General features: G+C 36.4%; 10 protein-coding genes and 1 long non-coding RNA gene across 17 annotated transcripts; 3 read left to right on the forward strand and 8 right to left on the reverse strand.

The window, feature by feature from the left end:
- Positions 1 to 4359: 4359 nt before the first annotated feature.
- Positions 4360 to 12459, reverse strand: SWEET17 (Nodulin MtN3 family protein). Its single transcript, XM_068477980.2, has 6 exons — positions 12199 to 12459; positions 12066 to 12102; positions 11663 to 11873; positions 11234 to 11395; positions 5033 to 5152; positions 4360 to 4885 (listed from the first exon to the last, which is right to left on the reverse strand). Exons 1-6 carry the CDS (start codon positions 12230 to 12232, stop codon positions 4730 to 4732), a joined length of 720 nt encoding a protein of 239 aa, XP_068334081.2. The 5' UTR covers positions 12233 to 12459; the 3' UTR covers positions 4360 to 4729.
- Positions 9313 to 9659, reverse strand: LOC148691929 (uncharacterized). Its single transcript, XR_015954587.1, has 2 exons — positions 9560 to 9659; positions 9313 to 9411 (listed from the first exon to the last, which is right to left on the reverse strand). It is a non-coding gene; the product is annotated as an uncharacterized LOC148691929 (long non-coding RNA).
- An 11054-nt stretch (positions 12460 to 23513) lies between the features above and the next one.
- On the reverse strand, positions 23514 to 26020 carry LOC148691930 (uncharacterized). Its single transcript, XM_088683451.1, has 4 exons — positions 25670 to 26020; positions 24890 to 25051; positions 23916 to 24611; positions 23514 to 23855 (listed from the first exon to the last, which is right to left on the reverse strand). The coding sequence occupies exons 1-4, from the start codon at positions 26018 to 26020 to the stop codon at positions 23514 to 23516; spliced, it is 1551 nt and encodes a 516-aa protein (XP_088539577.1).
- A 3453-nt stretch (positions 26021 to 29473) lies between these two features.
- Positions 29474 to 35138, reverse strand: LOC137737444 (glyoxysomal fatty acid beta-oxidation multifunctional protein MFP-a). The gene is made up of 18 exons (XM_068476918.2): positions 34764 to 35138; positions 34454 to 34525; positions 34311 to 34379; positions 34130 to 34183; positions 33957 to 34024; positions 33776 to 33857; positions 33403 to 33458; positions 32986 to 33288; positions 32822 to 32908; positions 32190 to 32364; positions 31810 to 31931; positions 31552 to 31715; positions 31210 to 31464; positions 30975 to 31096; positions 30716 to 30837; positions 30444 to 30592; positions 30229 to 30367; positions 29474 to 29760 (listed from the first exon to the last, which is right to left on the reverse strand). The coding sequence occupies exons 1-18, from the start codon at positions 34864 to 34866 to the stop codon at positions 29725 to 29727; spliced, it is 2178 nt and encodes a 725-aa protein (XP_068333019.2). The 5' UTR covers positions 34867 to 35138; the 3' UTR covers positions 29474 to 29724.
- Positions 35139 to 39295: 4157 nt separating this feature from the next.
- Positions 39296 to 46071, forward strand: LOC137738330 (fanconi anemia group I-like protein). The gene is made up of 13 exons (XM_068477969.2): positions 39296 to 40466; positions 40656 to 40737; positions 40854 to 41045; positions 41412 to 41476; positions 41553 to 41712; positions 42045 to 42290; positions 42368 to 42484; positions 42693 to 42881; positions 43026 to 43107; positions 43426 to 44348; positions 44443 to 44944; positions 45029 to 45219; positions 45362 to 46071. Exons 1-13 carry the CDS (start codon positions 39436 to 39438, stop codon positions 45809 to 45811), a joined length of 4230 nt encoding a protein of 1409 aa, XP_068334070.2. The 5' UTR covers positions 39296 to 39435; the 3' UTR covers positions 45812 to 46071.
- Positions 46072 to 46987: 916 nt separating this feature from the next.
- On the forward strand, positions 46988 to 49686 carry LOC137737557 (uncharacterized). The gene is made up of 3 exons (XM_068477078.2): positions 46988 to 47368; positions 47503 to 47608; positions 49397 to 49686. Exons 1-3 carry the CDS (start codon positions 47198 to 47200, stop codon positions 49477 to 49479), a joined length of 360 nt encoding a protein of 119 aa, XP_068333179.1. The 5' UTR covers positions 46988 to 47197; the 3' UTR covers positions 49480 to 49686.
- A 6283-nt stretch (positions 49687 to 55969) lies between these two features.
- LOC137736450 (FCS-Like Zinc finger 15) lies at positions 55970 to 57078 on the reverse strand. Its single transcript, XM_068475716.2, has 2 exons — positions 56662 to 57078; positions 55970 to 56411 (listed from the first exon to the last, which is right to left on the reverse strand). The coding sequence occupies exons 1-2, from the start codon at positions 56952 to 56954 to the stop codon at positions 56246 to 56248; spliced, it is 459 nt and encodes a 152-aa protein (XP_068331817.1). The 5' UTR covers positions 56955 to 57078; the 3' UTR covers positions 55970 to 56245.
- Positions 57079 to 77079: 20001 nt separating this feature from the next.
- Positions 77080 to 79136, reverse strand: LOC137736428 (protein DETOXIFICATION 55-like). Its single transcript, XM_068475696.2, has 2 exons — positions 78990 to 79136; positions 77080 to 78897 (listed from the first exon to the last, which is right to left on the reverse strand). Exons 1-2 carry the CDS (start codon positions 79035 to 79037, stop codon positions 77389 to 77391), a joined length of 1557 nt encoding a protein of 518 aa, XP_068331797.2. The 5' UTR covers positions 79038 to 79136; the 3' UTR covers positions 77080 to 77388.
- A 12479-nt stretch (positions 79137 to 91615) lies between these two features.
- On the forward strand, positions 91616 to 94722 carry LOC137738440 (lipoamide acyltransferase component of branched-chain alpha-keto acid dehydrogenase complex, mitochondrial-like). 5 transcript variants are annotated; one of them, XM_088683223.1, is made up of 5 exons: positions 91616 to 92211; positions 92336 to 92489; positions 92763 to 92888; positions 93081 to 93473; positions 93695 to 94722. In XM_088683223.1, exons 2-4 carry the CDS (start codon positions 92379 to 92381, stop codon positions 93129 to 93131), a joined length of 288 nt encoding a protein of 95 aa, XP_088539349.1. In that variant the 5' UTR covers positions 91616 to 92211; positions 92336 to 92378; the 3' UTR covers positions 93132 to 93473; positions 93695 to 94722. The 5 variants fall into 5 exon arrangements, 4 of the variants coding, with proteins under 4 accessions (XP_088539349.1, XP_088539347.1, XP_088539348.1 ...); XM_088683221.1 differs by having other exon boundaries at positions 91616 to 92194; positions 92331 to 92489; XM_088683222.1 differs by having other exon boundaries at positions 91616 to 92194.
- A 93-nt stretch (positions 94723 to 94815) lies between these two features.
- LOC137738441 (uncharacterized) lies at positions 94816 to 100694 on the reverse strand. 2 transcript variants are annotated; one of them, XM_068478076.2, is made up of 9 exons: positions 100476 to 100693; positions 100159 to 100232; positions 99867 to 99932; positions 99701 to 99790; positions 99369 to 99501; positions 98562 to 98680; positions 97426 to 97493; positions 96602 to 96650; positions 94816 to 95969 (listed from the first exon to the last, which is right to left on the reverse strand). In XM_068478076.2, the coding sequence occupies exons 2-9, from the start codon at positions 100207 to 100209 to the stop codon at positions 94926 to 94928; spliced, it is 1620 nt and encodes a 539-aa protein (XP_068334177.2). In that variant the 5' UTR covers positions 100210 to 100232; positions 100476 to 100693; the 3' UTR covers positions 94816 to 94925. The 2 variants fall into 2 exon arrangements, with proteins under 2 accessions (XP_068334177.2, XP_088539345.1); XM_088683219.1 differs by lacking the exon at positions 99867 to 99932 and having other exon boundaries at positions 100476 to 100694.
- A 23288-nt stretch (positions 100695 to 123982) lies between these two features.
- LOC148691931 (protein NRT1/ PTR FAMILY 5.14-like) lies at positions 123983 to 131433 on the reverse strand. Of its 2 annotated transcripts, none has more exons than XM_088682452.1 (4): positions 131139 to 131433; positions 127155 to 127341; positions 126460 to 126677; positions 123983 to 125703 (listed from the first exon to the last, which is right to left on the reverse strand). In XM_088682452.1, exons 2-4 carry the CDS (start codon positions 127327 to 127329, stop codon positions 124204 to 124206), a joined length of 1893 nt encoding a protein of 630 aa, XP_088538578.1. In that variant the 5' UTR covers positions 127330 to 127341; positions 131139 to 131433; the 3' UTR covers positions 123983 to 124203. The 2 variants fall into 2 exon arrangements, with proteins under 2 accessions (XP_088538578.1, XP_088538579.1); XM_088682453.1 differs by lacking the exon at positions 131139 to 131433 and adding an exon at positions 130937 to 131053.
- Positions 131434 to 144179: the final 12746 nt, after the last annotated feature.

Below are 144179 nucleotides of genomic sequence, written 5' to 3' on the forward strand. Positions count from 1 at the left end.
AAAAAAAACAAAACAAAAAACCCATCTTCATCTTCCCCGACCCCCTTCCTTGCAACCCACCCCTTTCTTCCCCCTCCCGTCTTCCCCAAACCCACCGCACCTATCCTCCACGTCCTCCTCCGCACCCACCCTCGCACCTCACCCTCTATGAATTTTTGGGATGGGTTTTTATATTTTGTTCCCCTCCTTTTCTGGGTTGCAGATGGGAAACATGAATTTGTTTGGGGGGGGGGGGGGGGGGATCTGTAAGTTTTTATATTTTTTTCGTTGAAGATTCAAATGGGATTTCGGTCAGGGGGTGATGGGATCTGGGTTTCCTAGGTTTTTTATTTTTTTTTGTTTGTTTTTTTTTTTTTTTTTTTATTTTTTTTTGTGTTGAAGATTCAGGTTTTATTTTTTAAATTAAAAAAAAAAATTTGCCACTTGGCACACATTTGGCAGTGACGTGGCACAAATGTGGCAGCTACTTCAGCACTTAACGGATTAATGGATGGAAAATGTAACAGATGTATTATTTTAAAATAAAATAGTACTTAAGGTATGAAAGTGAAATGTTTTGAAGATGTTGTAAGGAATTGAAATAGATCACAAATCTGAGGTATGAAAGTGTAATTTACCCATTAATGTTTGTTTAATTTGAAGTGGTACAGCTGAGCAAATGCAGCAGCAAGCAATGCCTTTGTTTGGGGAAGGGCATGCATGCATATCCCTCGCCTCACACTCGACAGTCGTGGGCTTTTAGTTTCAAGTTTTGAGACTGTTTAACAAACCACGATTGTAAATGCAGCAGCTAGTGTAATGAAACTGAAAGTCTCAAAGATATACTCCTAATGTTGTTGGGCTTGAAAGGCTGATAACATAACTTTCTTTTGGCTTGTTTGGAAAATATTTTAAAACAATTAAATGCGTTTTTAGAGAAAATATTTATGAGTTTCAAAAGCACTTCAAGTACATTTTGCAAGAGGCACGTAATTATTAAGGATTGATTTTAAGAATATTTTTTTTAAAAGCGCTTCCAGTCATCGAGTGTAATTATTATGCATTGTTGGTAGTACAAATTTTTTTTTTTTTTTTTTTTTTTTTTAACAAATGATAGCAGTAGTGGATTAAATTATTAGTTGTTTGGGAAGAGGGAGATCGGTGAAGATCAAACCCACGCCAGAATGCATAGATATGATTATTTTATGATCATATGAACAATTTAATTACACTTTGGTCAAATATGCGTTAATAATACAATCAAATGAACAACTTTTAATCACACTTTGATGCAAAAGTAACACTTCTTTCTACCAGTGTGGTAGAGAGCCACTTACACATTATTCCCTTGTTGAATTTCTTTAAAGATCTCGAAGTACTCTTATTAGCGTGATTGACTCCTTTTCTTTCTTTTTATTGGTCGGACCCCATGTGTCGACCTCATGGGTATTGATTGTATTACCTTAGGGCCCAATGTTTCCTGAGGTTGGGTTGCGAGTAAGAAGTCCAACCTCATGTATGACGGTCTCTCAAGGCCCAATTACGATGGGGTTGGTTTCACAAACAATTTAGCATGTCTCATCTTATTCAGTGAGAATTGTTATTAGCATTTCAAAAACTTCATTTGTTACTTCAAACTTTCTATAATTAGAAAGAAAAATACACTTGTGAGGAGTGTAGAATGAGATTTTTGGAGTGTTAATAACAATTCCTTATTCAGTTACGTTTTCATTATTTGAGTTAACCCCTAATGGATAGCAGAAAACATTTTTTGTTGAGAGTAGAAGAAACAAAAACGTAGCAGTAGATTATTTTGAACTTTTCAATAAAATTTTGAGGAAGATTTTCTATAGAAAACACTATTTGTTAAGAGTGGAAGACTGCCTTCTTCAGATTTTCTCACTCCCTATCTCTCTCTCCTGCTTCCTCTTCTTTTTCTTCTTTTTCATATTGTCCCCTAAATTTTTGAGGTTTTTTTTTTCTAAGAATGATTGAGATTTTAGATTTTCTATTTATTTTGGTATTTTTTTTTTAAAACATTTGTTTTTGAGATTTTGATTGATTTGGATGCATGAATTTTGAAACTGATCTTGTAGAAGTGTAGGAATTTGAAACTGATCTTGCAGAAATGATGAAGTTTTGAAATTGATCTCGCAGAAATGCTAGAATTTTGAAACTGATCTTGTAGAAGTGAAGAAATTTTTGAAACTGATCTTACAGAAGTGATTGAATTGCGAAACTGATCTTGCAAAGTGCATAAATATTTACGAATCTAAAATCAGTTTGAAGTTTTTACAATGATGTCAGTTTGTAACTTTGGGTTGGTTAAGTAACAAATCTATTAGAGCAAGTGCACCGGGAGTGGATTGCCCGGCACCTAGCACCCAAAACAGGCTAACCCCTAGCCAAATCACTCCACCCCAACCTAATAGGCTGGCACCCAGCTTAAGCTAGGCAAGAGACCGGCCTAGAATCGACAGACCAAATAACCGGGCCATCTGACGTGAGCAATCCCATGCTTGGCGGCCACGACAGTGTTGGCCGTAGGGGCATTCACCACCAAAATAAGAAACCCCAATAACACCATTCATCCATCACCTAGCCGCAATCAAATCTCACCCCAAAATAAGAAACCAGACTTGTACCTCCAGGAACGACACCCAAACAACCCAGATCATCCACACACCCATCCATGCCACCCCAAGACTTTCACTTTTGGAATTTCACTGTGGAATCCGACCGTCTACGCTCTTACCCAATGTAGTGGACCAAGATCGAGACTGCTTTCGTCGACAAGTCCGCTTGCCGCTGGACCAGGACTTGCTGAGCTATGTGACGGTGACTATGAGGATAAAGGGGCTGGGAAAACAAGGCTTGAGATGAAAGGGTGGGGATGGTGAACAGGCCCGAGCATAATATTTTTATTATTATTTTATAATAAAAATAATAATATCTTAATAAAATTGACTAGGCTATTCTTTGTTAGGGGTGGAGATGCATTTGGCCTATTACTGTTCATTGGCGTCTATCACTGTTCACTGAGTGAATTAAATAGGTTGGATACTGGCGCATTTTTTTAGGGGTGGACTTGCTCTTAGGGGGCATGGCTGAAATTTTACTAGTTTTGTGGTAGGTTGATGGGGTTTGGGCCTTTGTCTCTTTTTGAAATGATTTAAAACTAGCAGAGTTCTATAAACTGTATTTTGTGTTTTTGTAAAGCTCCTTAATTTTAACTCTTCAAAAGTATATTTGTATAGTTAATTCTAGGGGTGGTTCGGTATGGGATACCATACTGAAACTAGTATCCCGAATCCCAAACCGAAACTTTTCGGGACTGGAATGTGAAGACCAATCCCAAACCAAATTTTCGGGAATCCCGAAATATTTTCGGGATTTTGGGACAAATCGGGAATCCCAAATTGAAATATGAAATTATGAATTGTTCTTCAAATATATAATTCAAGAACACATTCATGAACTAGGAATTTCATTTCATTCACACTACCATTTAATTGAACACTGGCATGCTTGACTCTTTTTATCATAGTCAAAATTCAAATTAATTAAACTCTTTTTGCAATCTGTTGAGAGACAAAAGAATCAAGCCTTCTGAAATCATCAGTCATGGCAGCAGCAATAATAAAATCCACATGAATATCAAACAGAACATGAAAAATATGCAAGGTGTAAGGCATTCTAGGTTGCTAAGCATGAATTAGAAACTACTAGCATCAATTATAAAAGAATAATATATATATATGTATAAATATATATATATATATATAATTAATATTATATATTTTTCGGTTTGGTATGGGATTCCCGAAATATCGAGAAGCCAATCCCGAATCCCATACCGAAATTTTGGGATTGGTTCGGGATAGCATCCCGAAAATTTCGGGAATTTCGGTTTGGGAAATTTTTGGTTTGGGATCGGGATTTTTTCGGTTCGGTTCGGGATTTTCGGGAATTTTTTCCACCCCTAGTTAATTCACGTGGCATCATATGATTGGATATGGAGGACCAATTCGTGTACCACACCAACACTTAACATAAATTTCAATGGTAAGACAACGGAAGGACCAAATTGGTTTGCATGACACATTTTCAGGGACTAAATTGATGAATTTACTATTTCAGGGACTATTATGATTGAAATGTCAAATTTCAAAGACTAACGGTGATAAAAACCCTTATCCATTATTTTTAAGGTTTTTGTTTTTCATATTCTTGTGATTCTATGTGTTGAATGGACTGCCTTCTTCAGTAACTTACCGACCATATCTTCCTCCTCAGGTTCATAAGATTTCTTTTCTATTTACTATTGTTTAAGGCGTGTCGTATTGTTGTGATCCTATGTGTTGAATATCCAAAAACAAATTACATGAAGAAACAATTATGTTACAAAACCCTTACATAATTATGCAGCAATCTCGCAATCATATAACTCTCTCCCCTTTTCAATCACAAAGATTTAATACATCAACAGGTACCTAACCTATATACTTAAATATTTAGCTCACAGAACACACTTGTATGAAACTTGACTTTGTCGTAAATTAGGAAGGAAATTTGAAAAGAGATATCAAGAACGAAAGGGCCCCATTTTCTCCCAAGTTCCACATTCCTCTCCCCATTTCTGCTCAGTTTCCCCCTCCCCTTCCTAGTGCAGGCATTCCTCCTCGTCATGTCTGGCTCCGCCACTCCAAACCGATGACTTCGGAACGTTAGAGCTTAATTAGGTAATTAACTAAGTAGCATCAGAGGATGAGAGAAGGGGTTCATGTTGCCTTCCTTCTTCCAACTGTTCGCCATCTGAAATTTGATTGGATGGTTTTGCATTTCTGTATATCGCATATAACACTAGCTGCGTCGTTCCCAGAAGAAATCCTATCCCGTTAGGTACCTACGTACAACCATGCATGCACAAACCCACATATATATATATCGATCATCACATACTTTCAAAGATTACTTCACTTAACTGGGGAGGGGATACAAGTTATGGATTAATTTTTTTTTTATTTATAAAAGAAAAAGGATATATATTTACCCCAAGGAAAACATCTTGCAAGAGCCAAGCATAAAATGTCCACACCCCTCCGTTGAGGAAAAAGAAAAATGAGAGGAAGAATGGCATGTACTCCACACTCTTGGTTGTTACCACTGTTTTCTGAACATAATACAAACAATATGATATGTTAGGAGTTTTAGTATGTCTGACGTACATATACATTAAAGATTTAACCGTCAGATACTCCGTAAAAAATCTAACGACAAAAAGTCTAATAGTTGAAAATTTTCATGTATAAATTACATTGGAGCAAAGAGAATTTTCGCAGCATGTTCATCTATCTGAATTTCATGAATCATGTCACGCCATATAAAGAGGAGCATGAAGCATCAAATAATGCATGACTTATTTTCCAAACCTGCATGAAGCAATATAGGCCCAAATATGGCAGGTGATACGTTATAGATTAGGGCCACATACAGTCACTTTCCTAGCAAAGGTAGAATCTGGTCCGGACGTTCTATTTTTGATACAAGCAAATATAGGAGGGGAGCTTGGATGTAATGACAAATGTTCTAACTTATTTTGCTCTTTGGCTTTATTAGTTAAATATTTAAATGTATTTATATTGCATTTATTCATCAACTTATTTTGAAGATGTAACGAAAATCTATAAATATGGTAAATATATAATTATACATCACTTATTCGTCAACAAATAGTTGCTGTTTGGCTAAGCATCTGCTTAGTGCATGTGTTTTTTTTTTTTTTTTTTTTTTTTGAAAAATAAACATTAGTGGGTTAAATTGTTAGTTATTAGGGAGAAAATGAATCGATAGAGATTGAACACGCACCACAATACATAACCATAATTGTATTCCGTAAGTGGGGTAAACTGCCATCTATATTACATGATATTCTCTCATCAAATTTTAATTGTGAAACAAATACTTGCATTGCTAAACTGTGACTCTAAAGTCTAAACCACATATTTTTGCACTGATTCGGTAAATTATTCAAATTTCAAATTTGGCAACATAAGTATATTTTGTTACACAACACTTTTTGAGTTGGAGGCTGAAATATAAGTATATCTTGTTACACGACAATATAAGTATATTATATAATGGAGGCTGAAATACCTATTAAATTATTTTCGGCATCCAAAATATATACTGTTATGACAAAACTGCCAATTGGTTCATTTTTTTTTAAAGTATATTTTGTTGTGACAATGAAATGTCCTATATATGCAACCGTATATATGAATGGCAGATGTGCGCCCTATATATGAACGGCCGTTCTGCGAACAGCTAGCTACCACCAAGAAGTCAACAACTACACTTTATTAAAAAAATTATAAATTTTTCAACATTGCACAATGGGACTTAGGTATCAAGATTTTCAACAAAAAGTAGAGTGCACGAAAAGAAAGGGCTTATGATATAAAGGTTTTTTGAAATAGAAAACTAATGAAAAATGTTTGAATTGTTTGAGTTTTAACCAAAATGATAAAAATGTGTTGTAAGTTAATAGTATTAGGAGTAACTTTTTAGAATAAAAATGTCCTTAATGTTAAAAGTGAATAGTACCAGAAATGTTTCGTTATACTTCATTTTTTTAAATTAACCTATCACATCGTCACTTAGTACTACGGTCTAGTGGTATTCATCTTCACTTGTAAGTGAGAGGTCTTAGGTTCGATTATCGTTAAAGGTAAATTTGAACCACATTTAAAAAAACAAATTATCCTATCACGTTAAGATGATTTTGAAATTGAAGTTCGAGTTATGTAATTTTTAAAAATAGGTGTCACAAATTAATGTGATAATTTTATCATAACTTCGTCAAAAGTTCTGTTATGTGCTGATGAATTTTATCAAATAGGTTTGATTATCATAACTTTGTCAAATGTTCTGTTAATGGGACTTAAACATTTTTTTATTCTCAAAAGTGAATTTGCCATTCACCGGATGAACTTTTTGGTAACCTGAGCCAATCAAAGAGAAGCGGAAGGCTGATGAAGATCGCTTGCTTCTGGGACCTATTTCCCTCGGAGGTAGATACCTTCAGGGGACCAAATACAACCTATTTAGGCCATCTCCAACCAAAGGCTGGCCAGAGGGCTCGTTTTAGCCCTCTGGCCATATTTTAATGAACAGTACAGACCCATATTTGCCTTCATCTCCAACCGAGGGCCAAAGGGTCATAGGGCTCATTTTAGCCCTGTCACAAAAAACCGTCTCTAACCAAAGGTCAAAGGGTCATAGGGTCAAACATAATTTATTATTTAAAAACTACAACTTAAACTCAAATTTAAATCCAACGGCTAAGTACTATAAAAAAAACTACAACATAATTTATTATTTAAAAACAACAACTTAAATTAAATTCAAATTTTGTAAAATAGAATAGGAAAAAAAATATAATTTAGAAAAAATATAAAACAAATTTTGTAAAATAGAAGTTATAGGAAAAAAAATTGTGTAAAAAAGAATAAAAAAAAATAAAACTGTAAATAAATAACGGCTAGCTGACGTCAGCTAGCCGTTGCATTTGAAATTTGGCCTAGAATTCCTATCGGTTATATCCAACAGGAATGCTTGGCCCAGCTCGAGGATAGCTGGTTGCCTAGATTGGGCCAGCCCTCTGGCCATTTGGCGCTTTCAGATTCCATAGGGCCCATGAGACCTCTGGCCTAGCCCTCGGTTGGAGACAGTTTTCGAGCAATTTTCGGCCCTCTGGACCCTTTGGTTGGAGATGACCTTAGTGCAAGAATTTTTTTTTTCTTGTTCAGCAACAAAATCAGCAAGATAATTGGGTGGGGTGGGAAGGTACCCATCCTGCCCTCGAAAACCCCCTTCAATGACGTCCCATTTTGCCCACTTAGATTGCCTAAAACCGTTTTATAAGGAAGGGCAAAAACAGAGCAGCAGCGGCGGGCCAGGTCAAGGGGAGGAAGACGAAGCAATTTTAAAACAAATCTTAGATCAAAACGATGTCGTCGAAGAATGTGCCAGCACATTTCAAAAAGATGGAATTTGAGATTGTGCAGGCGTGATAAGGGATTTGGGTGTGGTTGTGGTTAATTGGGAGGGAAGAAGATGAACATATTATCTTCATTATTTATACTAAGGAGAGTGGGTGAGTTTAACCTCACAATGAGTTAGTAATAATATAGTTCACTTTCGAACCTAAGACATCTCACTTACAAATGAAGAGAATCATTTTTTAAGTTTTTAATTATATAAAAATAAAAACTGTATTTTTATTAGGGAATTGTTATTAGCACTCCCAAAATCTCATTCTACACTCCAAACTTTCTATATTAGGAAAGAAAAATACTCTTGTGAGGAGTGTGGAATGAGATTTTTAGAATGTCAATAACACTTCCATTTCATTATTTAAATAGTTTTAGGGCCATTTAGATTTTTTTTTTAACAAACAATATTATCTACACTAAGGAGGAGGGGAGTAAGTTAAACCTCACAATGTGGTTCAAATTTGTCTTTAGCGATAATCGAACCTAAGACCTCTCACTTACAAACAAAAGAGGAATACCACTAGACCGTAATACTAAGTGGTAGGGGCATCTAGATTTGAATCCTAAAAATCAACATAACTATTAGGTTAAATCCAGTACTATGTTTTCTCCACTTTTATTTTTTTATATTCATTTTATATATTTTTAAAAAATATTAGACATAAATTAAAATGTTTAATTTTATGCATCTTCTAATGCTAACAAATCTACTTATTATCTTCTAACAAAAACTTAATATACTAACATAAATCCATCTAGTGAACATACTAACTGAAGCAACAGATACATAACTATATATTATACATATAAGCGAGAAGTGAAACCTAACTAAAAAGTACAAAAGTATAATATACCCACAAGACATATTAATCTGTGATATAGATTGATTATAAAAATAATCTGTCATATAGGTAGATAAATAAAATTAACTTGTGATATAGATTATTACAAAAATTAAAAATAGACGGGGGTTTAGAACAAGGGAAAGAAGAACAAGAAATAACAAAAAGAAAAAGAAATAAAAAGAAATGATTAAAGAGGTGATTAGGAAGAAATTTAATTTTTATAGTAACTCTTATCATTAAAGAGATAATTATTGATAACAAATAATTCTAAACTGAAGGGATTGGACTTATTTTAATAAATGGACTATTTTTAATATATTGGCTTAAAATTTTGGACTTATTTCAAGTTTTTCCAAATTTTTAATGCACATGAAATTATTTAAAACTTTCATACATGAAGTATTTTTTTTTTTTTATCCTAGTCTCATACCTAAAGTTACGTTTTTCTCTTAGATTCATACTTCCGTTAGTAGCTCCGTTAAGGTGTAATGTGGCTCCCACGTGGACGATGGATGTGCATCTACTTGTCACTTTGGCCCCACATGGACATTAAAAAAAAAAAAAAAAAAAGGTTAATCCCCTTTAGATATATTTTAAACCCAAAAGGAGAAGAAAACATCAAAACTCATTTAATTCAACTCCAAATTCATCCCAAACAGATCATCGTCATGGCTTTACCATTTGGACTCAACGGGAAGGCCTCACTGGTGAAATATGGCGGCAAAGAGGCGTATGTATTGAAACCAAAGCTTTTTAGGGTCTAATTTCGGGTCTTTTTCTCCTGCAGATGGTGGTGTTGGTGTGGCGTCACCAAAGAGTACCAGTAAGAATAAGTTGCTGGATTGATTGATTCATCAAACACCAAATTTAAATTTTTTTCATTCAATTTTATTTTCTTTTGAGTCAAAATACATATAGATGAACAAAAATGGCAAACTGTTAAGTGTGCAAGAACGATAGAGAAGTGTGCAGCAAAGGGTTCGGGAGAGGAAGGGGACGACGTGGTGGATGAAGAAGGGGGAGGGATAGGGGGAGAGCTTGAGGGAATGGTGTCACATCCCAGTCTCATCTCCGTCATAGCACGATATTGTCCGCTTTGGGCCCCAACCACGCCCTCACAGTTTTGTTTCTGGGAACTTACACGAGAATTGCCCAGTAGGTCACCCATCCTAAGATTGTTCTCGCGCGAACTCGCTTAACTTCGGAGTTCCGATGAACTCCGAAGTTAGTGAACTCCCAAAATGTCTCGTGCTATATGGAGGTGGAGATGTACATAAAAGGCGCATCACCCCCCTCTCTGTTGGTCGATGTGGGATGTTACAATCCACCCCCCTTAGGGACCTAACGTCCTCGTCGGCACACTCGAACCACACGGCAAAGTGGTTTTGATACCATTCTGTCACATCCCAGTCTCATCTCCGCCGTAGCACAATATTGTCTGCTTTGGGCCCCGACCATGCCCTCACAGTTTTGTTTCTGGGAACTTGCACGAGAACTTCCCAGTGGGTCACCCATCCTGAAATTGCTCTCGTGCGAACTTGCTCAACTTCGGAGTTCCGATGAACTCTGAAGCTAGTGAGCTCCCAAAAGGTTTCGTGCTATAAGAAGGTCGGCATGTACATAAAAGGCACATCACCTCCTATCTGTTGGTCGATGTGGGATGTTACAATTGGTGACAGGGGAAGTTTGGACTCAATCGGTCGAAGGTGGAGGACATGGGTAGGAGGTAGACCTTACATGGTGGTTCCCAATCGAGATTTTGTAGTTGGAGTTGTTGGCGGAAAAGCTCCAGGTTTAGGTCCAGTTGAGGTGGTGGTGGGCGCAAAACATCGCTGTTGTGGGCGGGAAAGTTGGAGTTGTGGAGGCGCTGGAGATGCTTGGTCACTAAGGTGGGATTGGTGGTGGCAGAGAGGAGGGTTTCTTTGCTTGGGGAAAGAGGGTTTCAAAGAGTATTTTAGTTTAGTTCTTTTAATTTTTTAATGTTTATGTTGAGCCAAATCGACATCTGGTGCCTAGTCATTATCCACGTGGGCGCCACATCCTGCCTTAACAAAAGTTTTGACGGAAAGCCTACCAAAAGTATTAAAGGGTCCCACAACCCTCACTTTAGGTATGAGACTGGAATGAAAGAAACTTGATTTATAAAAATTTGAAAACCACGATACTTTAGAGTAGTAAAGTGAAAGTTACCCTTGTATTAGAATTATATTTTAAAATGAAGTTGCGACCAAAATGATATTTAATTAATTTAATTATCATATGATAAGAAGATTATTTGAAACAAATAGGGGCGTATTAAGAATAATTTAGGTGTCGAATGACAAAAAGAAGGTAGAATTTAGGTCTCCTTACCATGGCAACTAGAGGCGATCCGTACATGATGATATTCAAGCCTGCACATATGAATCCTATTGCATCAATACGTGTATCTCCCAGCAATGCCAACCATGTAGCTAAAATGGCTACTGCTAGAAAACCCACATCCAAGGTTCCAATCAAAATGGCAGTTTTTACCTGAAAAATCGAGACACAGACATCATTCTAGATGGTCAGTTAAAATAGTAACATAATTCGAACTTAATATACCGTATTTTAGGCAAAAATCACTATTTGACCACTCAAATTTATAGTTTGGCAAGCCAGCATTTTTCTAATTACTATGAAAATGTTGGGCTTTCATCATAAAATCAGTTTGCAATATCTAAAATAACCCAACTTCCTATAAGCATTTGCAAAGTTTATTCTTTCAATGATATAGATAACAAAATTAACATGCCATACCCTCATTTTTTCCGGGGCATATATAAGAAACAAACAAAGGTAGATAATCTCAACAGTAGCTCCAAAACCATTGACAGTAGCCACGAGCAATTCCCCGGGCTTAATGATTCCATAGTAAGTCCACAGGGAGGAGTTGAGCAGTGTGCAAACATAAGGAAGGCTCTGAAAGTCCTCCGTCGATCGGTGTTTTACGATTCTCCAAAACGTCGGACTGCATACAAAAATATATACATTAATAATTAATAACAAACCGTGTGTCTATCGCTCGAAACCCTAACAAAACGCCAGAGTATTAAGTACCACTTGAAAGTTGCTAACTAAGCTTATTGGATCTGTAGCTCTAATTAGCTCTTTTAAGGATTTGAAGCTTGAAATTAAGATGAGATGATTAAGATATTCTTACACAGGAGCAAGGAACATTAGCACTGAGATGATGTTGCCTGCAATATATGAAAAAGTAAACCATGAGGATTACCTTAATTAATTAAAATACAGCATTGCATCCCTAATAATGCAAATTAAAAAGTTTTTATTACCTATGACTCCAACAAAGAAACTCAGGCCTTCCATGTTTATGGAGTTCGACGGACCCCTTAATTAGTTCCTCTTCTCTTTGTATCAGGCGCTAGGAGGAGCTGAGTTTAGAGAGAGAGAGTTTCTTGATTCCAACATAACATATACTATGGCCGCATCAATTTTTAACAATATTGTTGAATAGTAATAATAAAATAATTTTATGGTAGCATTATACTTCCACATACTCCTTGTGCTATTGAATAATTTTTATCTCCTTTTCTTCGGCCAAAAGTTGTGGGTCTATCTACTCAATGGAAACCATTTTCTTGTCGTGGAAAAGTTTTTCTCCACTGTCCAATAATGTGTGTTAAACAGGAAGACGTGAGAACCACGTGCTGAATATATAACTTAAAGCTTTCTGGGAAGAATAACGCAGACAGATCATTTGGGTTAATTTCGATATATAAATAGCATATGTAATATCATGATTTTCGTCCTTTTTTATGATCGATCACGATCTTTCTCCTTTATCCATATATTCGGGTAGCAGTGATACTCCTTTTTTTTTCATCTCCTGACACTCTTCCAATTACTTGTTTATTGATTATTTTTTAATTTATTTAATTTAATAATTATAAAATTTGACAAAAAAAATGAATAATATATATATGAGTGCAAAATGTGAGAAATGAAGTCCGGAAATTACACTTATATAACTTGTTTGAAAATAATAAAAAATATTATCAATGAAACCAACTGGTTTAGTCATCAACCACTTTAAAATGTAATGGTTTTTATTCAGTTGGTTGAAGGATATTAAACAAACAGCTCAATAATTAGTTTATTAGCTAGGTTTCAGCATGCATGACCTAACCCATCCAGCAAATAAAGAAAAGTGCTTGCAAGTAGTTTGTAGTTCAGTTGGTTAAGAGAATTTGTTTATTTCAGCATGCATGACCTAACCCATCCAGCAAATAAAGATAAGTGCTTACAAGTAGTTTGTAGTTTAGTTGGTTAAGATAATTTGTTTATGCATCTGATGTCATGTTTTCGAATTCCCCTTAATGTAGTTTTGAAAAAGAAAAAAAAAAGTGCTTTACAAATGGATTTGTTCCTACAAATACAAATACATGGTCTTCGTCATTTATTACTTTCGTGGAAATATATATATATATATATATATATATATATATATATATAAAGAAATTAGGTTGTTATCCTTCTTTTTTTTTCAATTCCATTGATTGAAACCTTCTTCCTTTTCAATTTTTAATCAAGGTCCCTTGGTTTTAATAAACGTCATTAATTATTTCAATAATAAAATATTTTACATATCAAGATAATTAAATTTTATTTCTAAATTATTCATTTAGTGTTAGAAACGTTAGATTTGATATATTTGATATATTTATATTTATGGCTAAATTTTATATCATATATTTTTATTTTTAGTTTGTACCCATTTTAATTTGCAACCTTTTTTTTTTTTTTTTTTTTTTTTTAAATTGTGCCAAGTTTCTATTCAGTTTTAGTTTATACATATATATTAATTTCTTTTTGTGTCCATATTTTTCAAAATTTTATTTTTATTCATATTTTTTTGACCTTTTATTTGGACCCATAATTTATTAATAATGTACCCATTTGTCTTTAAAAATGTACCCTTTTTTTTTTTTTTAAGTACCATCTCCTTTGTGTAAAATGTGCCCATTGTTTTTTTTTTTTTTTTAATTATATGAAATGTACCCATTATATAAAACGTATCACTTTTTTTTGTATAAAATGTACCAACTTTTTGTATGTAAAATGTATCGTATAAAAATTACCAATTTTTTGTATGTAAAATGTCATTAATATGAGTAATGACAAATCATGGGTTTTATTTAAGTATAATTTTTTTTTTAATATTTTCAACAAATTATGGATTTTATTTAAAATCTCATTAATATAAATTACTACAAATATGAAATTTTAATTTAAAAATTATAATAACCTACATAGAAATGTATTATTATATTAATTTCACGAATTTCAATAAAAAATTAAAAACCAACAAGGTTTCAATTAAAAAAACGTTGATAAATAAGGACCACATACAAAGTCACCTTGAAAGATATGGATCCATGTTCTTTTGGGAATCAAGTCAGATTTTTTCCTAACTTTGTTGGCTTGTAATTATGGTTTAAGAATAAGGTGGTCCGAATGAAAGCTTGATTTACAAAAAGTAACATATACATATACATACATACATACATATATATATATATATATATATAAATAATAGGACGATCTTTCTTTTTCCCTTTATTTATTTGTTGTTTCGGTGTCGGTTGGCCAAATTATTGGCATTGGCGGGCCTTATACTGCTGGAGCACTGGGATCACATATAACATATGGACATCGATCGGCCGAGCCATGATATGGATCATCTGGAGATTTTCAACCAGAAAAAAGAAGAACAAGTTGGGATTTTTATCCCTCTGATATTTTATTAGGGAAAATTAGAATACCTTACATCTTTTTTATAATTGTTAGATTAAACATTCATCTTTTTTAAAGATTTGATTAAGATGCTTTTCAATTGCCACCTCAATAATTTTCTTTTTATTTAATTTTCATGTCATTAATTTAAATGCATTTATATAGAGGCATAAGGTAACTTAGCAACTAATTGCCTATAATATAGGAATTTAATTTCGAATCCCCTTCTACGCATTAAATGATATTTTTTTAATAAAATAAAATAAAAAATTAATTAACTAATTCCTCATTTCCTTATTATTAGTATTTAAAAAAAAATTCTCTTTCTATTAATAATGTCTCAATAAAAAGTCTTCAATACATATTTTTTTTACGTATAGATATATAAAAAATACACTTAAAACTTATGGTACATTTAAGAACAAAAGTATCGACTTTTGGTACGTTTATATTTCAAATGTACCGAGAAACCAAATGTACCAAAAATTCAAATGTACCATAAAACCAAATGTACCTATTGTTATGTAACCCTTTTGGTACGTTTAGATTTCAAATGTACAGAGAAACCAAATGTACCAAAATTTCAAATGTACCATAAAACCAAATGTGCCCATTGTCAGGTAACCCTTTTGGTACGTTTAGATTCCAAATGTACCAAATGAACAAAAAATCCCAAATGTACCACAAAACCAAATGTCTTTATTAGATAACCCTTTTTGGCACATTTACATTCCAAATGTACCGAGAAATACAAAAAATCAAATCCACTATAAAACAAAATGTGTCCATATTATAGGTAACTAGACGTAGCTGTATAATCAAACAAATCTTTATTATGTGTTGGGTCTTCTAAATAATAAAATCTGACAATTTTTTTTTATAAATATTCTACTATATTCACGAAAAAAGTAAAAAAATATAACAAACAATAAAAAAATGCATAGAGATGGATAATAAATATAGGGATAATAGGAAAAGAAAAAAAATAAAAATAAAAAGAAAACGAAATGTCTAGGAGAAGTTGTGAAAAACTAAAATTCTAAACAAAATTGAACTTACGTGAAAAACTGAAATTAATAACCAAAATTTTAGGAAAATGTTTGATCAAATTTTCAAAAGGAGTGTATGTTTAATCTAAAAACTAAAAAAACAAAGGGCCTATATCAAAACGCCCCTAAAAAAAATTGTCATATTTTATTATTTAGAAGACCCAACACATAATAAAGATTTGTTTGATTATATAGCTACGTCTAGTTACCTATAATATGGACACATTTAGTTTTATAGTGGATTTGATTTTTTGTATTTCTTGGTACATTTGGAATGTAAATGTATCAAAAAGGGTTATCTAATAGACATTTGGTTTTGTGGTACATTTGAGATTTTTTTGTTCATTTGGTCTTTTGGTACATTTGGAATCTAAACGTACCAAAAGGGTTACTTGACAATGGGCACATTTGGTTTTATGGTACATTTGAAATTTTGGTACGTTTGGTTTCTCTGTACATTTGAAATCTAAACATACCAAAAGGTTTACATAACAATAGGTACATTTGGTTTTATGGTATATTTGAATTTTTGATACATTTGGTTTCTTGGTACATTTGAAATATAAACGTACCAAAAGTCGATACTTTTGTTCTTAAATGTACCATAAGTTTTTAGTATATTTTTTATGTATCTATAATGAAAAAAATATGTATTGAAGACTTTTTATTGAGACATTTTTAATAGAAAGATAATTTTTTTTAAATAATGATAATAAGGAAATGAGGAATTAGTTAATTAATTTTTTATTTTATTTTATTTTAAAAATATCATTTAATGCGTAGAAGGGGATTCAAAATTAAATTCCTATATTATAGGTAATTAGTTGCTAAGCTACCTTATGCCTCTATATAAATGCATTTAAATTAATGACAAGGAAATTAAATAAATAAAAAAATTATTAAGGTGGCAATTGATCAAAGCACCTTAATCAAATCTTTAAAAGGGATGAATGTTTAATCTAACAACTATAGAAAAGATGTAGGGCATTCTAATTTTCCCTTTTTTTTTTTAATTTATAAATATTCTACTATATTCACAAAAAAAGTAAAAAATATGACAAACAATAAAAAAAATGCATAGAGATGGATAATAAATGCATAAATATAGGGATAATAGGAAAAGAAAAGAAAAGAAAAACGAAATGTCCAGGAGAAGTCGTGAAAAACTAAAATTCTAAACAAAATTGAACTTATGTGAAAAACTGAAATTAATAACCAAAATTTTTAAAAATTGTTTGATCAAATTTTCAAAAAAAATGTACGTTTAATATAAAAAACTAAAAAACCTATATCAAAACGCCCCATTTTATTATTAATATATGTTACGTAAGATCAAAGTTATGCGCACGTTTGATTTGAAGAAAATGACCCTCTGCATATATCACATGTAATTAATTAGACGTGCGCTAACGTGCTCGAACGAAATGCCGTGCGTTTTCCGATAGAAAACAGATCATGGCAGGAAGGGGTCCTTATCCTTGCATTATATATATATACACACACAAACACATATAGCATGCATTGTGAAAATTTTGGCACGTGAAGTACACGTGCATATTTTTGTTGTTCATATTGTTTTGGTGGAATGTTCCAGAATACAATGAGAAAAGAGGAAGGGTGCTTCGAACTTGTAATTTTTTTTTGGTGTAAAATGTTAGTCGATAATTCATTAATTGGAGAGATGGGTTAGAAAGAGATGATAAACATTTAAGCAAAATTTTCACTCAAGTTTTTTACAGGTACTTACGAAGAAACTTTTATAATATGATAACATTTGCAATCGTGTGAAATAAAGCAAAGTTCTAAAAAACGTTAGGCGCTAGTCGGGCGGCGGCTTGGCGCCTAGTGCTTAGACGGCTAGGCGAGCGCCTAGGCGGCCTACGCGGATTTAGGTAATTTTCTTATATATCTTGTAAATAAATGCATATTGACATTTACAAAAAAATTATATTTTTATTTTATTTTATTTTATTTTATTATAATTATAAGTTAGCAGTGGGTAGTGGGTAATTAATTGGAGACTAAAGGTAAAGGTGGGTAATTAATAGTGAAATGAACACCGATCAAACCGTCAAAGAGAGGGGATGGGTTATTGAGCCCTTGGAAAACGCAAAGGCCTTTATCTCTTCCGCTTCCTCTTCCTCGCCTTCAATTGCTCCGCCCATCTTCTTCTTTGTAAAATTTCCCTGCTCTGCCCATCTTCTTTTTCGTTTGTAAAATTTCCCAAAACCTCAAGCGCATCGAAGAAAATTGCATGCTCGGTCGAAGGAATCCCAACTATCCAAGTCAATTTCTTGTTTATCCCTGCAATTGCAGATCTGTTTTTCTAATTCAGCATCGCTCTCTCTTCCCTGATGCTCTCTCTCTCTCTTCAATATTATGTGAACTCTTTTAGGTGATGTTGTGAAACAACGATATGTGTGTGTGTGTGTGTGTGTGTGTGTGTGTGTGTGTGTGTGTGTATTTTTAACAGAACCGCCTAGGCGCCGCCTAATACCCTTGTTGATTTCTTCAACATTTTTGGAATAATCGCGGCTGCAGCTGGACGCCCAGGTCCTAGGCGCCGCCTAGCCCTCTTTTTAGAACACTGAAATAAACACAAAGTCTCGTTCAACAAAATCAAGTTAAGAGAATTATATCTTTAAACTAAAAACTAGTTGATTATGATATTATGTTAACTTTATGTTTGCATGGGGGACTTTAAAGCTCGGTGGAAGTTTAACCAAATTTGCTAGGAATGCACTACAAATTAAAAGCATCGTGTTTAGGCTAAATGATTTCCCCTCGCACAGCTCCACAAGGGTGGTGGCACTTGGTTGGTTGTTGGTCAAGTTTTTGTTGTTTGTTAAACTGCAAGAAGAGTTCAAAGTTAGTTTGAAATGTGCCTTTGTAAGGCCTTTGGTGTAGGCCTTGAGGCTCGCAATCAAAACTAACAAAGTGCTAGGCATGCCACTGTTATCTCAGTATAACGGATGTTGAACAAATATGATTTAAGTCAATTACTTGTGGCCCAAGTTACTTTAAACTTCTTGTTGTCAAAGGATTGTCACAAATTTGTTAAGTCTACATTAAGTTCTTTTTCTTTCCTTGTAAACAAGAACTTTTAGTCTATAATCTTCTATGTTCAACATGAAGGGAGTTTAGGACCCTTTTAACCATTTCCTTGAACACAGTTTGTTTTTAATGGAAGCAGATTCAAACGTGAATGAGACTTCTTAAGTAGAAAACAGTTGATAATGACTTGAATACATAATGAAAAGCATGTAAAATGACAGATCTACTAAATACAAGTACATACAAAGAGGCTTGGGCAAGATTTCACCTTCTCGGACAAGTTTGAAGGTCTTGCTGTGACTTCTCTTTATGTTTATAGAGGTTTGTATGCTAAAAGAGGTGGTAGACAACTAGGTTCTACACGAGGGAATCGATACTACAATACTAAGGAAAGGTAGTAAAGCTTTTACAGTAGACAAAATGGTAGCTTTTCCAAGGAACTAGGGCTAAAATGACTGAATTTGGACAAGTTTCAGCTTTTCGAGGTATGAACTAGCTTGAGAGCAGAGTTTGTATGTATTGGTTGAGTGTCCTTGTCTCTGATGCTTGCTTCCCCTTTTATAGGCAACTTAGCCTTACTGTATGGGCTTTGTTCTTGTCTGAAAGCTCTTGGAGGGTAGTGAGTGATGCGAGAATTATACGCACACAAATTAAACCCTCTTTTCGTCAAATTGTAGTATATGTATAAGTAGGGATCGTTCTAGACCGGGGATTAGGAGGGATTGTTAACCACTTGGATTTGACTCAAAAACGTAAAATAACAATATGAAACACTATACTAGACTCAAGGAATGCAAAACTAAACTTTAAAACACTAAAACAAACCAAAAAAACTCAAAATAGCACCAAAACACTCAAAACTGCCTAAAAATCACTTTCTGGGCAGTTTTGAGCACCTTGAGTACTTTGGACGAATTTGGGAAACAAAATGAATCGAAAAACTTATAAACACAAACTAAATGTATTTCTAACTAATCTAACACTTTAAAAGAAATGGGGGATTGGTTTTGAATGAAACTTGAAATAAAAACAGAAACTTGGAAACAAACAGATTGTAAATTAAAGCATAAGGAAATGAAGTAAACACAAGATGAATGAATCAACAACTAATAAAATAAGATAGTACCAATGAAGATGAAGCTAGAGATTCGATTTCACCATTGCTAAGCCAAGTCCATGCTTGTTAAGTCAGATTATACTCATCCCTCTACTTATTTCTTGGGTTTGTTTCACTTAGATATGATCAGCCATATGATGTGTGGATTTGATCAAATGTCTCTAATTATGAGCCTAATTGTGATGTGCAACTTTGGTTCCTAATCAAGACTATGTATTGCATAAGAAACTTTCACAAAACCAAAGGGAACACTCGGCAGGATGTTTGCAAAACATTCCCTTCATTCATTCACATATCCACCAAGATTATGCATGATGTGTGCTTTAATCTTGGCTAAACAACCTGTGGTTAATTCAAATGATGATCAAGCACTAAAATTAACACACTAAGTCACAATTAAATCGGAGAATGAAGCAAGAAATAGATAGATTAAATGAGAATCCCGAATTAACTACATGGCAAACTTTGCAAGGCTACATCGAATCCCTAGAGGAGGATTAGTTACAATTCATGTTTGCAATGGATTTAACATAAAAATATAAAACATGAATGAACATAGAATAAATAAGAAGAAAGAACCCTTGAAGCAAAACTGATGTAGAATCAAAGAAACACCTAAACATTCCAACAACTCAAACTTGAATTGTATGAACGTTTAGGCCCTCTTATTTTCCTTTTCGTCGTAGCACAAGGTCTAAGGGATGTTGTTGGTGTGTTGAATGGATTGGGGAATTATGGAAATGGAAGGATGATGTTTGGATTGTAAGGGAGAGTCACGGCACAAAAGGGGGGTTTATGGTCTACATTTCTGCAATGGATGAAGTGTATGAATGGAATGGATGGACTTTGTGAAGGGCATGGCCCCAAGGGACCAATTTCTGTTGTGAAATGAATTGTGAATGAATGAGAATGAATGAATGAGTATTTATAGGTGAAATGGGGGGGAACATGACAGCTAGGTTGCATGTTAGCAATGCTTGTGTGTGCATGTGAAATCTGCCAAGATGCATGTGAAAGTGTATGAATGTGCACGGCATGGGATGTTTGTGGAGTGGATTGTGCATGTGATTAAAGGGTGGAATGAATGGAATGCAATCTGAAATGCATGTGAATTAAAACTAGAGTGATGATGTGAGTGGAAATGTGGCTGCAATGATGAAGTGAATGCATGTGAATTATTTATGAAGGGAATGCATGTGAATTATTTATGAAGGGAATGGGATGCTGGAAAGTGGAGGGAGAGCCACGGCAATGATGATTTCTGGTGGTGTATGTTTGAATGGTGCATGTGGAGTGGTTTTGTGGCTGAAATGATGAAGTGAGATGCATGTGAATGCAAAGGGAGGCCACGGCAATGAGTGATGTTTGTTTGAATGTTTGCAATGATGAAATGGATGGGAGTGGTTTGATGAATGAGTGGATGGAATGATGAAAGAATAAAGGGTGCATGTGGGTGAATGTGTTTGCATGTGCACGGTTTTAGGGAGAAAGGTGGATGAATGTGCATGTGAGTTGGATTGTGAAAACATGTGAATGCATGTGTTTGATGAATGATAAGTGATTATGATAAGTGATGGAAGCATGTGAGGGAATGAATAATGAATGCATGTGTATGGTTTTGGGAGAAAGGTGGAGATGCACGGCATAAGGGAAATGGAAAGGTTTAAATGTCCTAAAACTAAAGGGAACAAGGTTCCAACACTTTGGTCTTCAATTTCGTCCAACATTTTGGCGCCAAGCATAAATTATCCATCCTTAGCCCAAAAGTGCTCCAAAAGTATCCAAAATGCATCTTTTTGCTCCTTTAGCCCTTTGGACCTACAAACACACGAAAATAGCTTAAAGGACTAAAATAACTAAAGAAACATAACGTAAATGCACGAGAACAAGCCATTTAAGTCGCATGAATATGCTCCTATCAGTGAGTCATCAGCTATTTACTTGTATTGCCACTAGAAAGTGCTTTTTGGCTGATAGTGGGTTGGTCTTTGTCATCTGTCATTTCAATCATAGGCATATAGCCTATGTTTTAATTGAGGAGGCGCTAATTTGTTCCCCACTGGTCGACTGGGCCTCGGGCAAGTCTTCATTTAATCTGGCATCCTTGGACCTTGTCACTTGTAAACCTAACTGCTAAATATTAACCCAAACACATCGCTAATGACTAATGATGCTTTTCTTGGGGCTATGTAGAGAATTCTTATCTTAGGAGATAGATAAGAAATGTGTGGAGATAATTTTTTCAAATCGTTTCTAAAATTTAGCTAGGGAACTCATTAAGAGAGTCTATTAAAGATGCTCGTACGTACATTTGAGAATATTTTCAAAGAAAACCTTTATTTAATTCTTTGAAGTGTTTTGAACTGTTTTAGCAATAATTTTCTAGTGTTTGAGTACTTTACTTGGAATGAGGATCTTCTCTGGATCCTCTTTGTGAGGATCCAGGGGATCCTCTAATCGTGTCCGTTTATCGTAAATCGTACGGTTAGTTTTCATCAGGTACTATTTGTGTTTAATTTTAAATAAAAAATTTAAAATGATTTCTTACCGCACAATGTATAATAAATGAACACGATTAAAGAATTCTCGAGATCTTCATTCCTTTACTCGAACCCCATCAAGCAGTGCTCTAAAGTAAAATTCTAAAAGTTACTCTAAAAAAAAAAAAAAAAAAAAGAAAAGATAAATGGGCTAAGCGTGCATGTCCACAATTTGGCTTACATTGATAGGGTTCAAACTTCAATTTGGTATCATATTTCGGGGTGCTTGCTTGAAAAGCTTATGTAATTCGGATTGATGTGACCCATGTGTTATGATCCAATCTTGGATCTTTACTCAACCTGCAAGTAATGGGCAACAATGGAGGAATAGGGGCAACAATGGAGGAATAGGAAGGAAGAGAGAAAGAAGAGTTAAGCTCCTGATTGTTTTTGTAAAATGATATTTTAATTCAAAATGACCGTTGCTGCTCTCACACCAAAGGCGTGTACATATATATTCCCCTTACATCGCTTGCCAGATGGCAGTAAACCCACTTAACTAATTATTCTCTTAATAAAAGTCTCACTTGAACTAACTAATTCCTGATTGTGATTAAGCTAATCATAAATCATAACATTACCCCTTCCTCAAACAAAAACCTTATCCACTAGGTTTTTCAAATTTAAAATCAGGAAATCTAGTTACAAAAGTGTCATAATCCTCCCAAGTAGCATCTTTTGGGGTGTAACCTTCCCAATGAACTAACACTTGAACTCCAGCAATATTTCATTCTTGTTGAGCCTTCAAGTCAGCACAGTTATAGTGTTTTCCATTAGCACACCATCATCACTCACATCTGGAAGAACTGAGGCAGGTATCACTTGTGGCTCGAGGTGTTTCTTTAAGCAACTCACATGAATATAGGATGTATTTTTGTGGTGGCCAACAATTTGAGCTTGTATGCTACTTTTCCCACTCTTTACAGCACCTCAAAAGGTCCATAGAACCTTGGAAGCAGTTTGTGATGAGAATGTGTATTAAGTGATTGCAGCTAATAAGGGACTAATTTGAGATACACCAAATCACCCACTGCAAACACTCTCTCAGTTTTATGTTTGTCTACTTAAACCTTCATCTTGTTTTGAGCTAGGACTCAATTGGATTTGAGAATGGACAACATTTTATCCCTTTCCAGCAGGTTTTGCTCCACATCATCCAATTTAGCTGATCTCAATCCATAAGAAGCAACATAAGGGAGAGGGTATCCATAAACTAATTCAAAAGGTGTGAACTTAACTAATTCAAAAGGTGTGAACTTAGTGAAGGTATGATAGGAGGTGTTGTAATTCCACTCTGCCCAAGCCAACCATATAACCCATCCCTTAGGTTGTGTTCCAACAAAACATCTCAAATAAGTCTCTAGGCATCTGTTTAGCACCTCAGTTTGCCCATCTGACTGTGGGTGATAGCCAGAGCTAATACTCAAAGTGGAACCCTACAATTTGAAAAATTCTCTCCATAAGTTGCTAAGAAATATAGGATCTCTGTCACTCACAATGTTGATGGGCATGCCATGCAATTTTAATATATGGTCCATAAATGTTTGAGCCACAGAGGCAGCATTGTAAGGATGAGACAATGCAATGAAGTGTGCATACTTGATGAACCTATCCACTACCACAAAGATCACAGATTTTCCTCTACAATTGGGCGATCCATCACTAAAATCCATACTGATTTCAGACCATACCTTTTGAGGAATGGGAAGAAGCTGTAACAACTCTGGAGGTGCCATGGTTTCATATTTATGCAATTGACGAACTTGGCATTCATTCACAAACTGTTTCACATCACCTTTCATTCCAGACCAATAAAACCCTATTGAGAATTCCTTGTGACCTGCTGCATGAGTAGAATGGTGTTCTTCTATAATTTTAAATCTCCAATGGGATGTAGGGTTGATGACAATTCGAGCTTTATACTTCAAGAATCCATTGTCAATACTGAACTTAGATGCATTGGAACCAGGAACTGGTGTACTTGAAAAAGCTGTCTCCTGCACCTCTTTAATCTTCTGTGTAATCCATTTATCTTGTTCCACTTCCTTTCTTTGTTCATCCAGCCAACCAAAGTAAGGGTATATAACTGCTAAGCTCTCAATCATCTCCACTTGATTAAATGTCCCTTCTATTTGATTATGAGGTTCAAATTCCCTGGAAAGAGCATCAGCAACAATATTATCCCTCCCATGCTTATATTGTATCTCATAGTCATACCCATTAATTTGAAGACCATTTTTATTGAAAAAAGGTATTGGCTCTGTGGTTTAGGAAGTACTTTAAATTATGGTGATTAGTTTTGATGACAAAGTATCTTCCCTACAAATAAGTTTGCCATTTCTTCACAGCAAAAACAATAGCAATTAACTCCTTTTCATAAGTGGATAAAGCTTGGTTTCTATGTCCCAAGTGTTGACTAGCAAATGCTATGGGTTTCCCTTTTCTACTTCAAAATTGCACCAATACCTACCCCAAATGCAGCACATTTCAGCTTAAATGGTGTTGAAAAATCTGGTAGTGCTAATATTTGTGGTGATGCCATTATCTTCTTCAGAGTTTGAAAGTCCTTGGTAGCTGCTAGACTCCACCCAAAGATGTCATTCTTGGTCAATTGGTAAAGGGCTGACAAATGCTACCACAGTTAGGAACAAACTTTCTGTAATATCCAGTAAGTCCTAAGACCCTCTTAACTGTTTTACATTTGCAGGGATGAGCCAATCTAGGATTGCTTATATTTTGGATGGATTAGCTGCAACACCCTTATTGGAGACAATCTGTTCCAAGTATTCCACAAAACTTTGCCCCAAGGCACATTTAGATTTCTTCACAAATAGTTGGTTCTGCTGCAATATTTCAAAAGCCTTTCTCAAATGGCATACATGGTCTTCCCAGGTCTTACTATAGATAAGAATGTCATTGGAAAACACCAAAACAAATTTCCTGAAATAGGCCTTGAAGATGTCATTCATTAGGCTTTGAAATGTGGTCGGAGCATTGGTGAGGCCAAATGGCATCACCAAAAACTCATAATGGCCCTCGTGGGTTTGAAATGAAGTCTTAGCAATATCATTTAGGTGCATTCAAATTTAGAGATAACCGGACCTAAGATCTAATTTGGAAAAGAAACAAGCACCAAAGAGCTCATCCAATAGGTCATTAATGAGTGGTATAAATACCTCTCTTTGATAGTTAGAGGATTTAGTTCTCTATAATCCATGCACATTCTCTACGTTCCTTTTTTCTTCCTAACCAATAACACTGGAAAGGAAAATGAAATGTGGCTTGGTCTGATAAAACCAGCCTCCAATAGTTCATAGATAGCCTTCTCGATTTCTGTCTTTTGCAAAGGTCCATAATAGTATGGCCTTATATTGGGTGGTTGTGCTCTTGGCGCCAGTGGAATCTGGTAGTCATGGCTTCTCGAATGGGGTAGCTTGGAAAGAATCACAAAGACCTCTTCAAAGTCTTTCAAGACCTCTTGTAACTTTGTTAACTGTTGTGGAGTAAGGTTGGAGGCCTCTAATTTCTCCTTGTTCATCGAGTAAAGTAACATGCCGACATTAGAGTTGCAAAACTTTTTGTCTAGTTGCTGAAAAGACATCTCATGTACTAATGGTTGCTTGACAACGTTATGAACCAACTTGTGTGTTATCCCTCCTTTTGAGAACTTCATAGTCATCAATTAGAAGTCCCACAGAACCGGACTAACAGTAGAGAGCCATTGTACTCCCAAGACCAAGTCACATCCTCCCAATGAAAAGGGAACAAATCAATGGTGCACTCATAACCCCCAATCTTTAGTGGTATTGCCTTGCAATCCTTTAAGATGGCCCCTATTAGCTATAATCACTTCAAAAACCTCAATGTTGTTGACTGACCAACCCCAGTTCTTGAGTAGCCTAGAATCTATGAAGTTATAAGTACTTCCAGAGTCTAACAAATTCTCACATGTTGATTTTTCACAAAACCCTCAATCTTCATTGTTTGGATTGGTTGTTTGCCTCCCAAAATAAGCACATTCACTCAGCTCCATGTGCTGCAACTCCAGAGGTAATTCATCCTTATCCCCTTATTTTCCTCAAGAACTTCAGGACCATCTAAGTCTAGCACATCAAGCATTAACAGTTGTTTATGGGGACACTTATAACCTCTAACCCACTTATCTTCACAAAACCAACACTCCCCCCGTTCATTCTTGTGTTGGATTTCATCTGGGGTTAGTTTTTTGGGTAAATCTCAGTTTACTACCCTCAAGTTTCATGGTTTTCAACATTTTGTACATGAATTTTTTCGTCCCAAAGTCAAACCTAAAGTGTTAATTTTGGAACAATCTTATACATCCATTAGTCTAGCTGTTAAATCTCCCGTTAACTAATGACATGGCACCCATGTGGACAATGACTGCGCGCCACGTGTCATTAAGGGGTCCATATGATCATTAAAAATTAAAAAAAATTTTAAAAAAATTTATAACGTGCAAAAAAAAATTTTTAAAAATAAAAAATAAAAAAAAATCCTTTTTGTTACTCATCTTCTTCCCATAGGAAGTTCGATCCGTCCATCCGTCCCCAATCCCATCTTCCCTTCTCTCCTCAGTGTCCTACCCAACCTTCCTCTCCTACCTCACCCTCTGGCAAATACCTCAAAATCGACGGAGACCACGAAGAGTTCTTACACAAACTCTGGATCTCCTTCAAGAACATCCAATAATTTGATTACAAAAGCAAAACCCAATTGTCGGAATCCAAAATTAAAATTACCAAAAGCTAAATCTTCTAGGCTGCACAACTGCCTCCTGCAAATCCTACTTCAAATTGAAAAATTCAAGCAAAACCCAATTACCCAACTGCCACCTGCAAAATCAAACTAAAAAATTCAAACAAAATTCAATTACCCAATAACTTCTGCAAATCATAACTCAAAATTGGGCATATGGGAAAATAGAAGAACTCATGGGCTTGTTCACTTTGTGAACCTTCTCGTTGCAAGCCTAGCACAATGTTGTCTCATTGGCACAGTAAAGGACACCGCCACCTCTCTGAGCACCCCCATTTAGTTTGGAGTTCTGCTGCGACGGTCGTGTGCTCTGCTGTGCCGTCACCAAGCTCGCCCTTAAATGTGACCGTAGATCTGTCAGCGTTGACGATGAGAAATGTGGGTTTGGCGATTGGACGCTCGCAGCGATTTGACGATGGGGAAGGCTAATTAGATGCTCACGGTGGTGATTTGATGAAGAAAGGTGGGTCCGGCTAATCAGGAAGAAGAGGTGGCCGAAGGGTGAAGTAGAAGATGAAGGTTGGGTGGGATGTGGAGGAGGGAAAGGAGGAGGGGATTTAGGACGGATAGGCGGATCGAACTTCCTCTGGGAGGAAGATGAGTAACAAAAGGGATTTTTTTTTTTTGAAAATTTTAAATGATCACGTGGACCCCTTAATGACACGTGATGCCCAGTCATTGTCCACATGGGTACCACATCATCAGTTAACGGTAGGCTTAACAGCCAGACTAACGAATGTATGAGACTATCCCAAAATTAACTTTTTAGGTATGACTCTGGAATGAAAAAAAACTTCATGTATCAAATGTTGAAAACCATGAAACTTGAGAGTAGTAAACTGAGATTTACCTAGTTTTTTTTACAACGGAGAGTCCCCACTTTGGGTCTATTTGGGAAAACAATGGTCACTGGAGGGACTAAAGGTTTTGAAGCTAGTGCTACTCGAGAGTTAGTTTTTTCTATTATCACTAAATTTATGATCAACTTGCACAGGTAAAACAATCGCCTTATGCATAGAAATAGGTCTAAACAACTTAACCTCATGCTTGATTTCCTTCTTCAACCCACCCAAGAAACAACTATGCAATAACATAGGACCAACATCAGAGGAACGAGTAGCAAGCTTACGAAATTTAAGGATGCAATCCTTCAAGGTACTTGTTTGGGGGAGTTTGAATAATAACTTAGTGCAATCTTCAAACTTAGAAGGGCCAAATTCTTGGCAAAGAGCCTTAATGAAATCACTCCAGGTCGGTGTAGCATGGAGGCAATCCATCCAATGAAACCAATGGAAGGCTTCATTGTCCAAGTAAAAGGAAGCTGTGACAACTCGCTGATGTTCAGGGACAGAATAATAAGTGAAATATTGCTCCGGCTTATAGATCCAGGCGAGTGGGTCATCACCTTCACTGAAGCGCGGGAAATCCACGTGTTGTTGCCACTAGGGTCGAGGGGTGAACCCTTTGCCGTCGAAATTTTCACATTGATGATGAAGAGGAGTACCCAGGCTTCGAGGATCGGCGTCCTCAGCAAAGATCGGAGGAAGAGGCACTGGTTCGGCATTCGGAGGATGAGTATCCACAGAAGAAGTCCCCTTACCGGTGAAAGCGAGTTCGCATCAGAATTGTTCAAATCCCACAGCCAATTTAGCATCCATACCCATAGTTTGACCAGACAGAGCAACGGCGATGGTCGATTCCAACGAGGTGAAACAAGCATCGATGTAGGATTCCAAGGCAATGAGATGAGCATCCATGGCAGATTTGAGAGAAGTGTTGGTGGAGCGTGGCATACAAGAAGGAGACCAGGATCAAAATGGATGATACCAATGTTATGACCCAATCTCGGATCCTTACTCAATCTGCGTCGTAACCTCATATCCTTCATCACGGATGGGGAGAAGGAGATATAAAACCGGTATACAGAAATCAATCACCATCACGTTAATTCAATGAGCGTCGTATCACGGTTTAGTTTTCACCTCCCTTCCCTTCCGACATGTGTGGTGGGGTTAGTAACTTGCGTGTCTAAGATAATAAGTCTTAACGATCGGATCATATTGATCCATGTAGTGTAAATTTGGAATGGTGCGACCAAAAACTAGTATGAAGAATGAGACTTCCACGTCCCATCATGACAATAATGTCACATAAGTTTCTCTCTTTACGACATGATTCGCACAACACTCCACCATGACACTGTACGTCGGCAGCCGTGCCAAGTCGCTTCTCAATTCTCATGAGGAAAAAGAAAGGATAACTACCACACCATCGCCAGTACAGAATTCTACTACTAAAATTAATTAGTAAGAATATGGCACAAAACAAATTCCCCTTTTCAGGAAGAAAACCCAATGTGAACTCGATTTGAAACCATCTGTGAATAATTATATCCTGCCTACTCCTTATTCCAAAGATTATTATCCCCACGCTCACTTGTTACACATCCTTTCATACCATGGAAAGGAAATTGATACTTGGGACTGAAGAAAATCGTAACCGTGGATTCGAATGCAACTGGAAACTTTCTTATAACCGAGATTTTGATTGCTTCGACGGAGAACTCTGCAATGAAGCAGTGGAAAGAACTATTAGACGCATGCAGAATCAGCAACAGATACATTATATACCACAACCGCTAATCCAATCTAGAAATTCCGACAATCCAAAATTGTTCTTGGGTTGGTGAATCACGATGACATTCAATCGTGCAAATCTGTTCATGTTAGAGGCTTGCAGAAGAAGTACAATATCAAGAATGTTTATGGGGAAAAAGGAAGTGTACGGGAATATAAGCCTGTTGGTTTTAAGTTAACGTAAGAGGCTTGTAAGTTCTAATAAAGTTCAGATTTTGTTGCTTTACTCAACCAGGAAATCAGCGAGAAGTTCAACCAAAAGATTTAGACAAAACTTATAGCACAGGAATAACCAAAATATGGATTTAGTAAACAGCTTTTATGATGCAACACTCTGTAAATTTATATACCATCGATGGAACTATATGATAAACACATAACAGTTCAGATTTCTTACCAGAGAAGCCACGTTTGAAGCTCTTTCAGCTAAATAGGCGCAAGGCTTGAAAAATTCACCATAAGTATTTGACCATTCCTCCAATCGTGAATATATATATTTGGATCCAAGTAAATCAGCCCAGAACAAGATACCTCCCCTAAACAGAAATGCCCAAACAAGTTATTACATATTTTAGGGCGTTTAAGAAGGTATTCTCAACAAATTATACAAACCTGTATGGTGGGAAACCCATGCCCATAATTGCAGCAATGTCAAGGTCGGCAGCTTTCACAGCAATGCCTTCAGCAAGCACCCGGCATGCCTCATTAACGACAGGGAAAAATATCATCTCAACAATGTCCTTTTCTGATAACTTCAGTAGCTGAGTTCAGATTGTCACAAATTTGAGTCAGAACCGTTACTTATAATTCAGACAGTGTCAGCCATTGCACGAGGGAGATGGTGTGTGTGCGTGTGAGCAAGTGAGAGAGAAAGAGAGAGCGACCTTAGAATCTATGGAAACACCCGAAATGCTCCTTGACTTCTCAATATATCCTTTCAACTGAGGATCTGGGCTAGCTTTGCGCCTGTCATCATAAGTATAGAACCCTTTTCGAGTAGTTTCACCTAAACCAATAAGAATGTTAAGGAATCTATTCTGTTACACGAAAACTTGATAAATACTTACTGATATATGAATTTAAGTAAGAAGTTGGTTAATAAATATTCAATAGCCAACTACAAGCATAACAACAAAGTATTACCTGCCCTCCCATCCTCCTGCATCAAAGGGATTAGCATTGATTTATATGTCCGCTCAGGAAAGTTCACAACAAATTGTGTGCCAGTTGCAATTGCCACGCCAAACCCAACCAGATCAGCCAATCTGAACGAATATATAGGATATCAAACTCAGGTCAATGACAAAAAAAGGAAATTTTAAGGGTGACAAAGCGCGGGAGCCACCGGATCAGAAGTTTCCATAAAAGTATTACTGACCTGAATGGGCCCATAGGCATTCCGAATTTGGTGATTACCCTATCAATCTGATAAACATCGGCACCACGTTCAACAAGCAAGAGAGCAGCTTGTGTATAAGGAAAGAACATTCTGTTCACAGCAAATCCTGTGCAATTCCCAACAACCACTGGGGTTTTCTTTATTCTTTTCCCAACTTCTAGCAAATCAACAATAACTTGGGGAGATGTCTGATTAGTACGAACAATTTCCAGAAGTGGCATGACATGTGCCGGACTGCGTGGAGAGCACAAAGCAGTTCACCGGTTAGCAATTTGAGGAAAAAAGAGAGAACCAGGACAATAATACAGCGTATAGCATTACCTAAAGAAATGGGCACCAATAATCCGATCATGAGACTTGGTTTTCTCTCCAATGAGGTTCAAGTCGATTGTGGAAGTATTACTTGCGAGTATGCAGTGTTGTGGGCAATATTTTTCAAGATCAGCAAAAATCTGCTGCTTTAGAGAAACCTTCTCAATAACGGCCTATTTCAAGCATAGAAGATGAATGTCAGACCATTTCCCCCACCGACCAACATAACATAAGGGTGAACGAAATCAAACATGCTTTAAGAACTACCTCTATGACGATATCCACATCGCTAAAGCTATCATAATCCAGGACACCCTTAAGAATAGAGGTCGTCTTCTCAAACTTTTCTTGGGTCATTTTCCCCTTCTTGACGCGGCTCTGCAGATTGGCTGAACCAGAAAAGTGACAACTTATAGCAGATTGCCATCATAAATACTTAACAAAGAGCTGATATTGTGGTATTATACACAGGAACAAAGATTACAAGCATATATTATTTTATTATAATTTTTACAAGAATAAAACTTTTAGAAGCATTGTTACTACTAAATACGTGTGAAAATATGTGAAAGGTAAAGCTTTTAGAAGCAAATATCAATAATATACTAAACTAGAAGCTTTAATTTTAAAAGGACTCCTAGCCTCACCTCTGACTCTACCAATCCCAGCCTGCAAGAACTTATCATTTACTTCTTTCAGGATCACTGGATAACCACTAAGAATCAATGCAGTAGCTATTCCAGATCCCATTAACCCTCCACCAATGACAGCAACCTTAGTCACTCGTCTAGGCATCAAACCACGATCAGTAACCCCAGGTACCTATATACAGTTATGAGACGATGAGTCAAGTACTCGAAAGTCATCAAAGCAAAGGTGGTTTTATGATATGGCCGAATACCAGTTAGTAACCGATTTTATAATAATACTATCCTACGTTTGTTCATTTAAAATTGTTACTCCGAAGAGCAATTCCAATTTTTAAAAGACGTGTGTTTGAATAAATTTTCAACCAAGTTAAAGCAATTCAACAAGCATGGCTCAAAACTTCCTCAAACTCCCTAAAAATACAGCTAAATAACAATGTATAGACCAAACTTAAACATCCACACAACAATTTTACTTCAATAGGAATATAAAATAGTTGAATTTGATTTTTTATTTTTTTTCAAATTAACAGTAGAGATATAAGTTAAAGCTCATGATCCAGTTTAAAATTCCATCACAGGATGCAGGTTAGTTATTTTTTAGAGATGACTAAGCAAAAGTTGTGTCAAACCTTTGATGTTCCACGTTGAGCAAAGAAGACATGGACTAAGCTCTTGCAAGTGTCAGACCGCAGAAGTCCTTGAAATGATTCAGCCTCCTGAAATAGCCAGAAACATCAATTGCAAGTATATACGTTTGGCAAAAATGAAAGAGAATATTGAAACAGATAAGGACCTTCCAAAGTCCAGACCGACCACCAGAAGCTATACCCTCCTCAACAACATCAATACAAACCAATGGGTGTTTGAGATTGGGAGCCTGCTTCCGGACTTGAGCTCTTGCAAATTTAAGTATTTCCCTAGCTTCTCCAAGGGGCTCTAACTTGTCAGTTTTGTGAAGACTAGCAACCCATGGTCTTCTACGCTCCAGGATATCCAACGCCCACCTACGTGCAGTGCTCACCAACTGATCAGGTGAAACAATAGCATCGACAAGGCCTAAATCATGAGCCTCTTCCCCTTTAACTGGTTTTGATGTCTAATTGGGCACAGACAAAAGGAAATGGAGGAGGGAATGTAATCAGTATTAATAAAGTCAGCATGACTATACAGGATATTAAGATGTTCAGAAATGACCAAACACACAACACACCAGCATCATCTCAAGTGCCTTTGAGATTCCAACAAGACGTGGAAGCCGTTGCGTTCCTGAGAAAATTCAGTATCATGTGATTACTGATTGCAATCTAAAAAATGCAAGGAATTTCATATCGACAAAGCCAATATGTCATATACATTCTGATATGATCACGCCACTGTATTCTTTTTCTGTTTTTTTTCTCTTTTCATGGCCAGTAAGATGAGTTCACAGGACAAGGGACGGCCTCGACCCCCAACCCAGATGAATGTAGTATTTGATACAAGGCCTTAGCACAGTTTATTGATAACTAACCATATCTTTAATCAAAGCTTTCACTATATTCAATATAGAATTATGTTAATCAATTCAAAAATCGTAGCCATACCTCCAAATCCAGGAATGAGCCCAAGCTGCAGCTCGGGCAACCCTAATTGTGCAGTAGGAGTCGATATTCGGGCATGGCATGCCTGACACAAGAACATCAAATTTTCATCCAAAAAATCCAGCATAAAAGCCTTAGTCAAAACAAAATAAAAAAAATAAAAAAAAACAAGTGCAACACATACCATTGCCACCTCCAAACCTCCCCCCAGTGCAAGGCCATCAATGGCGGCAACTGACGGTTTCCTAGCACCTGGAAAATCATGCAACCCATCACAGTGGTCAATTCAAGCAATGCCCTTCTTGTAAAAGGGATAAAAATAATAAGTAAAAAACACAAAACAAAACAGTTATTCACCTTCAACAATGTCAGTGATAACCTCCACGGATATAAAACCCGGCTTCGGCTCCTCTGCAACACATAACAAGGGAGGTAGGAACTTAATACCACATGTAGTAATGCAATACCATTTACTAGAACATTACAAACATGATAAAATTAAAAATTAAAAAAAAAGACAAAAATATATTAAACATACGCTTCTGCCCCTCTTGGAGTCCACCAAAAGCAGTAATATCGAAACCCCCCGAAAATTTTCCTTTAGCACCTGCACCAACAACACGATTTCATTTACAAACAGCCCCAGATCATGAAAAACAATAACCAAATTGCCCCACTTGCCTGTTACAACAATCGCCTTCACATCATTTCTTCTCAAGGCCTCCTCATAACTGTCTTTCAAGCTGAATAACACTGAAACATACAGAGAGAGGGAGTGTAATTAGTATAATTTGAACACGTTTTTCTTAATGCCAGTATACTTATTCGAATCAAATTATGGATAAAATGGTAATAATTTCAGCTACCCAATAACAATTGAAACATGTAGTAGTTTAACATAAAACTTAAATCCCATCAAAGAAAAGACATCAAATTTAATCCCAAAAGATAAAAAAAAATTGATGGTTAAATTTGGAGGGAAGAAAAGTACCATCGATTGAGAGGGAATTGACAGGTGGGTTGATGATGGTGATGAGAGCCACGCCATCGGCTCCCACTTCCAGAACTGTCCGGCCCTTTCCGCTGCTGCCCATTTTCTGGTCTGCTAACTACTACCACTTTCTCTCTCGCTCTCTCTCTCTCTCTCTCTGGGTCTGAATTTCAAGGAGCTGATCTTTTATGTATTAACGGAGTTTTATAGGAAGGCGGTGGCGTTTTTAATTCTAATTGCGATTGCTGGCGTATTGACCGTTTCACGGTGACGCTTGGAAAGATTCGGAAGGAAACTCAGCTCGGTGGATTTGGTAATGGAGCCAAATCATACGTGTGCGTGTGTATGGACGAGCGATCGCTTTGTTTTACTCGCATTTCTGGGGAGGGGACACCACGCTCTTAAATTTTTTTCTATTTTCTTATCTTGAAATTATGTAAAGTAATTTATAGGAATTTGACTGTATTATGTGTTTAATTCGTATTACACCAAGCCCTTCCGCTTTTTATTTTTCTCTATTTTACGACTGTCTATTTATTTTTTCTCTCTTGTTATTTAGTATACATGTTTCACACTTATAAGTTCAATATATTGAAATCAAAAATAAAAATAGCTCTCATACACTCAAAATTTTCGACCTATTGTAAGAGTTTGGCTCCTATATTATTAGTACCACACTCAATTTTCTGGTCTACTATGGAGAGCCAAACATCTCCATTTTTCGTAAAGTAAGTGACAGATTGTCTGGTTATCGTCTTCTCTTTCTTCTTCTTCCCGGCCCATTAGTATCCCTTAGTGTACAATATCGTTATATGCTTGTAATAGAAAATAAAAATTTAAATGATATTATTTTGAACATTATGTTATATAGGTTGGTTAAAATGTTATGTTCTACGTCAGTGTCCTAAAGAGTAAAAATTGAGCATTGATCTTTTGTGCTTTTGTCGATATAAATTTTGGCTTTATAATTAAAAATTCCTAACTATTAGTTCTTAAATTTGTCATAAGATGTAACAATTGGATCAAAAGTTCAAAAACTAATACTCCAAAATTTTCTTGTCAAAAAATATTGATACCACAAATTAACAATTGTAATATGATTTGCCGTATCAAAGTGATACCATATAACAAACTCATAGTCTAATACTACATACCTTTCTATTATTCAAAGAGGTCTCAAGATATGGTCTCCCAATTAATTAAAATAGTAAATATTATATAGATATGCTAAATTAAATTGACTGGTTAAAAAAGTTGTTGAAGCCAAATGTTAGCTAAATTAACAAAAATTTACCTAATGTTCCATGAACTATCCAAGTGGTGAGTTTATTTTACCCAACATTTAAGTAGGACGGCAAAAGTTTTTCTTGAATATGAATATGAAAATTATTTTTCTTTTTTTAAAAAGAGGAAAAACTAGTGGCAAGTCACCGTTATTCACCTGTTCCGACTCCGGAAAGGCTACAGGAATTTCATCCTACCCATAATATAAAATTGATACAATTGCTCACACTATTTAATTCGAAAGAATCATACCTTATGTATGTGGTTATTGCGTGTATTAATAAAATTTGTGGCAATTTGTGTGGCAATCGATGGTAAAAAAATGTAAACATTTACGCACAAAAAAAAAATGTTTACACACTGTTTGTAGGCAGTATATTGACAATCGTGTTTCTGCCTAACGACAAGCCACATTAGGCTTCCTTCTAAATGCCGAGTGGGTATATTAGTGTAATACTAGAGTGATCAAATTTTTAGATCAAATTTACTTAATTATATAAGGTGATTTTATTATTAAATTATTACTTAAATGTTAATTAACGTATTTACTTTCTAACATATCATATAATTTACAAATTCAGTTTAAAAATTTAGTCATATGCTATTACGAATATATTATCAAATGTGTCAAATCATTGGCGCGTGAGGGGTTGCCCAGTGCGGCAGTGCCTACGATGTGGTGGCATCTTCTGATTAGCTGTTGGTTCGGTGATGCATTCGGAGGAGCATCGAGTAATATTCCAGTAAGATAAACGGATCAGATGCTACGAGTTCGGTTGTTCATTCTAAATTTTGCGAATTACGATGTCATCGCTTTCATGCCTGTGGACAAACTGTGTGCCCATATCAAATTTGGCAATCCTCGTGTTAGCTCCACTCCAACCTGGGACACGAGTCATATGCTCAAAGTTCTCTCCGTTCCTATTACCATCTCATTCCATTTCATTCTTTTATACTTTTCTTTTTGTTTTTATTCTCAATATAAAAAATTCAAAGCAAAATGTAAACATGGTATAATCACAACTTTAAATATGAGATGATAGAATGGAAGAGAATCATACTTCATATTTATAGGATGGCTATCAAGAAGTATCTGGGACCCCATTTCATAACACATCGTGGACCTAGATTTTTGTCAATGGACCCATGACACACCATATAATTGTCCTTCCATTAATATTCAAGTTTGTAATTTTCATGCTAAGACCATTGTGAAGTTAAGTTTTTTTGTTTCTCCCTTCGTTTGTTAAAATTTAAAAAAAAAAGAAAAAAAAAGTCAATGGTTATTTAATACTACGGTTTAGTGGTATTCTTCTTCACTTGTAAGTGAGAAGGTCTTAAGTTTGATTCTCACCAAATGCATATTTGAGCTATATTATTGCTAATCCATTGTAAGACCAAATCAATGTATGATATATCGTACATTTGATTTGTTGAAATTATCAATTTATGTACTAAAATTTTTGTTTTGTCAATGTAAATTTGATATGAATTTTGTCAAGGTAAAGTTTCTTTTGTTTGTTTAACTTGGTGTCAATGTGCGCTTAAAGTCAAGGGGTATTGTATTACTTCGTACCTAATCTCACTAAATATTATAAAATGATATTGCAAGCTCAAAACTTTCGTGTCTTGCTACGATTTTGTTTGATAACCATTTCAGTTTGTATTTTTACTTTCTAAAATCTAAAAAAATATATTTTTTTTATAACTATTTTCAGTTTTTATAAAATGAAAACTAAAATCAACCCAAGGATAAATTTTAGAAACCCAAAAAGTAGGTTTTAATTTTTCTTTTAAAAATTTAAAATTGAAATCTAAACTACATATTAATAGAATTCTAGTTATCAACCAAAACTTTAAGAAATTATTATTTTAACCCTCTAATTAAAATTGAACATAAATAAAGATTATTAGCAATTTAGTAATTATAAGAACACAAAATTTACTTTTTTTTTTTTAAAGCATCACCCACATATGATTTTAACATCAGCAAAAATAAAAAAATGTTCACACACACGCTATGTCGCATCCTATACCGGCTCCACCATAGCAGAATATTGTTCGCTTTAGGCCACGCCCTCACAGTTTTGTTTCTAGGAACTCACACGAGAACTTCCCAGTGGGTCACTATTCCTAAGATTGCTCTCATTCAAACTCGTTTAACTTCGGAGTTCCGATGGAATTCGAAGCCAGTGAGTTCTCAAAATGCCTCGTGCTATAGGGAGGGGAGCATGTACATATAAGGCACATCACCCTCTCTCCGTTGGTCGATATGAGATGTTACAATCCACCCCCCTTAGGGGCTCGACGTTCTCCTCGGCACACTCGCACCACACGGCAGAGTGGCTCTGATACCAATCTGTCACATCCTAGATCGGCTTCGCCGTAGCACGATATTGTCCGCTTTGGGCCATGCCCTCACGATTTTGTTTTTGGTAACTCATACGAGAACTTTCCAATGGGTCACTTATCCTAGAATTGCTCTCGCTTGAACTCACTTAACTTTGGAGTTCCGATGAAATCAAAAGCTAATGAGTTCTCAAAATGCCTCGTGCTATAGGGAGGGGAGGATGTACATATAAGGCACATCACCACCTCTTTGTTGGTCGATGTGGGATGTTACACACTGACTATGTGGGCATATGCTAGTAGGTACTAAACAAGTTTAGTTTTTAGTTTTTTTAAAAGTTAAAAAAAAAAATTGAAAATGAAATAGTTATCACTTATCAAATGGTTTATCCAAACTACCTATTAATATAACCTCCTCTTCCCACTCCTACTCCCACTCCCACTCCCATGTTCTCTCTCTCTCTCTCTAGCTCTCTCATTCCCATTTAAAAAAAAAAAAAAAAAAAAAGGTCTGCTATCAGGGGTGTGTAGATAGCACACACCAAATAAAAAATGTTCATACACTGTGTAGACATATGCTAGCACAAAAATGAATTCTACCAATTATTTAATTAAAAGAAATTGAAAAAAAAGTACGATTAGCGAGTGTTGAGAGTGCGTAAATTAAGTCACTTAGAAGTATGGTCTAGTGATATTGTTTTTCACTTGTAAGTTAGAGGTTTTAGGTTCAATTCTTGCCAGAGACAATTTGAACCATATTATTGTTAGCCAATTGTAAGGTTAAGCTCACATTTTATATTTTTAACGTAAATAATATCGTTTATTAAAAAAAAAAAAAAAAAACAAACGCGCTTAAATCAAAATTTTAAATAATCACTTCCAAAATCCCACGAATTTCTGCCGCGCAAAATCGAAACAAGACCCCACTGTTGAGTCCACAGCAAGTTTCCGCTCAACCGCTCTCCACCACCACCATCAATATCTCCGGCGACACAGAAACCAAATTTAAATTGAGAATTTCCAACAAACCAAACCAGCCATGAACACCACCGCAACCACATCCACCGGGGAACAACAATCACCACCCCCACTATCGGACACCGATATCATCCGAGTAGCCCAGTCCTGCTCCTCAATCCCCTCCTACCTTCTCTCCACAGCGTCCCACCCAACCCTCCTCTCTTACCTCACCGCCCGCTCTCAATCCATTTCGCCGTCGAAGCCAGTCTCCGACTACACCGTCTCTCTCCTCTCCCTCATCGCTCTGTCTCCCCAATTCGATTCTCTCTCTACCCTCCTCTCCTCTCTCCTCCGATCCTACACCCAAATCTTCACCTCCTTCCGAATCCCACACGACGCCAACTCCCTCAAAACCATCCAATTCTTCCACCCCCTCTTGCCCCACGTACCCATCACCGATCTTCCCCAAATAGTCGAACCCATTGTGTCATTTTTGCCCCAAATCGTCGATTTGGAGGATGCCCAAATCCTTGACCTTCTTCCCCGGTGCTTGAACTTGATTCGCAACGCTGAGGAGATTGAACGTGGCGGGCATTTTGTAAATTCGGTGATTGATAAGATTCTGGAGGTTAATTGGTCAAAAGGGTTGGTGATCAAGATGGTTTCGATTGTCAGGGACTTTCCGGTTCTAGATAAAACGAGGGCTAGGGAGTTTGTAGACAAGGTGTTTGTGGGAATGTCAAGGTTAGACTTGCAGGACTTGCCGTCGATTGTGTACCAGCTGCTGGTTTTGGCGTCTAAAGGGTTTGTTAAGAGAGAGGTAGTTGAAGGGATTGTGATGTTTTTCGGGTCAAAAATGGCGTCAAAGGCAACCTCTATTGTTAGACAGGTTGAAGGGACTGTGTTGCTTCATGTGAACTTTGCAGTAAAGCAGGATCCTACACTAGGACAAGAGGTGATGGGACTTGTGAGGTCGGATCTTAGAGCTTTCAATCACTTTACAGTTGCTGTTTTGTTGTCGGTTTCGAGGGTTCGGAAGTTTGGTGAGAGTTCGATGGGGGCTTTGAAAGTTACGCTGCTTACCACGTACCGTGATTACAAGTTTGCCAAGTAAGGGTTGAGTGCCTTCTCAGTTCTGTTTAATTTTCATTCATGTTCATCACAAGATGTATGTAGGTCCTTTTTGTATAGATAATTTTGTTTTGGGATGTTCTCAATATTTAAGGTAATTATTTGCAAACTCTTTTGTTTTGTTCTTTTTTGCGGGACATAAATTGTGAACTCTTTCTTATCTTGCAGAGATTGTAAGTGGATACCTAATGACATGAAGGAAGAATATCTGCAGAATGTCAAAACAGTGGAAGAGGCCATGTTAAGAGCTGTAATTGCCTTTCAGTCTGTTATCTTCTATATGTGCACATCTGTTCTTTCAAATTTAAGTATAGTTACCCCAATTTCTAATAGTTATGCTGTATTCATTCTTTTGTTGAAATTTAGGTTAATGAGAGCAACTGTGGAAGAGAACATATTGTGCCGAGCATGTTGCAGTTTGCATTTTTATTGCTAGAGTCAGCGGATGAGGGAAGTCGTCAAGAGGCTTGCAATCTAAGTGGTTTGTTAGGCATTGAGGAGCTTGCTATTCAGATGCTGAGAACTCTATTTGAGGCCCATGACATGGCAAGGAATGAGGTCAGTCCAACTGTTTGAATACAGAATCACATTACTAGTTCAACGTGCTCATCATAATTTTACAGTTGGAGAGCGGGAAAGAAGAAAAGACTTGTATGGAATTTTAGTTATGGAGGCATGTATTCAATTTTTAAATTACTTGGCCCTTATGTATTGTATAGCTTTGTAGCACCCACGACACATTCGTTGTAGGATTTAAATGGGTGTAAGGCTTTAAGCATGTTAGTGTATGGAATGGATTTGAAAAGGTATTCATTAAATGAAATCAATTTAATAAAGATGATTGCATGTAATTGGAAGGTAGAGCAAATCATGCTAACCAGTTCATCTCACCAGCTAACCTTCAATTGTTTTCAATGTTTATAGATTATCGAGCAGTGTAAATTTCGCATCCTTTCTTTAAAGCCAGAGCAGAGCATGGCAATCATAAGGTAATTCCATTCACCTGCTTAACATTGATTGTAATACTGTGTTTCTGGTTAAGGTTTAATTATCTTTTATGTGCAGACTGCTTGGTAGTCTGGTTCAAATTTATCCATACCCCATGCTAGAACATGTTTCCCGTCTGAAGGAATTGTTCGATTATTTTGCTTTCATGCATGGCAAGGTTGCTGCTCATCTTGTTTCTGTTTTATTACCTCTCTTGAAGTTCAGCCGCGATCTTCAGGTAACTACTGTTCCATTTTTCTAATCAATCAGAATGGCATATTTATACTTGTGAATTGTGATACTATGCCCTTAAGCTCTATTGTAAGCTTCTGCTTTTTACAATTACCTGGAAATGAACAGAATCCATAGCTTTTACATTGTCAAGTTCTATCAACGGTATGTCATATGAGTGTCTGTTGGATTTTTAGTCAGATGACGTATGACAATGTGGAAAGAGATTTTCAATTGCAGGCTATGATGTGTTGCATACAAAGTACTAAAAAAGTGAGAAATGTTGTTGCAGTTGTTCACAAACAAAGTATATTTATTTAGTTGTTTAATTAAATACAGGATTACACAATTTTGGTAATGCGTAAGGCGATGTTTAGACGAGAAGATGCGATTCGTCTTGCAGCAACTGGTGCTGTCATTGACCTAATTCTAGCAGAAAAGCAATCCAAGAGAGATGACACACTATTATTTCAAGAGTCATCTAGCCAAGCCAGTAGCAGCCAGCAATCTGAGATGCGCTACAGTGTGGGGGGAGTCCTTTTTCAAGAGCTTAGTGGTTTGCTACAGAGATGTCTTTATCAGCAGGTTTTGCATTTGTCTTGTTAATGATATTCTGTTTTTATTTGACCAATGTCAGAATATAATTGGGTCACTGGTTTTAGGCAAATGTCAAAGAAGTCATGTATCATGGACTTGTGAAGCTTGTGTTGGTGGACCCGTCAAGTGGTGGAGCTGTCTTTGATTTTCTGTTACCTCACTTCCTCCACTTCTATAAGGAGGTAATTACAGATGCTTGTGATAGCTTGTTTTGTGAAGCTTTATGCTGTTTCTAAATTCCAAGTTTTGATCCATTATCTGGCAAAATTTATGGTTTATCATGCCAAATTTTATGGAAAGAAACTAAAACAGTGCTGATTTTGCATCTGGCATGTAGTTGATACAATTAATATAAATTCCATGCTTAAGATTGAAGCACTATCTTGGCAGGATGAAGACGTTCACCTACGAATCAACTGCTGTGTTAAATCAGAGAGTGGCAAGGTTTATATAGAAGAGCCGTTAGATTGTCTTCTATCTTGTATCTCTTGGATGCTACTTCTACAACCGCATGGTAAAACTGAGCACTTGGAATCTTCATGGGCATGTTTGGGTTTCTCCCTTTCACAAGAAAACGAGGTCTCACATTTCTAGTTAACAAAATTCATTAAAACTATATAGTTTACATCTGATTTCTTGTTTCTTTTTGTACCATATGATTTCTTTTTTAGATTTAAAAATAGAATTTGAATCTTACATTGGCAAATATGAAACCACTGACAGGCAGGAAGAAATTTGTCAGGTGACTCGTTCTATACTGCTTTCTTGAAGATACGGAAGTCATTAAGAAATCAGAGTTTGGAAGGTTTGCATTAAGACTTTATTAACCTATGCCATTTCTTTTCTCCCTTGGCTCCTCTTGAGGTTGTGTGAAGCATCATTGGTATATCCTTTTTCAAATTTGTTGTATGATAGTTTCAAATGTTTTGATTCTTTTGAACCTTTTGTTTTTGGGGAATTCGCACTTGCTGAAAGATTAAGCATTACGCAACAAATAGTGTATTGTTGTTTGTCAGAGACACAGTCTGTACTTTTTGAGTCAGATTGGAAACTATTGATGTTATACTTGTCATTCCTATTTTAAGACGGACCTTTCTTAACAGTTAGATTCTTTATGTATCAGGCATCTTTGGTCAATCTCAGGATTCTGGTTCTTCATCTTTTGAAGAGGACAAAAGAAAATGCTGCTCGTTTGTTTTATCAGGAATTATTGAAGTAGTCTTGAATGCTATTGCTACTGAGTTGGAGAAAGCAACAGACAGAAAGAAGTTGGATTTGGAAAAGGAGCTTATTGAGTTTGTTGACCTTCATGATTCATTGGATAAGGATGCAGGTATCTCCAAGCAGAGTACAACTATCAGAAGAGGGAATCCTCGCACTACTGCTCACGATATGACCAACAACACGGATTCAGGCCAATCAAAAGTGACACAAGGACGGGTATCTTTGTTTGCAACTTCAAGTATATATCAGATCTTGCAAACAGTGTTGACACTACTCAATACTGATAATTCTGATAATGTTGCGACTTCCCAAAACCATAGCCAGTTGACTAGCAAAACAACAAAATGCTCCGCTAAGATGATTTGTTTTGTGTTGAATGCATCCCTCAGTCATATAAAATCTTCCTCTGTGCTGCGAAATGAAGATCCATTGAGAACTTTGATCTATGGGGAACTTAAGATGCTAGGACCCCCCTTGCTGAAGTTGATCATTTTGCTCAAATCGGGGCCAAAGATGTCAGATCAAAAGAAAAAGGAAGCTAAAGGAAAGAAAGATCTTCATGGACAAAGGGACCATCTTCATCTAGCCTTGATTTGCTTGAAGGAGTTGATAATGATTTGTTCATCAACTTCACACTTGACAGGTTTGCTTGAGGATATGGTGTCAATCTCCACTCTTCAGCATGCTGATTCAAATAATGAAGGTGAAACAATCTCGATAATCGATGATCAACATTTACGAAGCAAAGAACTGTTCATTGTCAAAACCTTGAAGCCTCTATTTTCTGAGCTTCTGGCACTTTCATTTTTCAGTGAAGTTGAGGTAACCGGCATCTGTGACTGCTGATTTGTACCCACTTTTTTTTTTCCTTGTAGAATGCATTTATCTATTTCTCAAAAGAGCTTTTCTATTTCAGATCATCTCTGACATGATAATGATCATCGGGCACAAATTGCCGTGCGAACTGAGTAACTCCCATGGAGCTTGGGCTGTCAGTGTTTGCAAGAGCAATGAAATATTAAGCTCCAAGGTCGGAAAAAGCATTGTGAGGCTCGCTGTATGTTTAAGCTCCCCACCAGATGATTTAATTATATCTCAAGATCTGGCTAGAGAGCTGTTACAAGTTATTGGATCAGAGGGAAATGAACCTGTGAAGGTATCTGAAGCGTACCCGGTCATAAACCATCTGACAAGCGCTGTATTAAATTCTTGTGTACTGCACACAATTGAAGAAGTTATAGCTGATATGGATTGGGCCACCAAAAAGTTGAAGACATTCTCTTTAGTCTATCAAAAAATGGTTCATTTCAGTCAGAACAACGAGCAATCTTCTGAGTTGGCATTTGAGGAAAATCTTTACCCTAGGGCGGGAGCAGTGGTGAAAGTACTATCATCCTTTGTTTCAATGAACCTCAATGGTACATGTGCAGTTTATACAAAGAAATGAATTCATCCTACTTGTTGCCACTCCTGTTTATTCATTTTGCTTTCAACCTCTGCAGATACTCAAGCTGAGATATTGCTGCGATTGGCTGCGAGGTTTTACAAGCATTTAGCTCAGATGTCAAAGCTTAGAATTGCTCCTAAAGGTTGCAAACAGATCTTTCCTAGCCTCAAGTTTCAGAAGCTTGTGGAAGTAACCTGTAAACAGCTCACGAACCCGTTGTATGTCTTTGTGGACATTATGCAAAAGGTATTATTCCGATTCTCTGCCCTTTCTTCCCATGATTTCACTTGCACTATCGACTGTTTGCTGTCCGTTGTAAGGGTTTAGGTTTTGGGGTTTATGGTTCAACTGATGCCGCGGTTCCATTTCATTGATACTTGCATCGCAGAAACAACAAGAAAATGCTAACAAAAAGGGGATCATCAACAAAATAAAGAGGGAGAACAGATGCATCCCAGACCTGATATATCAGATAGAAGACTATGAAAAGTATCTCATCCAGCTTAGCAAGGTGTGCAAAGTGAATCTATTAAAGCACGCCAAGCGAAGCACTGCGCGTGATTTCAGAATATTCCCGAAAGAGAATGCCACTCCAAGTGATGAAGCAAACCATGCCAACTCCAATGCAGTTGAAAACGAGTCAGCTGAGGATCTCAATGCCAATGACAACGAAGGAGACGATGACGACGGGTTGGAGAAGATTTTATCAGCAGAATCGAATAGTCCTATGGTTGCAGAGGATTCTGGCTCGGAGAACGAAGAAGGAGATGGCCTTCCTTGTGCAAAGAGGTTGAAGAGAAACAATAGAGTTGTGGAGGACTCTGATGATGAAGCCTAATACAAAATGCACGCGACTGATATATATCCACACACTCCACACACACTACATATATGAGGGAAATTTTGATATTTCTACGTTGGCCATCCTTCTATTTTCATAGAATTTTATAGCATACGTGATCCATCACGAATTTACAATGAGTATTAGGATAAGTGAACCCTAACGGGTTGGTCTATGGAAAAAGCGAACAAAGAGTTGGAGCCCCCAATTTGAGTTCAACTCTCATGGATATATTCATTGGGACCGCTGTCTTTGCTTTGGTGGACTATTTGATCTGGGAATCAAAAGTATGCTACTGCTTTATGCACTACCAAGGTTACATTAAAAAAAAAAAAGATTAAGTACATAAAATCTCTTTTACAGTCTTTTTAAGTTATTGTGAGTACTAATGGTCGATAAATGAGATTGAATTTTAAAATGGTATGATATATGGATTAAGTTAGCTCATCTAACGACATTTAATATGACAATGGTGTGCATGTGGTAGAGGGAAAGTATTTCCGAAATATAATGTCACATTTTTCAAACTCATTTTCTCCAAGGTCTCGTGATTATTGTCATGTATTAGATTTAGAATGATGAGTTAGAGCTGAAAGTACAGAAGGGTAGAAACACAGCCATCATTGTCACACAAAATATTAAAATTATAAATTTTGGTCGGACCATTTATGTGGGATTATCAAACCCCAAAAGAGTCAAAATTTTTCAAACTCATTCAGAATATTTACCTCACCGTGAAAGTAATTTATTTTCAGGTATTTAATGATAATTTTAAGAGGGTTTATTAAAATTAATTTAAAAAAAATAGTAATATTTAAGTTTCAGTTAAAATATAATTTAAAAGATTTAAAAAGCTAAAAAATTTAAAAGAATTAAAGAGATTTCGTAATACATTTTAAGAACTAATAAATTTCACGTCTCTCTTTAAAATTTAAGAAGTGTATTCAAAATTTTACATAAATTCTCTAAAAATCAATTAAATTCTATCAAATTCTATAAATTTATAAATCTATTAAACTCTTTCAAAATTCAAATAAAATACAATCTCGTAAATGAGGCGATCAATGAACTCCCGCAAGTCCCCGTACGCGGTAAAAATACCAAAACCAAACAGCAGTAAATAAAAAAGATCTTCCGAAATGGAAAAGAAAACAATCATAACACACATTTTTCACTCATCGCAGTCACACCCACAAGACTCAGAGAGAGCGAGAGAGAGAGAGAGCGGAGAGAAGGGTGGGTGTGGAGGGCGTTGTTCTTCTTCTCTGAGCAGAAAAGAACAAGTTTCATCCTGCTTTTCCAGGCAAAGCTCTGATTTGACACCAAATCGGAACCAAACACACTCGCTTTTGCAAGCGAAGCAGAGGCGAAAACCACAAAAGTATGAGCGAAGACGCGAAGAGAAGCGTCGCCGGAGCTCTGTCGGCGAAGCCTAATTCTGACGACCGGAAACCCTCCTCGGCTGTCACCACTCCCGCCGGCAAGCGCGTCATCATCAAGAGCGCCGACATGTTTCAGGATATGCAGAAGGAGGCCGTCGACATCGCCATCGGGGTTGGCTCTCTCTCTCTCCTCTCTCTCTCTTACTTTGTTTTGCTATTTTTCTTGCTGTACTGGTGCTTGGATTGAATTCGGAAAGGGATTTGTTGGAGATGGAAAATTGAATTTCTGGGTTTTGTTCTGTTCAGGCATTTGAGAAGCACAGCGTGGAGAAGGACGTTGCGGAGTATATAAAGAAGGAGTTCGATAAGAAGCATGGACCCACTTGGCATTGCATCGTCGGTCGTAATTTTGGTAACCCATTCAATGTCTCTCCTTTTCTTTTCTGGGTTTTGTTCAGATTTAATAGTTGAATGCATTTGGAGTGACATCGAAGAAAATGTAATTCATTGTTTAGTGATTTTAGTTGTTATTGGGTTTTATTTATAGTTTAATGAGGATGGGTTGTGTTGTTTGAAATGGAATAGATCTAAGCTTAAATGGATTCCTGTGTTCTAAATGGTTATCAGCTGGATATTGCAAAAGTACCGGAATTTATAGTTCTAAATGATTAACAAATTCTAAATTAGAATGGCTGAAAAAACTTTGATCATATAGGTCTGATGTTATCGTAGCCGACTGTACATGTTACTTTATTTGTGGACATGAAGTAGTGTTTAACTCAATAGGAGAAAGCGGGATGCTGAATGACTATTCTCCAGCAGATCCTGATTTTGGAAGGACCTCTGTTAGTGATCTTTCCTCAACCTTCTTTTGTTGAGTGGTCGATATTCACCTATGGTTGAATGGTGGAAAGAGATTTTTTAAGTGATTGATAGTTGGGGATTCAATCTTGTATATAATCACTCTGCAATAAAAGTCATGTTTGCCAACAAGTGAAATTAAGTTGTTGGCTTGTCTTACACACTGACTCTACCAAATTTTATAAGTTTGAGGTGCCTAATAGGCTGTGTCTAGACTCTAAATCAATGTCTTATCAATACCCTTGGAGGGAGGCAGCAGAATTGAATATGCTTGTGATTTGGCTTCTTTATGCTGTGTGACAACATGTATTCCTAAATGCTTAGCTGGTTATTTAGAGGAGAGAGATTTTAGGTGACTAGTTTAGAAAAAGTTTAGGTGAGATGTTCAAGTAATTCACCGACTGCAGCTTGAGCTGAAAAAGTTTATTGATAGCCCATCCATTTGAAAAAAGGTTGTGCTAGTGATGTCCTACCATGCAAGAGGCAGCCCATTGAGGTGTTGATTTATGTGCACCAAAAGCGAATGTCTTATAAATCTGTTATGTTGTTGGTTCACTTCTGCATAGGGAAAAAATATTTGGTTCTTTTTTCATTGTTACGTGCCACTGTTACATTTTTCACATGCAATGTTTTGACATTGGTGTAAAATTAGATATCACTCCCCGGTTTAACAAAGTTCCTATGTTTCCTGTTTTGTATAAGTATTAGTTTGCGCCATTTCTAACTGTAGGAAACAGTTGGTGGGATTGCCATGGATAATCAGAGCAACATTTTCTTTAGTTTCTGTTCAACCATCTTGCTAGCTTAACATCATTGTAGTAAAAACATGAGGCCACCTAGGTTTAACAGTTCATAACTGTCTTGTGCGTCTCCTATTATGTTTTCCACAAGCACCCTTTTGGTTTATTATGAACCTCACCAGCACTGGCATTGCTGCTTCAGAGTTAATAGTTCAGAGCGCTCACACTCATATTTGGTTGTTGGGTCTAAAACTAGCTGTGAGTCTGCCACCAGTTTACATTGTATTCTTGACAGATGTATACAATAGCCAATATAGCAGGCAAAGGCTCGTGCTTGATGCCTTTGGTGATCTTTGATATGGTATCCAGCTAGATGAAACCAGGACTACTAAGGGCAATTGCTACTAATTTTTTTTCGCGGTCTATTCAGAATGCAACAATTGAAGTTGTTTTTAGAATTTTGGATTTTCGAAACCCTTTTTGTTTTCCTTGATCTAGCTAATCTTGAAATTGTTCATTATATAACATGTGGAACTACAAACAATTCCATCAAATAAGAAGCTTTCACAAATATATTTTCGCGTTTATTCTTTTTGCAGGTTCGTATGTGACTCATGAAACAAACCACTTTGTCTACTTCTACTTGGATCAGAAAGCAGTTTTGCTATTTAAGTCTGGTTGAACACGGTTATGGTGATGACAAAGATGGTGACGAAAAGAATGACGAGGAGCCTGAAATTGTGATGCCATAAGTTGCACGTGTATGTATTAAACTGAAATCTGCTAGCCTGCCAACCACTTGCTTAAAATTCTTGCACTTAACTTGTATATCTAATATTACTTCTACAGGCTGTGAACCTCGGGTATGAATTTCAGTTTTTCAATTTAATTGTGTCTCTAACTCCGCTTTAAGCTCTTTCATTTTTCTTTGTTTGGTGAAGTGAAAATTTTCAACTTATTTGGGTATTCTGATTTCCCATTTGCCCATGGAAACGGAAGACATTGCATAAAATGCCGGAAAAAGTGCGGTTTCATTCTAAATTGCCGGAAAAGTGTTGTTCCATTCTAGAATAGGCCGGCGACATAGTATAGACCGAGATTCATGGCAGCTGGATTTTTAGCCAAGGATCCAAAGGGTAAGAATCCGACGATCATGGATTCCGGTTCATGCTAGGTAAAGCATAAAGAATGTGCAGAATCTCTGTTATTGGTTTGCTAATGAATGACTTATTTGGCAATCAGTTTGTTCTTGCACGTAATCAATTAACTGAAGCATACTCCTTTGAAATCGACCAACAGGCAACAAAGCAGGAAGGGGATTTTGAAAAGCCATGATGATTTGCAAAGTCTCTTCTGAGTGGTGGTGATCGTTGCACACAGAGGGGAATGCCATAAACAGTTCCGAAAATTTTCTACTATTGTTCCCTGAACTGTGGCCTAAATGGAGCGTTGATCTTTGAACAAAAAAATAGTGAGTGTTAGTTTCTGAATTGGTAAGTGAGATTAGGAAATTCTAAAAGAGTTACCTCAAAAAAACTATAATACTCTTCAATTTTTATTTCGACGACCAAAGCTTCAATTCGATCAAAGTTTAAAAATAGAAGCTCAACAATTCACGTGGTGGATATTTATGAATAATATATCTTAATTTAGCGGTGTAGAAAGGTAGGGTGTCAAAATAGGCTTAAAATATGATTTCTCTTTAATAATTAAGCATATCCTGTTTGAGTAACAAGATCAGATTAAAAAAATTATAAAAAAAAGGTTAAATTACACTTTACCATTTCAAGTTTGAGGTCTATTATAACCTCATTCAACATCTTCAAAACGGATCAGGATCCTCTCCTAAGCTAAGGGTGAGGATCCTCCTAAGCAAGCCCATCGGGCCGTTCAAATTTTATCCAACGGTTACAATTATTATAACTTTTAGAGGGGCTCCCTGTTTGTAGCCGTTAGATAAAATTTTAATGGCCCGATGGGCTTGCTCAGGAGGATCCTCACCCTTAGCTTAGAAGAGGATCCTGATCCTTTTAAAACATTTCACTTTCATACTTCAAGTACTATTTTATTTCAATATAATACATCCATTACATTTTTCATCCATTGATTCATTAAGAGTTGACGTGACTGCCGCATTTATGCCACATGACTGCCACATTTATACCACGTGGCTACCAAATTTATGCCATGTGGCCAAAAAAAAAGTTTGTGTGCATTTAAAATATTATAATATTGACCCTATTAAAAAACAAAAAAGATGTGACATCCACACATCTCATTTTACTTTTCACACAACTTTTTAATTTTTGGCCGTTGGATCAAATGAATTAATGAAGATCAACGGATAGAAATTATCAAGAGGTGTGTAAAAAGTAAAATGAGGTGTGTAGATAGCACATTCCAAAAAAATACAAAACAACAACCTAGAAACCTCTCCCACCCCACCCTTTATGCTCCCATTGCAATTAGGCCAAACGGCAATACAAAACCTCCACCCTCTCTGTTCCCATTGTAACCATTGTGTTGGGCAAGAGAGAGAGAGAGAATGATGCACGGTTGCTGTTTGGCTTTATTTAGACGGCATAAATTATTTTTTTGCAGATCCCACCGCCATCTCCTCCACTGGACTTGGGCCTCCCAACTCCACCCTTGACCCTCCCCCGCCGCTCCCACCGCCATCTCCTCCACTAGACTTGGACCTCCCGACTTGCCCACTTAAGCCCAGACAAGCGGGTTAATTGGTATGAACCGCGGGCGAGCGGTGGGTGCGTTTCGTTGGGCAAGGTGGGGGATCGAATGAATCTCGGGGCAGAGGTTTGAATATTGGGTCCGAACCAACTTGAATAGATTGGCTACACGTGTAGCACCACGAAGACGATGCAGCCATCAAAGCCATATGAAGGTCTCAGAAACCCTAGAAATTGCAGAGAACGTGGAAGATGAACTGGGAAGATGGGTAGGGGTATCAGACGGGGAAGATGGTTTGGATGAATAAGGGAGAAAGGGTGATAGGTGTGTAGGAGGGGGAGGGGGATGAGCGCCATAGGAGGGAGGTGGAGATGGAGGAAGAGAGGGCGAGAGTTGCAGAGAGGTGAGGGGGAAGCAAGGGTATCTGGGTTTGGGTTTGTGTTTGTTTGACTCTTTTTTATTTTTATTTTTATTTTAAAAATAGGATAAATCATTATAATATAATGCATAATTTTTTTTTTTGCTACGTGACATAAATTTGGCAGCCACGTCAGCATAAATGTGGCAGCCAAGTCAACTCTTAATGGACCAATAGATGGAAAATGTAACGAATGTGTTATATTGAAATAAAATAGTACGTTAGGTATGAAACTGAAATTTTTTGAAGATGTTGTATGAAGTTATAATAAACCTCAAACTTGAGGTGGTAAAGGGTAATTTACCCAAAAAAAAAAACGTAAGGATTCTAAATTTGAATCTTTTGTAAGCTTTTATTTTATTTTACTTTTGATCGATTTTGAAATTTGGCTTTCACTTTTTTTATTTTCAAAATTTATTTTCATTTTGAAAATTGAAAGAAGTTATCAAATAAATATTTAATTTTTAAAGAGGAACTACGGTTGACATTTCAAAAATCTAATTGTACATTTCTTGTAAAAGTATTTTTCCTTATTTATATAGAAAGTTTGGAGTGTATAATTAAATGTTGTGTCAATAAGAGTAGTTCCCTTCAAATAAATCAAAACTAAAAGCGAATTGGTTAACAACGGCCCTTTAATGCAAAGTTATGAAATGAGAACTCACATGTAATGTAACAATATAAATTTGAAACACTGTCATCTTGACATTTTCGTTGATTCTCTCCCGTGAAAAGTGGTGGCTATGAAAATCTCAGTGATCTTTAAGCTTATAAAAATGCAGTAGTTTCTGCAGAAAGCGAAGGTGAAGCGAAATGAACACGTAGTGGTGGCAAATCCTAATTATTCGAATTAATTAGTAAGGCCAATCTCTCATCCTTGTAGTGCTCTTTCTAGCTAGGGTTCCAATTGAGTTCCTACTTTCAAGACTGCTGGCCACATTTAAATTCCACTTGGAGGCCTTAACTAATTATTATTCTTTTAGGCTTTGAAATCAATGGCAATTCACAAAGAAAAAGTAGAGGAAATTTAAAAGAAATATTATCAATATTCATGCATACGTACCCATCATTTTTGGCAAATGATTGATTCGGACCAGAAAACCCTTTTCCTTTTCTGTGTCTTTTCTTTATGGAACTGTTTCCCAATGCCAATTTCAATTTGTATAGACGTGATGTTTCAACTTCCAATCATGCATGCATCTCACCTAAACACACCATATCGAATTACTCGACTAGTGCTTTGCAGAATGCAGAAATTTTTTATATATATGGTCAATCCTCTCTCTTATAATTTGCACACGAGTTCATTGTATGTTATGGGGGTTGCCTAGTAGGTATGTACCACATGCATTGTGATAAGTTAAACATAATTGGCCCAAACATACTTTCTCTTTTAGGACTTGTTTTATATAATAACAATCACTTTCTTTCTGTATTGTATAAGAAAAGTTTCGTATAATCGATGTTTCCCTAATGTCATATTATCTACTATTACAATTCAAATTCATTATTTGCATTGTCAGAAGAAAGTTAGAGAGTACAAAATCTTCTCTAGTGTGACACCAATAAACGATAGCAATTAAAATTTCATTTTGAACTGTTAGAGAAAGTAGGCGAGTACAAAATCTTCCCTAACGTGACTTCGGTAAGATAACAATAAATATTGTTTTATGCACTGTCAGTATAAAGTTAAATATAACCGACACGCACAAAGTATTTTCCTAATGCGAATTGATAAGCGACGACAATTTATTTTGAATTGTCAGTGGAAAGTCGGCAAGTACAAAAATCTTCCCTAATGTGACAAGATAAGATAACAATCAACTTTGATTACGCATATTGTCGGAGGAGAAAAGTTAAATATAAACGACACGCACAAAATCTTTCCCTAATGCGACACCAATAAACGACAATAATTAAATTTCCTTTTGCGAAAGTCAACGAGTACATAAAGTCTTTCCTAATGCGACAAAATAAGATAACAATTAACTCTGCTTAGGCATATTGTTGGAGGAGAAAAGTTAGACATAGATGACGCGCACAAAATCTTCTAATGCGACACTGATAAGCGACAATAATTAAATTTCATTTTGCATTGTCAGTGGAAAGTCGGCGAGTACACAATGTTCCCTAATGCAACAAGATAAGATAGCATTTAAGTTTGCTTACACATATTGTCGAAAAAGGAAACTTAAATATAAACGACGCACACAAAATCTTTCTCTAATGTGACACTGATAAACGACAATAATTAAATTTCCCTAATATTACAAAATAATAAGAATCAACTTTACTTTTGCATATTGTCAAAGGAAAGTTGAATGCACAGAAGCTTACAAAATCTTTCCTTAATATGACACTGATAAACGATAATAACTACCTTTCTACATAGTCAGAGAAAAGTTTCGTATAATAGGTGCATACAATTTTCCTATCAAAAACCATGAATGTCGACAACCAACTTTAGTTATGCTTTGTCTGAAGAAAGTTAAATATAACCAGCGCTTGCAAAATGTTTCTCTAATTCAAACACGGATAAAATGATAACAATCACCATTCTCTCTGCATTTCCATAACAAAGTTACATATATATACAATTATACATACGAAATATTTCCCTAATGCGAGATTGATTAGTAGTGACAGTTACCATTGCTTTGCAAACCTATCTGATATAACTGACATCCCTAGGTTTTCTTCCAACTTTATGAAAAATTTCTTCCTTGGTTTTCCCCAAAACCATGCTTTCCTTTTTGAGTACTAATAATCTCAGACCCCAAAACCATGTACCACCAAGAAGCCCAAGATCCCGAAACCAGGTACCAAAGAAAATAAGGCCCCAAAAACCAACCACCCACCTCCTGTTATATAGGATATGTTTGGACACCACTATTTGCAAAGAACCAAAAAAAAAAAAGATTGCTCAAACTTGGCAAATCTTATTGGACCTACTTTCCTGTCCTGTCAATCCGACTGGCAACTGTGAAGAATGGAAACTCAGGTAATTAAAAAGGGAAATGGATCCTCTCCTCGTGAGCACAAGCTTAGGATCATCTTGACCAGCCTACGTAAGTAGTTAGATTTTAATTTAACAGCTGCAAACAGAGGGTTCCTCTAAAGTTATAATAATTGTAGCCGTTGGATCAAAATCCAACTACTTAAGTGGGCTGGTCAGGAGGATCCTGAGCTTGTGCTTAGGAGAGGATCCAATTCCATTAAAAAGGGTAGTTAAGAATGGAAACTCTCACTAAATATTGTAGGGAGTTTCAACAAAATACTTCTGGTACTGTTCACTTTTAACGAGAAAACACATTTTTACCTTTTCTTGGTATTATTCACAACACCTTTATTTGTCATTTTTCATTAAAACTAAAGTTTTTTTTTTTTAGATTTTTCGTTAGTTTTCTTAATATAGTATTTGATGTTTGCAATCAAATCAAGAGGGACTCAAGAGTTAAAAGATGCAGAAATGGAAGGACCTCATTAGTAAACAGGAAAAGAACAAGGGGTTTTAAGAAAATGTAGGGAAATCTCATGTTCCTTGGTGGCATGCAATGATCTTTTTTTCTTGTTGGGACCATGACAGATTTACATTGTTCTCCAAGTACTAATTCTGCGCACTGTTGTCTACCATTTATATACTATTGTTCATTCAGCGCGCAATTTAGACATTCCCTCTACAAATCCAATAAAAATGCGCAACATAGAACTAACACCATTACCCTATATACGCCCCACCGCCATTGCATTGCATCAAGCAAACGTGGCCATATATACAGAAAATATAAAACTCCGAAAATATATTTTCTGTATATAACCACCCTGGAGTCTAGTGATTATGGACGAATTCTAAAAACGTATTTCACATGATACATCTGAATTCGTTTCGTATCGTTGATGAATCGTACGATGGTGATCAGGAAGAGACTGAAATATCTCTGTGCATTTTCTCAACCTTTAAAAAAATGAACTATCGCATCGAAACCACTGATTAGTTCACTTTTAAAGAAAAAAAAAACATATACGTATAAAAAAATTCCAATAAATAAAATCATGAATGCCACTGTTAAGCATAAGAAGGAAATGCCATTAATGCCCTTCCAACTGTCACAAAATCCCACGACTGTCCTCCACCATGGTTTCCGTTCTAAATGTTTGACGTTTGAACAGGTTGGATTCTCCTGGCCCCGTAGCAGGAAGCAAGAAAAAACGACAAAGGACATCAAAGTCTTTTCGAAATTAACTAAGGGTAAAACTGGAAATACAACTCTAGGAACCAATTCATATCGGTTCCACACTGGTAAAACTCTCTCCCCCCTCTCTCCCTCTCCTCTCTTCTATCTCAGTAGGCAAATCCACCCGCTCGGTTTCTGGTCCCTTTGCGCTGATCAGAGGAAGCTGAAGGAGAAGAAGAACAGTACTTCTGCTTCTCTTTGTGAACAATCTCTTCCTCGTCCATGAAAATCTGCCTGTACCTGCAGTCCACGCTGCAAAATCCCCTGTCCCCCCTGCATTTTCAAGAACCAAAAAAAAAAAAAAAAAAAATCCAAATTAAAGATTGTAACTTTTTTTCCTCCAAAATCACCATGCAATGATGAAAATCAAAAAACAAAACCTGGGTTTTTCACAAAACAGCAAAATCAAAGGTGGGTTGGTAATAAAAGTGTGATCTTTCAATTTTTTTTTTGGTGGGTTTTGCGTGGAGAGAGAGAGAGAGAGAGAGAGAGAGAGAGAGAGAAAGAGGGAGAGAGAACTTACTTGTACATGTAGATGTCCTTGCCAGGCAAGAGTTTCTGCTTGCAGAGAAAGCATTGGTCAAGAAAAGTTGGTTGCCCAAAGGAGGAGGGTGAGACTGAGGAGTGAGAAGAAAAATGAAAACTTGTGTGGGTTATTTGTGAAGGGCTTGAAGGAGAAGGCAAAAAAGAAAAAGAAGAAGAAGAAGAAGGCTTGTTGATGACAATCATGGTGGCTTTGTTAATTACTTGTGGGACATTTTTGCTAACTCCACTCCCCTTTTGACCTCCTTCCAATACTATGCTAAGTCCCACCATATCTATCTATCTCATTGAACTCCTTAATTACTCTCTCTAAAATTTTCTATGGGAGGTTCCTATCTCTCTCTAAAAATTTCAGTGTGAGGAGGAGAAGGGAGGAGGAGGGAGGAGAAGCCTTTTGCTCTCTCTGGTTGATAGGAAAAATTGAAGAAAAATAAATAGAGAAGAGAAGAAGGGAGAGGAGGATGGTACGGGTGGGTTTGGTGGGACCCCTAACAGCTATGGAGCAGTAACAAGGACGATTAACGAAGCCATCGATTTGACTCCTTGTGCTGGTAAACTGCCACGGACCCCGCTCTTTAGTTTACCATTTTCTTTTGCTTTTTAGGGGTTTTTGTATTGAGTAATGTTTTCGTACTATATTTTTCACATCATATCAATATCACATTTTGAATAAATAAAGCCTATCAATACATGTGAATTTTTTCTTTTTTAACAAACGATATTATCTATATAGAAGAGTGGGCTAAGCCTTATGATGAATTAACAATAATGTGGTTTAAATTCATTTTTAGCGAGAACCGAACCTAGGACCATCTCCAACTGAAAGATTCAGAGGGTTGAAAATAGCTCGAAAATCATCTTCAACCGAGGACTAGACCAAAAGGCTCGTGGGCCACAAAGGACAAAAAATAGCCAAACGGCCAACTGACTGGCCATCTTCAGCCCGTTGGCTAGCCCACTTTTTTTTTTTTTTGATGTTTTTTTTTTTAATTTCTAATTTTTCCTACATTATTTCTCACATATTTTTCATCATTTCATACTATCTTACCTCATTTTATTTCAATTCTTCATATTCCATACAATAGCCCCTTGACTCTCGGTTGGAGGTTGGAGATGTTTGGCCTATGGTCCTCTGGCCCCTCGGTTAGAGATGGTAAAAAATATGGCTCTACATTGTTTATTAAAATATTAATTTCTTGGGAGGCTAGAGGTTTAAAACAAGCCATTTGGCCCTCCTTTGGTTGGAGATGGTCTAAGACCTCTCACTTTTCAGACAATAAAAAAGAACATCTCACTTACAAATGACTAAGAATATTACTAAACCGTGCCCTCTTGTTTCTAAGTAGCCTCTTATTCTATTAGATTGTGGTACAAATATGGTATGTAAAGAGTAATGCTAGCTAAATCAACTTTTTAAACCACATTTGTAAATTATATAATGTGTCAAATAAGCACATTAATCAACACTTAATAATTCAATTATCAACAATCACGTTATATAGTGTACAAATTTTGATTTCATAATTTAGTCCTCTAACATTACTAGTATAGAAAGGATAATGTGATAAAAGTAACATTTATTTTTATTTTTTATTTATTTACTTTCTGGTTGTGTTTACGTTTAAATTAAGATTGCTTGTATAACTGGTCTCACATAATTAGGGTCTGATGAGTGAAAAAAGATAAGAATAATACCCTAGTCGCTGTTGCAGTCGAAGTCGCAGTCGCAGTGGAAGAACTACTCTCTCTCTCGCACAAAAGCCAGAAAAATGGGTCATGTGATTAGTTCCTCTTCTGCGGAGGGTTGCATGGGTCGTGTGATTTATACATGACGGCCGACAGAAAGGCATGCTTTGGTTTTGTCTACATGCTAAATTGCCAAAACTAACCAACAAACCCTTGAGTTTATGTACACATCACACGCCTTCTAATTTCTAATATATTTTACTACTTGTTTTCGGTTGCATGGCCGTTTTCTTTTGTGATTTTTCTAATATATAATAATTACACTAAAGGGTGGATCTTCAAACTAAGTCACACAATTGATTATATAGTTGAGTATCGAATTTGTTTCAAATGAGTGGGACATTAGACTTTTCACTTATAAATTAAGAAGAATACCAATAAATTATAGTATTAAGTAGCTCTTTGTGATTTTAACGAGTTATTTTTGTTTTGTGTTACACTATATATATTACACATGTACAAATCCTTAAATGTATGTGAGAGACCTTGATTCAAGGGCAAATCCATTTTGGGGCAGGGACGGTCAGCTAAATTTATTGGAAAATCGGAAAATTAGGAATGTATTGGGGATTGGTAGATTTTGGGATTTTATTTTATTTTCTACATTTAAGAGGAAGTTATAAGAAGGTTTCATTGTCCTTGTAGATTTATGTTTATTTGTCTAGTTAAGATTTGATTTTAATTCTTATTTTGGGTTATTCTTATATTTTTTTGCTCTATAAATACCTCCTTATGAAGAAGAATAAAAAGTATTCGAGTTATGTAGAATTGAATAATACTTTGTTTAACTTGAGATCAGAACCGAATTTGATTCTTGGTTGAACCTTATTGTGCTCGCTTCTTTGTTGGTGTGTGAAGCTAAATATCTTCGCGCACCCACTTGCCATGAACTTGCTGATATAGATGCTTCCACTGCTTTGTTCCTACCTCCACATCCCCATACACATGTTGATAATTATTGTGGGACCATGATTTTCCAGGGTCAGAGTAAGGCAGATTGGAATATGATTACCTCATAAGTATGGTCATGGACTCAAAAGCTTCCACATCAGAACTGCTCAGACAGATCAGCATTGCCACCATCATCTTGTTTCACAACAAGTAGGCGAAGTCTGACGACTTCACTGAGTCTGAGATTGACCATGCTTGTTCTGCAACATACAGAAACCTAATCCATTATGGAATTAGCCATGTTTCCTATATTCTTGAAGTTTCTACAATATATGGATTGGCATGCACCGCAAGTAATCCAAATCCTAAAAGGATGCAATATCTATTCCTAGATATTATGTAGAGTCATCCTTGTTTAATACGAATTTCATATCCTAAAAGGTCTCTATGTTGATTGGTGCAAATACACAATTCTAAGGTTCATCTCTGATAATGCAATTATTGCACACTTATTCTTTTGCCTACCCCTGAAGTCTTATAATATTACTTACTAACTTGACCGTCGAGAGCCTTTGGCTGGAACCTCTCTCCCCTGCGGTCATTGGTTGTTTATATTTGTTTACTGTTTTACAGGTTATTGAGTTTGTGCACTTACCCACATACAATACGCCTGATGTTGATGTTGTGAAGCTAAAGATGATGCTCTGCTGCTTTGCCCTTCCCTACTTCTGCTTTTGCTCTATATCCTAAATCATTAGGGTTTTGTGTGGTCTTTGCCTTGTTTTGCCCCTGAATTTGCCCTTACCTTTGTCTTGCTTTGCCTTCTCTTGCCTCACCTTGCCTTGCTTTGCCTTAATTGGTCTTTGTCTTGCCTTGCGTTAATTGGTTTTTTGCCTTGCCTTGCCTTAATTTGTTTCCTTTGCCCTAATCTTAATAGTGTTGTTACTACTATGACTGTTCGAGTGCTTGACTACTCAAGACGGCTGCTTATAATCTCCGTGTTTGAAGTTAGTGACATTGTTGTCTACATGCTATTGTTGACGTTGGTTTTCTCTTGGAAAACTCATGATTATCACCATGAGTTAGAGGGAGAGTGTTGGAGAGTCGGAAAATAGGAATGTATTTGGGAATCTAAGATTGTTAAATTTTGGGATTGCTTTTAATTTCCTACCTTTAGGAGAAAGTAATATGTAGGTTTCCTTGTCCTTACAGATTTATGTTTTAATATGTAGGTTTCCATGTCCCTATAGATTTATGCTTAATTGTCTAGTTAGGAGTTTATTTTAATTCCTATTTGTAATACTTTGTTTAACTAAATTACCCTTTAAAGTTATGAGATGCTTCTGAAAGTTGCCTTCCAACTGTTCGATGAATTGCCTCTATGACATTGGGCAAGGAAGTTACTAGCCTTATGTCTTTGGATGAGCTATTATGAGCATCTGTAGACTCACTTAGCATATATTGGCATATGTCGGCATGTTTGCTAAAAAATTGTTGGCAAGAGTCAGAAAGATTTTCCTAAGATATAATGACTTATTTGCATATATGGTAGACTATGATATGCATACAAGGAAGAATTGGCCTAGGTGATGGGAGTGTCGCAGGAATTTTGGCCAAATCTTGGAGGAAAATCGAGTAAAGGCTAGGCAATTACCTAGTCACTATCTAGGTGGGCTAGGCGACCTAAGTGGTTGGTAGACAGAGACTCTTCTTCATTATCTTTACCCTAGGAAAGTTAGGGGGTTTTAAGTGGGAATATTTCCAATAAAAAATGTAGGAATGCTCTATTTTAAATCAGAAAATAAGGCCCAATAATTTATAAGAGAAAATAAGGCCCCAACAAGAACGTAGGAACCTAAAATATATTACCAAATCAATAGAAAAAGCCCTAAAATATTACACAAATACTCATATTTTATAATATATAATAAATTTATTAAAGTAAAAAAAATAAAAAATCGCCTAGGCCCTTAGGCGAGAGGTGCTTTCCCATTGCCTGACTACCGATTAGTGATTTTTAGAACGTTGCATGTAAGTGACCCGCATTTTTTTTTTCTATTAGTACTACAATTGAAAGATATTTCTCTTCAAATATAAGTAGGAGATCTCAAGTTTGAATCACATAGATGACAATGACATACTATATCTATGTTCAGTTCGATGCTTAGTTAGCATTTGGTCCATTATGCAGCGCCTAGCTTTGTTCCTCTTCCCCTTAATGTAGAATACCGTTGTACAAAAAAAAAAGTAGGAGATCTTAAGCTTGATTCACATAATTAGCGAGTCGATAATAAATTATTGTTGACTCATTGTGAGACTCAACTCTCATTCCCAATAATGTTGTATTAGTAAGGAAGAAGAATATCTCCTTTTCATTTATCTTCTCTCTATATCGGATGGCTTTCTGTAATTCAGAAAGATTGTAAATTATAATTTAATCCAAAATTATGTCCAAAGAGATTATCGTATTAAATATTCAAAGTGTGTAGATGAAGATGATTGGACATTTGAAAGTTCTATCTCAACCTAGCTACCACATGGATTTTAATTTTTTTTTCATTTTTCTTGACCGATGGAAGGAACAATGTCTAGCCCAATCCGAAACCACTAATAGATAGGGTGGGCTTGACTCAAGTGCTTTCCCTAATGGTCTTATAATTATATATACTATTACCATCTAAATGCTTTCTAATCCATATCTTAAAAATAATATATAAGAATGACATTTTCAATGCTTTTGTTTTATGTATAGTCGAATATATCTTCTTTCTAACATAATTATTTATAATATATAAACTTAACCAACAGAGAGAGATGAGTTTTGAATTAGGGACTTGATCTTTCTACTATTTGAAAGAGATAAAATATTAGATCATAATAGTTTGATTGTATATGCAAACACAATGACATCTGTTGATCAAGCATAATGATTCTATAAATTATATAAAAATGCAAATCATATCTTTAAAACAGATATGACATTGTATATACAAACACCAATTTTGATGCTTCCTAATCCATGCATATCGTAAAGAATGGCTTTCGATGCTTTTGTATTATGTATTGTCAGTAGAACTTTCGTCAACATCTTTATAAGTTTTAAATTTGAGACATCTTAAAGTATTTAGAAGATAAATATCACTAGATCAACAGCTAGCTAGCTGTATAGACGAATATTCACAAGCACCGTAACTCCCGCTCATCAAGCATAATTATCTAGGTCGATATTTATGGTGAGTTATTATAGACGAGTGACGATAGCAATACTGCCAATAAATCTTGGCAAGACAATTTAGATAATTTCCATCAGTGCAGAAGGTTTTGAATGAACTATACATCATCCCCACCCCAACAACAAAAAAAAAAAAAAAAAAAAGAAAAAAAAAGGAAAGAAAAAAAGAGGGCCAGTACTCCTGGAGCGGCTGCAATTCTCCATTAATTTGTGTTGATCTGCTTTGCATTCCATATCCATTTTGTTATAAACAAACTGCAAAGGTCGAGTTTGATAGCGACCTTCCCTATTCATTGTTTCCTATCCTCATTTCCTTTTTGTATGTATCGGTTTATACTTTGAGCTACTAATTATTTATTGCATTTGTACTCCATTCTCAATAGTACTTTCACAGTTTAACAATGAATAATTATTTTTACGATGTATGTATTCTGTACTAGCCAAGGGAGACACACGTTGCTTTTATTGGAGGGTTAATGGACTCTACTCCCACATTCGAGAAGGACTTTATATATGTAACAGAATATTTAGAGTTCTAAAGTCCTGCGAATAGGCTTTCCATGATACCATACATGAAGGGACATCATTGGCTTGAAAAGCATAAGATTGCTTGATTAATTTGAGATATCACCATAATAACATTCCCGTTATATAAAAGTCGCATTCCCACTCATTCCTTTCAACACTTAATCGCATGCAGCCATATATAGTTGCTTAGGCATATCAAGATATTAATTCATTTGTTGCTAGGTAAGAACTAAGAAGTATGTACAAGAAAAATATAACACATTTCTGACTTCTTAATTACAAGAAAAATATAACACATTTCTGACTTCTTAATTAGTTGCTTTCAACTTATCTGATATAAAATAAGATTGGAAAACAATTTAGTTATCATCGGGAAAAAGTGCAGAACAAACATGTTCGATTTGTTGGTATCTTAAGAAAAGTTGGGTTGACTAAATTGCATGTTAATATTTTTAATATTTTTTTTTTTCACATATAAGCTCATCAGCCTGACGATATATCAATCCCAGCAAAATTATACAGCTAATTAATGTTACTATCACATTATTAGAAGATAAGATTAATTAGCAAGACCCACATATATAAAATACACACACACTCACACACACACACACACACATAAATATATATATATATATATATATATATATATATATATATATATGTTATATCACAAGCATGTTTGCATGCCCTAACTCCCATGCGAATAGGCTTTCCATGATACCAATACCATACATGTTTTGATTGATGAATGAATAATTAGACTGCTCATGGTTTTTGTTAAGATTAATAAAATCCACTATGCATCTCTCTACTTTCGATTTAGTATCATTTTGGTCCCCATCATTTAAACATTGACACTTTTACTCCTCTTTTGAATTACTCATGCTGATATTTTGGTCCCCATTATTGTCAAGTTATTTTTTTGTACTTTTCCCACGTTTAGTTGACCCATCTTTTGCCTTGCATCGAACCATATAAATAACGAATGGATTAAAAAAATGTTATATAGACAACAACTAAAAATTCTCTTGAATAAAAATCTAGATGTAGATGAATATGAACAGTGACTTATGTAACATTAGTGTGGGATTCATATAAGCATAAAGTATGTCATCAAGGGATGGGATAGTAGTTAATAATTTGATAGTTCAACCCATGAAATGACTAATAATTTAACTATATCTAACCCATTCAGTTTTGAGATTTTCAAAACAGATCATGAGGTTTTAGTTTTCTCACATTTCACCTTGATGTTCTAAAATTGTATTCACGCTTTAAATGTGTAATCATTGATTTAATTTAAGAGTTTATTTTTGTTAATATAGTGCAAATAGGGCTTACAATTTAGCCCATATAAGGATCTCAAGCACACCATGTTCATAGTTTAATGAATTATTGTACAATTAAGCAAATTAAAGGCACAAATTGATAGAATTTCATTACCTTAGGGTGTAATATAAAAAAAATTGATACTTTGTGGACTATTTTGAAAATTAACCCAAATATGTAGGGTGTAAAATATAATTACAAGTTTAAAATACAATAATAACTAAAAATAAACTTCTATCTTCTACATAAACACACTCATAGATCCCCAACCATGTAATGCTATTCTTCAAATAATAATTGGATTTGGATTGAGGGTTAACAGCTAATGAATATGAAGTACTTATTGCAGTAAAAAGACGAGTTAAAGTTAAACCAGCTGGATCGTCTTGAAGCAAGAGAAAAAAGATTATATGTTAAGTTCCAAAATGGTAGGGGAAGGTTGCTTTAAGCTTTTGCAGTAAATAAGCCTCGAAGAGATAAACAAACAGGTGTTTTGATGTTGGCCAGTTTTTTCCTTGTGAATGCAAACCTAGCGAGTAGAACTTATATGGAACGAGTCTGTTGTTATGTGTTGTTCGGGTGTATGAAAATTGCTCTGCTAGCTGACTTTGAGCCTGAGCTTGAGTCTTCCATCCACAAAAACACACACAAAGCAGATGGATGGAATTGTTGAAAAAGATAGAGATAGAGAAGATGATATCATGCACGTTCGTATGCATAGTTAAAGCAAGCTAGCTCTAAAGAGAGAGAGAGAGTTCTAGAGAGATGGAGAGAAGGTTAAAGTGTGCATCGCGGCACTAACTAGGTCTAGCTCAAAGCTACAGAGAGGACTGCTTTTTCCAGGTGTTGGTACTGCGAGGATGATGACGTGGAACCTTTGTAGGGGTTTGCTTCACTGTATTGTCATTACGTCCTCATGACTCCCTCACTCTCGGCTCTATCTCTCCAGAGTCAAGAGAGTCCTTCGCTACAAAACAAAACAAAATACAAACTACAAAGGGTCGTCCAAGATTCTTTATATAATAAAGCCGGCGCCACAGCGGGACAGGTGGCTCTGAGTGCTCTGCAAATTTGCCATCTCTCATTCATGCCACCTAATACTCCACTACCGATCTGCTGGTGAATTTACTTCACTTGTTCATGTGTTAATCCACTAGGACTACTAACTTAACTAGGTTAGCTAATCATCATTAACGGTATTGTTAAGCTACAATACGATATTCGAGCTTCTATGTTTCAGCTTTTTTCCATCCAGTTTAAACGTGATTCAATTACTTGGATGTTGTCTCCCAATAGAAGCTCTACTCTGCCTCACCCGCTTGGAATGCTATTAGGGAGTTCCATTCGAAGGTCCTATGGGCTAGTCTCTTGTGGTCTGGTAATGGTCTTTAACCTTCATGCCTCGCCTATTTGCTCTCTTTGCTTGACTGATAATGAATCTCACAATCACTTGTTCTTTGAGTGTCAGTATTTGGTCTCATGTGCTAAGTGTGGTTGTGATTGTCCTCCTTTAGATTGACATGAGTTTATCAGTTGGGCTACTAATAATTGAATGAGTAAGTCGTTGGATGTTACCATTAAGAAGTTGTGCCTCCAAGCTACTATCTATACCATTTGGAAAGCACGGAATAACATAAATTCAGAAACGAACACCTCCATTCCGTTGCTATCTTTAAAGCCATTGTGAACTCTATTTGCTTGCGGTTATGTTCTTTGCAGATTTTGATGTCTATTGCAAATGTGCCTATTTTTCATTAATGGAGAATTCCTATGTAGTTTCTCCCTTTGATGCTGGTTGTTAGGTTGGATTGTTGATGTTTTTTTTCCTTCAGCTTTCTGTTTTTTTTTCCTTTTGTTTTTAGCTTGGCCTTTGTTGCCATTGTTGTTTTGTAGTTTGTTGCTTCTTTTGGTTCTCTTTTAATATAATCATTCATTTATAAAAAAAAAAAAATCATCTAACATTTCCCTTTGTATTTAGACGCAAGGATGATAACTTTTAGCTTGAAATGGTATGTAATACAATTCCTACGACGTAACAAACTTAGGTGTGGCTAATCAAATTGACAATAATTGAATCACAGTTTAAATCCTACGACGTAACAGAAACACAACAAATCAAAAGGAAATTGGAGAACACAAAAAAGTTTATGAGGGAAAAGCTCTTTAACAAATGAAGAGAAAAACTTCAAAGCATACAGCTCGGTAATCACCATCGACTAAGGAAAAAGAACTTATACAAGACTCAACAATGCAAGCACTTACTGTTTAGGTTAATATTTAACTTTGGACTTGAAGAAAGAAAGCCCAAAAGAGCTCAATAAAGGAGATTTTGCCTAAGACCCAAAGTCAAGCCCAGATACCCACCTCGAGACAATATGACGGCTCCCCATTTAATGCAAAGGCTAGGTACGTACTTACAAAAGAATGACAGCCAATGGAAATCCACCTACTCTCGGCCCAAAAGTACTTTCTAAATGGCAGAACATGTAAAAATGCTGATGACTCATTACCCTTCAATTGCTTTCGGGCAAGAGCAGAAACTGTATAGTCGGGTTAATTCGTCTATAAAAGAGGAAGAGGCCCTAGAGACAAGGATACTAAACCAATCAAACAAACAAACATACAACTTGCCTCTCAATCAAGCAAATACCCAGAAAGTTGTGCTTTGTCCAGATTATCTACCTTTTCAGCCTTAGACTCCCCTTAGAAAGACATCTTTTGTCTAGTGTAAAAGCTCTGCTACATTTTCTAGATGTTGTAGTATCGATTCTCTTGTGTGAACTTGTTCACCACTCATCCTGCTTTAATACTCAACCCCTATAACTACAAAGAGAAAAGACCGCAAGACGTTTAAACCTTGCCCGACCCTTTTTGTTTTGTTTTTAAGTTAATAGATCTGGTGTTATAATGTATTCCCCAGTATATATTCAAATCATTTCCAGTCTTTTGATGAAACAAAGTTCTATCAGTTCTCAGATCTGGTTCACTTAGTGGTTTTACTGTCATAAGAAGACTAAATGTGAATTAAACTGATGACTTGATCAGATCTGGACCTCCACCCTTTAAGCATACAAGATAAACCAACTAAAAGTCCTTGATTTCAAGGCATAGAAAATAACTTAATGTAGACTTAACCCATCTACGACAATCCTTTGATAACAAGAAATCATAATAACTTGGGGTGCAAGTAATCGGCTTAAACATACTTGTTCTACATTTGTCATGCTGAGATGGCAGTGGCACTCCTAAGCACTTAGTTAGCTTTGATTGTGAGCCTCAAAGCCTACACCTTAGGCCTTATGAAGGCACCTTTCAGAACTAACTTTGTCCTCCTCTTGCAGCATCTCAACAAGCAGGAGCCTGACAACCAACCAAGGTGCCAACTCCTTGGGGAGCTGTGTGCTCGAGCCAGGGACCCCTCCTAGTGAGATTTCCTGCCTGAACATTTACTACATTTGAAGTCATCTCTTATACTTTAGTTCTTGTAGCACGCCGCCCTTACTTTGGCTTCTCTTGGATGAACACTGATGAATGCATATGATCTTCCTCACAAGCAAAGTATGCACACAACTTTGTTTCACACAAATGGATGATATGATGATTGCTAGATTTCTAAAGCCTCACAAAGACTGCTCTCAAAATCTAACCTATAAGAAAACATATTTTTACTCTTAACATGCATCTCACATATTCTTAAAATATGTAAAAGTTTTTTTTTTTTTAATTTTTTAATTTTTATAAAGAAACCTCGACGATAGGGAAATTTTATTGAATCAAAAAAGAAAATTACACCTAGTCAGGGAGGGGCATAAAACCTTACCCTCATTATACAAAGCAATTGAAAAAAAAGAAGAGGAAAATACAAGAAAAGAGGGAGGGAGACATAAAATCTAACCTTTCTAAAGCAAATCCTAAAATGTATAAACCTGTAAAAACGTTGAAAACACCAAAAACGAACTGTTACCAAGAAAAAGAAAAGCACACATTATGAAAGTGGGATTAACCTAAAAGTTGTGATGCATGCTAATCTGAAAAATGGAAACGAGGTAAGCCAACGATATTCGAATGCAAATAAGTAAGAATTGTCGACAGAGGTGAGTCATGCCAGACCAAGTTTGAGGAAGATAAGCCCATACCAGCAAAACTATCAGTAACCACATTCTCTTCCCGATAAATGTGAGAGCAACAAAAATCCATCCCTCGGATTCGAGACAAACAAGTGAACAATTGGGCATGAAGAACCCAAGGAGGAGCAAAATCATCATAAGTAACAAAGACAAGCAAGAACACTAAAAGAATCATTAACCAAAGTATATGCCAACCCCACTGATAAGAAAATTCGACACCAATAATATTTTTTTTATAGCTCCGCATACGAAGAATTCTGATGACCAATACCTTGACAAAATCCTCCAAGAAATTGACCATGTCAATCCTTAAAAACTCTCGCACAAGCAGCATTACCATGATTTTCTTTAGACAAGCCATCAATGTTAAGCTTAAGCCAAGGAAACCCAAGTAGAGACCAAAGCACGGGATGTATACAAGGTGCCTTAGGAAGGATAGGTCGAATACACATATAACAAATTACATACGTATCCAAACTTTGAGATCCAGGAATAAACGTCCCAACATAACAATCCTAGATTTAATGGACATGCATAAGTGATGTAAAGAAATTGTTTGGTTCCCAAAAATAGACTTATTATGTGCTTCCATAAGAGAAATGGTAAAAAAGCCCGGAAAAATTCAAAGATTATGTAACTGACGAGAAAAAAGCTTACACAAACACGTCCCAAAACATGTTAGTGAATCATAAAAGGGTCTAGAAGTACCAAACTGACAAGCCAACCATGTCCAAAGTTGCTTTGATACCGGGCACCACAATACAGACTTAGTTATTTAAAGGGAAATTGAAGCCTAAGAAGTAGGACAACAATAAAAGATAATTTGATAATTTGTTTTGGGTAGTATTATTCACACGCTTAAATTTACTTCTAACACACTTCTCTCAATTTTCAGATTTCGGATAGAATGAATTGAACGTGATCAATGACTAAAAATTAACAAAGGTATATGGAAGGTAAAATGGGTGTGTGAATATCACTATCATTTGTTTTTCTCTCGAATAACTCAAATATACTTTCCTATAAAAACTAAACAGATTTAATCTCACACTCCAAATAAAGTCAACACATAAACACGACTTCCTAAATGAATGCATATGATTTTTACCCTAAGAAGTCCACGAAATGAGCTTACATGATGTTGCCGTGCAAACCAAGTCTTCTGCACTTAGACCTAAAACTTTGGACTAATGAAGTTGAAGACTAAATGTTACAACACGTTTTATACAGTGTCTAGGAAAGTATAGCCAACTAAAGACTTGTGCTTTGATTAAATAAATAAGGTGTGCATGAAGAGAAATGAGGTGTGCAAAAATCATTTCCCTTATTCTTCAACCTTGTTTTGAAATAATTTCTACTCATAAGCACTTCTAGTAACATCAATTCTATTGGAAGCACTACGAAATTTAATAAAAATACAATTCTTCTTGAAAAAGAACTTGAACGCATAAACATTTTAAAATTATTTTGCCAAACATGATTGTAATCACAATTTTTTTGAGGTTTTGGTGAAAACACTTTATTTGTTTGGGAACAAGTTTTCAGTCAAGCACATTTCTTGTTTTAATTTCTTCTAATTTATAAATATAACATTGTGCATCTCTTATATATCCCTAATTTTTGCCCAAATTCTTGGGCTAGAAGAAGTTATTTTATCGATAGTGGAATAAATCCCGAATTCGAATCTTCATTCTCTTGATAAAAAATTATTTATTCTATTAAATCTTAGGTTATTCTTGGAATCCCCAACATAAACAAAGTTGATAGGATTGACATTTTTCTGAATCAAATAAATAAATAAAAAAAAAGACTATTTTGAACATTGTCATTATGATAATAATTTTTTGAAAACAAACTCGATGAAGTTAATATAGGTTCAAAAATTTCCATTTATATACTCTGGACTCATGCTGGGGTTTGCATCTTTCTTTTCTTAATTATTCCAACACCTTCAGGAAGGACAGCATTTGATTACATTCCTAGCCACCTCCACTGTCAAGTGTCAAGTTTACCTTTATGTGGTTTTCAATGGTGGTTTCAATGAACCATTATGATGGCCCGCATAATAGAAAGCAAAACCCTAAAGCAGCTTCTTCATTTTAATCATGGGTAAATTATATTTTACCACTTCAGGTTTGAGATCTATTGCAACCTCATCCAACATCTTTAAAACATTTATTTTTTATACCTCAAGTACTATATTATTTCAAAATAATACATCCGTTACATTTTCCATTCATTGATCCGTTAAGAGTTGACATGACTGCCACATTTGTGCCATGTGGTTGCCAAATTTGTACCATGTGTTAAAAAAATGATTTTTTTATTCATTTAAAATATTATAATAATTTACACTATTATAAAAAATAAAAATAAAAAGGTAAATTACACTTTACCACATTAGGTTTGAGGTTTATTGCAACCTCATACAACATCTTTAAAACATTTCACTTTCATACTTGAAGTACTATTTTATTTCAAAATAATACATATGTTACATTTTCCATCCATTGATCCGTTAAGAGCTGACGTGGTTGCCACATTTGTGCCATGTGGTTGCCGCATTTATGCCATGTGGTTGCCAAATTTGTACCACGTGTTAAAAAATAATTTTTTATTCATTTAAAATATTATAATAATTTACACTATTATTAAAAAAAGGGTAAAGTACAAAAAACTACCTCAACTATTGGTGTCACGACACTTTCATACCCCATCTTTTAAAATTGAAAATGTCATACCTCATCTTACGAATTTGTGCCAATGTCAGACCTCCGTCAGTTTTTTTGTTACTTTTTCTGTTAAATGCTGACGTGACCAGAGACAGAACCCATTTTTTTTATTAAAAAATTAATTAAATATTTAAAATTTATAAAAAAACAAAAAAACAAAAAAAAACCCATAAACCCATGTCCCCCCTCCCTAAAAGCCCAGATCCCTTTATTTGAGTTCTTTCCCACCCAACCCTCTATCTCTCCTCTCCCTCTCTCTCTATTCTCTCTCCCTGCAACTTGCATCCCTAAAATCCCAAAACCCCGAAATCATTCCCACCCGTCCTCCTCAACCTTCCTCTCCGATCCCGCTGACGACAACCCTACCTCTATCATTGACTCTAGCGATGACAGCCACGACCCCTAATCGCCCCCAAACCCTAACTCTTGCCACAACCTCCACAACAACATTCCATTTCTCCTCCTCGCTCTCAGAGTCTGCCCCTCCAGCGATTTGCGAGAGAAAAACAAAACAACAACAACAACAATCCCAATAGAAAAACTCTCTGTTTTTCCTAGAAAATTTCTAGATTTTTCGAGAAAATTAGAAGAGGCGTGAGAAACAGAGAAAGAGAGTTGTGATTTGAGAGTGGCTTTCTTTGGTTTGAGTTTCCGATAAATGGTGTATATAGGCGGGGCAAATGAGGAGGAAATAATGGAGATGAAGTCCATAGCGATGGGTTTTGAGAGGGCGAAGGCTCTGCACAATTTCAACTTGTTGTGGTATTTGAAGTGGGGGAACCAGAAGCACCTGTGGTGCCAGAATGAGAGCTCCGACGCCAACGGGAATGGCGGGGAAGGGTTTGGGGTTAATCGGCGATCGTCGGCTCAGAGGATTGAAAGCTTGCCAGCGGTGATGACTCGGGTGGGAATGGTTTCTGGGTTTTGGGATTTTAGGGATGCAGGTTGCAGGGAGAGAGAAGAGAGAGAGGCGAGAGAGAGGAGATAAAGGGTTGGATGGGGGAGAACTCAGAGAAGAGGATCTGGGTTTTCGGGGAGGGGGGGACATGGGTTGATGGGTTTTATTTTTTATTTTTTGTTTTATTTTTTATTTAAAATTTTTAAAATTTATTATTTTTTTAATAAAAATGGGTCTTGTTTCTGGCCACGTCAGCATTTAACAGAAAACTGACGGAAGTCTGACATTGACACAAATTAGTAAGATGAGGTATGAAAGTATCGTGACACCAATAGTTGAGGTAGTTTTTTGTACTTTACCTTAAAAAAAAAAAAGAAGGTAAATTACACTTTACCACCTTAGGTTTGGGGTCTATTGCAACCTCATACAACATCTTTAAAACATTTCACTTTCATACCTCAAGTGCTATTTTATTTCAAAATAATACATCCGTTACATTTTCTTCTTCTTTCATTCTTCTTTCTTCTTCTTCTTTTTCTTTTCTGGGTTGCAGGGGGTGGGGGGGAAGAAGAACTTGGGTTTTTTCTTCTTCTTCTTCTTTCTTTCTTTCTGGGTTACAAGGGGTGAGGGGATAATGGGGTGGGGGAAGATGAACTTGTGGTTTTTTTTTTTGTTTTTTTCTTCTTTCTTCTTCTTCTTCTTCTTCTTGTCTGGGTTGCAGGGGGTAGGGGGAAGACGAACTTGGGTTTTGTTTTTTTTTTCTTTTTCTTCTTCTTTCTTTCTTTCTTTCTTTATGGGTTGCAGGGGATGAGGGGAGAATAGGGTGGGGGAAGACGAACTTGGGGCTTTTTTTTAATTTCATTTTTCTCTGCTTCTTCTTCTTCTTCTTCTTCTTTCTTTCTGGGTTGCAGGAGGTGAGGGGTTTTTTTTTAAAATTTTATTTTAATATTTAAAAAATATTAAAGGATTTTTTTTTTAGTTTTTTAATAGAAAGTGTGCCACATCACACGCCACGTCAGCATTTAATAGAGGAATTGACTGACAACTGATGGAAGGTATGACATTGCAACAAATTTGAAAGATAAGATATGACATTGAAACTTTTTAAAGATGTGTTATGAAACTGTTAATGACCCAATAGTTGAGGTAGTTTTTTTTGTAATTTACCTTTTAAAATATTATAATACTTTACCCTATTAAAAAATAAATTAAAAAAATTAAAAAAAAACACTGAAAACCCATAAACCCATTCCCCTCGACCATCTCCCTCTCCTCCACTCTCTTCACCTCCTCTCCCATCCAAAAACCTACCCCCACCTCCCTCTTCAACAATTGAACCATGGCCTTGGGCCTCTGGACCACGCCCCGTGACCCCAAGGAATCCACAGGCAGCATGACGAACACCGATGATCCTCTCCGGCGACGTTGCTGCGAGAAGAAATTAATGAGAAAAAATACACTTTTTCTTGCACGAGGGAGATCTCATCAATGGCTGCCATTGTTGCGCCATTCGAAAACTCCAAACCAGCGAACCCAAGGCCACATCTCTCGGCCCCTCTTTCTCCGAATCCCGTCATGGCCTCCAATCCGCCGCTTCGAATCGACTGAAGCTTCAACGTCGCTGGTCCCACCCCAGATAAAATCTCCACCGCCAGCAGCGTTGTTTTATCGACTGAAGTTAGCAACGACGCCATTTCGAGGCATCGTCCTCCTCGATTATTTTGCCTCCCTCAGTACGCTTGAAGCGCTCATTGTTTTTTGGTTAGATCGATGACCTGCAGTTATCTTGCACACACCGTCGCCCTCATCGTAAATGTCGGAGCAAACCCCAACAAGCTAAAATTCACATGTTGTGGTTTGGGTCGCCATCAATAATGTAGAAATTTGAAGAGTTAGGGATTTTAGCTTGTTGAGTTTCTGATTTTTTGGTAAAGCTGTGAAATTGGTGTTGCTTTTGCTTTGTTTGATGGATTAAGATAAGGAAAGTAAGGGTTTTTGTTTTTCTTGCTTCATTATGCATGTCTGAGCTGATAGTTTATGATTGGTGGGTGGTTTCTTGGGGGGGGGGGGGGTTGCGGGGGAGGTGGGGTGGGTTTTTGGATGGGAGGTGAAGAGAGTGAAGGAGAGGGAGGTGGTCGAGAGGAAATTGGGTTTCTGGTTTTTTTATTTTTTTAATAGGGTAAATTATTATAATATTTTTAATGTATAAAAAAATATTTTTTTACCACATGGCACAAATTTGGCAGCCACGTGACACAAATGTGACTGCCACGTCAACTCTTAACGGATCATTGGATTAAAAATGTAACGGATGTATTATATTAAAATAAAATAGTACTTGATGTATAAAAGTGAAATATTTTGAAGATATTGTATGAGGTTACAATAAATCTCAAACATGAGGTGGTAAAAAATAATTTACCCTTTAATCATTTTATTGACCCAAAAAAAAAAAACCCTAAAAGCAGCCCCCGACCCAGTGTTTATGCAAGCTCTGCAAACCAGTCACCATCGTCTTCATCAGTTTGCCTGCCCTTAAACAGAAAAAAGGGAAAAAGGAAAAAGCAACATTTATTCGGTTAAGACTTGAAAGGTAGCTAAATAGGAAAATATTCATCCAAAAACAAAAAAGAAAGAAACAATGATGACCTGTTTATTTAATTAAAATGAGAGAAGGAATCAGGAAATTAAAAAAATGGAGTAATAGAAAAGGAAATCAGATCACTAACCCCCTCTTCTTGATTTGGTTCATAATTTTCGCAAATATTAACATATGATTACTTTAGTAAACACAAAAAACTCAATAATCAAAAATTAATATTCTTATTCTCGTTCGAACCGTGGCATGACTTTATTTGGTTGACGTGGTATGCCACTATTTTTTTTTTTCCCTTTGAGATTTCAAATGAAACTTTATCACAAACGCCAATAGGTCATGCATGTCAAATTTAATCAAGAGGTTACATTGGTAAAAAAAAAAAAACATACACAACTTCACAATTACAATCTTATCCGAAATACAATAAAATTGATCCTTAACCTACTAAGGACGCCGCAAGAAAAAGACTGCAACACGGTTTAATGATCTTGCAACTATTGTTAAAGAAACACTACTACGAGACTCCACAAACATTGAAATTCCTTCTCATAGTTCTTTGCCATGCACAGTAACCACAAGAAATAAAACCACCACCCTTTACTCTGAACAACAACTGTCGCTTAAAAATCTGAGCTTGAGTTGTAAGCCATGAACCCTACAAAGACTTTACTCTGACAAAGTGAGCTGACGATCACAACCACAACCATAAATGTAAAGACTCACCAGAGATAAGAGTGGCCACAATCAAAGGATGAAGATAGTTATAAGATAGGAAGCAAGGAGGAAAACAGAGAGAAAAGACTACAGAGAGATTAATGCCGAGTCTAAAGACAGGGGTCAACGAGGGAAGATAATTTCTCTCATAGGGGAGAGTTTTTTCAAGGAAATCCTACCGTTGTCACCTTTCTTTTAATGTAAAAAAACGTTACGTAGGAAAATAAGGTCTCTACCATAGGCCCATCTTCTTGGCCAATTTGGACTTCGAGGATTAAAAGCCCAAACTAATCGAACTCTAACAAGATTTGTGGGGAGGTGAAATGGTTTATATTGGGATGGTTTGGCTGCATCTAGAAGTATTTTCTTCTTTGTAGATAGCGCTTTATTATTAACCGTGTAGATAATATCGTTTGTTAAAAAAAAAATATTATTAACTACGTAGATAATATTGTTTGTTAAAAAAAAAAAAAAAACTAAGTTATCTAAGGACTGATGTCTGCATTCATCTTTTATCTGCACTGTTTTATTATTATGTCTCCTGATTTTATTTAGTTACTTAATTTAGAGACTACGTAAAAAGCAGGGAGTGCATAAAGTAAAATGCGAGTGATTAGTTAGTATCTGTAATTATCTAACAACTTATGATGAATCCAACGGAGGCTTCGGAGTTGTGGAGGGGGCAGGTGAGTGAGTTTAGAGATGCGATGGTTAAGATTGATAACCAGGGACCGCGTCATCCTGGAAGTATTCCGTCGGCAAGGGCGTGCAGGGAAGTTGGAAGAAGCCGGAATTTGGAACCTTGAAAATTAATTGCGATGGTTCTTGGAAGTCAAAGACGAGGTTGGGTGGTTTGGGGTGGCTGTTAAGAGACTTTGCTGGGATTTTAAAGCGAGCTGGGGGTGTGGGGAAATTTATTTTTTGTTCTGCCATTGCTGCTGAGGCTGCTGCCGTGAGGGCAGCATTGATATTTTACAGAAACAGCGGTGGAGGTCGAGTCTGACTCCCAATCTTTGATTCGTATGATTAATAGACAGATGGAAAGGGATGCAAGATTCTTTAGCTATGCATTTTGATTTTGTTAAGTTTGGGTTCGCTTCCCGGGAAGGTAACTTGGCTACTCACGAGATGGTTTCGTTTGCTACCTAGCATGGTGGCAAGTTCCTTTGGAATGAGATTGGTTTGAAATTTTTATTTAATATTCTTGCAGTTGATATAAACCTTGTCATTCGACTTTAATAAATTTTTATCTTTTTGACAAAAAAAAAAAAAAAAAAAAAAACAACAACAACAACTTATGAAAAAATTTATGTGCTATAGGGGTAGTTTTTCTAAATAACATCTTGAGGCTAGTTCAAGCGTGGAGGAGGGTAAGGTAATGAGTTAAGATTATAATTATTTTAGAGTTTAATTCATGTGATCTAATAATAAAGATAATAAAAAAAATTTAGAAAAATTTAAACTAAAGAATATGGACATACCAGAAACAATCGAATCGCCAAGTTAGACCAAGTTAGAGTTGAACTATGATTGTAAACCTAAGTATTTTATAATGGTAGCTAGTAAGCCTAATTTCCACCCTAAAATCAGATACACATGTAAAGATCAAAGTTATAAGATAATATAAATTTGTATGACTAGTACAAGAAGAATACATGTAAAACTATAAACAAGTAACACCTAGAAATAGCTCGACAGCAACCGCAAAAACATTACAAATCGTAAATTACAAGGAATAATGGGAACTATTTGTGCGATTGTTCTTCTATCGATCAATCAGCATTCAAAATATTCTACTTCTTTAGAAACACCAACATCTAGTCTCTTCACATTCAACCATCTATTTGCTATGCATGTGAAATGCATACACACTTTTTCCCACGAAATCCTTTGGACATTTCAAATCTCCTAATTTGCAACACCCTCTTCACATTTGACTGTTTCATCTGCATGTGCAAATGCAGCCATTCCATGATTATTCTTTCCTACATACTCTTTCGTCTTGAGCCATTCTTTCTCCCAATCTGTCTTATGGATCACTGTTAATATAGACACCACACATGTAACTTGAGCTGCTAGAAGCCCATAACAAAGCCCTTTGAACCCTAATCTCCAAACAAACGTCAAGACTATTGCAACAGGCGCACCTACCATGTAAAATGAGTAAAAGTTAATCCATGCCCCAATGCCTGGCCTGGCACTTCCTCTCAAAATTCCACAACTTGTAGTTTGTGGACAATTTGCAATCTCACATAGTCCAACAATTGGTAGCACACCCATTGTTAGCTCCAAAACCTCATTATCATCTGTGAAAATTCTCCCCCATGCTTCTCTCCCCAGAGTGGTCAATAGCAAGCCCAACAATGAGCTCATTAGTGCCATCCCCACCGCCACCACTGCTGCCAAACGTGCCTTTTTGGGTTGGCCTGCCCCTAGCTCGTTGCCTACTCGTGTAGACACTGATGCACTTAGTGTCGTTGGCAATGTGTACATGAGAGATGTGGTTTGTATCACTATGGCTGATGTGGCTAGGGCAATGTGAGGTTTGTGAAGGTAACCGGCTAGAATTGTCATGAACTCGTACCACCACCATTCTAAGCAAACTCCTAGGCAACTTTGCAAAGCAAGTCGAATTAGCATCCTCCATTCGTCATCTCCTAGCACTTTCCTCAACGAAAGTGGTACTACTTTTTTAGGTAATAATGGTTGGTACAATGTTTGCGATGTATCATACTTAGTAGTGGGTTCACATTGGTCCGCAACCAAACAATAAAAAGGCTTTTTCGTGATATGGGCATAGACCATGTAACCCACAAGAAAAAATAGAGTTATGAAATTGGTAAGAGAAGTGGAAATTGCTATTCCTTTGACCCCAAGGGAAAGAGTGAAGGTTAAGAAGATTGTGAGAGGAATGTGTAGAATGATTGCTAGTAAAGTGGACCACATGAGTGGCCATGTTGTGCTTTGACTACGTAAAAAAATACGTATGGGGTGAAGAAGGCTATTGGTAACAAGATCGGGGATGGCAAATTGGCAATACAAGCTTGCAATCCTTGTTATATCTTGGTTTTGATGGAGAAGGAACAATAGAGGTTCAAGATTGGACCAAAGCAAAGCAATTAGAAGAGAAGTGAGAAGCAATAAGAGAATAGTTCTCTGTAAAGTATGGAAAGCTATGGAGAAGTTTTGTGAACCAAAAGCTTGGCTGCATAGAGGCTCCATGCCCATGGCCAAGCCCGAGAGGACTGAGTAGCCAGTGATATTGGTGAAGCCAATGGCTAAAGCCCCACCTGCTAGCTCAAGACTTCCAAGCCTTCCCATGCACACAACTAGGACCATGTTTTTGAGGTAACCCACTAAACTCATGGCCGCAATTGGGAAGCCAATATGTGTCATTCTGTGAAGTTCTTCCACCACCTAGAACATGTTCAAGATTGGAAAAGTTCATAAAATGAATTAAAAAAATCAATAGAAATTAATTAATGATAATATGCGATGAAGAAGATTACCTCTGCCATTGTCGGGTACTTTTGGGATTGCTCTGCTGCTTCAACCATTGCGCTTGTTTCTCTTTTACTTGTTTCTAGGCTGCTTGCTTAATTCCTTGTGTTATGACAGACAGAGAGTGAACGGAGAAAGAGGGGCAACTGTCTTGCAAAATTATTGAACATACATGCAAGGTATTTATAAGGGTCGATATATGGTAGTTCTGCCGGTAGGGTTTGATCAAGTTTTCTTTTGTTTTCCGGTAGTTACCTATAGTTGTCTTTCTAAAGGTACAACTTTTTGATAGAATGAGAGCACTTTTAACTTAAAAGTTGTTTCAGATTTGAGTTTAGTCAAGTTGGTTAGAGTACGTGTACTCTTCTTTTACATTGAAGTTTAAATCATTTTCCTTCTAGTTTAGATGATATAGTCTATTGTTTGTATTAGAAAGAAAAGAAAAACTTAAAAGCTCTTTTACAATGCTTTTGTCATCAATTTTTTGGTATACCAAGAATACGGCTTCATGGAGTTGTTGTTCTATCAACTATGTGGATTTATTTATTTTTGTTATATTAATATGCTTTACAAGTGATACATATCAATCATATCGTCTAACCTTATCACAATACGTATAATACACCAAATGACTTATGTTACCATAATTTTTTCTCATGATTCTATAACATCTAGGGGAGGATCCACCTAACGCGTTAATTTGGCCTCACTTGAGTCAAACACTTAGACAAATTGAATTAAGTGATGGGGAGAGCATGTGTGGCCTCTTAGGTACAAAAAATTTTCTACTACTATATATGCAAACTTTTCATGTTTCGTCGGATAATACTTTTAACACTTTTAGCTTTATATGTTGAAAATATAAGATCATCAGTGATCAGTTGATATGTTGTTATCGATTTACAATACCTGATACTTTATCAATCACTAAATATTTAAATATTGAAAAGGTGACTTAGCACTCAGTACAAAACAATTAACACTTTTCCTTAAACAACATATATATTGATGTACACAATACCAAACATTAAAAGGTAGAGGGACATGGGACCGAATGAAAATAGGCGCGCACATAAACCTTGTTTAAACCGTGTGAATATTTAAGCAGTAATTGTGCCCTCATGTCATGCCCACGCCCCTATTGTTTTAACCACATTTTGTCAGTTTTCAAAATAAACAAGATCATATCCACCTTCTCTCCCAATAGAAACCAAGCTCCAGTCTTTATACTGGTCGATTCCTTCTTCATGTGAGGCAATTTGGTGACTGTCATTGTCTTTCTATTTCCCACATTCTTATTATTAATATCTTCGATATTACTTTTCAAGTCTTTCTACTAAATTAAATATATTCATTATTTGCGAATATTGCTAAGTTCGTGTCCACTTTGGTGCGCTATGTACCTTTAGGTTTGGGCACAGGTACATACACTTTCGTCCGTCCACCAAAAAAAAAAAAAAAAAAAAGAAGCACAAGTACTCACAATTTTATAAGTTTCATCCATGAAACTCAGAATTTATGATATTTTCAGGCAAAAAGATGAAGATTCTGTGTCATTAAACCTTGCATGTATATTGATTTAGCAACTAATTAAATTCGTACTTCCTAAAGCAAGCATTTTGTAATTAACTAATAATTGAAACTCCCACGAGGGCACCACCATATATTGTATCTCGTAAGAGCCTAATGGGATTAGGTATGGACCTAATACATCTAATTATCATCAAGAAACTTTTAGTTAGTTTTGATTCTGATTAGATTTCTTGAAGAAAACTCATAATTTTTACCTTTTTATGAATTGTTAACATATAATTAGGTCACTTTCCTCTTCAATCTCGTATCGCATGGCCCCAATGAAGTTAATTGGTGCATGAGGTGGCTTTCATGTGCACATGTGTTACTTAGAGAGTATATAGAAAATTTAGGTAGTGATGGAGGCATTTTCTTTTGCGTCACATGCATTATCAAACAAGCCCAAACAAGCCAAACCTACACGTTTCTCCTTGAAGCACACAGCTTGTTCATTAAAGTTGCTACAATTCTACAACCAACCGTCCTTAATAGATCAACTAGCTCTTAGTTTCTTCTGTTGCAAGCTCTAGGTTTGATAGTTAACTGAGGAAAAGGAAAAGGATCTTAGTTATTACTTATTACTTATCCGGAAAAAAAGTTGGCTTAATTATTAAAAAAAAGAAGATTTTATTTTGAAGAGTGATCCGCTTTTCCCTCAAACAAACCTTTTAGGTACGTTCTTAAGTTAGCTAGGATCATCTCTAGGATTCCTTTATGTATTCTTTTTATATATGGGGTTGCGTTTTTTAACATGGGCTAGCTTGTATCAGTCTCTAGGAGAAATTATATATTGCTTCATTTTCTGAGAACTACCTTACCTTCGTAGACCTTGAGCTTTCTTTCAAGTGTTTCTTTATCCAACAATGTTATTTCTTGAGATAACAAACTTGTTTCCTTTTTTATTTTCAGTTTTTATGATTCTTATGTAATAATGTTCAGAACAAATGTCCTGATATCGAGATACACTCATAGTCAACATGATGACGTGTAGCGATAGTAGTACCATAGGTATAGAAACAAAACATAGTTCACTGGAACTCTTACATATATATAATTTACATCAAATATTCGTCAAATTAACAATTCATTTGTAAAACCTACTTGAATGGACGATTCGCCCAGTACCGATACACTACTCGGAGTTTCTCATCACTCAAACATGTAATTCTGGAAAAATAACGCTATGATATAGAATAGTCTATCGAATAAAATCGATTTCTATGTTTTTAATTTACGTTTGATTCGGGGGAAAACCATTTCAAGTGGAGGCCAGTTTTTATTGATCACTTTTGTTGGAGTACGTGCGTGGGACTCACTTAGTACATATATATATGTGGATTTAAGCATCTCATGGCCTTGTTCTCCATCTTGAAATGCTTGTCTTACTACCAAATCAATCGACATTAATAAAGAATCATCCCCACAAATGAAATTAATTTTTTGAGTGATACTTGCATGGAACCACGCATGTGCGTTTAGTTACACCTAATGACTAATTAAAGCAATACTTTCTTCCATTTACAATTATTACACCCACCTTCAATAATATTCGTGTCGACAGATTGCATTTCAATCACTTAATTTCGAAAGATGGGATTTTTCAGGTCCACAATTGGTAGATCTTGGATGGGATCTTTTACCTTAAAATATTCTTATCCAATATTCAACCAATCTTATGGGGTGGTTGTTACTTGTTAGGGAAAAATATAGGATATCCAATGGTCTCTCTCATAGTTTTTGTGACCTTTGTTCGTATAACACTCTATCTTTGGTCCCAAGCTGCTCGCTGGTATAGTTTGGAAGAACTCAAACAACAAATTCTATTCTCTCACCTGCCCTGCATGAGTGACAGATTGCATGCACATATGTATGTTTAAGGTATTTTCCATCAAATCATCAACTATATATATTCCAGTTCGTCCCGTCAAAATTGAACGAATAAAGGATATATATGTCCAAGAACTAAGCAAATATAGGCAACTATTCGACTACATCATCATATATATAGTTGACATTGCTTGCCCCCACATATATAATATATGGCTTTTGCTTGCAAATATTTAATGACAATGTTGGCAAATAAAGACCATCTTGGAAAACTAAGTAAACTTAAACTGACCTCAACCCAGCACATGCATATATACCATCGTACTTAGGTGACACATCAAGGGTTTGAATTTGATGACTTACAAGTTGAATGCTACCCCTTCTACCTAAACATACAACCTAAACATACAATGCAATATTGAGAACGGAAGAGCATGATATCTCATACTTCATTTCGATCAAGTCAGTAACTTATCATATACTCACTTCATACAAAAGTTAAGCTTCATCATCCCCTTGTATGATGAATTAATAAATAAAATTTTGGTTAGACTCATGTTTATTTATGTTTATTAATTTTTTAAATTCATTCGATTTGAATGAAAATAACAAAAGATGTGTAAGAAACGAGAAAATAATGTGCATAAATCATAAAAAGTGCATTTGCTAAAGAGATGATGGAGAGTTTTGTATTTGTGCAATAGCTTATTAGCGCATATGGAAAAACATTACCTGCATGGAAAACCCTTTTGATTCTTGAACATGGAGTGGTGATCACAAAAAACAACTCACTAACATGTGACGGTGCAACTAATCACCACAACGTGGCGTGGCCACATGCATGGGGTGGGACGTCATTGGTCTAATCAACTTCAACTTTGGAACCAATTGACCTTCAACTTTCGATGTGTGACAATGTGAGCTCATTTTCAGGGATGGTTTGATTGAAGAAGCCTCGATGATCTTAGTTCAAGACCCAACTCAAATCCTTTTCTGGTCCAACTATTATCTATAGCTCGTATCCAAAATGCACCAGGATGCAACACCAAGTGATCCAACAGGATAATGCAATTGATGTCATATTTCATTGATTTTGGATATGACATACCATACTAGAAAATTCTTCCATGCTGCATGGTATAAAATACTACGAGCATTGAATGAGATGAATTGATTTGGATGATTTGGTTCTTTGCATCCAAATCATTTAATACTCGTTGTAGTCCATGTAAAACATATAATATATATGAATATGAATTTTGAATATTATAACACAGTACCAAATTAACCACTCACCTGAAGATGATGACATGCTTGTTGGGATTAGAGTTCTTGTGCATCTCTCCTCTTCAGTATGCAAGGCCTCAAGAATGGGGTTTGAGTTTTTGTAAGCTTGCGTGATTAAAGAGAGTGCAGCGACCCTAATATATATACCATACAATGTGGTAATCAATTAAGATGCTTTCCATTGAGTATTCTTGATTGATCTTAACCTTATCACCATGAATACCCTTATTCATATAAGCTAGAAAGACTTCTAGTACTATCATGAGTGTTCAAGCTAATGAATCCTAATAAACATGTTCCTCATTAGCACACAAACATTGTTAATGTTAATGTCTAACATTCCCATGTGTATAACAAGTGCTAACCAAGTGTATAACTGTCTTCAGAACTTATAGTCCATACTACATAGTATGGGACCCTACAATACAAAGTGTTTCTGATTTTGTAGGATAAGAAGGTTTAAAGAAATACAAATGTTAGCAATCTTCGCACTAACCTTTTCATTTGAACATTTTCACTTTATCAAACGCCAAGTGTCATTTTTTAACGCAAAATACAAGACATTTAATGCCTTAAAATTATATTTTATGCTTTTCAACTTTAATCCCTAGCTAAAGTCATTAAAATGTTTATTTTATTTTTTTATTTTTTTTTATTTTTTATTTTTTATTTTTGGTGTGTGTACAAAATGATACATGACATTTTGATAAAATGAAAAGGTCCAAATGCAAATATTAGTGCAACGGTTACCAGCACTCCCTTTACTTATTAAGTAAACATGACATCAATGTTTTTACGACATTCTTTTTTAATATGATTGTCATGGCACAAGATGTTGGGAAAAAAAAAAACTTTTAGGTTATGTTTGGATGAGAAATTTGTAAGTATTAAGAGAGTTAGCTAGGATAGAAATTTAATTAATTAGAAATGAAATACAAAATATTACGTAAAATTTGAAAAGGGCCACATAACCATTACAAAAACATAAACAAGTGATTTATAAACAACTCATCTAATATTTGTAGTGCATTTTCAACTAATTTAACATAAATCTCTTGCTACAACATCTTGAAAATAAAGTCTTCCTCCATCTAAGGAGATACAACAAACTCCCACATTCAAATAAAGAGTTGATACAACTTCGTCAAACTCACAAAAGTCCAACAAAAAACCTAAACCCTAGCAATGAGGCCAAGAACCAAATTGCTCCCATGAAGAGCCGTTATTGTTGTCAACAATGAGGTAAAAATAACCATCGAAGTAGAGAAACACTGCCATAGCCAAGCACAATGCATCACAAAATCGCATTGACTGCTATTTAAATGTGAAATCGAACCAAACCAGACTGTACCTACAACTAGACCAACATAGGGTTCGTCTGGTTATGCTTCTAAAAGAGCCAAAACAGCTTCCTAAAGTAAAAACGTTTCAGTTTAAAAAACTTGTCGTTTGGCAAATATTTTAAAAGTGCCTTTAGTTAGAAGTAGACGCACTAAGAAGCATTTTCTAAAGAAGCACCTAGGAGGTGCTTCCTCTTGAAAGTGTTGCACAAAGAAAACAAGGGAAGCACTTTGCTCTCTTTAATGAATATTTTTTCAATTTCAAAATTATCCTTATTTTTTACACTTTAAAAAAAAAAATCAAAATTACCATCACCTATTTTTTCTAGGGTTGCACTTCGATAACCCAAAAGGTTTTTTATTTTCATATTATTTTGGAGGCTGGAGTATTCTACTTGGTCTCCATCTTTTCATCTTCATCTTCCCCAAACCTTTCTACGTCTCCATCGCTTGAAATTTTTGTGGAAGTATGTATGTTATTTCTTATCTTAAATTTGTATGTAGTCACACACAAATAATTTTGTTTCGTGATCGTTCATTAACCTTCCAAAGGTATATCGCGACCTTAAGCCTGGAAATATTTCACTCCACAAGGATGGGTATATTGTCTTAACAGATTTTGATTTATCATTTATGACATTAAACCCCTGGTACAGAATCACAATCCTCTTATAAAATCATGTTGCTTCTCTCTTTGCAGACTTACTCTTCTTATCTGTTCATATAAATATATATATATATATATATATATTTTTTTTTTTTTGGTGATCGTTCATTAACTTTCCAAAGGTATTTCTACATTATTTGTTTCCTGTATGATTGTTGTTTTTAACTATTGTTATTAGAATTATTTTTAACGTTTTCTATCAATAAGATTAATAGTGCTTTCGCGTTTGGTAATCAGAATACTCTTTAGATTAGTAAACTTTGCATAGCAAATTCGATAAAAAAATAAATATACAAAAACTTTGCAGAGCAATAACCTTGCGGCCGTTTGATCATGATTCCATTTCTCTATGAGATGTTTAATGATGAAACAACTACCAAAAATTATTACCATTGGAAACTTTCTTATAATCACAAAGTAATGAAATAATTGCTTCCTAAGTTACAGAACAATTGAACAACCTATTATCACTGCAATAATTGCTTTACATACTGATAGTAGACCAGATGCTTACATACAATTGAAATATTTAAATTATTCGTGTTGTTAGCTAGGACGTAAGTAGTGGTGTATGCTCGTATTTTATGCTATAGTTTTTTTTCTTTCTCTTTATAAATATGTCTAAAAATATAGTTAGAGATGCACAAGATGCACATGGGGAAAGTACTGAAAAAAAAAGGTAAGGTGATGTGGGATGATGCAAATGTTGAGACATTTATAAGCATTTGTGTAGTTGAGACATTAGCCGGAAATCAAACAAGTGGTCATCTTAATAGGATTGGATGAAAAAATGTTATTAAGAAATTTAATGACCTTGCTCAAAGGTCGTATATTCATAAACAACTCAAGAACAAATGGACTGCACTTAAGAAAGAATGGCAATTGTGTACATCATTAGTTGGTAAAGAGACTAGCTTAGGATGGGATCTTGTGAAGCAAACTATCATTAAAAGTGATGAGTAGTGGGAGAAAAAAGTGAAGGTGAGAAATTATTAACACATTAGGTCATGGGCACACTAATAGGATGGTCCAAGAGAGGTTTCAACGCTCCGGTGAGATTGTCTCTAGGTGGTTCGGGATACTATTAGATGTTGTTTCTCGCATGGCTACCGATATTATATGCCCACATGATTGGCAATTCAAGAGAGTTTCAAATAAAATTAAGGATGACAATCGATATTGACATATTTTAAAGGTTTCATAGGGTCAATTGACCGAACATGTCCCAGTTGTGGTGCCTAGAGAAATGCAAGTACCATATATTGGTAGAAAAGAAAACACAACTCAAAATGTTATGATTGTATGTGATTTCAATATGTGTTTTACATTTGTCTAGGGCTGGATGGGAGGGTGCTGCTCATGATTCACATATATGTTAGATAAATATCAACAATCAATGATAAAGTTATATGCTAATAAATAATAAATGCGAATTGATAATTTAACAGAATATGAACAAAATGAAATAATATTCAAACATGCAAACTGAAGATCGAGGCTTGTATACTGCAACGTCGTTGAAACAGAAATTTCGTCCCTGCTTAGTATTTGTATATCTATGGATGCCTCACCAGGATTCAATAATCTAAGTTAGGATTTCAGAACTCGAAAACTAGACTTCTGGCGAATTTCTTTGTGGTTCTCTCAGTAAAAGGGTTTTGGATTGTAGAAGAAGAATTTGATTTTTCTGTGTTCTAAATGTCATGCAGATAGATGTATATATAATACATTTATGCATGTTCACAACAGGTATGAGAATGTGATGCGTCTGTTGGGAGACTTGTTCTCAGAAGGGTGCTTTGCTCTCTGGTGGCGTTCTTTCATCGCTTTAGACTTCATCTGAAAAATGAGTCTTTTGATAAAAAAAAATTAATTAATTAAATTCAAAATTAATTTTAAAAAAATAATAATTAAAGAACTTAACTATTAGAGCCCGAGCACTAAGGCCCAAGGCCCATCTTTTGATAAATATATATTAATTAACAATTAATTAGCACACCCTAAAGTTCAAACCCAAGGTTGAGCCTAATTTTATTCTCTATGGTCTATCACTCCAATCACTTTCTAAAAAGGACAAAACCTTATAAAGTGAGGGAACCTTTTGGTGGTGACCCATGTGGGACAATGAAATATCTACTTAAAATTTCCAATAGTATATTCATGGAGGCCTTGAGAAGACCATAATCGAAATTTCCTTACCCCCTTCTAGTTAGTAATCAACTTTAAACCTATATGAATGTGTTTATTCATTTATTATTTTATAAACTAAAAAATAAATATATTTTTCTTTTCAATTATGGTATAGGTAAATATTATCTAGTTGATGTTGGATATCCACATATGAATGGATATATTGGACCTTATAGGGGTGGACGATATCAACTTCCTGAGTTTCGATGTGGAAGTTAGCCAAGATGGAACAAAGAGATATTTAATCAGAGGCATTCATTCCTAAGATGCACCATAGAAAGACTTTTGGTGTTTGAAAAAATAGGTGGACAATGATTCGTCTCATGCGTAACTTCCCTTTTGAAAAACAAGTACAAATTCTTGTTGCTTCAATGACTTTACACAATTTTATTAGGAATCGTTCCATGACAGATCAAGAATTCCAACCCTGCGATGATGATGAGGAGCTACTTCGGCTGGACATGAGGAAGATCATAGAGATGAAGAGATTGTTGATGAAAATTTTACTCATAGGTGAGAGTTAGATGTTGAACTAGAAAGAATTGTAATCTTCTTATATCTAGTTAATAGTTATTTCACATTTGATTGTTGTGTAATAGTTATTTCACTTTTGATTGTCATGCAACTATAACGTGTCTTATTTTTTATTTTAAGAAACAAACATATATTTTCAATAAGTACATATCATTTTGTTAATGATCATTACTATTTTTAATTGAATTTTCATCAACAATTTTAATCAAGTCATATGCTAATTATATACAAAAAATATTTATGCAAAAGTTATTGAGAATTATTAATGAAAGAGCCCTTTCATTTGACAACCAAACACTCTATTTAATATCAAAAGCGCTTCCATACAATACAAAAGTTGCATGCCAAACAATAAACTACTTCCTTATAAAAGCGCTACTGAAAAATGCTACAATAAAAAAACGATAGTGATAAAAGCGCTTTATAGCGTAACACATCCAAATGAGCACATAGTATTTTGACATTTATAATAAGCCTATTCACATTGTTAGTGTAGTGTTGGATTGGGCTACTCTCTCTAGCTCTCTTTTGGGCTTTGTGGTTTTGCCTTGGGTTGATTACGAGGAGATGTATTCCCCTGTAATGGACGTTATAATGTTCCGCTACCTTATCAGTTTGGTAGTTTTTGAAAAACTGAATATGCAGCTTATGGATGTGGTAACCGAAATTTTACATGAAATCTCTACAAATCAATTAAACTCCATAAAAATTCATGGATTTATAAATCCATTAAAAATTGAATAAGCCTCCGTTTATTTTGTTCAATATGTTTTAGCAAAAATCAGAAAAGAAAAACCAAAATATGGAAAACGAATAGGGTGTTTGACAACCACTTTATTTTTAATTGTGATTTTTTTTAAATTGAAAACTAAAAATTAATGACACATCTGGACCCAGGATGTCAACTTGGACTTCGAATCGAGCTGTGTTGGTTGACACCAGGAGGGTGACGAAGCCATAAAGTGTAGTGATGTGGAAAATGTGAATAAATTTAAAACCTAAAAGTGCCTAAATATAAGAGTGCGCTTGTGAGCGGGAATGAACTCATTTCACACGTGATGTCAGAGTATAAGTAAAGTATAACAAATTAGGATTTGAATTATACTATCGAAGGTAATCACCTATACCAAAGTTTGCCAAGAATTCTCGTCGACACGGAAGCTTAGCCACTAAACCTGGAGGGGCGAAAAATAAGGGTGAGTGGGCCTAAAACTAAAGTTTTATAAAAACCTTTTTGAAAACATTATAACCCCTCGCCGTAAAACAAGTATAGTTTCCAGAAAATCATACTACGTATAAGTATGAAGTCAAAGGTATTTCAACAATAATTCAAGGAACATTCAAATCATAATATCTTAACTGCGGCATAAGAAAATCAAGTTCTCATTAGTAAAATCAAGTACCCATCAATCTATGCTAACACACGAGTTCACTTAGAGAAATTCTGACATGAACAAGACTGGGTGAAATCACAATATATATGCTCTAGTACTACAATCACGTGAAGACTGACGCTACACGATCAAATATGAATCCTAGTTGCCTATTGCAACTTAGGACATAACTGACACCTACAATGGATCCAAAGTGAGCGAGCGATGTGACGTGAACATACATGTGAAGCCTGGCCCTGGCCCGGGACGAATACTAACACCTGTGCAGCGAGCGATGAAAATATAGTCATGCCACAGTGATTTGATTATTCTAGTCAACATAATATTTTTCATAGCCGTAAATTTAATTAAGGCAGACATATGGAAAACTCATTATTACATGTATATATGGAAACTAAACAAATATATGTATATATCAAAGAAAATACCAACTCACAAATCATGTCGTCGAGTCGAACCCTCCTTATGGGCATCAAAGATCCTTGCGAAGCGTTTCACCTAGAAACGAGACCATTTATGTAAATATATAATGTACTAACAAATAAACGTGTTTTCGTACAAAGTTCGGCTAATAAAAGAAACTATTTTAAAACGATCAAATTTTGGAAAACAGAAGGCGGATTCGGATTTGGCACGTCGAGAAACCTAAGGAAGGACCTCGGGTTCCTTCACACGCCCTCACAGGGTGGCTGCACTAGCAACCATGAACCGCATGCGCCACTCGCATTGGCTGCCCATTTGCCCTCCCGCGCCTTCTTCACGAAATCTGCAGTTTTTGCAGATTGTAGGGCTGACTTCCAGAGCTTATGTCGAGCTTGATACTCAACCAAAATCAATGATTCAAAAGTCCATTTGAAGCTAGAAATGTAAGGAACAAAAAGGGAAATCAACTGAGACCCCGTTAGTAGCGGCGAGCGAAAACAGATTGGGGGTTTGAAGAAAAACAAACACGAAGCTTCGTTCCTCAGCAAAGTGTTCACTTCTTTTTCGCCAGGTTTCATTCGATTTTTTTTGTGGATTGGATGATGGAAAAACCAGCAAGCCAAACCAAAGTGGGGCCAAGTTAATGTCGTTGTTGGTCGGAAAAATGTTCTAAAGGTGGTTAGATGATCACGGACCCTTGCTGGAAAAACTGTAGAATTTTCTTCTTTCGAGTTGTTTCAACGTTAACCCTTCACCAAAACGCCTAAACTGAGTCACACATCCATAATTTTGATGAGAGAAGTTAAATCTTGTGTTCTCGGACCTTACCTTAGTCGGAATCGACGAGAACTCGTCGGGGGAGATGAGAAGGAGCTGAGAGAAAGAGAGAATGTAAAGATAGAGAGAGAGTGAGTGGCAAATGATAGATGGGCCGAGAAAATCGGAGACACGGAAGAGAGGGAGTTTTTTTTTTTTTTTTTAAATAATGAAATTAGTAAGTGGGAGTAAGGTGGCAACAAGTTTGTGAGTTTAAAAAAAAACGAGAGTTTGAAAGAGAGAGGGACACGACAATGAGGGAAGAAAGTGGGGAGAAAAGAGACACATGACAACAATGGAGAGGAAAGTTTGCGATGTGCGGCCCTACAGGCCAAACTAAAGTAATAAAATATTGAAAGTATTTTATCAAAAATTAATAAAATCGTAAAATTAAGGATGTGATGGTCACAATTAAAATATAATTTTAATAAAAAATAAAAATAAAAAGTGAAAAATGAAAGTACTGTAATTACTAAATAAGATTTTAATTTTAATTTCTAAATTTAGTAAAAGTAAAAATAAAATTTATAAAACTAAATGAATAATAATGTAACTATCAAATAAGATTTCAATTTTAGAAAAAGTGAAAATAAAATCTAAAAAACGAAATGGTTAAGCAGATCAGAAAAGCTCGCGAACGCGTCAGCTGTTGAGGCGATGTTGATCCTGCACTTGGCTGCAAAAGACGGAATGGCATGGGTGAATGCAAAGCTTATCTGCTGATGCAGCAACCAACCATCGTTGAATTATATAAACAAGTAATTTAAAATATCCAAATCCAGAACTGCAGAGCTGGACGAACCAATCATCATAATCATCATTCTCCTCGTCGTAACCTATATACAGTCACTCATAGATCAGAGCTCAGAGCTCACTCCGATACTTTACTTCAAAAATCATTGTAATTAACTAATCCAGAAAGGAGGATGATCGCTAGGCGGGTCTGGCACAAGTGGCCTCTGGTCAACGGTGGCCGGTGGATTTCTCCGTACACCTCTTCAGCTCCGTCACCTTTGGCGGTGCATTCATTCCACAACTCTCCGTTTCGAGTCTCCACTTTCGAGCTCGTTTCATTCTCTACTGCCGCGTCCACCTGGTTCCGCTTCACCGATCAGATATCCAATGGAAGTCTCTCGCTATTTAATCTTGGTTCTGATTAAATGGTTGGTCAATAATAAAAGTTGAGAGAATTGTTCAAATTTACATGCACAATTGATTCTTTTTCGAATTTTTTGGTAAATTTGTTAAATTTATTCTGTATGGTTTATTCATAAATTTAGCAATTTGCGAATTTTGTAGTGTAGAATTACGTATAATGTGAATGGGAGGTGGTTTTCAAGTGAGGCAATGGCTGATGTTGCAGCAGGGGGTAATGGTAATGGTATAGTTGATGTACCATTGGCTCAAACCGGTGAAGGCATTGCCGAATGCAAGCTCCTCAAATGGTTTGTGCGGGAGGTCTGTAATTCCTCCTATACGTTTTTGCATTATCATATCCTATGCAATATATACACACATACATTTGTATCTGTTTATATTGTTGATCCACGTACTTGCGCAAGGTTTGTTAGATTTGTGTGGGAAGTCTTGGCAGGCCTGCACATTGGGCGGTCTCGTTGAAAGAAACTGACTTACTAGTTTTCCGTACAATTGGAGCGTCAATTAGTATGAGTATCTGAGGTTGTTTTGAAGAGAGTAAGGAATTAGAGGTTTAATTTGTGATTTTAGCAGGGGGATCAAGTTGACAAATTTCAGCCACTTTGTGAAGTGCAAAGTGACAAAGCAACCATCGAAATAACAAGCCGGTATCTGGGGAAAGTTTCTCAGCTTCTCTATGTTCCAGGTGACATCATCAAGGTCAGAATATTTTGACACCTTACATCCTAGAGTTTTAGGAATAGTGGAGAGAGGTCCGCAGCGTTATAGTGAAAACAATTGTTCTTTTAGAAATTGAACTTGTTCCAGAAATTTAGCGACAAAGCATTTCTCTTTGGTGGATTAGCTCATGTTTCTTTGAATCCTAATTTGAAACTCTTATTTATGCTTTAGAGTTTAAATGAAATCTTCGGTTGGAGAAATTCTCTTAAAGATGGCCGTTGAGGAATCTCAGGTTCCAAAGCAGATTTGTGAGAGTTTGGAAGACACTAAGTTGCTAGATTCTGAGCTGAACACACATAACATAGGTGGAGTTTTATCGACACCTCCTGTTCGGAACCTTGCAAGGCAATTTGATATAGACATAAATGAAGTCTGTGGAACTGGTAAAGATGGGAGAGTGTTAAAAGAAGATGTCATCAAATATGCTGCCCAGAAGGGAATCATTGAAGTTCCTTCTGTCTCCTTGAGTGCTAGTCCCGAGAAAGCTTTGGGAGGAGAAGATAGTTACGCACATACTTCAGCTGAACCGCGATGGAATTATGACGATAAGACGGTTACCCTGAGGTAATATAGCATGCAAACATGAACTTGGAACGCCTCCTTTGTTCATTAATGAATCATTTGTATGATCCATGGCTGAACTTATGTCAGATAATATTGGTTAATGAATTGTAGCTGTTAATGTTTGCGCAGTACTAGAATATCATAGATAATATTTGTTTTTAGTGGTTTTATTCAAGACAGAGTGATGTATGCAGCAAGTTAACTGTAGTCTGTTCTTTCAGGGGATTTCAGCGAAGAACGGTTCAATCAATGAGCATGGCTGCAAAAGTTCTACATTTTCATTATGTTGAGGATATAAAGTGTGATGCACTTGTGGAGCTGAAAAATTCTTTCCAAAGTAATAATACCGATTCAAATGTCAAGCACACTTTCCTTCCATTATAGATAAAGACTCTCTCAGTGGCCATGAACAAATATCCGTTGATGAATAGTAGCTTCAATGAAGAGTCAATCGAGGTCATCCTCAAAGGTTTGTACTTTGAACAGTCCATAGCAATTATCATCTGTTGGATGCAGTAATGTTTCTACTCGAGCTTAGTCTTTTATGCGCGTGCTGGAAAACTTGCTAGCATTAATTTAATCTCACTTGAAGTGGGTTGCTCATATCAACACATGGAGATCCATTACTGGTTATGTGGTGTTCTTTGGTGATAATCCAATTTCATGGCAATCCAAAAAGCAATCTTCAGTATCTCGGAGATCTACCGAGGCAGAATACAAATTCCTTACTCATTGTGCTGCAGATGCATGTTGGCTTCGATCAATCTCGCTAGACTTACATGTTTATCTTCCCTCACCACCAGTTTTACACTGATAATCTCTCTACTATTGCACTCAGTACAAATCCTGTATTTCATTCTCGCATCAAACACCTTGACACCGATTTCCATTTTGTTCGTGAGAAGGTTCAAAAAGGGGATCTTATGGTTCAATACATTCCAACCAAGGGGCAAGTTGCTGACATTTTTACTAAGGGTCTTCATGGTCCTGTGTTTGTTCAACATTGCAGCAATCTTAAACTTGGTACCCTGGTTAAGATTGAGAGAGAAAAGAGAGAGAGGGGGGGGGGGGCGGTAATAACAGGATTGTAATAACAAACTTGGACATGTGTCAACAGTGTATTAGTCCACTAGTATTGACCGTATTGGTTGTACGGTAGCATACTTGATAAGCTAAGTATTAGGAAGCTCTATATAAGCTTGAGTGTAATAACTGTGGCGGTTAATGAGAATTCTGAAGCTTCATATTTCTTGCTTCTCTCTCTAAAGCTTTCTTGCACTTCTCTCTTCTTTGCTCAATCATTTGTAAGAATCCAAGATGGTTAATAGCTTCAAGCTTCGGATGAAAGAAAAAAATGGCTTAAAATCCTGAATCCGTCCCTGATCCAATATAGTGCTCACAGTTCCAGAGTTCAATACAAGAGCTTAAAAATCTATAATTAAATTAGCACAATCATGCAGTTGCTTTCTTGCGGACAAACCGCAGCAACGATGTTGGTGGCTCCACATATTCAATCGTTTTCTGCTTCTTTCTAGCTACTTGTTCTTCCTCTTTCATTTCTTGCGCTAAGAAAGGACTCTTTGCTTTTGCAATTAACTCCTTTTTCTTTATCGTCCTCTTACTCGGCTTACTCCTCCCCTTTGTTTTCTTCTTCAGTTTAATGCCCTTCACAACTTCAACAGCAGCTTCAATCCCGGCCACTTTCTCTTGCTTTGTTGGTTTCTCTTTCTTCCTCTCAGGCTTCAATGTGCCGATCTTTGCAGGATCCAGCATAATCGTCTCAGCCGGGAGCTTATCAAGTAAAGAATGCACTTCACTCTCTCTTCTTTGTTTAGACGTTTCAAATGGATTTGCCACCAAGGTATCAAAATTGGGTTCCCCCGAACCAGGAATCAGAATACTGGACCATCCCATAGAGTGCCCTATGCCTAAAACATCTTCATAAGGTCGAAACAACAGCTTTTCTATTTGGAAACCTTTAACCATTCCATGATTCATGTACGTCTTGTACGTCTGATTCCCATCCAAATCTCTCAAGATTTGTACAGATGATCCATTTCCCAGCTGACAAGCTAAAAGACCCTTCTGACTAAAATCCAACGTCTTTGCATTGCCCGGTAAGGTTTGGAGCGGTTCATCCCCAAGTTTCCTCAAGTCCCAAAGCTTAATTTTCCTCTCTTTCCCAGCTGTCGCCATGAGATGGCCAGTAGGGTGGAATGCGATTGCGGAGACGGGTCCCTTGTGACACAGAAGTCTAAGTAGAGGCGCAGAGCTTGTAGGCTTCCACATGGAAACTGTACCAAGTGATTGACCCAAAGCAACAACCCCATTATAGGGGTTCACCTGCATCGCATCAGTACGGCCTATGCCTGTCCTGTAACTACCTACCATCTCACCCATTGTCACATCCTGATAATGAAGCTGCCCAAAATTGTTTATTGATGCCAAAAGGAAGTGGTTTTTCAAGAATTGAAGCCTTAAAACTGCACCATGTTCCTACATGATAAGAAATGCAGATAACTTTAGTTCCATGTTTATACATCTCGATTTAGTCAGCACAAGGAACTCTTTCACGTATGAAGATTTAGACTAAACAAAAGGAATGAGCTGGACGTATATGAGAAACGACCAACAAGGATTCACAGAGATTGAAATCCTAGAGGATGCGCACACATTTAGTCCAGATAAATGTCATAAAATTCGGCCCAAATTATGGATGTGCCATTTGGTACTGCTTAAGCATGTTTGACCTGCTTAAGGGCTCATTTGGAAGTGCTTTTAAATTCATTGAAAGCACTTTTGGAGAAAATGTTTTTGGGTTCCAAAAGCACTTGAAGTGCTTCCTAGAAGAAGCACCAATACTTCAAGTGCTTTTCTAGGAAGCATTTTCACCAAAGCTGCTTTCAATCATTTTAAAATCACTTCTAAACGAGCCCTAAGTGTTTATGGTTTACCTGGATAGCAGTATTTAATGTTCACGCTTCTCATTAACAGGAAGCAATTGACACATAAGCAGATTACAATCAGCTAGTTGTGTGTGGTAACTGGTCTGCCTATACACTTAACCCAAAAGATGATACCCACAACAACATAAGTACAACACGATCTATTTAATGCAATATGCTAACCTTTAAGCAATGAAGTTCTGTGCCATCCCGGTTATAAATATAGGGATACCTGCCAGTCATGAGAATGTTAGCCATACTGAATATAATAAAACAAAACAAGAAGTCGTAACACAGTATCATAAAACACAGGAATTTAAGTTAAACAGAAGATAAAGTGGCATAGAATCCAAAACGAGATTATTGCTTATAAGCTACCTATTTTCTTTAAGAACTTAGATTTTATTAAGAGAGAGAACAACCGCACAAACTACAGACAATGAGCCCCTTGCAGTTTACAAGTGTCGTAAAAATGAACTCTCTAGACATTTTACATTACACAATAATTACTAAAGAAACAAGACAACAAATTTGAAACCATGAAACATCAACTGCTGCTTTGCAAATAGCAGTCCAGTAATAATGCAGATAAAGAAGACAGCCTGAGCTCTATAGTAACTGATGACAAATATGAACCAAAAACTAACTCGATCCAACATTATTTCCATATCCACCCATAAATAATGCTAACAAATCCATCTATTTTGGTCCATCCTTATAACACAAAACTGTCATTATCTTGCAAATGCAAAGAGTTTTGGCTTATCCAGCTGGTTCTTGTAAACACTAAACAAGTGCTGGTCGCATATCAAATAAAAGTAAAATAATTAATAAAAAGCAACAAACTTTAAGTCCACTGGACGCAACGGAGCTATTAATGCTGAGCAATATCAGAGGCATGCAACAGAACGTTTCAACACAAAATAAAATTGCATAATCTGCCCTGTAACTATCAAAATATTGCCAAGCAGACAGCACTTACACAAGCACTGCAAAAGGTTTTATACCTTTTCTGGGCTGCAGCAAAGAATAAATCGTTGTGCAAGAACACCACATCCCGCACTGTTTCTCTAACCTGAACATCAACAGTCAGTTAATCAGCCCAATGTTCCAGTCAAAACCCTGAAGTATGAAAAAGAAGTACCCAGCATTCCACCATCTCATTAGAAAAAAGAAAACAAAATTGAACTGATACAACCTGAACTTTTAGGCTGTGCACATTTACCACCCCAAAAAAAAAATTCATATATAGCACTTCAAAACGTGGTCTCAAAATTCAGTCACAACTGTGTGGCCACCCTCCACAGTTCATAATTTATATCAAATCAGGTTTTGTTCAAAACATGTGGGCCCATTTTCAAGGATGTTATCATCACATCAGATATTTTAGTGAGCCAATGATGTTTGAGAGAAAAGAGAAAAGGAAAAATAAATATCAAATGCTTACTCTATAAATCTTGAGCCACAAAGACATCCCTTGAAAAAGTGACCACATGTTTGCCTTTTGACATAATTTAACTGAAATGTATATGGAATCAGATGGAGGTGCCACATTGTCATACAGAGCATAGTCTGGATGGTTGATTTAAACTACTTTTGCGGGTAGTATATAAGTCCCAATTTCGCTTTAAGGAACATAGAAAGAATGCTTCACACCAACGGCCCAAAATTTATATCCAGGACACCGTTTTACAAAATTGACTGCAGTAACATTAATCCATCTAAAAGGACTACCCTGAACAGTGGAAACTTACATTCGCGTGTAAACTTCGAGATTTTCTTAGTTAAATTCTTGCACTAGAAATGGCAAAAGGATAGAACACAGCGTAGCAATTGAAAGATAAAACTGTACTTGCATGATTCCTTTCAATTATCTCTTCCATATAACTCAGTAAATTCTTTTCAGCATACAATTAAGACTCATACATTTAGTTATAAAGCTGGCATCGTATCAAAGGCACTAACTCATTACGAGTATATTCAAACTTGACACAGGAAGACTAGGACAAGTGAACGTGTCTGCGAGTAGCACGTCCAAATCAATGTCGCAAGGGACAAACAATTTTGGCTAAAACAAGGTCACAGCATCAGACTGAAAACAACAGCTTGGCTACTTTATGTGCACTCATACTGCATGAAATACCTGAAATTCTTTAATCAGCCCCATAGTCTTCATGTCTACAATAGCCAAATGGCCCTTGCGTCCACCAACTGCCATATGGCGACCACTTGAGGTGAAATCCAGCGTGTACGGTCCGAGATCTGCAGATAATAGTTAAGATTCAGGGATAAACATTAGAGCAAGATTAGGCAGGCCAGGAAAGTTAATCTAGACACTTCAATGAATATTGAATACTTAAGAGCTTCGGTGTCAATATGTCCAAACTCTGTATATTCGGGAAAAGGATTCTGCTTACACTAAATGTTGATAGCATTTCAGGAGGTGCATTGCTAAAAAATTTTATCTACAATGAACTTATATGAAACATCATTACAATTAGTAGACAGAGATTACAATAACAAAAGACGGTAGCACCTATACAGCGTGACGCAATGCATTAAATTACTACATATTTGAGGACACATTATAACAAGTGGCATGCAGCCACGTGATGTTACAAATTCACCATTAATTAAAACATGTGTACCATAAGTAACATATGTGATAATGATTTATCCTTCATCTCTCAGCAACTGAACAGCATGAACCGATATTTCGACCTCACAAAGGATTCTTACTGCTTTATAGCTAATATACAGTTTTATTTTTTATTTCACACAATTAAGTTTGGTTAGGCCAGCTAAACCGGCATTTGCATAACTGATATCAGAAGGCAGCAAAACCCGGTATATACAACGTCCTTTTAACTACAATAAGCAAAACAGTAAAGCGTCACTTTTAAGTTTCAGAGTGACTTTACAATAAATAAAGGTAGTGTTAGGTGTCAACCTGGTAAGATAATATCAAATTGATTCCTTGAGCTTGATATATCTACTTCACGAGCAATTGATTCTTGTTTGATCCTCCATGTCTTCTCCGTGCCTTCAACCTCCAAATAACCTCCCTCACTTGGTAGAAGCCACTGATAATTTGATCACAAATGAAAACAACAACAAAAATCACATACTTCATCACATGTGCAAAAAAAATTAATAAAAAAACAGGACGATGTTTTTGGTAGCATGTTCAGGTCAAGCAATGGTCAATGAAGACACAAAAACTTATATCGGGGGTTGTCATTGTGCAACCCAAACTGGATATCACACTAAACAAAAATTCACCTTCTCGGTTTTGGCAGCAGCTTGTGCAGATTTCCCATATAATTCTTCTCGAACAGTAAGTTGACCCTTCAACTTTTTATCTTGCAAGGCCTGAAGACGTTGGGAAAGCAATGATGCAGTGAAAACTAACAAGTTCGAATGAAAACTCTAATTCTCAATGCCATACCTCCAAATTAGCTTTGCCTCTAAGAAACTTGTTCATTTTTATCTCGAGTTCATCAGTTATATTGTCCTGCAATTTAAGATACTTCCCATTTATTTTTGTAACAGAAAGCAATGCAAAAGAGCCCTAGTGTTAAACTTAAAACTCTCAGTCTGACGAGTTAGATGTTGGAGACATGCACACAAAAGGCAATATTACAACTCAGATTGCCTGAATGATCATAAAAGACCACAAGAAGATGTCAAGAGACTGCTAGAAACGGTATCATATGTTATACACAGAAATTAAAGCGTACGGATTTCTTGGTTGGAGGCACATTATTGCCCTCATCTTGTTTCACACCCATCTTGGCCAATCCAGGCTCGTATCCTGAAAACACAAAATTCCCAGAAACTTGATCAGTAATGCAATCCAACTTAAACATCATATTTTTAAGGACATACAGAGACAAAAGACACCAAATACACTGACTGCATTTCAAAAACTTATACGTAAATTTCTGCTGCTGGAGAGGAGATGACTGATACGTAAATTACTTGTGATAATATTATATATAACAATAAGCAAAATATTTCGTTGAGACATAAGTCGAACAAGGGATATGCAGTTTACCTTTAGAACGAGTGGAAGACAGGATTCCGATTCCGGGAACCAAAAAACTGACGGAGAACTAAGCAACCGTAGGCTAGGGTTTAGACGTGGCCTTTTAGCACAGTACCGGAAAGGAGTTGAGTATCTTCGTGGGTTCGAATATCGTCGATAGTTAATCTCACATATCATCTAACAAAATTTATATTATGACAAAAAAAGAAAAAAAGGCTAGGGTTTGGCAGGGAGAGAGGGAGAGGCCATGGGCCCGGTCCAAACTTGCAAACCCGTGTAAGTTAAATGAAGAATATGATCATAGGGCTTGACAGCGATCCGGCGATCCATTACTAATAGTGTTTATTATAATCTGCATTGTTCATGTTACAAAATATTTTGTGAAAAAAAATTAATTAAAGTTAGGATCATTTAATTAATTAGACTATAGCAAACAAATAAATGGTTTGTAATATTTTTGCCGAATTAGACAATTTGTTTTGTACAATTAGATATCTAAATAATCTCATATTTTATTGACTTTTTGTAGCAATGATGTTTACATAATGATTTATATATTAATGATTCCAATTATAAGCACGAAGTTTTTTGAATGGGCCACAAGCTACTTTTGTGGCGCCGAGTATATAAAAAAAAGTAAAATAAGTGTATATGTATCTCCCAACGATCATTGAGTTTGAACTGTTTTTCAAGTGTGTTGTTACTAAGGATTTATATGTAGAAAACTCTTATATTAATGTGTTTATTAGTCATTTTCATATTCATTATGTCCGATGCATGTTTTTAGAACCAAATACATTTTGCACCATCAGTTTGAAAATAATTCACAAGATTTTAGTTAAATTAGAATGCTCTATAGTTTTTCTATATCATTTGATTAAACATATGTGCCTTTTTAAAATTTGATTAAAGTGCTTTGACCGATAGTCACCTCTATTTTTTAAAATTAAAATCATTTTTTAATTTATAATTTTATCTGCATGATGCACTTTTCATTATTTAGTGGAGATATTAGTAATTAAACTATATTTTATCTTCTTCCAAATATGTTTTTTCGATCATAATTTTTATTTTTTTGGGTTATGCAAACATTTAATATTATTTCTTTTCCAAATGGTTTTTTCTTTTTCAAATAGTTGGTGATCAACATAAAAGCTCCGTGTATTTTTTTTCAATTTTTTTTTGTGAAATTATAGTTTTTTTGGCTGTTTTTTTAAGTATAGTTGTTGACTAATTATTATTAGGTACAATACATTAGGTATACATTATCTGCGAGTATGTTTGAATTTACAAAAATCATTAATTGGTACGTTTATTTGCAATTTTGGTACTTTTTATTTGATACATATTGTTAATATTGGTACATTAATTTTATTTTGGTACGTTTTATTTTTTACACTTTGTGTATTGGTAGATTTATATTATTCTTAATCCTATTTTCTCTTAACGTACTATGACACACCCCGACCTAAATCGAGGCATGTTGGCCGTCACATGATGGTGACGTAGCCATGTGTGCAATGCGGAAGTGATAGTGATATGAAGATGTGAGAAGTCAAAAACCAATTAACTAATGCACACAAGACAAGTAAATAAGTGCGGGAAGAAGTGTTAGAGCGTAGATACACATAGTCATAGCGTAGGTGCCAAGGTGCAATCCAGCAAGCTAAATACTAATTATACAGGGTATGAAAGAAAACCCTACATTGATGGATGTCTGTCAGAACCGCCATAGAGTCCTCGTGAGCCACCAACACACACACTTCTATCTAGAACTTGGTGGGGCGCCAAACAGAAAACATGAGTGGGCAAAAACAAAGCTTTTCAAAACCATTTCTTTTTCCAAAAGTAATAACCCCCTCACCGTAAAACCTGTATAGTTTTCTAGAAAATAAAAATACATATGTATATAAAAATCACGCTCGAGAGTAGTGAAAATCAAATATATGCCATGTCAAGTATCCTAGTATGGAAATAAGTAGCCAGATGAAATAAATCAATGTAAAATGATATGTCAGCCGGAGTCACCTAACGTGACCTGTACGGCTAAACTTATAGCTCATCAGATATGCTTGCACATGAGTCAGAACCACCTATTGTGGTCTGTACGACAGGGCTGGGTGCAAATAAGTACGCTTAAGTGCTACGATCACGTGAAGGTTGTGCGAATAATCGCAGTTCACTTACGAGTCGGAACCACCTAATATGGTATGTACGATAGGGTTGTGCACCAAACTTGGATCCAAGGTGAGCGTGCGATGTGGGAGGTGAACATCACGTGAAGGACTGTTCCCTGGCCACAGGCGATAACACTAGCATCGGGGTGCTGGATAATGAGCTCTAAATGCATCTACGTATAACCACAAACAATGCATCCACTATCATTAATATATACTCACCTGAAGCTTATCTGGGCGTCCACATCATCAAGCAACAATATGCATATCTATACTAATGCATACTCTAAAGCATAATGCAATTGACATGACATTTAAAACGTAATTTCATTTAAAAGAAATTTTTGGGAAAACGCAAAGCATATATACGTATATATAGAAAACCAAAAGCCCATTCACTGGTATGTAGCTAGATCATAACCCCCGAGTCTCTCCTGACTGCGCTTGTCCTCCGGAAAGATCTCACTTATATGTGAAATCACTATTTTAACATTAATTTTAAGTACATAACCAAAACTGTGTAATAACTTTTCATATGTTGCTCAATTGGGGTGTTTGAATATACCATCGTGGCCTACTCAACACTACGAGCATCCCCATATTTTTAGAATAATTTTATGACGTCCCACGTGCCGGCCAGGCGTTGGCACGTGTTTGGCACACGGACATAATTTTAAACGCCGTTAGGGAATATTCTGCTAAATAATAGAATATTCCGTTAACTGTACATGACGCCATTAATATATTCCGTCAAAGTTGACGGAATATTCCCCTTCCTTCTCTGGTGGTTTGCCGGATTCCGGCGCCGATCGCCGCTGCGGCGTTATAAACTGGAAAATTTTCAAATTTAAATATCTCACTCAAATCTCAACTAAACTTCACAAACTCTACATGGATTTGAAGCCCTGAACGAGTAGAACATGTTCTTACCACTTTGAAGTGCTAAAACTGACGGGAAATAGTCGGAAAATCCTTCGATATTCCGGTCAAAACTGCAACTCGAGGAACTGACCTATCCCGACGTCCAAAACCTTCCAAAACTTCTCTATGATCTATGTGAAGTTGTTTTAAGACTTCCTTGAGCCCTGAAATCCCATGAAACGTCCATGATCACGAAGTAGTAGAGCACCTCACCGAAGCTCGCGAGTTCCTAGGTTTCTGAGGTTCTTTCACAAAACTAAGGTTATGATTAGGTTCCTAACCTTGCAAGGAACTCAAAAGTGACCTCCACTAGTTCGATTTGTGCAAGATGAAGATGGTTGGGTGTGTGTGTGTACGGACTGTACAGATGAAGAAAAGATCGAGAGAAAGGATTAGGGTATGTACGTGTGTGTGAGTGTGTGTGTGGTCCGAATTGGACATAGATAAAAGGGATCTTAAGCCCTAATTGGGCTGCATGTTTAGGGCTAACAATTGACCCCAAAACAAGCCTAAAATTCTAATTGGACCTAAGAAAGTAGGAGGTGTGGTGATTGGTCCATTTCCTTAGCCCAATTACACAATCGTTTATTTGTAACATTTACGAACCCAACTCAGCCCTAAATCACGTCAACACTCTCGTGAAATTGAGTATGACTTAATTACGTCAACGGGAAAATAATATAAAACCATATACATACATTCACGTCACTACAACTCAAGGGTATAATCATCATTTTCACACATTCGAGAATAAAATATATATTAATTCAGGACGGGTTGTCACATACTAAAAGAAAAACTTATTTTGGTACATCTAATTTTGGGGGATTTAAAAATATTTTAAACTATTTTTGGAAAAAAAAAATCTTAAATCGTAGATAATTATTGTGAAAATAAATTGAATCTAACCAATTTTTTTTTTTAATTTTACAATTATCTCTAATGGAGGAGAGTGTAATCAAAAGGTTAGATTATAGGAAATTTGTTACAATAGCATATAGCACCAAAATTATGACAAAAAAAAAAAAAGTTTAATCAAATCACTAAAAGGCATGGATGTTTGATTTAGAAAATTCAAAATTGAGGCATCTATATCAAAAGATCCCTTTTCATATTCAATTTACATGTTTTGTCATGCTAGTGAGAAAGTGGAAAAGTGGTGCAAAATTATATTTATTTATCTATATATATAAAATGAGAGCCCTGATTTGGTGAAGCTTTCCAAAATGCCAAAAATGCCCATTTATTTCCTTCACAATCAAAACCCAAAAAATTCAAAAAAATTATATATATATAAAGTGAGAGCCCTAGTTTGGTGAAACTTTCCAAAATGCCAAAAATGCCCATTTATTTCCTTCACAATCAAAACCTAAAAATTCAAAAAACTCTCATCACTCCACATCAAATCCTCACTCAAAAGGTAACTCCCAATTATCCTATTTAAATTAGGATTGATTGCCAAGTTAATTGCAATATATAATTTCACATAATATCTTACAATTAAACCATAATTCTACCAATAATGGCCGGTCCTTATTCTCCAAATAGGGTCGGCCACTCGTCTATAAATAGCCCTATTTTGCCCACTGAAGGGCTATGTCATTCTCTACCTAAAATTCCCAAACACATTTTCTTTCAAATTCTAACTTTGGCATCGGAGATTCTTCGGCCAAAGCTATAACATCCCACATCGCCCAGGGAAGTGGATAATGTGAGCCTTATATGTATATTCTCATCTCTACCTAACACGAGGCCTTTTAGGAGCTCACTGGCTTCGGGTTTCATGGGAACTCCGAAGTTAAGCGAGTGGTGCGCGAGAGCACTTCCATGATGGGTGACCCACTGAGAAGTTCTTGTGTGAGTTCCTAGAAACAAAATCGTGAGGGCGTGGTCAGGGCCCAAAACGGACAATATCTTGCTACGGTGGAGTCGAACCCGGGATGTGGTGAGGGCCCGGGTCGGGATGTGACAATTTGGTATCAAAGCCTAACCCTGGCCATGGTGTTCCGACAAGGACGTCATTCCCCTAAGGGGGGTGGATTGTAAGACCCCACATCGCCCAAAGAAGTGGTCCTTATATGTATATTCTCATCTCTACCTAGCACGAGGCCTTTTGGGAGCTCACTGGCTTCAGGTTCTATCGGAACTTTGAAGTTAAGCGAGTAACATGCGAGAGCATTCCCAGGATAGGTAACCCATTGGGAAGTTCTCGTGTAAGTTCCCAAAAACAAAACTGTGAGGGTGTGGTCGGGGCCCAAAGTGGACAATATCGTGCTACAGTGGAGTCGGGCCCAGGTATTTTTTACCTTACGTCAATATATGTTTTTAGCTTTATATCTTATTAAGGTATGTTTCTACTTCTACACTAATGGGGAAGAAAGAAAGAGCTTGGAGGCATGATAGAGGATTTTGCAACCCACTCACGACGATATGGCATTTTCTCTTTGATGCACCCACTCTGACTTGATTTCTCTTTATACATATATTCTTCTTCCTATTTTTGAGTATTTCAGTTTAGTAAATGATTTTAAATTTCGGGACGAAATTCTTTTAAGGGGGGTAGATTGTAACAACTCGTCCCGGGATTTACAGAACAAAAGGGTATTTTTGTATTTTCACCAAGTTTGGAGATATTTTCCTTTTAAAAATGGTTTTTGGGTCTTAAATGGTGTGCCCATGGGGCCCACCCCCTAATTTTTGTCCCCCGAGCCTCTCGTCTCTCTCTTCTCTCTCAGTTCTCTTTTCTTTCTCATTTCCCTCATTCTCTCTTCCCTTACCCCTGGACCTCTCCCTCCTCCGTGATATATCCCTCTCTTCTTGATTTCCTCACTCACACAAGCAACAGCAACCCCAAACCAACATCACTGGACATTGGAACCTTGGGAAAACTCAAGCAAACCTTCATGAAACCCCAACAGTGATGGTGTCATTGTTCATCGTCTTCTCCAACATGTTTCGTGTTTTTCCGACATTGGTAAGTTTCTAGAAACCCTTGGGCTGTGTTTTAAGGTTAGATCGAAGGTTTTTTTAAGTGGTATATACGTGTGAATCGCAGAAAATAGCTCGGAGTAGCTTTTCCAAATTTTCCGACGAGCACCCCCATTTCAAAGCAATTTTCGGCCCAACCATGGTGAGTTTGCTGGTGTGCAAGGTATCAATCTCTTCATCTCGCTGAGTACTAAAACTTTCCTTTTTGTTTCACCCAATTTCATTGAGTATTGAAGAAGTTATATCCATTTGAATCATACCCAGTTTCTGGCGACCTCAGTGACTTTTGAGATGTTTTCCAACCAAACCATGACGAGTTAGACATCGTGTAAGGTACCACTTTCTTTGTCTTGTCGAGAGCTATGATTTCCATTTTTGAATCACTCGATTTCGTTACGTTTTGATAAAGTTATCAACGTTTAAAGTTTGTTCAGCTTTCCGGCCGAAATCCAGCCTTCCCTTCCGTTTAGCTCTGGCGAGCAGCAACCACACCAGGCCTTTGAGCCTTTCTTGCCGAGCCCAACCCTTTAACCCTTTGAACTCATCCCAAAACCCTTAAGAACCCAAACCCATAGGCCTTTAGGCCCAACCCGGAACCAACCTAAACCTTTTTACCTAGAAACCTAAACCCAACCTAAAATCCTATTTAAGTTAAGGCTCTTGGGCCGATTAAAAGTCGAACCTTAGGCCCGTTCACCCTAAAGCCCTAAGCCCATTTCCTAAAGCTAAACCCAACCCACCTAAAACCCTAAGCCCACTTCCCAAAACCCATTTCCTAAACCCACTAACCCATCCTACCTAATTACCCAAACCCTAAACCTAGCCCAAACCTTTGAAACCCTTAGACCCAAATTGGTCCAACCCAATACCTTTGATCAGGTCTAACTGTTGACTCGATCAACGATCAGCGTTGACTTTGACTTTGACCTGGTCAATGGTCAACGTTGACTTTTTGGGTTAACTTTTAAGGTTTTCGTCTGAGACATTCCTAGGCTAATTTCGACGTCTTGTACCCGTTTTTTATGCCCGTTTTTCCAAATTAATTTGTTTGAGTAGAGTTTGACTAAATTTACCCTTTATGTGCTTAGGGGTAACTTATTTCTGTTTTCGCTTGTTGCGTGGCTCTTCAGTGGTGAACTACTGTGAGTAGACCCCTTCTAAAAATGCATGTTTTGATAGTAGAAATGCATACATGAAAAACATGATTTGATGACTATGTTTTATGAAACGTTTTATGAGATAACATGCTTACTAAGGCTAGTTTAAATTATTACTATTTTTCCTATCACCCGTGTTCTTATAGAATATCCGATGGATGACGATATGATATTTAGAACATGTTTAGAACACCTCTTTATAATATAGATGATGGATGACTTTATACTATGAAGTTGCTTTTCAATATGTATGTTCAACGGGACGTAGGAATAGATTTCGGTCCGTCCTAGGCGATGATTTGGTGTTGGCATAGGGTTTGGAGTATGTTTCCTCTGACTATTAGCACAGAGGCGGGGAACCGGCATGAGGCCTGAAGTGTATTTTCCTCTGACTGTCTGCTTAGAGACAGGGAGCCGGCATGGGGCCTAGGGGTTATCGGACATTCACTAGTGATTATTATATACACAAGTTATGATTTGAGACATTGCACGGTATGCTAGGTTTTGGAAAACCTATTTTATCATGTTATATGTGTTTCCATAAAACATGGGGGTTAGTACATTGATAACTGTTTTATTATATATATGTCCACTCATGTTTGTTTTGCGCCTCCTTGAGGACTTAGAATCGAGGCATAAAATCCCGAGATATGGTGGGGGCCCGGGCTAAGATATGACAATTTGGTATCAGAGCTTAACCTTGGTTGTGGTATGCCGACAAGGACGTCAGGCCCCTAAGGAGGGTGGATTGGAAGATCCCACATCGCCTAAGGGAGTGATCCTTATATGTATATTCTCATCTCTACCTAACACGAGGCTTTTTAAGAGCTCACTGGCTTTCGGTTCTATCGGAACTCCGAAGTTAAGCGAGTAGCACGCGAGAGCATTCCCAAGATGGGTGACCCACTGGGAAGTTCTCGTGTGAGTTTCCAGAAACAAAGCCGTGAGGGCGTGGTCGGGGCTTAAAGCGGACAATATCGTACTACGGTGAAGTCAAGCCCGGGATATGGTGGGGGCCCGGGCCGGAATATGACAAAAGCATTCCCATTCATCGTGGGCGCGTGAGGCTTTTGGCTTTAGTCTTAGGTGTTATTATTTTGCAGGTGCATTTTTGTCAAAGGAGAAGGCGGCGGAAATTTGCATCCACAAATTGGTGTTTTCATTGAGAGCCTTGATTCACACGCTCGAAGAAGACTTTCGCATTCAAAGTTTCTTATTTCTTGTTTATTTGTAGATTTTTTGTACGTTCTTATTCCTAAAATTTTTTATAAAAATTCTTTGAATAAACGTAAAAGAAAAGTATAATAATTAGAAATTCGGAAACCACGACGAACGGAACTTCCTATATTCAAGGATTAGGACCATGACAATCCATGAGGCTCAACACGACGAAGAGTGGAGTGGCACCACCGTGGCTATGCCAATGGCAGCCACCACAGCAGCATCCACTGTGGCAGCTCGTGGTGAGGGCATCACCTTGCACCCGCAAGCCTAGGCCCATGCCACCTTGCACCAGCGAGCCCAGGCCCACGCCACAAGGGAGTGCAATAAGGGTCATGGAGCTTCAAGAGGCTGAACGCCATGGATGGCCGGGTAGAAGGAATAAGGGTCATGAAGATCAAATTCAATCAGTGGAGGCTGGCGAGTACCAGCCCCGCCGAAAACAATGAAAACTTTAGTTTGGAACTGCCGAGGGCTTGGGAACCCTTTGAAAGTTCAGGATCTGCTTAGCTTTATTAACCAGCAAGCTCCCAATTTGGTTTTCCTCTACGAAACCAAATGTAACATGGTTAATCTCAGATCGGTTCAATTGAGGTAGGGTTTCTCAAAGTCTTGGGGCGGATTCTGTTGGAAAATCTGGAGGTCTTGGTTTGCTCTGGAACGACGACATCGATTTGCGAATTTTCTCTTTGATACAGCCATCATATTGATGCGAAAATTGGGGGTATTGGCGATCCAAAGTATTGGATCTTTATGGGCTTCTACGGTGCTTCGAATACAGCTGATGGTGGGCAATCGTGGGCTTTACTGCGAAGGTTGGCTGCTGTTTCCTCCCTTCCATGGGTATGTACGGAGGACTTTAACGAAATTACCCACTCCATAGAAAAAAAGGGCGGACCTGCTCAACCTTTGGGACAAATGTTTGCATTTCGCGAGGCACTTGCTGACTGCAAATTAATGGATCTTTGGTTATGTGGGAAATCCCTTCACTTGGAAGACTACTCGTGGAATGGGGCATTAAGGAGAGACTCGACCGAGGTTGTGTGTCTTCGGCCTGGAAGGATCTATTCCCACGTTTCAAAGTCTCTCACCTCAAATCGGATCATGTCCCAATCCTTGTTGATTTTCAATCTGTCCAATCGAATCAGAGTTATCGGCTTTTAATTTAAGGAAATATGGTCCCAGGATGAGGAGTGTAAGGAGATTATTAAGAAGACTTGGGATACCAAGGTTGAGGGCTATCCAATGTTTCAGGTCACTGAGAAGATGAAGGCTACTAGGTTAGCTCTTCTCAGTTGGCAACGTCAAACTTGTAAGGCAAGGCAAGCTGAAATTGACGTTGTACGTGATCAAATCACCTCAATTGATGCCCACCCTTATTCTGAAACCTCTGTTAGTGAACGGTACAGACTGATGGAGAAACTTGATCGCCTCCTTATGGACGAAGAGACATATTGGAGACGGCAGTAAAAAATTCAATGGATGAAGTAGGGCGACCGTAACACCCAATTTTTTTCACCAATAGCAAGCGGTAGAAAGTGGAAAAACAGAATTGAAGTTCTAATCAATCAGAACGGAATCCTGGAGTCCACTGATGCGGACATTGAGAATATGGTGACTAATTACTTTGAGACCATATTTCGATCTTGTGCACTACCGAATGAAAATTCCGATTTGGTTGAGGATATCAAATGCAAAGTTCTTGATGCTATGAATCTGTCTCTTAGCTCTCAAGTTTCCACGGAGGAAGTCCGAGCTGCACATTTCCAAATGCACCCATCTAAGTCCCCGGGACCGAACAGAATGCCTCCCATATTCTTCCAACGGTACCGAAACAGTCGCGACCCTGTGAGATGTCCTAGCTGCGTCCCATAAGCTTGTGTAACGTGGTTTACAAATTGATTTCCAAATGTGTTGGCTAACCGGCTCAAACCACTGATGACACATGTAATAGCGCATAACCAGAGTGCTTTCGTTCCGGGGTGGGCTATATCTGATAATAATATTATTGCATCTGAGGTGGCAAACTTTCTTTACAAGAGGCGTATGAGGAAGAAAGGTTTCCTTGCGCTCAAGCTTGATATGAGCAAAACTTATGATTGAATCGAGTGGAACTATTTGGAAAGGGTCATGCTTAAGTTGGGTTTCAGCAGCCAATGGGTACATTTAATCATGATGTGTGTGTCGTAGGTATCTTTCTCATTCATGATTAATGGCACTACAGGGTGTTGCTATTTGTCCAAATGCTCCACCCATAGATCATCTACTCTTCGCAAGCCTTCCTCTCTGGTGGCGTTGCTCCTCAAAGCAAAATACTTCCCCTCATCCTCTTTCATGGAAACCGAAGTCAAGAAAGATGCATCTTTTGTGTGGAGAAGCATATGTGCTGGAAGAGAAGTCATTAAGGGGGGGTTTAGGTGGCAGGTGGGGGATGGCCGCTCTATTAGTATTTGGGGGGATAGATGGCTTTCACTACCATCATCTTTCCAGGTTTTCTCCCCTAAACTTGAAGGGGGTGGGATCTCTACTATAAATGAGCTTATTGCAGGGGATGGAAATTGGGATGTACACATAATCAATTCTCTTTTCTCACTTAAAGAAGCGAGCCTCGATTCCACTCTGCAAGTTCCCTGCCATTGACAGATTGGTTTGGCATTTCGAAACAAGGGGCAGATTCATCGTCAAACAGCTTCATCCTTCACGACTCAATCTCCCTACGGTTCTCTATGGGTTATGTTGTGGAAAGCCTGCATTCTGCCTAAAGTCAAAATGACGGTCTGGAGGATTTTGTCCAACATAATACCTTCATGAGTCAATCTCTAATATCGGCATTTAATGGTGGAGTCCTCGTGTGTTCTCTGTGGTGCGATCAGGGAATCTAACTCCCACCTTTTCTTTTACTGCCCTTTTACGAAGGGTGTTTGGCTCTCTTCATCACTGGGTGTCCGTCCACCCTTTGATGGTTGTTTAATGGTTTTTTGGGCTATATGGACTGTTAGGAACGCGATGTTTTGATGGAATGATATGAACCCCCATCCCAACCCTGTTGCTAGGCGCGCTATGGACTGGTGGCAAGATTTCCTGCGGGTTACCTAAGCTCCTGCCACTTTGGAGCGACGGGTGGATTGCCATCAATGGACTAAACCCCCACCGGGAAAATTCAAACTTAATTCGATGGTGCATGGGATGAAGCTTTGTCTGTTGGAGGGGCGGGCTTGGTTATTGGAGATTGCAATGGCAACTTTATGGGCGCTGCTTCGTTTGTTTTCCAGGAGGTTTTCTCTCCGATGCAGATTGAAGCGCTAGCAGTTCAAGCAGGGCTTGAATTGGTGAATGAAAGGGGCTTACAAAATTTAGTTTTTGAGAGTGATTCGCTTCAGATCATCTCTGCTTTGAATGCTTCCTCTATGGATATGTCTGGTTGGACCTATTATAGAGGATGCTAAAATTCTTACGGGAATGATCGCTAAAGTTTCTTTCGCCCATGTTCGCCGTCAAGCTAATTCCATTGCTCATAGAAATGCTAGATTTGCTCTCCATTCAACGAACAATTGTATTTGGTTCAATGAAACTCCTCTTTTTATCTGTGATTTAATTGAGGAAGACCTCTCCACTCCATGTACTTCTTAGCCTTGTTTGGCTGTTTCAAATGAAAATGTCGCCTATTATAAAAAATAAAATAAAAATAAATAAATAAATATAAATAAATAAATAAAGGCAATTTAGGAAGCAGCCAAACTTCTTATAAGCACATGTAAGGTCCTCATCTTCACGATGCGAAATTTCTACTCTCAATACGCTCCATCACGTGTGGTGAATTTCAGTCTAACAGATAGACAACACAAATCTGGTGATGTGGAGCGTGTGTGACCGTTGGACTTTACACGCGAGACAACCTGTTTTTATACCATAAAAATAATTGAGGTTCTACCATAAAACCAATTGGCAATATAAAAAATAGTCTAATCTAAGAAGATCCCTCAATTCTCCGACGTGAGATTCCTGCTCTCGACATCATTAGATAAAGAATTCAAACTATGTGATCATCTTGTTTCTTTGACCTATATTATTGTATTTATACTTGACCCGGCTCTCTAAACTTCATGCAGCTGCCCAAGGAATGGTACCAAACCCGGACGATTTAGAAGGTTGTTAGAGCTTTATCTTTCATGACAGTTATCCGTATCCTGGTTTTTGTATTGGTCACTCCTGATGCGTTTAGATAAATTTGCTTCACTGCAGGTAGATGGAGAACTGAGGCAGAGAGGCTCAAGCAAGGATATGATATTTAAACTCCCAGTTCTCATCAGCCACATAAGTTCCATGCACTTTTTGAAGGAGATGTAATACTAACAGGTACGAATATATGTGTTTCCAACCGCCATCCCTGAGTCTAGGGTGCACGAATATCTTTTGGCATCAAACTAATTATGCTTTGGTACTGTCTTTGCAGACACTCGCATAGGTGTCGGTCCAGTTAAAACAGGTTTTTAACTTTTACCATCTAGGCTCTTCTCACTATTGGAATCTACCACCTATGAAACTATTCATCTAATTTTTTGTTAAAATATGTCCCTTCACGTGGAGGGATATTTTTGTCCATTAACTTCCTAGGGTTCGTGGAATCAATTTGTACGAAGGCAGGAGCTCAAGTTAGGTCATAAAGAGAAAGGGACAAGATTTCATGTTTGATTTTAGCAAGTTGTTGAATAATTGAAGTGAAAATTATACCAAAATTTAGTCTTTCATTTGTAGTGAATTTTCAATATGTTTTTGTAGGTCAGCAAGTGGGTGTGTGATTCACCTTTATTTATTCAAATTTTAATTTTTTATACTCTTATGAAGGAATGGCCGAACTGGGGCAATACAAAATAGGAGGCACAATTTAGTTTGGGGCGGTCGAGTTTGATTCGTGTTTCTGTTTCGGTTTTCGGTTCTAAGTGCCCACTCTAGTACAAACCCCCAATTCAGGCAGTATTATTTTGGAGCCAATTTGATTCCCCATGAAGTTAATTCACGAAAATATCCTTACAGGTGACATGTTTTAAGAGAGTTCAGGTGGTAAAAAATAAAAATTGAAAGTTCAAGTGGTATTATCGCATATACTTACAAGATTAGGTAGTACTTGCACAAAAATAAATAAAATAAAATAAAAATAAAAAAATTAAAAAAAAACCCCTAAATTAAAAAGAAAATATTAAAAAAAATCGACAACCACCCAAAATCCCAACCCATCCTTCCCGCCGACAACCACCTACCTGCCTTAGTCCTCAGACCCACAGCAGCATCAGATGTCTTCATCCACTTGCCTTCACTTGCTCCACCATTCTCTCTCCTCCTGTATGCTTGATGGAGTTTTGAGCTCCCTTTGTCCCACATGGGGAAACAACCATTTGTCAAAGGCCTTTATATAGGTCAAGTTCTTTTTATTAGTGATTAGGTGTTGGACCATTTGGAATAAAGATTGAGGTTTGGACCACTAATTATGTGAGTTAGGCTTGATGATTATACCATAATATTAATTAATCAAGACAAGGGCCTTGGGCCAAGGAATTAAAATTAATCTGATCAATTACTTTTAATTTTGAATTAAGTTTTTAATTAAATTAATTAAAAATGTTTTGATTAATAGATACAACTCTTTCCAAAAGTTTTTATAGCTTCAGATACATCCAAAAGGTATTTGAAGAGGTATGAAACAACCTATATATCTGGAGTCCTCAGTTCCATTGAAAATAATCTTTTTCATTCCTTCTTTTCCGTACAAACATTCAAGAGAGTGAACACACAAAGCAATTCACTAGAATTCTAGAATCCAGTGAGAGTTATAGAATTAGGTAGTTGAATCCTAGTCGAGCAGACGTTGTAGAACCACAAGCACAAAAGTGGGACGAAAATACTGTTTGAATGATATAGCTTGTACGCTAGCCTCTACCTTCTGTAATCAAGTTAGTACCATTAATATTTTTATATTAATTTCTGTATTTATTGTGTAATTTCATTTTGCACAGCAAGTATTTTTGGTTGATAAAATATTAGAATTTCAAGTTCTGTTTATTTCTGTTATTTTTGTTTATTTCTAAATTGTTCTCCAATAATGCTTTCAGAAGATCGTCCAAAATCAGATCGCACCCGAATTCGAGTCCATACACCGAATGGACCGCTGCTTCTCCGTCAACACACTCTTCCATTGGAAAGCTGACAATATTTTTAAATGAGAATGTTGGTGTGGAGCAAAAAATAATGGGGTGTGGTATTCACGCACCCCATTTTACTTTTCACTCCCTCTTCTAATTTTTGGCCGTCGGATTGGATTAATTGAAGAAAACCAACGGATAGAAATTAACAAGGGGTGTGTAAGAAGTAAAATGAGGTGTGTGGATAGCACACCCAAAATAATTCATAAATCTAGGAGCTGACATGTGGACTTTAAATTACAATATATGAGAATGCCCCTCAATAATTTGGCGAGGCCTACATCAGTTACACTTGCCGTTCAACCACCAAATTAAAAGATATGAGTTGCTAATACACTTTCTTCAAGTTCTCTGGACATGGCAAGGAGATAAGGCAAGGGAATTAAAGGTAGAATAATCTTTTTTTTTGGAACACTTTGGATGCGGTCCCTAACTATCAATGTTCTTTGATTGAAACCGTTGTGGTTTTTAATTTTTGATCGAAGTCCTTGACATTAATGTAATAATGTATTTTTATGTAGGTTATTATTATATTTTTAATTTAAAAATGAAATTTGTAGTTATTTATATTAATGAGATTTAAAATAAAATCCATAATCTATGGGATTAAAAATATCAAAGATAAATTATACTCTCCAATATTATTTTTTTTGTATATATATATACACACACATAGGTACATTCATCCAACCTCAATCGTTAGTTTCTACCCTAGTTCATCATTCTCTACTTGAGTCCAGAATCTCAGTAGACTTCATCCTTCCCTCCCACCCACACACTCACTTGTCTTCTCCTCCTCCACAACATCAAAATCACTGCTCACCCATAACTGATAACAGTGCACAAAGAATTGAAGAAATGCAGAAAACTTTAGAGAAAGAAAGAGAGTTGTAGAGAGAGAGAGAGAGAGAGAGAGAGCAAAAGCTATGAATTTCTGTATATTGCTTCGAATGAATACTACAAGATTCTCACACAATTGTATAGCTCAATGCTGCCTTATCTTCTAAGCTATTAGTGCTAACATCTCTAACTAACTAACTGCCTTACTTAACCGTTTGCCATTTCAACACCATTTTAACCCATTGGACCATACTACCCTTCTAATACTAGTCATTATCCCCTCTTAATCTTAACTTGGGTTACCAAGTTCAAGATTGTAACAATGCTTTACAAACGACGGACCATGTAACCCCTTAGTTAGGATATCGGTAGATTGAAATTCAGTGGGAATGTAGGAGACTTCCAAAACACCCTGTTGCACTTTCTCCCGAACAAAGTGATAATCCATATCCAGGTACTTGATTCTTGAGTGAAACACTAAATTTGCACTCAATGCAATCGCATACATATTATCACAATGTATAACTGGTGGTGTTGGCAGAAACAACTCCAAATCCTTCAAGATTGCCCTTATCCAAGCTAAATCAGCTGCAATGTGAGCCAAGGCTTTGTATTCCACTTTAGTAGAACTCCTAGAAACAAAACTTTGCTTCTTTGATTGCTATAAGATTGGATTATTCCCAAGAAAAACTAAATAACCAGTCACAGACCTTCGAGTGTTTAAATCTGCAGCCTAATTCGAGTCTGAAAAAGCATTGAGACTTGGTTATGTATTTGTGGAATAAACAAACTAGACTGTGATGTACCTTTAAGATATCTTAAAGTTCGTTTCACAGCTCCAAGATGAACATCAGTTGGTGAATTCATAAAGTGACACACAGAATTAACTGCAAATGCAATATATGGCCTATTGAAGGTCAAATATTGAAGATAACCTACTATACTTTTGTAGAGTGTAGGATCATTCAATGGCTGCCCTTCTGCTATGAACAAAGAGTTGTGTGGCTTACATGGTGTTGTGGCAGGCTTACATGAATCCATGCCAGCCTTATGGATTAAGTCTGTGATGTACTTTGACTAATTTACAAATAGATCACCATTTGATTGATATGAAATCTGCAGACTCAAGAAATAGCTGAGTTTTCCCAAATCCTTTAAATCAAACACCTCTGATAATTCATGAATAACTTGTTGAACTTGCACAGAACTGGAACCTGTCAAAATTATATCATCCACATATAAGAAAAGTATAATGATATTAGCACCATTCTTCTTGATGAACAAACTTGTGTCTGACAAGGAGGCATGAAATCCAATAACACACAGATAGTTAGTGAATTTAGAGTTTCAGGCCCTTGGTGCTTGTTTAAGACCGTACAATGATTTGACAAGTTTGCAGACATGATTAGGACAAGTAGGGTCAACAAAACCTTGAGGTTGTTTCCTATAGACCTCCTCCTGGAACTCCCCATGCAAAAATGCATTTTTAATGTCTAATTGTTTCAGTTCCCATTGATTCATTTCAGCCATAACAAGAATGATCTGTATTGTTGTGTGTTTAACAATAGGACTGAAGGTATCTGAATAGTTGATTCCATGCTCTTGTGAAAACCCTTGAGCAACCAACTGGGCTTTGTATCATGATACACTACCATTAGAGTTCTTTTTCACCTTGTATACCAATTTATTGCCAATGTGGTATACTTGCAGCTTTTCAAAAATTAGATGGTTCTATAGTATCAGTTATCTCAGTCACAAAAGAAAACCCACCAGAAAATTCTTCATCTTCCGTAATTTGTAATGACTGTAATTCTGAAAAAGTTGCTAAGTATGCAACATAATTCTTTTTTTGTATAGTCCCATTCTTCAGTATTATAACCATGGAATGATTAGATACTATATCTGGTGATATGATATGAGTTTCAGAATTTGTACTTAGTTGGGGAGAAATAGGGTGTAATACCTCTAGTTGAGAACTGTGATGGACAAACACCAAGGGTGATTTGTTGATTGCTGAATAGGAATGATGGTGATGGGACGTTGATGTTGGAGAAGACTGTGACATACTGGAAGTACTAACGAGTTGTCTAGATGCTGAACTACCTCCTACATCAGCAGTGGATGTACATTTGAAGCTTGCTACTTAGAGACATTCTCTAATGATGAATATGGTTGTACTTCTTGAATGGAAACACCACTTCATACTAGTACTTAACTATTTGTTGCAGGGATAGGCATTTGAACCACAACCATATCATGTCTTACCCTCTTGGATTGCTCGGAACTATTATACTCTTGAAATAATTCAGTCTTATATGGAAACACTTCTTCATTGTATATTACATGTCTTGACAAAATCAACCTTCTATTCTTCAAATCATAGCACATTTCTCCTTTATACCTCAGGGCATAGCCAAGAAATACACACTGAGAAGATTGAGCTTGAAGCTTGTTAACAACATATGGTCTCATCAAGAGATAAATGGCAGTCCCAAACACCTTAAAATTATGAATCTCTGGAACTTTCCCAAACAAAAGCTTATATGGAGATTTAAACTCCAAATTCTTAGATGGCATTCTGTTAATTAGTAGAACTGCATGGGAACAAGCATGATACCAAAACATTTATGGTAGGTTTACTTTTGTTAGTAAAGTTATAGCAGTTTCCACAACATGGCAATGTCTCATTTCAGCAATACCATTCTGCTGAGGAGTGTATAGATATGACACCATGTGTGAAATGCCCTTGCTTGCTAAAAACTCCTTAAATTCTTTACTCATATACTCACCTCATCTATCAGATTGAAAGCATTTAATTGAGGCATTAAACTGATTAAACAAAAATGCAGTGAACTTCACAAAAATTGAACAAGCATCGGATTTATTGATCATAGGAAATATCCACATGAATCTGGAAAATTCATCTACAAGGGTTGTATAGTACTTATACCCTTCTACATATTGTATTGGAGATGGCCCTCATACATCGGAATGAACTTTCTCAAACAAACACCTAGCTCTATCTTGTCTCACAGGAAATACTTGTCTGCACATTTTCCCTTTTATACAAAAAGAACACATAGTTGGACACAAATCCTTACTAACAATAATACCATCATCCTTCAACATTGTTGTCAACACCTCCTCATATAGATGTCCTAGTCGTTGATGCCAAATTGCAGTTCTTACTTTCTGTCCCAATAATGCAGCATTTCTACTCAACCTTGCAGTAAACGAATTAGCAAACACATTCACTGGAATCTTGAAGAGTTCACCACCATCACTCCTTCCTTGGTATAAAATCACCTTTATGGCCTTGTCCTGTATAAAGAAATCCACATCATTACAAATAAACCAGCATCAATTATCTTTGCATAATTTCTTAACAGAAAGAAGATTGACAGCGATCTGAGGCACATACAATACATTATGCAAAATTAAAGCATTAGTAGGAGTAATAATTGTTGAAGAACCAATATTCTTGACTGCCAAACCTTCACCATTTCCAATTGTGATTTTCTCATCTCCAGTGTAAGGATTGACTTGAGAGAGAGCATTGACATTGGTAGTCATATGGTGTGTAGCACCAGTGTCTAGAATCCATGTATCTCTATTTGAAAACCTATGTCCATTGTTCTATGGTTCTATCCAATATTGGCTTCTGCAGTCATTGCAGTCAGTGAAGAGGTGGTAGATTACCATGATAGGCAAAATTGTTTCGATGATAACACTCCAATGTAATGTGTCCCTTTTTTCCACAAATTTGATAAACAATGAAACATGTATTACCAGTGTCTGTCCTATGATAGCAATTAGCCGTAGTATGTCCCCTCCTAGAACATATTTAACACTCAGATGAGATACCTAATCTGTAAGTTGTATTGCCATTCTAAGTATTGTTCTTCTGAAAACCACCACCAGAGAAATTGCTTCCATTCTGTGATTGAAAAGTTCTACCATTTCCAGAAAAACTGCCATTAAAATTCCCATTTGCACTCCTGTTACAAAAATGGTTTCCATTGCCAGAAACATTTCTTGAACTGTTGTGAGAAAGTTACTCTTCTGAACAGACTTGTTACCATTCCCCATAAAACCAGAATCTTCATGAAAACCAGATTGAAAAGCATTAGACTAGTCTCCTTTATATCCCCCTTGATACCTCTGAGAATTTGAACTTTCACCACCCTCAAAACTATTATAACCACTCTGAAACCCATTGGAACCAAATCCTTATCCTTGAACATACATTGCTGCCATGGAAGTGCTTAAAGATTTCATCCTTGACTCAATGCTTGCCTCTGCACCAAGTAGTTAAGCTTGCAAATCTTTATATGATATAGGAGAGTCCCGAGCCAATATCACAGTCTTTATCATTTCAAACTCATGTGGTAATCCAGACAACACAGCTATAAGAAAATCATTTTCAATAATCTTTTCTCCAATAGAGACTAGTTGACCTTTAATGGCCTTCACTCGTAAGAGAAATTTATCCACTAATTCCTCATCGTTTTGAATAGTATGAAATTCACTCTTAAGTTGATTAATTCAAACCATAGAAACAAACACAAACCTTTCTTGCAGATAAGTCCAAGCCTCACATGAAGTCTTGTACCCAATAATATGTTCCATCACATCATCGGACAACGTAGCAATTAGAAGACTAAGTAGGGCTAAATCTTTCTTCACCCAGTCTTTATAAGCCATAGTGACTTCTTTAGTAACTCCTGCCTCTATATCAATGACATATCTTGGAGGACATGGAGCTTCACCAGTAAAATGATCAACAAGATCACATCCCCTCAAAACAAACTAAAACTGAAAACTCCATTTTACAAAATTATCATCTTGAAGCTTCAATGTGAGCATACCAAGCAACCCTTCAATCTTGACAGTAGACTCCACCATTTGAACAAGATTACAGATAGTATGAATCCAGAAAATTATATTGCAAACAAACAAGATTTGTTCTTGAACACCAAACACAAATCCCTTCCTTCTGTCTATCAGCCTTTTTCAAATAAACAACTTAATGAATATCAACAAATCTCAACAATGGCTATGAATATCAACAAATCTTGACAATGGCTATCGGCCTCGAATATCCTCAACAATGACTATGAATATCAACAAATCTCGACAATGGCTATTGGCCTTTCAATTTTCTCACAATAGCTATCGGCCTTCAAACTTTCATAAAGAAAAATGACAGACATTCTTTGACTAGAACATAACATAAACAGATGGTGTGCACTGTGAAGTCAGAGATCAAAAACCTGATACGAATGAAAATCTTGAACTTTAAGTAGAAATGTCCGAAAGCTCTCAGCAACCATCGAGCCTCAATCGATCAAGAAGATTTGTACAGCGGAATTGCAATCGAGGATCGACCGGCGATTAATACCATGATAACAATGCACAAAGAATTGAAGAAATGCAAAAAACTTTAGAGAAAGAAAGAGAGTTGTAGAGAGAAAGCAAAAGCTATGAATTTCTATATATTGCTTCGAATGAATACTATAAGATTCTCACACACTTATATAGCTCAATGCTGCCTTATCTCCTAAGCTATTGGTGCTAATAGCTCTAACTAACTAACTAACTAACTAACTAACTAACTAACTGCCTTACTTAACCGTTTGCCATATGAGCACCATTTTGTTCCTTTACTACCCTTCTTATACTAGTCAATAAGAACATCACTGCCGTTGCGACCAACACGACAGCACTACCCATCTTTTCTCCTCGACGACATCCCAGAGAACCAAGTCCCAGAACCATGACGGCTCAACAGCATCACCGCCGTCACGACCCCTATCACTCATCACCGTCGTCGAGAACACTACTACCAACCATCATCTTGCTAAAATTTTGGTAATTTTGAATTAGGGTTTTGTTATTTATGTGAATTTCTGGTGTAAGGATTTTAGGGTTTTAAATTAGAATTTGTAGATGATCTGTTGTGAGTTCTAAATTCCTAGGTTTTGGAATACAAGAGATGAACTTGAAGATTAAGACTTGCCGCCTTGCCCAATGGGCTTCGGTCTTCGCTCAAACTTCAGATATATTCTAGGTACTACCATCTGTTTGTGGTTAATTGTGATTACATGTATCTGTTGGAATTACCGAATTGGGATATGATGAACATGTATCTGTCGGAATTGGAATTACCTATATGTGTTCTGTTTTTAAAATAAATAATAAGAATCTGAAACTTGTAGATATGGATATGTAGCTTTGTAGCATGCTTAATTATCAATAAATTTGGTGTTCTGATTCTGATTATAAATCATGAAAGTGAAATGTGCCAGCGTCCTTGTTCCGATCGATATTCGTACATAAGTTGAAAAAAAATTATAGGGAGATTTATAGTTTTTTTTTTTTTTTTTTTTTTTTTTTTTGGTGGTGTTTTTCAGGAATTAAAGAGAGAAAGGGCAAAAGCAGCAGCTTCACTCAAGTCGCTTCAAGAAAAACTTGAAGAGAAATACAAGACATAACTTGAGCATGCGCAATTGCTTTGCTGCTGTCCTTTTTATTTGATTATATCTGTTGTCTTTGGATGTCAGTTTATGTTATTTTTTTCCTTACAGATGCAATTAGGAATGATGATGGACGAAGCCACAATCTGTGCATATCTAGTTCACTGTCTCCTTTGCTGGCTGCTGTGCAGTGAGCACTTTTAAAACCAAGTCTAAAGTGTTTTTGGAAAAAATAAAAATAAAAAATTTGTTGGACCTGTGGACTCAACCCAAACTGATCTATTTCAAATGGGTCGGGTTAGATCCGGTTTCAAAACTCAAAATTTAAGAACCCATCCCACCCCGTCCCGTTACAATTTAAAACGGGTCTGATCCGGTTCCTCCAAATTTCGGCCCAACCCAACATGTGCTCACCCCTAATATAAATAACTAAATAGAAAGTTAGAAATAATGACAAACTTGGAGATTGAGGCTTACATAAATGCAATGTCCTAAATATAGAATTTTGCCCCTACTCTTGTGCTTGTAATTCGGTAGGCGTCTGTCTCTCAGGATTCAACAATCTATAATCCGAAGTCAAAGCACTTCAATCTTCGGACTCTGGCGAACTTTCTATATTCCGTCGTCTCAAGACATAACTCGGGATTTGACAAACAAATGATAAGAGAAACAAAGTAGGGAAACCCTATTTCTCAAGAGTAAAAATTAACTCTAATTTTTATTTATTTTTATCATTAATACCAATAATTTCTTGGGTTTATATAGAACCCAATTACTACTTATCAAAGAGATGTAATTTTTCATCTATAAGTATACATCATTTAGCAAGGGAATGCATCTAAACAACATAACATTTCTAAGAAATACGGTTAACATTATTTTTTATTCAATTATTAAAATTATATAAGGAAAATTAATGAAAAAAACTTGAAAATTTTGAGTTTTAACGATAAGGACAAAATAAAGGGTAAAGTGAATAGTACCATGATTGACTTTTTAGTGTAAAAATGTGGTTTTTCGTTAAAGTGAACAATACCGGGGGTCTTTCGTTAAAGTTCCCTAATATATAATTCCAAAAGTTAAGATTTGATTTGAATACTACATACGAGTTACATGTTTGATATACGTTCTATATGTTGGGAGTCCACGTACGCATACTTCAGAAAAACCTAACCTTCAAAAATATGCATGTGTAAGTCATAAGTAATCAGAAGAACTATGTAGGATTGTTAAAGTGACGGCAAAACCCTAGTAATTTTACAATTTAATTTTCAAAAATCGATTTCTTTTAGTCTATTTTATTTTGCAAATTAATTTAATTATTTCTATTAAATTCGTTTTTATTATTTGAAATCACAAAATCAACTTTTTCCAAATTAACTTTGTTTTCAAATAATTAACTAAAATTTGGTTTTAACATAAATTATTCAATCAATTCCGATGAAGAACGATTTTACTAGAGTAGACTATAATACAATTACCTTGTACTGTTGCAACTATTTTAAGTATTTTTATTCCTACTTCTGCAAGTGGTAAAAATCTTATCAATAAGCCAACTTGGGTCGGTTTAGAGGGGGAAAACACAGTGCAAAAGCTAACTTTGTTAATACGAGAATCTGAACAAATAACTAAACAGAAAGAAGAAAACCATGGTCTGCAATGTGAATTATATTACATACACCTAGAAAACAATTTAAAAACCTGTTTAACAAGGAAATTGCAAAGAAATAAACGTGGGAATCTCCTCACACCAACAGCAATCACCACTTTTGTGATTCAATTTCTCGATCACTTTGTGCACCTGTGAAGGTCATACGGTCCAATGGGGCCTCATCCTCGTCATTGAGCTCCAGTACTTCTTCCATCATAGTTTGTTCATCTTCATTGTCAGCACCACCTGCAGGAGGGTCTAAGACCTCATTCTCATCATCAGCATTCCGCCCCTCCACTAGTTCTGCTAATTCAGTAATTTTTTCGTTTTCTCTGTCACCTGAATTTTGTGATTCCTTGTTGCCATACAAGTAAAAGGAGATGCACACGTAATAGATTACGTTAATGAGACTTAGGAATGTTAACAATTCGTAAAAATTTTCCAGGTGACTCCTATTTTTGCTGTAATCGAACCAAATTTGCCGGAACACCAAAATGCTAATGGCTGTAATTATTTTTCCAACGCCAATTGTGAAGTCAGTTATGTGGGATGCATAATAGCAAGCCCTTAGTCTATCAATATTATTATCAATTCGATCAGCAAGGAAATTAATCAGTCCCTCCATGGCCAGCCCTTTCATTAGTCCCAGCAGGAAAAACTGCGGAACCAGCCACAAAATGCTCATAGAAGGAGCCTTAGAAGTATCATATTCAAGTCCCTCATTAGAAGTATCATATTCAAGTCCCTCATTCCCAAATAAACTCAACCTTTTTCTCTCAACCTGCCATGCAGCAACACAACATAGTACGGAACAACCCAATCCCAAGCCAATTCTCACCAGCGTAGCTTTTCGCCACTGCTTCGGAACTAGTAACTCATACAGAAACAATACCAAGAAACACGACAAGGAACCCAATAGTTTGAAATAAATTGGCTTTACCGTCAATGATCCAAATTTATCATCGAAGTTACTCATTTGATCGAAAAAGAACGTACTACCTGTTGCCTCCACCAAACTGTATGCTAAGAAGGTCGACCACATAGCTATCACTTCTATTAGAAACCACTTTTCCCCCTTGAGTTTTATGAGTGGCCATAACCTTTTTCTCTGTTCTTCTTCTTGTCCTCCCAACGGCGACGAGGAGGCAAATCTCGTGACCATGCAAATCTCCCCTCCTCTTTGTTGTGGTACTGGATAGAGGATGGCTAATTTTTCAATATATTTAAGACGAGATTGATAATTAGATTCATCGATTCTACTTCGTACGAAGTAGCAGGAGTACCCAAGAAAGAACACTAGATAAGAAGCTCCCACTAAAGTTGCTGAAATAAAAAAGTTACGTGTCCAGGACGTTGTAAGGAAAATAGATATGAATGCACCTAAAAACCAGGGATGGGACCACAAAGCTTTTCTACGAGTTTCCAGACGTATTAAGTAATTTTCATCTGAGGATGGTGTTTGTTTCTGTTCACTGACATATTGATCGTCCAGAAATTCCTCCAAAGTAGCCGATCGACCGGCTTCGCCCAATCCTAACAATATGGCTGCTCCATAGTATACCTTAGCCGAAGTCGTGAAGTTAGAACAGATCCCCAATAGAAGAAGTCCCTACGTATACGTGCAACAAATTAACACATAGCAATCCAAGAATTAAGCATATATGTACATTTTTGTAGTATCAATTCGTGAGCTAATACGACACTGATCACTCTCCAATGTGTAATTTATGATCTCGGCCATTCAATTTTTAGGTCATAATTAAAGGATTATTTCTATGGAAAAATAATGTTTTTTTTTGTAGTCATATTTAATACAGAAATGTGATTGTGTAAAATATATTTGGAATATCTTAAGAAGATTCTTTAGGGTTAGATATTATCCTATTAGGATAAGGAATTAACCTTCACTACTACTATAAATAAAGGCACAATTGGTGGAATACAACACATCTCACAATTAAATCTCTCTACTCTCTCTCTTGCCACCAGCCCCCTTTCCCTATTCCCTCTAGAATAGTTCAGTAAATTAGGCTTACAACAATTGTAAATTTTTAAAGGATATATAGTATGAGTGAGGATATATGGGCTTTAGATGTAGGACATGGAAATTTTTTTGGTTGGTACTGATTAATTAGTTATGCTGATCAATAGAAAAAAATAGTTATGCTGGAGAAACTGAGCATAAGCCTAAGTTTGGTCCCGCCCTTGTTTATATGATCACAATTATTTATAATTAAACGATTTTAGATTTTTTATTTTTTTTAATAGATGATCCTTGAATTCTGACCTACAAAATTAACAGTTCATTTAGAAAGTGAAACTAAATGAATGGTTAGACCTATATTAAATTTTGAAGAAGACTTACAAGAAAATAAGCAGCATTTGTGGAGACAATCATTTTAAAACGACTCTTGTGGGTGTCTGATATATGAGCAAGAACAATAACCATGACGTCTGTAATCCCTTCTTGTAGATTTGTAACTACGGCAGCCATTTCAAATTGTTCGCTACAAAACTCCGTCAAGTACGTTATCAAGATACCCACTATTGCATGATTTACGTAGCTGTGGCTGAAAACCAAACCTATTTATACATGTCATCACAAAGAAACAAGAGAGATCAGAGAGTTGGTTTGAATTAATTCCCGGAAACGCTGCAATGAAGTTCCGTTTCTCTTATTTCGAGAGAGAATATCTTGTAAATCAGAAAGATTACGCTATCAGTTGTACGTTTTATAGAGAAACACTTCAGGTGCTTAATTAATTGGAGGAAGAAAAAACTCTGCATCTATTCACTTGTCATACTCTGACTGATTTTTTAGATGTAAAATTCCTTCGGTTTTGCATAGCAAATTGATTTTTTTCTAAAATATTTAGTTTCAAGAGTGTGTGTGTGTGTGTTTTAAAGTATAATGTTATCAAGATTTACATGTGAATTCGCCACTAAATTAGGTTGCTCATTGTGCGACTTACCTAAACTCCCCATCCCTTTAGTGTAAAAATATATCAATGTACTTTAAAAAAAAACAAAATTCAATAGAGAATGATCAATGACCCTCACCTTGTATGCATGTAGTAGCCTTGGAGAAGTAGAAGTGGTTTCCGAGCCACTTTCTCACTATATGGCAGCATTTTCCGGGAAAAACGTTGTAATGACCCCACTTAATTCCTATCTGAATGAGCCCCCGAACCGTTCCTTCTGACAATGTCGTCACAGTTCTGGAAAATCTTCCCATGGCAAGCAAAACCTGCAACCATAGCTTCCAAAAGAAATTATACTCGAGATTGTAGTATATATATTGCATACTCACTACTACAAAAAGGCAATAGCCATCGTTGCTGCTGCCACCGTGCCTCAATGTATGTACCACATTAAATATATAATTAAAGCTCGATAAGGATATCGAACACAAAAAGAGAAAAGAAAAAAAAAAAAATATATATATATATATATATATATATATATATTGGATTGCACAAGTAATTAAGTTAAAAATAATATTGGTGAACCGCTGGCACCTCTTTGAATTTTTAACATATTGCTTCTATAAAATATAAAAACAGAGGCTATTACTCTCTAATACATGTAAATCACACTTAAAATTGTAATTTCTACCTTGTATTACGGGGTCTGTCAGCAATTTGATCAAATTTGTGACAATCTATATTAGAGAGAGTCTCATCCAAGATATTCATGACTCATTGAGTCCCTCCATACCCTCAAAAACCTAACTCTAGTCTCTTCCACCTTTTATCTTGATGCCTCGATGTATTGACACAATTTTTCAAACAATAGATGTAAAAATTATCATTGGGGGAGATCTAGATGAGCTATGCTGACTTTTTTTTTTCTCGAGAATTACTTATGATTTCTCATATTTTAAGAACCATGGATTCCAAAATTGTTCAATAAACCAGTATTGAACATATCTACACATGTTCGGTGAAATAGAGATCATGACTGGAGAAGCTCTTAACATTTAACTAAGAGTAAACAGTTGATTTTGTCCCTGAATTGGTACATGAGTGATGTTCCTAATTATTTTTTTCGATAAAATAAATTCTTAAATTCATTAAAAGTTGTCACTTAGTACTACGGTTTAGTGGTATTTCTCTTCACTTACAAGTAAGAGGTCTTATGTTCGATTCTCGCCAAAGACGAATTTGAACCACATTATTGCTAGCCCACCCCCTTCCCCCTTAGTGTAGATAATATCGTTTCTTCAAAAAAAGAAAAATCATTAAAAGTTGTCAATTTCATCCATACTAAAAGTTTTAAAGTTATTGCTGGCCCACCCCCACTGTGACGCTTAGGCCACCCCCTTCCCCTTTAGTGTATATAATATCGTTTCTTCTTCTTCAAAAAAAAAAAAAAATATTTACACGTGACACACTTCAGGAGTGTATATCGTTATTTCTCACCCCCAAGCACTTAATGTTGCATATACCATATAGATTGCACATTAAATTTCAACTTACTCTTCAAAGTTAACTCAATACAATTTTCTTTTTTTTTTTAAAAAAAAAAGTTCTTAGGTGATTAATTGATAGAAAAAACTCAACTTCGTCTAAATGTGTTAGTATTGTGGATCTTACGGTAAAAGAGATTTCGACGGTCAAAAAGGAGAATTAGCGATTGGAGGAGGGATTTTCCAATGAGAACTGTTAAAAGACACTCTGAAAGTAGAATTCTCTATAAACTATCCATCACTTTATATTTTTGGCTTAATGTTTTTAGAGTGTTACTAAACTCACCTCATTGTCCTACTTCTACATCCACGTTATAATCTCACCCACCATAAAAAATAAGAAAAATAACCTACTATCTTCCACCCACAATTATCCCCAAAGTACCCTTCCAAGCTCCACCCTTGACACTGTTCACCAGCACAGCTTACCCCTTCTCATAGCCTGACTAATGAGAAGCACAACCTACCCCTTGACATCCATACTGCTTCTCTAGCCTGTTCTCCCATCTATTTTTTAATTATTTAAATAATATTGTAATATAAGGAAAATGATTATATTTATATGATTGAAATAGAGGGAAGTAAAACAGCGACCACCATTCTGCAATTTTTACCATCGTCCCGACTATACCCATGGCTGACCACGGAGGTGATGCAACAATAGAACGAAGAGTCAGTCGCTTAACCAATCATAGAATCAAAGCCGAAAGAATAAGAAGTGAAATTAGTATAGAAAGAAACTCCGATGACATCCATATATGGCTTGATACATTCAGTGTATTTGGGATTTGTACTACGATGAGCTCAACGAATACAAAGATTAATTCGTGATTCAATAATTTAGGATCCAATAAACATAAATTAAAATTTAGAAGGAATAAAGTGACGACGAGACGTTTGGGAATTGAGATTACGAGTTGCTGGGAGTGTGGGTGGAAGTGAACGATTTGATCTTGTTTTCCTTCGTCCTTATTTGACATTTTACGTGAGGATAAATTGGTAATTAAATTTTTTAATAAAGAGTGGGGGTAGAAATAAGACAGAGGGGTGGTAATAGTAGCATTCTATTTTTATAATGTTCACACAAAAATTATGCCAAAAGAGAATCACAGCGATTGGAGGAGGGATTTTCCAATAAGGAATGTTAAAAGATATTCTCTCAAAGTAGAAAGAACTCTCCATAAACTATCTGTCACTTTATATTTTTAGTATAATATTTTTATAATGTTAACACAAAAATTATGCCAAAAAATGAGATGATAGAGGATTCATAGAAAGTCTCATTTTTGAGATAGTCTTCTTAGCATTTCTCTCTTTTAATCTGCTTATCTACTTTTAAGTCAGTAGTTACTTTTTGCAAGTATTTGCTAGTAATTATGAAGTTAATGTGAAAATAAAGAATTTATCTAAAATAACTATTTTTTTTTTCTAAAGTTGGATTTTCTCTCATCCTAATGTCTCTTTCATTTCCTTCCCTTTTATTTAAATTATTATAATTAAACTACATCAATATTTTATTTCAAATTTTTTATAATAAATATGTCACGTGTAAGTCACGCGACTGAATGAGAAGGGTTGTTGGATTAGCGAGCATACACCTCAAAGTTATGATGGTGAGTAAATATGCCCTCAACAAAATAAGCTGGTGGGGCCCACCACTCAAGTATTATCAACCATTCTCTCCTTCTCTTTAATAATTTTGCAGTACCTTAATTAAAATTCTATTTGTTATAATTTTCAAATGCAACAGATAAAAAGTCTATTTTAAATCTATGGATTCGAACGGTAGATTTTGTTAAACGGTAGATTTTGCAACAAATAAAAACTTTATTTCTTTTTTTTTGTCAAACGGTAAATTTTGTTAAATTAGATGTTAGATTAAATTTATAGATTCGAATTCATACCATCATATAATGACTCAATACATTTCCACTACTGTGATAAAAAGGCACTTGCAAAAAAGAAATAAAAAAACCTGTATTTCTATTTGTTTAAAATCATTATAACTCCCTAAACTAGAAAGTATGATTGAATTAAAAAAAATAAAAAATTTGAGAGCTCTTAAACTAACTTTCTAGTCTTTTTTTAGCAAAAATTTAACTAAAAAATAAGAAGCATAATTGAAAATGGTCGTACTTTTATAGTTACAAAATAAATAATATTAATTGAGGAGCATTTAGATTTAAGGGCCTAAAGTACCTTTGCCCGCATTTATTATTTATTAAAATTTCCATCTAGAATTCGGTAATCAAACCAAATTCAGCAATTTAAAATGAAAGACCTTTAAAAACATTATTAATGAGATATGAACTATATATAACGTACAGGCACAGTACACCATAAAATAGTTATAAGCACATAAACATATACATACAGGGATTTTAAGCAGGGCCGGTTCAGGTCAGGATTATCGTCTGGGTCCAAAATAATTGAAAACATCACAATTATTAAGACGGTATATTTATAAATGATTTTATAAGGGTATAAAGTGAGCATATTTTTTAACGCGGTCCCAAACCTTAAAAATCTCTAGACCGACAGTGTTAAATACAGAGAGGAGAGATACAAGAAGTTACCTCCAAACGTGGCCTGAAACGGCCAGAAAATGGGAATGGATCTGTGGCCAGGAGAGGGACGAGAGAGTGGTTGAGGGGGCTCGAGGTTGGTGGTGACTTGCTGCGAGGACTGCAGCAAGTGGGTGGTGGTGGTTGGGTGGTTTAGACGCTTGAGGTGGGTGGTTGGTGGTAAGATTCGCCGGGACAGCGGGTGGTGTGCCATCGTGGTCTCTGTGCAAAACAGAGAGGGGAGAGCTGCAGAGGTTAGGGGAAAGAGAGAAAGAAGGGAGAGTTTGAGGGAGAAGCGAAAGAGACGGTGAAAGTGTCAGTGAGGGCAGAGACTCTGATATAGAGGAGAAATTATTTGGTGACACTCTAGCACCAGTTGGCACTGCTGAGTGGTGGGACTAATTGGAAGAGGATCCTCTTCTGAGTTTATGATAGGGATGCTCCAGGTCACGAAATCCAAGCTGTTCAAATTTAATGCAACGGTTGTAATTATTATAACTTTTAAAGGATCCTCCTGTTTAGAGTTATTAGATTAAATTTGAACGGTCCGGATTTCGTGATCAGAGGATCCTCGTCCTGAGCTCAGGAGAGGATCCTCTTCCGTACAAATTCATTAGAAATTTGACACGTGTAGAATTAAAACAAATCAACTTCTGCCGTTAACGCCCATATCCCCCCACTGGATTCAAGCAGATACGCGATTACAAAGAAGGACCAGAGGCTAAATCAGGGTTTAGGGTTGAATTGGTTGCGCCGCCACTGCTCTGGTATTGAAGAGGATCAAGAACGAAGGAGTGGTGTTGCAATGAAAGCTGTTTGGTTAATTAGGAAAGTAGATCAAGAAAAGTTAATGGAGCCCTAGTGGCTCTAATACCGAACTAAAACAAAAGAACAAAAAAGTAGAAATTGATTTCGTCAATTATATCAATGGATAATTACAAGAAGCGCGGAGCACCCAGATTTTCAAGCGATGGGTTGGCTTCCAGTAACTCCCTCCGCCGCCTTCAATTAGCTAGCTAGATTTAAATTTATCCCATCTTCAAGCGGTGCTCACAAAATTGAAATCGATTGTGGCGGTGGCCATGTCTGTCGCGATGGTCTTCATTTTTAAAATTATATATTGATGAACACCGATTTCAGATATAAGCGATCGTCATGCTTCTTCAGTTTTGCCCATCGCCAGAAAAATTTAACACCGTCTTTTGTATGTAACTGGGGCTTTAACGGAAAGCCTCTTTGTTTTAATTGTATACGTGTCAAATTTCTAATGAATCAGTACCACCATTCAGTACTGCCATCAGGTGTTACGGTACCACCTAATAATTTCAGAGGTTCATTGTCTGCTTTTCCATTATCATGTTCTTTTTATTTTTTCTATATTTTACGATCAGGTTAAATTATATTAATTTTTTATATTAATTTTTTTATAAAAATTATAAAATAAAATAATAATAAAAATATAAAATATTGATATAATTTAATCACAACCGTATAGATAAAAATAAATAAAAAAGGCATGGTAAAAGAAGCGCTGACAATCTGCCTTCAATAATTTTTCCGTATAGAGAACCGAGGAGGTAGAGGGTGAGGTCCCGCGGGACCCAACAATCCATCAGAAAAATTTATAAAATAATTCTATCCAGTTTGGGTTGCACTTGACAAGGTCAACCCCGAGCCCGACGTAAAGTTTTTGTGTTCCGAAATCGGACAAACATGGTACTGTTTTTTCATTAATTTTTTGTTTACATGTGATGGAAGTACGTGATTTTTGCTTGTTTGTTTTAATTTGTGATCAGAGCAGTTCCACCGGGGAACTGATAGGCCGGCACCCAGCCAAAAAAATGGCCCGGCACCCAGGCTTTCCCCTCCAACCCAGCAGATAGGCTGGCACTCAGCCTAAGCCAGGCAAGATACCGGCTCAAAATCGACAGACCCAGATGCCGGGCTATCTGACATCAGCCGGGCCAACCGTGACAACCTCCGATTCCGACAGAACAACGATAAACAAACCCAGAAAGAAACCAGGCAAACCAAGAAAAACCCATATCACAATTTGCAATACCAAGCTCAAGAAATTAATTTTCTGAAAATTTGGATAGAAAAAGGCCACCTTCCAATAGAACCCATGAGGAAAAACTGGTTTTTGTGAGATTTGTTGGCTGTTTGGTTGATTTTCCGGGAAAAACCAGCTGAGAATGGAAAAGGTGGGCCGAGGAACCTTACTGCTGCTGCGGTGTTTCATTTTTCTGTGGGGAAGACCGGAAGAGCTCCTTAAATCCGAATGGGGGGAGAGAGAGAGAGAGAGAGAGAGAGAGAGAGATGCAGAGGGAGGTTCCAGGAGCGGCGCGACATGGTGAGGTCTTGAGGGGGAGTGGGAGTGATGGATTGGGGTTTAATAAAATTGATAATATTTTAATAAATTAAATTATTATTTTATAATAAAAATTAATAATATTTTATTAAAATTGACTAGGCTATTAAGTTTTAGGGGTGGAGATGCTTTGGCCTATTACTGTTCATTGGGTCTATTACTGTTCAATTAAGTGGATAAATGGGCTGGGTGCTGGCGCAAAGTGGATAGGGGTGGAGTTGCTCTCAAGTCATCAGTGGCTTCTACCAAGTGAGGGAGGCTATTTGGAGGTTGAAGGCATGGAGAAGACATGGAGGTCCAAACAAGAATTAATTGCTTGTGAAAGTAGATAATTCAAGCTCAAGGAATCAATTTGATATCATCTTGCCAGGTTGAAACTTAACATTATTTATTATAAAGTCATTAAGACACTTAGAGTGACGCTTTACTGTTTTGGTTATTGTAGTTAAACGGACGTTGTATATAGCTGGTTTTATTGCTTTCTGATATTAGCTGACCTAAACAAGCTTAACTGTGTGAACTCATAAAATAAAAAGTATATTAGCTATAAAGCAGCAAGATTCCTTTGTGAGGTCGAAATATATGTCCATGCTGTTCGGTTGCTGAGAGATGGAGGGATCATTATCACGTATGATGCTTACGGTACAAATGTTTTAATTAATGAAAGATTTGTGACACTACATGAGAATTGGCATTAACCTGGTACAAAATAAAATATTTAAATTAGTCATTTGACTGGATTGTCACCTCAGAGTTGACATTAAATCTCACATTTTATTGGTTTTAATGTTTTTATGTGTATTTTAGTTCCTAAAGTATCAAATGTGCAATATCAATTGTGTTAATAACTTTCGTACTCAAGGTATTTTACTATTATAACTATACTATTAAAATCCTAAACTTGGTTTTGATACCAAATTCGCTAAGCAAAGGCCCAGTTAGATAGTCAGATGATCATTATAACAATTAGACATAAAACCTTGCACATAGAACTCGGCATGTTTGAGCATGATGGCCACTCATAATGCAGGTATAAGGCCTTAAAGGCTGAACTCAAAGGTACCCTGGTTAATGTCTAGTTATTTGTATGACAAACATTCAATTATAACAGAGTGCTCAAACACAGTATGATCGTCAGTTTAGCAGGTTAATAATATAATTACAATAGTGTTTCCTTATTTTGGACTAGAAGTCTAATTAAACAAACACACTAAAGAATGAAAGAAAACTTACTTAAGGCTTGGAGATTTCTTGTATTTGTACACTTGAACTTTTATTGATAAGTAAAATGTTTACAAAGAAAAGTGTTTACAAGGAAGTAAGCAAGGAAGGCTAAGAGAGCTAAGGGCTTTGGCTGAAGGTATGATAGTCATGTCCGTGTAGGTGTTAAGGTGTATTGGAGTGGTGTGTATTGAGGTGTTGATGTGTGTTCGGGAGGAAAAACTTTTTTATATACAAAATTCATTTTCTAAACGACAAAACAATTTTCAGAAAGTAAACAACTATTCACAACTTTTTTGAATAGTGATTTTACATAGTTTCTGATAAAACTGTCGGTTGTTGAAAACATTGGCATTGTTATGAATGCCCACACACACATTGTTAATGCCCTTGCAAATTGAAATAGACTTTGTTATGGACATAATGCCCTTGCAAATTGAAATAGACTTTGTTATGAATGTCCAATGTCCACACACACATTATTAATGCCCTTGCAAATTGAAATAGACTTTGTTATGAATGTCCAATGTACACACACACATTATTAATGCCCTTGCAAATTGAAATAGACTTTGTTATGAATGTCCAATGTCCACACACACATTGTTAATGCCCTTGCAAATTGAAATAGACTTTGTTATGAATGTCCAATGTACACACACACATTATTAATGCCCTTGCAAATTGAAATAGACTTTGTTATGAATGTCCAATGTACACACACACATTATTAATGCCCTTGCAAATTGAAATAGACTTTGTTATGAATGTCCAATGTCCACACACACATTGTCAATGCCCTTGCAAATTGAAATAGACTTTGGAAACAAAAGGATTGGTTTTCAAAACATGCGATGTAAATTTCAAAATGTAAGAACTTGTTTGTATGGAGCCGCTCTAGATGTTAAACACAACCCACCTAGATGTTTTAGACTTTATTGTGGAAAGGGAAAATGAAGTATACCGGTCCGACTGAATCGTTTATGTTTGATGTACTTCTATTATGCTAAACTTGTAGTTTAAAACTAGCATTGCAGATTCAATAAAAGTGGCATGTAAATTTCCTGTTATAACTTGCCTTTAACTCTAATTCCCTTACTTAAAGAGCATGGATAAAAACTCATCAAACCTCAATTTCTCTCAATCCTCTCAATCCTCACGTTTTCTGGCTCTCAAACCTCAATTTCTTTGTCTCTTTGTCTCTCACTTTCTTGCTAAGAGCAACTCCACCCCTATCCACTTTGCGCCAGCACCCAGCCCATTTATCCACTTAATTGAACAGTAATAGACCCAATGAATAGTAATAGGCCAAAGCATCTCCACCCCAAAAAAAATGTGCTGGCACCCAGTCTAAAAATGCGCTGGCACAAACGATCTCCACCCCTACAAAATGCGCTGGCACCCAGTCCATTTAAAATATTAAATAATTTTTTTATAAAATAATAAAAAAAAAATAGTTTTAATTTCGGATAGGATTTTTAACCAATCTCGTCACGCCACGTGTCATTATCCGAACGTACTAATTTTTGAATAGATTTCCGCTAAGATTTTCAACCAATCCCGACAACCCACGTGTCACTTCCTGTTTACAATAATTTAGGCAAGATTTCAATAAGATTTTTAACCAATCTCGTCACGCCATGTGTCATTATCCGAACGTACTATTTTTTGAATAGATTTCCGCTAAGATTTTCAACCAATCACGTAGTGCCACGTGGCATTGTCCAGAACCTCATCTTCTTTTTTTTGTCAATATAAACCCTACATCCCTACATCCATCCTCACACTAAACTCAATCCTTTTTTTTTAGCTCAGAATTCTTCTTTATCGTTTTCAAATCTTGAGTTCTTACAATGTCTTCTTCAAGGAGAGCGTATAAACAGTTGCAAGAGCAGCAAAAAAGGTTGTTGGCACAACAGGAAGAATTGGTCAATCTTGACCAAGGTGGAGGTGGAGATGAGGCCTTCGCAATGGAGGAGGATGAGGATGATCACCATAGAAGGCGGAGGGCCTCACATTCCCCCCGTATCATGGAAGCTATGGGTCAGATAGCCAAACCCGGACGTGCGGCAAACATCGATAGAAGAAGGGAAAGACGAGGTAAAGATCTCTTGGAAGATTATTTTATTCCTAACAGCGTTTTCCCTGATCATGTTTTTAGACGTCGTTTTAGAATGCAACGAAGTTTGTTCGCTAAAATCATGAGTGATGTTTGCAACCATGATCCATATTTTGTGCAAAAAGATGATGCTTTTCATGTTCTAGGTCTTCTTCCTGAGCAAAAAATTACGGCTGCCTTGCGAATGCTTGCATATGGAGCATCTGCAGATCAAGTGGATGAGATCGCAAGGATGGGAAAAACAACAGTTCTGGAGTCCCTGATGTGGTTTTGCTCTGCAATTGAAGCCCTCTACACCAATGAGTACCTTCGGCAACCCACGACAAGGGACATGCGAAGGCTTCTGAGGAAGGGTGAGATGCGAGGCTTCCCTGGCATGATTGGAAGCATTGACTGCATGCACTGGACATGGAAAAACTGTCCAAGTGCATAGCAAGGAGCTTATGGCGACAGAAAAGGAGCCAAAAGCATCATTCTGGAAGCGGTGACTTCTTTTGATACATAGATTTGGCATGCTTTTTTTGGTGTTCCAGGAGCTCAGAATGACCTAAATGTCCTTGCCCAATCTCCAGTGTTTGACGAACTGCTACAAGGGCGTAGGCCGAGATGCACATATTGGGTTAATGGTAATAAATACGAGGGATCATACTACCTTGCAGATGGTATTTACCCAAGGTGGTCAACATTTGTCAAAACAGTGCCACACCCGCAGAGTGAAAAAGAGAAACACTTCGCAAAGTGTCAAGAAGGGTGTAGGAAGGATGTCGAGCGTTGTTTTGGTATCCTGCAAGCTCGTTGGGCCATTGTCAGGGCTGCAACTAGAATGTTTGATGTCGAGGCTCTTCGATCCATCATGATGACGTGTATTATTCTCCACAACATGATTGTTGAAGACGAGTATGATTATGATGCCGTCGATGAATACGAGCCGGATCCGATGAACAACTCAAGAACACAAATCTACTATGCTCATGACCGGATTGAAGATCCCGTGCAACACGAGCCGTTGGAACGGGATGGACGTTACAATGAATTGATCGTTCAACGATACATTTCATTGCAAGAGCCATACTGGCACATAGCCCGCCAGAATGACTTGATTGACCATCAGTGGAGATTGCACGAAGGCGAAGATAATTAAAATAAGGCTTGTGGTTGAAGAATAAAGTGTATTGTTTTTAAAGTAATCTTATTTAGTGTGTTTGTTTTTTTTTTAAGTTTAAATGGTGAGGTTATGTAATTTTATTTGGTGTTTTAAGTTTAAATGGTGAGGTTATGTAATTTTAAGTTTAAATGGTGTTTTATGTAATTTTATTTGGTGTTTTTAAGTTTAAATGGTTTTTTTTTTAAGTTTAAATGGTGAGGTTATGTAATTTTAAGTTTAAATTAAATAAAGTTTTAAAAGTAAATAAGAAATTACATAAGAAATTAAATAAAGTTCTAAAAGTAAATAAGAAATTAAATAAAGTTCTAAAAGTAAATAAGAAATTAAATAAAGTTCTAAAAGTAAATAAGAAATTACATAAGAAATTAAATAAAGTTCTAAAAATAAATAAGAAATTACATAAGAAATTAAATAAAGTTCTAAAAATAAATAAGAAATTACATAAGAAATTAAATAAAGTAGTACAAATAAATGCGAAATTATACAAAGTCTGTGGAGTTAGGATATGTGGTGCTAGGATCTTGGTTGCTAGGATTTCTGTAGCTGGAACCCCCTTGACTTGTTTCGGCATCTCTTTCACGCCTCCTTTGCACGACATCTCTTTTTTCTGATGTCCAAAAATATTTTGAATTCGGAGACAGTCCTACTAGAGACTTGTTCATAGTGTCACGATCTGTTTGAGTCATCCTTTCTTCTCTAAGCATCTCATTCTCTCGATGAAGTGCTTCTCTAATCATCTCGTTCTCTCGATTAACTATTTCTCTTTGTCTCTCAGCCGCCGCATCACGAGCCTCAGTAGCTGCAATAATTGCTGCCATAGCAGCAGCTTTTTCCTCATCTCTAGCCTTTTCCCATGCCATGTTCAGTTCACCTTGACGAGTAAGTTCCTCCATATATTTAGTGTAGTCATTTTTGGAAGAACTACCTTTTTTCTTTGATGCCTTTTTACCTTGAGGCCTGAGGGACTGACGAGTCGGTTGGGTCTCTGGCATTTGTTCAGGCGTCCCTTCCGTGTCTTCAAATGTGTTGGCTTCTTGTTCGGCTGTGTCTGCTTCTGGCGAACTATGTAGACCCATACCGTGCATGACAACTTCTGGACCGGTTGCCACAATTTTGTATCTAGGGCAATCTTTGACAATTTGCCAACATTCCCATTTGTTGAATGATTTGTTATGGTTCTTTGCATTGTAGAATGCTTGTGCTTGTAGTGTCTATAAAAATGTGGGATAACATAGTATTAAAAAATACGGGTGTAACACAAATAAATAAATTAAAATATTGATGGACATGGAATGCATATAAATTACATAAGAAATTACATAAAATATTGATGGGCGTGGAATGCATATTACATAAAAATTACATAAGAAATTAAATAAATAAAAATATTGATGTGGGTGGAATGCATATAAATAAATAAAAATATTGTTACCTCATCCGCTAAACTTGTCCCACTACGCAGATTACCAGAAGCATGAGAGAGGGCGTTTTTCCAACAAGTAAAGGATGCGTTGAGTTTTTTCCAACGACTTTGAAGACCTTGACTAAATCTGGCATCTTTTACATGTACATCTTTTCCATGTACATCGCAAAACGATTTCGTAATTTTACTCCACATTTCTCGCTTATCCATCTAATTACCCGTAATCGGGTCATGAGTAGTGCGAACCCAACATTCACACAACGTAACATCTTCACTGAGCTTCCACGAAGTCATTTTTTTCTCTCAAAGTGTACAAAATATTCAAATGTAGAAAGTGTAGAAAGTGTAGAAAATATTGAAATGTGGTGTAAGGTGGAAGATGAGGGTTAGGTATTTATAGAAGAAAAAAAATTAATTTTTTAAAATTTTTCTGTATTTTTTAAAAAAATTTTGATAATTTTTAATTAATTTTAATATTGTAATTAATCTGGACCGTTGGATTTGAAAAATAATAAAATCCAACAGCCAACACGCTGCGACGTGGCCAACGGTCAAATTTCTGACCGTTGGGCCTTTTTTTTTTTTTTTTTTTTAATTTTTGGTGAAAAAAACGTGGATCGTTGATCTGTGATCGGACGGTCCAATTTAAAATTTAAATTTAAATTTTTTTTACCGTTGGAAATCCAACGGCCTACAAAAACTAGCCGTTGGAAATCCAACGGCTCTGAGGAGGGCCACGTAGCCCTCAGCCGGATGAATGCAAGTTGCCCTGCACGCGGGCCCCACCGCCTGCAAAGCCTGTCGGCTACTCGCCTGGACTCCCGCGTGTTGTGCACGCGCCAGCAAATGGACCGGCTTCTGGGTCAGTCCGAAATAGGCTGGGCTGCTGCCTGGCTTGGGCTGGGTGCCAGCTTGTTTCTTGGGCTGGAGGTGATGGACAGAGTCCCGGTCCATTTTCTTCACTTGGTGCCGGTCCATTTTCCTTGGGCTGGAACTGCTCTAAGAACGACGAACCAGTCAAAATTTGTGCAAATATTTTTCTGGAAAAATAGAAACGATGCGTTGTTCTTCCTTCCTTCCTCCTCCCCATCCGTTGGATAACATCTCCTCCATTTCGACATCTCCCTTGGAAACCCATCAGAGATCTCTTCAGGTTTTCTTTGTCAAAATCTCTAGAGAAAGAAATTTGATTTTTTTTTCTTTTTTTTCAAGTTTTTGGTTTGTGAGTTTTTAATTTTTGACTTTCTGTGCGGGTAAAGAGGTTTATTTGTCAAAATCTCTGGAGAAAGAAATTTGATTTTTATTTGATTTTTAAGTTTTTGGTTTGTGGGTTTTTAAGTTTTGACTTTCTGTGCAGGTAAAGGAAGAACCCATAAGATATATGTTCACTGAAGGACTTGATGGGAGTACCCTTCATTGGGTTAGATAGGTTTGTGAAGAAAAATCATTACCCTCTTCCTTTTTTCGAATTAAAATAAATAAAGTAGGGTTTAAGTTTACTATTGTTTGATTTAGTTCTCAGCACCATTGGTGGTATTTTTATTGATTCACTACCCGATTGATAAAACCCATATTTTAATTGTTTTTAATTTATGAATTCTTGATATCTAATTTTGGTTTTTGATGTTTTCTCAGTGATTGATTTCTTTGGCGTTTAATTTTTAATGTTTACCCAGTGATTGAATTCTACGTTTTCAGCCGTCCCCAATTTTAGTCGACCCAGGTAGCAAAGGGAGTTTGTCCGGCGAAACACGATCTTTGATTTTTGCAATCATTGGTGGCTGTTCTTCTCTGTTTTTGGTTGCAATCCGTACGTTGCATTGATTTCGTCTTTTTCACGGTTTTGTTTCAAGCCTCTCTTTTGCGAGGATTGGTACGTATCAAGGTTAGTGATTTCTAAATTTTTGAGTTTTGCTTTGCAGTTTGATTTCATTTTTGGTTGTCTCGCCCATAATTTGTATTTTGGTTGTCTGACTATTATTAGAGCAACTCCAGCGTTGCTGGGTGCTCGAGGGACAGGCCAGAGAAAAGGGGCCCGAGGCCCTGTGGACCGGCTCCAGTGTTGGAGAGCCCGAGTGGAGGTGGAGGCCTGAGCTCCGGGCCCGTGGAGAATTGCTAGCCCGAGAGCCCAAGTGGATGTGACGACAGCGCTGACGTCAGCCTGGCGTCAGGCCATTTTTAATTTTTTTTCTGTCAGGCGCGTGCACCCCACTCGCACGTGGGGGCGCGTTGTAGACACAAAATCAGAAAAAAAAAACAATGCCTTTTCAGTTACCGTTGGGAAGCCACATGGCTTCCCACGGTCCGTTTGATCACAACGGATCTTTAATTTGGATCGTTCGATCTCAACGGTCAAAAAAAAAAATCTTATTTAATATCCACCGTTCGATTTGAGATCAACGGTGGATATTAATATGCTTTATAAATAAAAAATAAAAGAAAAAATAGTTTTAAAATTAAGAAAAGTTACCGTTGTGACACGTGGCACAATCTGGATTGTTGAAATTCAAATTTTTTTATATCCAACGGCAGAGATTAATTAGTTGAATAAAAATTAAAAAAAAAATTGTAAAAAATTCAAAAAAAATCTGAAATTTTTTTAAAAAAAATTGTTTTTACTTTTCTATAAATACATTCTCATTATCATCTACCTTACACCACAATTTCATATTTTCTCAACTACTTTCAATCACATTCATTTCTTTCTCTCTAAGTTTCAATCCATTTTTTTTCAACAAAATGACTACTGAAGCAAGTACGAATTGGTCGCTTCTTGAAGATGTTGTATTGTGTACTAGCTGGGTTAAAGTTACTCATAGTTCGCTTACGGGTAATGAGATGCAGTTGCGAGAAATGTAGAGTCTTATTCATACCAATTATCTTGAGAAAATTGGTGGGAAAAGAACCAAAGAATCGATGTCCAGTCGTTGGAAATTACTTAGCCAATCATTTAGTACGTGGAGAGACGCCTTGGCACAAGCTAGTAGTAATATTCGAAGTGGGGAAAATTACTCGGATTAGGTAACAATATATTATTTATTTGATACCCAAATTTACATTATAATTATTTGTTTGTATTATTTATTTGTTACATACTTACATTATAATTATTTGTTTGTATTATTTATTTGTTACGTACTTACATTATAATTATTTATTTGTATTATTTATTTGTTACGTACTTACATTATAATTGTTTGTATTATTTATTTGTTACCTACTTACATTATAATTATTTGTTTGTATTATTTATTTATTACATACTTACATTATAATTATTTGTTTGTAATATTTATTTGTTAATTATTTTCATTATAATTATTTATTCTCCCGCATTGTGTAGGAACTTCAAGCACAAGCTTGGTACGCTGCCAAAACCAAAAGCAAAAATAAATCATTAAACCGGTGGGAATGTTGGAATATTGTCAAAGATTGTCCAAAATTTAGAGTTGTGCCAGTTGGTCCAGAAGTTTTCATGAACAGCACCCTTCTACACTCTACACCCGATCATGTCTCGCATGTTCATGAAGATGATGCAGAAGAAGTGCCCGAAACGCCCCTCCCTGAACAAGTGTCGGGTTCGACTCGTTATCCAATTAGGCCTCAAGGTAAGAAGGCTTCAAAGAGAAAAGGGAGTGCTTCCAAGAATGATTATGCAAAGTTCATGGAAGAACTTACTCGCCAAGGTGAATTGACTTTGACGAGGGAACTGGCGAAATATGAGGCTGATAAGGCTAGAGAGGACGCAAAAGTTGCAGCTATTGAGAGAGAATTTCAGGCTAATGAGAGAGAAAGAGAGCTACTTAGGCAAGAAAGGGAACATGTTAGAGAAGAAAGACGGACTCAACGAGATCGTGAGATTATGAGCACGCCTTTAGAAGGGAAGTCTCCAAATTCTAAATTTTTTTGGAAGTCAGAGAAAGCGGACGTGGTGCGAAGGAGGCGTGCAAGAGAAGCGAGAGCAAGCCAAGATGATCCTAGCACCACAAGAGAAGATCATCCTAGCACCACAAATTGGTTAAGTGATGATGAATAGAGTAGTTTTTGTAATCAGAGCCCATAATTTTCTAATCACTTTGGGTTGTAATTTATTATTTATTGAATATAGTACTTTATGTTGTTTCCAATTTATTGAATACTTATTCAAATGAATTTGGTAAGTTATTTATACTAAGAGAATATTTATTGAAATGACAAAAACACACCAAAAAAAATTACATAAGCATACCGAATAATAAAAAACTCACTAAAAAAATTACATAAACATACCAAATAATAAAACACACCAAATAAAATTACATAAACATACCAAATAATAAAAAACTCACTAAAAAATTACATAAACATACCAAATAATAAAACACACCAAATAAAATAACATAAACATACCAAATTCAAAAAAACACACTAAATGAACTTAATTATCTTCACCTTGTTTCAATGCTCACTGATGCTCTATCAAGTCAATTTGCCGGGCATTGTGCATGTTTGGTATTTGAAATGCAGTATATCGTTGAATGAGCCTTTCATCGTAACGTTCATCCCTTTGTAATGACTTATGTTGCACGGGCTCATCGGTGACGTCATGAGCACAATATATACGTGTTCTTGAATTGTTCATCGTGTCTGGCTCATATTCATCAACGGCTTCATAATTGTACTCATCTTCCACAATCATGTTGTGAAGAATGATGCACGTCATCATGATGGATCGAAGCGACTCTACATCAAACAATCTGGTAGCACCCCTGACG

Source organism: Pyrus communis, chromosome 13 (genome assembly GCF_041283825.1).
Source record: "Pyrus communis isolate YQ-2024b chromosome 13, ASM4128382v1, whole genome shotgun sequence".
NCBI lineage: Eukaryota > Viridiplantae > Streptophyta > Magnoliopsida > Rosales > Rosaceae > Pyrus > Pyrus communis.

Coding starts and splice junctions, on each gene's coding strand:
- SWEET17 (XM_068477980.2), bottom strand. CDS start 12,232: ATGGAAGGCCTGAGTTTCTTTGTTGGAGTCATAG. Junction 5,153..11,233: donor GATCGCCTCTAGTTGCCATG/GTAAGGAGACCT, acceptor TATTATGTTCAG/AAAACAGTGGTAACAACCAA. Junction 4,886..5,032: donor TGCAAGATGTTTTCCTTGGG/GTAAATATATAT, acceptor GGTTGTACGTAG/GTACCTAACGGGATAGGATT.
- LOC148691930 (XM_088683451.1), bottom strand. CDS start 26,020: ATGTCTTTTCAGCAACTAGACAAAAAGTTTTGCAACTCTAATGTCGGC. Junction 25,052..25,669: donor TTTCCTTTCCAGTGTTATTG/GTTAGGAAGAAA, acceptor TAACTGTGGTAG/CATTTGTCAGCCCTTTACCA. Junction 23,856..23,915: donor ATGGCATGCCCATCAACATT/GTGAGTGACAGA, acceptor TTCAAATTGTAG/GGTTCCACTTTGAGTATTAG.
- LOC137737444 (XM_068476918.2), bottom strand. CDS start 34,866: ATGGGCAGCAGCGGAAAGGGCCGGACAGTTCTGGAAGTGGGAGCCGAT. Junction 31,097..31,209: donor ATGCCTATGGGCCCATTCAG/GTCAGTAATACT, acceptor ATATTCGTTCAG/ATTGGCTGATCTGGTTGGGT. Junction 30,368..30,443: donor ATGGGTTTCCCACCATACAG/GTTTGTATAATT, acceptor ATTTCTGTTTAG/GGGAGGTATCTTGTTCTGGG.
- LOC137738330 (XM_068477969.2), top strand. CDS start 39,436: ATGAACACCACCGCAACCACATCCACCGGGGAACAACAATCACCACCC. Junction 41,477..41,552: donor CAGAGCATGGCAATCATAAG/GTAATTCCATTC, acceptor TTTTATGTGCAG/ACTGCTTGGTAGTCTGGTTC. Junction 42,485..42,692: donor TCCTCCACTTCTATAAGGAG/GTAATTACAGAT, acceptor CTATCTTGGCAG/GATGAAGACGTTCACCTACG.
- LOC137737557 (XM_068477078.2), top strand. CDS start 47,198: ATGAGCGAAGACGCGAAGAGAAGCGTCGCCGGAGCTCTGTCGGCGAAG. Junction 47,369..47,502: donor CCGTCGACATCGCCATCGGG/GTTGGCTCTCTC, acceptor TGTTCTGTTCAG/GCATTTGAGAAGCACAGCGT. Junction 47,609..49,396: donor CATCGTCGGTCGTAATTTTG/GTAACCCATTCA, acceptor TTCTTTTTGCAG/GTTCGTATGTGACTCATGAA.
- LOC137736450 (XM_068475716.2), bottom strand. CDS start 56,954: ATGGTGGGACTTAGCATAGTATTGGAAGGAGGTCAAAAGGGGAGTGGA. Junction 56,412..56,661: donor AAGGACATCTACATGTACAA/GTAAGTTCTCTC, acceptor TTGAAAATGCAG/GGGGGACAGGGGATTTTGCA.
- LOC137736428 (XM_068475696.2), bottom strand. CDS start 79,037: ATGGTTGAAGCAGCAGAGCAATCCCAAAAGTACCCGACAATGGCAGAG. Junction 78,898..78,989: donor AGTACCCGACAATGGCAGAG/GTAATCTTCTTC, acceptor AACATGTTCTAG/GTGGTGGAAGAACTTCACAG.
- LOC137738440 (XM_088683220.1), top strand. CDS start 93,088: ATGAAATCTTCGGTTGGAGAAATTCTCTTAAAGATGGCCGTTGAGGAA. Junction 93,474..93,694: donor GATAAGACGGTTACCCTGAG/GTAATATAGCAT, acceptor CTGTTCTTTCAG/GGGATTTCAGCGAAGAACGG.
- LOC137738441 (XM_068478076.2), bottom strand. CDS start 100,209: ATGGGTGTGAAACAAGATGAGGGCAATAATGTGCCTCCAACCAAGAAA. Junction 99,791..99,866: donor GAGGCAAAGCTAATTTGGAG/GTATGGCATTGA, acceptor CAACGTCTTCAG/GCCTTGCAAGATAAAAAGTT. Junction 96,651..97,425: donor TTTGCTGCAGCCCAGAAAAG/GTATAAAACCTT, acceptor CATGACTGGCAG/GTATCCCTATATTTATAACC.
- LOC148691931 (XM_088682452.1), bottom strand. CDS start 127,329: ATGGGAAGATTTTCCAGAACTGTGACGACATTGTCAGAAGGAACGGTT. Junction 126,678..127,154: donor GGCTACTACATGCATACAAG/GTGAGGGTCATT, acceptor ATGTATAAATAG/GTTTGGTTTTCAGCCACAGC. Junction 125,704..126,459: donor CAAATGCTGCTTATTTTCTT/GTAAGTCTTCTT, acceptor ACGTATACGTAG/GGACTTCTTCTATTGGGGAT.